Source organism: Lissotriton helveticus, chromosome 4_1 (assembly GCF_964261635.1).
Source record: "Lissotriton helveticus chromosome 4_1, aLisHel1.1, whole genome shotgun sequence".
Classification (NCBI taxonomy): Eukaryota; Metazoa; Chordata; class Amphibia; order Caudata; family Salamandridae; genus Lissotriton; species Lissotriton helveticus.
Window position 1 is genome coordinate 1,151,806,291 of NC_136063.1, and position 144,179 is coordinate 1,151,950,469.

Sequence of the window (144,179 nt, forward strand, 5' to 3'; positions counted from 1 at the left end):
TTCTTTTTGTAACCTGATAAATGAAAGTAATTTTATGGCAGACGCATATACTTGTGCTCAGATGACCTTCTTGCACAGATAAGCACTTTCTCTCACCACTTCTACAGACTAAGAAAAAAGCTTACATCAGCACAGCGTTTAATCAGAGCAGAAGTAGATAAAAAGCCGGTCAAAAAAGCATTAGTCATCATAAGGGCACAATAACACTTGCACAGCGTGCTCTTGGCAGGCGCCCCTTCACCAAGCAGCTATCTTTTGGTTTAATTTAAAGGAAGATTTTATAATTTTGCAGCCAGCTGGTTGTACAGAAGAGATAACTCTAATCACTAGTATATGCAGTAGACCATTGTGCTCTCTACCATTCCTATGTGATTTTTAGAGTATATCCATGTGTATCCCTTCCCTATGTATATAGAGATAACTCTAATCACGAGTATATGCGGTTGCCCTTTGTACTCTCTACCATTCCTATGTGACTCTTAGAGTATATCCAGTCATATCCCTTCCCTATGTATATAGAGATAACTCTAATCACTAGTATATGCAGTAGACCTTTGTACTATATACCATTCCTATGTGACTCTTAGAGTATACCCATTGTATCTCCTTGTGTGACTTTACATCTTGTACATTTGCAATTTTTTCAGTTTGTATCCTTCATGCAACGCATGTAATCCTAAGTCCTTATGTTTTTCAACTGGTCCTTATGTAAAGCGCTCTGACACCTTCGGGTAAAGTTTGCGCTATATAAAATCGCAGAAATAAATAAATAGTGCAGTACACCCCTCACACAAACACACTCATGTGCACTAACCTACAGTGCGGCAAAAGAACAAGCATCTCAAAACAATAAACCATTCTCTTGATTTTGCACCTTTTCTGTCCCCAAAAAATAAGCAGAGGGCAACTTCCGCTAGCTAATGCCATAATCTCTGGCCATTACCCACGGGCCTGCTGTGCCCTGCCATGTTGGATTGGTTGGAGGACACCTGAAGTAAAATAAAGCGCGAACAGCGCCAGCAGCCATAACGGGTTGGGAAAGCCCCAGCATTTCACCAGTCCTCAAGCAGTCCATCTTCTTAGTTTGAGGTTTTGCAGCTGGAGTCCCTCTTTTATGTCAGCTGCCTAATAATGGTGACTCTGTTTTGAAACGCGGACACCAGTTGGACTGGTATGCACAGCTTTTTCCCCTGGTTTGAAATGTGATATACAGTGTGCATCCCTTAGGTGCCCGGGAGTTGCCGCTATATAACCAGAAATACACTGTATAGCACCTCTTCCATCGCCGCCTGCAGCTCTATGAAAAAGACAGTGCGCTGTGTGCTTCTTAACCCTTTCGGTGCGCAGGACGGCCAGGAATCATCCTGTGCCATGGTGCTCGTGTGAGCAGGACGGCTCCCTGCCGTCCTGGCACATGGCACCAGAAATCCCTTTCGTGCAGGGACCAGAGAGACTTCTTTTTCTCCCCTGTAGCCTTGGGAACTGGGGGAGAGCTTCCTCTTCTCCCGAAGGCCCCCCCGTTTCTGTGAAATGACGATCAGCACGCACGTCGCGCTGATGTAATTTCACAGAAACCGAAACTGAAATGAGCCTATAGGCTCATTTCAGTTTCTCTTTCTACGTGCTCAGGGGGTTATCTCAGTCACCGGAGCACGTAGAAAGATGGTAGAGGTATCATTGGAAAGGGTAAAATCTCATGGATCCCTGCTTGGGGATCGCCTCAGGAGGGTGATCCTCAAGCAGGGATCCACCCACTAGACACCAGGGAGGGGGGAGCAGCCCCTTGGGGAAGGGCCTTCGCTCGCCCCAAACAAATTGGACATATTCAGTCTTTCTGCCGCCCCCCCCTGGGGGGGGGGGGCAGCTAGCTCACATGCCGCCAGGGATTTTTTTGTTGCCATAGGTAATTAGGGTGGGGGCTGCACAAAATGGGCATGCCAATGCCTCCACCCCACCCCAATTATAGCCTTTCTGCCTCCCCTGGGAGGCAGATGGGGCTAGAGCCCCTAATCTCCTAATGTATTTTGTTTAACACATGTTTAGGTTTGCAAGGGATTTGGTGTAAAAGAACCTGGTGAAACCCAGACAAGTCACCCCACCCTGGATTCCCCTGGGTATCTAGTATTCAAAACTCTATAGGTTTGCTAGGTTTCCCTAGGCGGAGGCAGAGCTAGGGTTCCAAATCTACAGCTAGGCACTTTGCAAATAAAGGGTCTGTTTTCCCCGTGAAAATGTAGTGTGTCCATGTTGCGTTTTGCGCCGTTTCCTGTCCCGGGCTCGAGGCCTACTGTTAGACCTGGCACCATTGGCGTGGGTCTCCCTTCCATTTTTGCTGTTGCCTCATGTATTTTTGCTGGTGTTAGATGCTTTGGGCACTGTGCCACTGCTATCCAGTGCCACAGTGCAAGTGCTCCCTATTGTAAATTGATGTACTAATCAGTGGTTCCATGTTTGGCTATTTGGTTTACTTGTCAGACCCTAGTCTAGTGCACTGAGTGTGCCCAGGGTGTGTAAATCCAAATGCTGCTGGTGGGCCTGCAGCACTGGTTGTGACATCCACAGAAGCAGCCTTGAAAATGTGTCTAAGGTATACCATTGCAGAGCATGCGTGCAGTCTAGTACTGTCATGCTGACTGGGCAAGTGCACCCACTTCCTAGTCCCGAAACCTTCCCATTTCTTCATATCAGTCACCCCTATGGTAGGCCCAAGGGCAGGGTGCATTGTAAGTATAAGGTAGGACAAGCCCTGATGTGTGTGGCATGTCCTAATAGTGAATTACAGCCATTTTCGTTTTTCACTATTGCAAGGCTACCTGTTCTCCATAGGCCAGAATGTGCTGTTAGAGTTATTACAGGTTATAATCCTAACTGTCTCAGAGAACATGGTAGAAATTTGAGTTTAGTATGCCTGAACTCAGAATAATGAAATACATTTTTTAGTAAAGTTTATTTTAATATTCTGTGTGTGCAAATACCACTTTTAGAAAGTAGGTATTTGCTTGTCTAACCATTCAAACCTGCCTCTGCTAGTTTGTGTATTCCTATGTCTGGCTTTGTGAGTGACAGAGCTGGGGAATTCCCGGAGACAGGCTGAGTCACCCAGTGGTGAATAGAGAGATCTGCATCTAGATGGGAGGGAGGAGTTCACCTGAACCTTGAATAGGGCTGTGCCTGCCTTCCACAATGCTGCCTCCACCCCCTAGGGAGCGGCTGATGTCTCTGCCCTGCACTCTGAAAGAAGAGAAGGAGTCCTGTAAACAAAGTGCTCCAGGACTGTACTTGCCTTCCACAATGCTGGCTCCACCTCCTGTGGGGCGTCTGATGTGCATGCCCTGCACTGTGAAAGGAAAGGAGAAGTCTGGTAAACAGAGTGCTTCAGAACTGGTTTGGACTGGGCAAAGGCCGCTCTCCCCTCAGAAAACAAAGGATTTCTGGGTATAAATATTGGGACCGTGATACCATGAAATTAGATCACTTTGGACTACAAGAAGAAACCTTTACTGAGGAGAGGAACCTGAAGAAACTGAGGAGAGACTATTCCCAAGCTGAAGTGCTGCTTGGGGGATTGGCCTGCAGTGGTTGCCTTACTGCCAAAGAAAGGAGAAAGGAACTTTGTGTACTTGTGAAGGACCTTCAAGGGCTTGGAAAAGAGCTTGCCTCCTGCTGAAGTCTCAGGGACAGCAGACTTCACCCCCAGCTCCTCAGAGTTCTTTTGGAAGTGCCTGCTGCTGTTTTGGGCCTTCTGAGGAACTGCGTGTCAAGGAGCTGGAAGCACGACTAAAAGAGAAGAAGCGTGTTGCAGTCGCTGTGCCTGCCGTCGCAACTCCGGAGAAGGGAGGGTGTCGCCGCTGGAACTGTCGCACTGCACCGCATCAGAGAGAAGCGTGCCGTAACAAAGAGGAAGCGTGTCGCCGTCGCTGCTGCTGCTGTTGCAACTCCGAAGAGGGAGGGTGTCGCTGCTGTGGTTGTCGCACTGCACCGCATCAGGAGAAGAATCTCGCAACAAGGTCGGAGCATGTCGCCGTCGCTGTGCCTGCCGTCCTAACTCCGAAGCTAGAGGGTGTCGCCGCTGTAACTGTCGCATTGCACCGCATCGACCAAGAGCACCTCGCATCTCCGAGAAGCGCGTCGCCGTCGGAGCTGCTGCCGTCGCATCTTGAATGTCGCCGCTGTAGGTGTCGCATCGAGCGGAAGCTTCACGCATCATGGAGAAGAGCGTCGCCGCTGGAGCTGTTGCCGTCGCATCATAAGGGTGTCGCCGTTGGAGTCCACGTATCGAACTGAGAATTTCTCGCATCCCCGAGAAGTGCGCCGCATCTGGAAGGTCTTCACGTCTTCATTTCTTTGCACCTGACTTTGCCGCATTTCCCATCACTTCGACATTGCTTGTCGTGGAAGCACAACGCAACTTAAGGTACATTGACGCAGTGTCGCACCTAAGAACTGAACTGAACTAAGCTTAAATCTACCATCTTAAAATAATCATAGTGTGTATTTTTGTCATTTATGGTCTTGTGGTAACTCTATATAAAGTCTACTTATTTTTTATATAAAACCTGTGTGGTGTCCATTTGTAGTGTTGTCACTGGGTTATTGTATGTGGTCACACTGCTTAACTGACAACGCCTCTGAAATAAGCCTTGACTGCTCGCGCCACGCAACCTAGAGGGTGAGCAGGGGTTATTTTAGGTGTGTAATCCCCTTGTCCTGACTAGAGGAGAGGGTCCCTACTTGTCACAAGTACCTACCTATGCCAACTAGAGACCCCCAAATCTAACATTCATAGGCAGCGGAAAGGATTTTAGATTTGCATTTGTGACTCATGTACAGTTACTGGTGAACACTATTTAGTGAGTGTAGACCATAACGATACCGCAAACTTTTTGGTAGATTTCTTTTTGATTTTTGGATTGACTATTTTTGAAAGATGCCTAATTCAGTAGAGAGAGAAGAGTCTGTAGCCTCCCTTAATTGCGAATGGGAAGAGGAGAGGCTGGAATGCTACACAGTAAAGCAGATGAAGTACTTTGCAAGAAATTCAATGTTTCCACTTCTGGATTTAAAGTGAAGGAAGAATTCTACAAGGCGCTGAGGGCCTGGGTAGAAGCAAGGAAAACTCCTGTGATTGAGGAGGATGAATTGGCAATTATGCAACAAGAAGGGCAAGTGGACCTAGGAGGAAGGAAAGTACCTTCCCCCGCATGTAGCAATGCTTCAACAAGAGTTTGTCTCCAGAGGAGCTGGAGGACAGAGAGAGAGAGAGAGATCAAGAAGGCATGAAATGGAGATGACCAGGTTCAAGGTGGATAGGCAGTTAGAATTAGAAAATAGAAAGTTAGATCTTGAGGAAAAGAAAATGCAGTTTGAGCATGAAAAAGTTTTGAGGGAGTTGGAGTTTAAAACTAAAAGTTTAGCAGTTACTCCCTCTGGTAGCAGCATACCGTCAGTACATACAGAAAGTAGAGTGTATATTCCCAAGGATGTGGTGAAGGAGTTTTACAAAAATGATGATATTGGTCAGTGGTTCAGAGCGTATGAGGTAGCCATGTCTTCCCACGGGGTCCCTGAGAGAGATTGGGGAGCGGGGTTGTGGGGAAGATTCCTTAGTGAGGGGTGGGATACATTGTTAGACTTGCCTTCTAAAGTCCACAATTCATACAGCCACATGAAAGATGCATTGATGTCTAGATGTGGTTTGACTCTATAGGCAGAGGTTCAGGAAATGCAAAAAGTTAAAAACAGTACTTGGGTTGAATATGTCACTTTCTTTTGCAGAGCATTGGATGGTTGGGTAAAGGGCAGCAGGGTTAATGATTTTCAAGGTCTCTTTGATTTGATTTCATGGGAGCACTTGTCTGATAATTGTTTTACAGAGCTGCTTCAGCATCTGATAGATAGCAAGCTGACTAACCCTAGGAAGCTTGCTGAGGAGGCGGACGGCTGGGTCAGTACCAGGGTCCACAAGGTTCACATTGGAGACTCAGCCAAAGGTGGGCAGGGTCCCCAGCAGAAGAGTGGGGGGGACAAGGGTAAACAGAAGGAGTTCCGTAAAGGGCCCCAAAGTAGTCCCCAAGGGAACCCCGTGAAAGCTTTCCAGCCTCCCCCTGAGAGAAAGCAAGGGGCCCGACAAGTAGTTCTGTTCCCCAGGGGCCCCTGAAATGTTACAAGTGTGGTGACCTGGGTCATAAGGCGAATGATCCCAGGTGCCGCCTGTTTGGTAAACAAGCACCGACTGATGCTCCGCCCCGGCAGATGGCTAGTGTAGCCTTGTGGGAGGAGATTGAAGTCCAAGGTGGGGGGGTCCCGCACAGATGACCCTTGTCTCTTTAGGAGACTGTGAGACAGTCTCAGAAGCTCAGCTATCCAGGAACACTAAAAAATATGGGCAGCGAGTGACCGTCAATGGCCAAAAGGTGGAGGCTCTTAGAGACACAGGAGCCAGTGTGACAGCTATCAGGTGTCACCTGGTGTCTCAAGAGCAGATTGTCCCTCAAGCATTTTGACGAGTTGTTAACGCAGACAACACAGAGAGTCATTGTCCAATGGCTCAGGTTCCCTTTGAGTGGGGGGGTCTCTGGTACTCTTCAGGTAGCTGTGAGGCCCCCCCATGCCTGTTGACTCTTTGTTGGGAAATGATTTTGAGAGCTCCCCTTGGGAAAACGTGGAGAAGAAAACTCACTTGAAGATGGTTGGACTGCCTGACTGGGCGTGCGTAACCACCCGGTCAATGTCTGCCAGTAGGGGTTCTCAAGAGGACCTGGAGCCTGAGAGGGAGGCCCAGGATCCTGCCTAAGAGAGACGTGACGGGGTGCGGGAAACCGGCCCCCGAAATTCCCATGGCCCAGGAGGAGGTAGACCCTGAGGGGGGTGCCCTGGAGCCTACCGGGGAACAAGTAGCTGAACTGGGGGACCTGCCTGAGCTGACCATTGGCAGCAAGAAGGAGGCCCCTCCAGGGAGGAATTTTGCATGGAACAGAGAGAGTGCCCTTCTCTTGTGGGCTTGCGGCAACAGACTGCAAGCCAGGCAGCAGGTGATCAGTCAGGGTCACACTTGATTTACTGGGGTAATGGTCTCCTGTATAGTGAGCCTAAGGTTGCTGAACCTGGGTCAGCCCGTGTGCTGGTGGTACCCCAGAAGTTAAGAGCCTTCCTACTGGGGCTGGCTTATGATGTGCTGTTTGCAGGACATTTGGGGCAGGACAAGACATTTGAAAGGCTAGTCACCCACTTTCTTTGGCCCCAAATGCGCAAGAGTTCTGATACTCATTGCAGGACTTGTCAGACTTTCCAGGCAAGTGGAAAGAGTGGGAGGAAGCACAAGGCTCCTCCCCAGCCATTCTCTGTGGTCAGTACCCCCTTTGAGCGGTTGGGGATTGACATAGGGGGGCCACTGGACCCCAAGACAGCCATGGGCAACAGGTTCATCCTGGTCTTGGTGGCTCATGCCATCCGGTACCCGGAAGCCATACCTCTGAGGACAGTGACGGCCCCTGTGGTGGGACGAGCACTGATGGGAATTTTCTGCCGAGTGGGTTCCCCTCGCGAGGTAGTGTCTGACCAGTGTACCAACTTAATTTCCAAGTATATGAAGTCCCTGTGCCAGGAGTGTGGTATAACCTACAAGTTCACCACTCCTTACCACCCCCAAGGAAATGGGCTGGTTGAAAGGTTCAACCGGACCCTGAAGGGCATGATAATGGGTCTTGAGGAACCCATGAGGCGTAAGTGGGACGTCCTTTTACCGTGCCTACTCTTTGCATACCGTGAGGTGTCACAGAAATCTCTAGGGTTCAGTCCCTTTGAGCTTCTCTATGGACACCCGGTCAGAGGACCTCTGAGTTTGGTTAAGGAAGGCTGGGAGCAATCTCCCAGGAAACCTCCCCAGGATGTATATAGCTACATGCTGGCCTTCAGAAACCAGACTAGGCGTTTCAGGCAACTCTCTGAGGCGAATCTGGAAGCCAGCCAGGAGGAGATGAAGCGCTGGTATGACCAGAATGCCACTCTGGTAGAGCTTCAACCTGGTCAGAAAGTGTGGGTCATGGCCCTGCGCTCTCCAAGATAAGTGGACCGGACCATTTGAGGTTGTGGAGCGCAAGAGTCCAGTTATCTATTGGTGGACTTGCGGTCTCCTAGGAACCCCTTGAGGGTCCTACATGTCAACCGCCTTAAGCCCCACTTAGAAAGGTCTGAAGTGGGCATGCTCTTGGCAACAGATGCTGGGATGGAGAAGGAGACTGAGCCTCTCCCTGACCTCCTGTCAGCCTCAGAGCAAGATGGGTCAGTGGATAGTGTTAACCTCTCTTCCACCCTGACCCCTGAGCAACAGAATGACTGCCGCCAGTTGCTGGGACAGTTTTCTGATCTGTTCTCCCTGGTTCCTAGTGTCACAGATTGGTGCGTCCATGATGTGGACACAGGAGACAGCTTACAGGGTGAAGCTCAAGTCTTACAGGGTAACTGACAGGGTAAGGGCTTGAATTAAAGAGGAGGTCTCAAAGATGCTTGCACTTGGGGTGATTGAGTCATCTAGCAGTCCTTGGGCCAGCCCAGTGGTCTTGGTCCCAAAGGCTGCAGCGCCGGGTGCCACACCGGAACTCCGGTTCTATGTGGACTACAGAGGGCTCAATTCAGTCACGAAGACTGACGTGCACCCCATCCCCAGAGCTGATGAGCTCATTGATCGGCTAGGGGCTGCACGGTACCTCAGCATGTTTGACTTAACGTCTGGGTACTGGCAGATCGCCTTGACTGATGGGGCCAAGGAGAGGTCAACATTCTCCACACCAGATGGGCATTTCCAGTTCCGTGTTATGCCCTTTGGGATGAAGAATACCCCTTCCACCTTTCAGAGGTTGGTCAACCAAGTGTTGGTTGGGCTGGAGGAATTCAGTGCCGCCTACCTGGATGACATCGCAGTGTTTAGTGCCAATTGGGAGGAACACTTGTGCCACCTCTGGGAAGTGTTGTTGGCGCTGCGGAAAGCAGGCCTCACGATCAAAGCGAGTAAGGGCCAGATCGGGCAGGGTTCTGCTGTGTACTTGGGCACCAAGTTGGGAGCGGCCAGGTGGCGCCCCTACAACCCAAGATTGAAAGCATCCTGGCTTGGAAGCCACCCAAAACCCGGACAGAGGTGAGAGCCTTCCTAGGTCTCACAGGGTATTACAGGAGGTTTGTCAAGGGCTATGGCAACATTGTTGCTCCCTTGACAGAGCTGACTTCCAAGAAGCAGCCCAAGAAGGTGATCTGGACTGACACCTGCCAGAAAGCTTTTGAGGCCCTGAAAGCTGACATGTGCACAGTACCCGTGTTCCTTGCACCCAACTTCTCAAGAGAGTTTATCGTCCAAACAGACGCTTCAGAGCATGGTGTGGGGGCTGTTCTGTCACAGATGAATGAGGAGGGCCTACATCAACCTGTAGCCTTTATAAGTAGAAGGTTACTTCCACAGGAACAGAGGTGGAGTGCTATTGAGCGTAAGGCATTTGCTGTGGTCTGGGCACTGAAGAAACTGAGACCATACCTGTTTGGGACTCACTTCGGGTTCAGAAAGACCACAGGCCCCTCAGATGGTTGATGCAGATGAGGGGTGAGAATCCAAAGCTGTTGAGGTGGTCTATTTTTCTACAGGGTATGGACTTTACGGTGGAGCACCGCCCTGGTACAGAACACGCCAACGCTGATGGTCTGTCCAGATTTTTCAACCTTAGTGAAGAGAACTCCCAGGAGTTAGTGTAGTTCTCCCCACTTTTCAGCTGGAGGGGACACGTGTTAGACCTGGCACCATTAGTGTGGGTCTCCCTTCCATGTTTTGCTGTTGCCTCATGTATTTTTGCTGGTGTTAGATGCTTTGGGCACTGTGCCACTTCTATCCAGTGCCACAGTGCAAGTGCTCCCTATTGTAAATTGATGTACTAATCAGTGGTTCCATGTTTGGCTATTTGGTTTACTTGTCAGACCCTAGTCTAGTGCACTGAGTGTGCCCAGGGCGTGTAAATCCAAATGCTGCTGTTTGGCCTGCAGCACTGGTTGTGCCACCCACAGAAGCAGCCTTGTAAAATGTGTCTAAGATCTGCCATTGCAGAGCCTGCGTGCAGTCTGGTACTGTCATGCTGACTGGGCAAGTGCACCCACTTCCTAGTCCCTAAACATTCCCTTTTCTTCATATCAGTCACCCCTATGGTAGGCCCAAGGGCAGTGTGCATTGTAAGTAGAAGGTAGGACAAGCCCTAATGTGTGTGGCATGTCCTAATAGTGAATTACAGCCATTTTCGTTTTTCACTATTGCAAGGCTACCTGTTCTCCATAGGCCAGAATGGGCTGTTAGAGTTATTACATGTTATAATCCTAACTGTCTCAGAGAACATGGTCGAAATTCGAGTTTAGTGTACCTGAACTCAGAATAATAAAATACATATTTAAGTAAAGTTTATTTTAATATTCTGTGTTTGCAAACACCACTTTTAGAAAGTAGGTATTTGCTTGTCTAACCATTCAAACCTGCCTCTGGTAGTTTGTGTATTCCTATGTCTGGCTTTGTGAGTGACAGGGCTGGGGAATTCCCGGAGACAGGCTGAGTCAAGGAACTTTGTGTACTTTGCTTTCAACTTGTGAAGGATCTCCAAGGGCTTGGAAAAGAGCTTGCCTCCTGCTGAAGTCTCAGGGACAACAGACTTCACCCCCGGCTCCCCAGAGTTCTATTGGAAGTGCCTGCTGCTGTTTTGGGCCTTCTGAGGAACTGTGTGTCATCCAATGTTTCCTTTTATATATTTTCTCGATAAAAAATAAAAAAACATTGCAAGACACTGCTCAGTTATTGGCTCTGGGTCTGTCTGGTTCTTGATGAACCAACAAGTCCTATATATCCCCACAACCAGAAATTTCCAGCGGATATAATGGTATATTGCTTTCAAACAGCTGTCATAGTTAGAAGAAGTTACAGGTGAAAACGTTGACACAAATGGCTGTTTTTTTCAACTAATTTTCCATTTTTCCTATATTCAACTGTTAGTTTCTATAAAGAAACCTTGAAGGATCTACACAAATGACCCCTTGCTAAATTCTGATTTTTTTTTTAATTTATAGCTTTTCAGGATCTTTCATTGCTTTCATACCCATTTCTACCATTAACTAGAAGGAGGTTGAAAGCACAAAAAATAGCAACCATAGGCTATGTCCCTGAAAAATGGCAAAATTGTGTAAAAAATGTTGGTATTCTGACAAAAGTCTACTTGTCTCTGAAAGCTGGGAAAATGGTGATTTCAGCCCCACAACCCCTTTGTTGACACCATTTGGAAGGAAAAAAACAGATGCTTTCAACTGTTCCCCTTTTTCCCATTTTCCCCCAAAAAACAACATTTAGCTATATTTTGGCTAATTTCTGTGTCCCCTCCAGGGGAATCAACAAACCCTGGGTACCTTTAGAATCCTCATGATGTTGGAAGAAAAGCATGTCAATTTGACGTGGATAACTTATGTGGTCAAAATGTTACAGGGGCATAAGTACAAACTACCCCAAATAGCCAAAAAAAGGCTTAGCATGGGGGGGAGGCGTAGCAGCGAAGGGGTTAAGCCTCAATTGTCCTCCGATGCTGAGAGTTGCTAATCAAAAAACATGGTTTCTCACATGCATATTTATTTGACAGGCGGCACAATGAAAACAGGTAACGGATGGCTAACAGATGACAAAATAAAAGGCATGTGGCCACCGTACTTAAAAATAAAGCGTGCCAGCAGTCGGGCTGATTATAACAAAAATGTACTCATTGGAAAATGCAAGCACTACATCAGTGAAGCAGGCGCTGTGCTGATATACAAACCTGAGGCAGACCCCCCCAAAAAATAGTGCACACAAAGAAACACAAATTAAAAAAAGATTAAGACTACATGTAGCAGAGACAGTCTGCTGGGAGGGTCCAGAACACCAAAAGGCAGGACTTATTAAGCACGCTCATCAAACAAAAGCAGGAATATATGAAAGGCATGAACAGGAAGCAATGGAAAAAGTTTGAGGTACTTCAAGCCACAGTCTTTATTACAGCATGCATAGCAGAACAGCACATGCGCTGCTTAGGCTCGATCTAAAAATGTTTTTACTTCAATACGCTAATACTGAGGAATATGGACGCCACAGTGAAGTGGCCCTAAAACAACAAGTGAGCAGCTCCAAAGTATTTTAATGCAGCTATATTAACATGAGGACAGTTCATCACTAATCCTTGCTCACTGTTAAATATTATGAAAATTATCTTGAAATTGTATATTCTTCATTCTAAAACAGGAGGGTATATTTAATAAAAATGAAACCTTTTTAAACATATCGGATGATAGTGCAAGTTTACATACCAGGTTTTTTAATACAACTGAAATCTACAAATATAAAATCATCATATTGCATACACATCTCTGCAGTTTTTTTGCTGTTGTTCAATGCAGCTAAACAATGGCAAATCAAAGACATCTGAATTCAATGCGAGCTCAGGATGACATCAGAAGTGGCACAGTTCTAGAAACAGTGATTTGCTAGCAACAGACATCAAGCTCATGCAAGAGCTGAAGAAGGACTTTAGGATGAGAATTTGCCTTTTGTGTAGTCTATATTAGTGCACTCAGAATGTGCAAATCACTGACCTTCTACCATACCCAACCACGCCATCCCAGAGACAAGTGAGAGGTATACTTGAAAGGGTTAATTACGATGTCAGCCGAATCCCTTCTGCCCGACACTGCATCGGTCATGGACCAACTGACATCTGGTCGGCGGTCCTAACCACCCCATTAAGATGCACTGTTTGGTCACATTTCTATATTTTACTATGGGAGAATGCATTCTGGATGTAAACCAGCCGAAATGCATGCTCCCATAGTAAAATGTGAGGTACTGTTCATTTCTGCACCCCGTGACATGCACCCCAAGGTGCCTGCTATAAGGTGCAGGGATCAATAGGGGGCATCATAGGTGCCCCCTCGACCTCCAACTAGAAGTTATGCACCAAAGGTGGCCCTGTTGGGGGCCCCCTAACATTTTGACTGGTATGGAAACTATGTTGGAAAGCGTACATTGTAATCTCAAGGGTAGAAAGAGCTGCTCTTGAGATTAAAGGCCACATTCCAACAAGCGGATGGGCTCTCTGAGCCCGTCTGAAGCCAGCCAGAATGATCATCTGGTTTCCTTTCTGACCGCCTCCATCTTAATGAGGCGGTCGAAAAGGAAAGCGAAAGGCCCATTACTATGTGACTGTAAAGGATGCGACAGTAACTGTATGGCTCTACCAGAACATATCTATTTATTCACACAAAAATCAGTAAGGGAGGAAATGGCAGTTACATAGCAGTTAGACATGAGAACCAATCAAACAGGGAAGGAAACACATACATTACACAGCAAGCGAGTCTTGAAAATATATGTATCAAATACAATTTAGTAATGCTTCACCTGTCCAGCAAACAATAGCTTACGAATGCATTATAGCTAGTAAATTCTGTTCTATTTACATTCTCATTCCCTACCAGAGTTCTGTGGCAAATATAATTGTAAACATCCATTTATACAAGCATTTACCTCTGACTAGGCGATGAATGGAAGGTACACACCGTTTGATATAGAAACAAAACACCAGGGAACTGCATAATGCATCATCCCTGCCGTTGTACCCGTGCCTGATCAGCATCCAGACGAAGTGCCCCATCAGTAATCAAGTCCATGCAACCAAGGGTAGGGCTGAAAGGCCCAAGGCCACCAGCAGTTCAGTCCCTCTTGGAACCAGCCTCATGGCCACAAAGATCATTACCCCTTCTAGGTCAAAACCAGCCAATGCTTTCAATATTTCCAGGTAAACACATTATTTTCTGCTCAAAATGTTGCAGCTTTTCCTTCAGGTGCAGATGGGTGGATGGTCTCTTCCATAATGGCCCAGTTGCAGTTCCCAGTCCTTCAGAGGTGTTTACTGTCGGGTAGTCAGGGAAAAAGAAACCGCACACCTCACCCACTGTGCTTTTAAGCCACCCTCGTCTTGGCGCATTCAGATGATGTCACCTCTTTGCAGGAACTAGGCTTCCATGAACCCCTCAAGCTCCTGCTTGTGGAGAGATGAATGGTGACCCTTTGCTATTTCCAATCATTCTCATTGTGGCTGTAGTTCTGTATGGCAGTTATAAGCCTTGTGAATAACTGGAATAACCTGTTAATTCAGATGTTCTCTGTGTTGCTGGTCTTAGGCAACAGTAAGTGGGTAATATGACTTTAGATCAGAAAAATCTCATGAAATAAAACAAAAAACAAATTATGTCAGCATTACTTGTGGTGTGAGGTATGATGGAATTGCATCTATGAGATGTTCTTCATAACGGTTGGTTATTGACAATGCTTATTATGTGCTCAAAGCGGAAGAGGGATATCTCCTTCTGCTTCCAATCGCTTGGCCACTTGTTATAGTTGTGATATTTCTAGCATGTGATATTACTGCCTGTTGTATTATGGCATGCAATCGCTCTGAATGCAAAAATGCTGCAGCGTTACTACACGTGGTGCATGGTAATCATGCGGAATGGTATAATTACATGAATACATTCGTCAATACTGTGATGCATGACTCATAAGAAGGCTGCAGTGGTCCCATAACCAAAGTATTGCGTGGGTCAGTTTCTCCTCATGCAATGGTCCATGTTAGCATTTTAACTTCTCAGACATAAGGCATTCCCAAATTGACTACTGACAGAAGTGATAGCACAACAGCTGGCTCCATCTAAAGCCGAGGCAAATATGTATCTCAGGCTGTGAAGGAAGCATAGGATTACACATTGAATCCCCAATCTAAAATCCAGGTTGTATGACATTATGTCAACCTCGATAATATCAACCTAAAAAATATATATTGTAGCCACCAAGGAGATAATTAACCTCACCTGCTAACATTTTAAAATGTATCTGCACATTGTTGTTTTAAAAATAAAATTGCAGATTTTTGCGGTGACAGTAAAGGAGAGTCAATTATAAATCAGAATGAGTCCACATTTCAGGGGGTGGGGTTCTGGTTCTTGGAGGGGGTGGGGATGTCTTGGGTGAGGTTTCAGCAGAGAAAAGAGCAGAAGCAAAGGGAGAAATAGTGGTGAAAACAGGAATTTGCATTTGAGTGGATACCAAGTTTTTTTAATTAATAGAAATTGCTAACAAGTGTAGTGTTTTGTCAGTCAATGTAAATGGGATGCTTAACAATCAAAAATATGGCGGGTTTATTAAATGGCTTGCCTCCTTTCACCTTACGGCTTGTTTCGTCAAGAAACTCATCTGAAGTCTAATTCACCTAAGCTCTACTTACCGAGGACATTCTCTCATGCCTTTTTTGCAACCGCAGGTTTAGCTATGAGTGTGGTAGCCATTTTGTTTTCCAGAAATTTCGCTTAGGAATTTGAGCAAGTTCGCAGGGATCCACAGGAGAGATGGTTATGGGTAACTGAGAGATTGATTGGGAGAATTTAAAATGTTGTGAATTACTATGGCCCGGTTATGGACAACGCCTCAGGTTTGAACAAGATCAATGAAGATGGCCAGATTGTTATGGGGGGGGGGGATTTCAACAATATACAGGATCTTAAAAATGATACATCAATTAAATAAAAAACAATTGAAACCAATAACTAAAAAACACTTTGGAGCTATTAGGTATGACTACCAATTAGTAGATCCTTGGCGAAAAGCAAACCCTGACAAGAACTGTTATACATGCCACTCTCATCAATATCAGACTGCATCTCGCATGGATTTCTTCTTAACATCTAGATGTCTCAACATCCTAAAGACAGACATTGGGACTAACTCCTTGTCTGACCATTCTTATATCCAGATTTAATTTGAGATTGATGAGGTAAGAGGGGGGCAATCCAGGTGGCATATAGATCGTCTCCTCCTCCAGGATCAAAAATGTGTGGAGGGTTTTAGTATATGGATCCTAGAATATTTTAGGATCAACGAGGAGACGGCGGAGACTTTCCCGGTCTGGGGTGTTTCAAAGCTGTGGTGCAAGGACAAATTATCTCTTTCTCGGCCGCCCAATTAAGAGCCTGACGAACAAAAATAGCTGAACTACAGCTCGCTGTGGAAAGGGCACAGGCTTCAAGAACTGTGCCATGTTCAGATCAGCTCGAGGGCGCTAAAAAGGCTCTGAGGGAATTTTTTTAATAGAAGAGATTAGTAGTTCCCAAACCTATCAACAGCAGGTATATGAGGACAGCCAAATGGGTGGCAAACTATTAGCTAGCTCTATAAAAACTAGACAAGAGAAAGCTCTAATCTCAAAGGTGATAGACCCCAAGACCTTAGTCGAAGTGTCAAATAGTGACGAGATTGCGCAGGTTTTTATGGAACATTACCAACAGCTCTATACTACAGAATATCTGGTTGGGGGAGGCAATATATAGGAATATTTTAATAATGTAAATCTTCCAAGACTATCCATCCCCTTGGTTGTCCAGCTAAAATCAGATTTAGGAAGCTCAGAAGTTTTGGCCGCTGTAAAATCTATGGCCAGAGCAAAATCATGTGGTGAAGATGAGCTGCCTATAGAATTCTATAGGGTATTTGCAAAATAATTGAGTTAACACTTGATGAAACTCTTCAATCATATTGGAAAGTAGGTGCCCTCGTCTTTTAAAGAGGTGGTCATTGTTTGCTTTGTGACCCCATAGTCTCCTCAACGCGGATTATAAAATCCTAATGAAAGCTTGGGCGCAGCGTTCTACCTCTGTTGCTCAGGAAATAATTCATAAAGATCAGGCCGGGTTTATAAAAGTAAGATCTATGTCAGCAAACACCAAATTTCTAATATAGACGTTGGATTACTGCAATACTAACCTAATCGGGGCTTGTATTATGATGGTTGACGCTGAAAAAGCTTTTGACCTGGCAAATTGGAACACTCTGTATTTTGCTCTAGGGAGGTTTGGCGTCCCTCCCCAGGTCATTTTTAACGCTTCGCAATAGTTATCAGGGGGCCCATGCTCAGGTAGTAATAAATACAAAACGGGCGCGTATAGTTAAAATAAACGGGGGACAAGACAAGGGTGCCCGCTCTCCCCATTGCTGTTTACGTTTCTTAAACAGCCATTGGCCATAAGAATTCTGAATAATGCTGCAATCAATGCTCCAATCTTGGGCATCGTCAAATTATAGCTAGTTGCGGACGACATCTTTTTACATCTGAAACCCAATAGCCAGAATTTGAAATTGGCTATGAGGGAATTTAGTAAATTCGAGTTAATTGATGGTTATAAAGTGAATCAAAATAAAACAGAAATTCTAATGTTGAATACCAATATAGATTTCCTCCCTGCCAATCTTAAGCTGCAAGCAGCAAAAACCCACCCCCAGAAGATACTTGGGGATATATGTCTCTGATCAATACCAACAGTTATATAAGTTGAACTATATAAGAATACAGGACAAAATCAGGAATTAACTAGATAGGTGGCTACTGCTCCTTTTAACTTTGGTAGGATGAGTATCTCCTATAAAAATGTCAAAACTTCCACCACTTGTCTATCTTTTTATTAATATACCTATTAAAATAAATATTGGTTATTTCAAAGAATTAGAAACTATATTCAGACAGTTTGTTTGGGGGAAAAAGACACCAAGGGTTAAGCTCACATCATTCTAATTAACTATTGAAAAGGGTGGGTTCGCACTACCGCATGCACGGACATACTACGATGCTGCTTTTTTAGACTTGATAACTCGCCTATTGGTTCATAATGGGTCAAAAGATGATTTTTTGTGTGGATAAAATGGTGCAGGACCCAATATTTTTAAAAAACCTCCAAACTTCTGAAAAAAACAACACATAAGATGTTCAAGGATTACTCCATCAGACTCCAATCTTTTTTTAAGGGGCCGTTCTCCTCTGGGCTACACTATCTTAATTTCCGGGAATGCAAGAATCTAAACCTTCCAATTCAATCTTGCCATTTAAAAAATTGGAAGGCTTGTGGTTTACTAGAGCTAAAACATTTCTTAATACAGAATAGGGTAATAACTTGGGAAGAGGTTCTGTCAAGGAGTGGAGACCAGAGGAAACCAGTTTTTTTTTTAGTATTTACAGATTGCTCACTTTTTAAATAGGCAGAATTTTCTTCTTTGTGTACTGACCAAACTTGTGACAGTCCTCTTTGGAGCAAAGTTAAGAGGAGTGGGGAATTGGTATAGTCTGCTGCATAACTCAGGCCAATCCCTGCTGGTAGAAAGCCAGCTCGAAAAGGTGACTCTGGAAACGCAATGTACCTTCTCAAAGCATGAATGGGAAACCATATGTTTGCGATGGAGTAAGGCTTTGAGGGCAGCTAACTTTAAAAGAATAGCCTTCTTATCCCAGTGGCTGGCATATCGTTAGAACAGGGGGTACCTCAGGGCTCTGCCCTGAGTCCCACCCTGTTCAACCTGTATATGGCCCCACTGGCAGGGGTGGTCCAATCGTACGGCGTAGAGCTAGTCTCTTACGCCGACGATACTCAACTGCTGATATCCCTGTCCCAAGCTCCCTCCTTGGCTGCTGACAATTTTAAAACATGTATGAGCAATCTTGCAGATTGGATGACCCAACATTGCCTCAAGCTTAACGGCTCGAAGACTGAGGTGTTGATAATTGGAGGCAAGGACACTAGCTGGACCAAGGAGTGGTGGCCATCCTGTCTGGGGTCTCTACCTACTCCCGGCAGAGAAGCTAAGAACTTAGGTGTCTGGGTGGATACTAAACTCTCCTTTGACAGCCATGTGAATAAGATTGTAGGGAAGTGCTTTGGGGTCATGAAAACTCTCAACCGCACCCTGGACCTTCTCCCTTTGGAGGCCAGGCGTACCTTGACTCAGGCCCTAGTTACCTCTCGCATGGACTATGGCAATGTACTTCTTCTTGGTACTTCGGAAAAGAACATCAGGAGACTGCAGGTGCTACAAAACTCGGCAGCACGGCTAGTATTGAGACTACCCAGAAGAGTTGCTTCTAAACCCACCTTGGCAACCCTTCACTGGCTGCCCATTAGGAAGAGAATTCTTTTTAAAGCCCTACTTTTATGCTTTAGAATTATCTCTCACAGTGCACCGTCCTACTTGTCTGACCTAGCTGTCCCATACGAGCCTAACAGAACACTTCGCTCAATGGGAAAGGGCCTCCTCATGATCCCCCATATAAAAAAATCTAGAATGGGAGGTCGGTCTTTCCGTTCCCTGGCAGCAACCAAATGGAACACCCTTCCCATCAATATTAGGCTAGCAAAAAACGAAGCCACTTTCAGGAAACTTCTAAAAACTCACCTATTTGCCCTTTAGGCTCTTCCCCTCCTCTGATCTCTGACTCTATTTCTCAGCGCGGGGATACGCCGGGAGGCGTCACCATGCGCTCTATAAACCCCTTTATTATTATTATTATATTCTACCCCGGAAGCACTCAACAAAAAACACTCGAAAGATGAAAATAGATGCTTTAGCTGCAGGCAGAAGATGAAGGGGGATGTTACATATCTTTTTTACATGTCCTAGAATAGGGCCTTTCTGGGGGAGATCTTTTCAGTCCTAAACAAGGCAACTAAAAAGCAGATAGCTCCCGAGGCTGTGGTGGCCCTCTTCGGAATTAGTCAAGATAGGACAAGATTAAGGAAACCTTAGGAGACTTTTCTTGCTATTGCCTCATTAGTAGCTCGCTCTCTAATTCTCCAGAATTGGAGGTCGAGGGATGCTCCCACCTACAACAAATGGCTCAATGAAATTAAATGGACGAGGGCCTTTGAAGAAGCCTATGCGGTACGAGTGGGCGCTTCCAGGAAGTTTAATGAAAACTGGAAGTTTTTGAGCAATCTTGAAAATTTGATAGATGAGTAGTACTATCCTGAAACGGAATCCAGGCTTTCTTTTATATCAAAGTTTGGTGATACAGGGAGTATTTAAATAAAAGCTTGGAGGCTGCACCTGGTTAGTTCTAGCACTTTAGTGCATGCACTTTAGCAATGGGTCACTTTATTACTACTTTACAAAAAATGTTTGCACTTTTTTTTGCATAGCTCTTTAAAACATATCTTGGCAGCTATATATGATACTTTTTTACTAAAAGCAGCTTTTCTTCTTGGCATCATTTTAGTAGATGCAGCTTGGAAAGTTAAATAAATTGATTTTATCTTAATGTTATCTATTATTGATTCCTGTTAATGTAGTTTATATGTGATTTTTATGCCCTCCATGCTCTGCTCAATAAAAAAAAGAAAAAAAAGAAAGTGGTTTAGTAAAAGGTAGTAATTTAAAAACATTGCACCTAAATAGCTGTGGATTGTCTGAAGTGCTCTGCCTTGTTCACTGTGTTTTCACTAGCAAACCAGTCAAAATCCATCCCAAAGATTTCCATTTGGCCAATATTCACCAATTTTTGCATTGATAACTGCAGCAATGCAATTTTGGAAACCTTTGTCTTAAACGCAAATTAACTGAACATTTTTTGACAACTTGGTATACAAAAATTAAAGTAATAAAATGAGGAAATGGTTATTACTATGCTACTATGACTGAGATGGTCATTATTATAAAGCCCACTGCCATCAATAAAAAAGGATATTTTTCATGAAAGTTTAAATTAATAAGTTTTCCTGAATGTCAATGACTGGGAAATGACCCATATTGGGGCTTAGTTCTTGACAGTGATGACAGTCACCCACAAGTTTACCTGGAGACCTCGAAGCTGCTGCAGCAGGAGTTAAGAACCTGTAAGTACCAGTATATGGGACTACCAGATCATAGTTAAAAACAATACATTTTTCTTTTAAATGATCTAATTTGTGAAAAATGCAATTACCATCTCCGTTCATAGATGAATTCGATTTTAAGAACTAGTAAAAGTGTGCTAATTAATGTCATAGCCAGTACCTCTGTAGGTCCGAACAATATATTTCCATGGGGAAAATCATTTGATAATATTGATTTTCATATAATGTGAAGTTTGAATGAGTTCCCTGTTATGACATTTCCTATGAATTTTAAGTGATGAAATTAGGTTCCAGCTGTATACCTCTCATAAAATCAACTAAACCTCATATTTTATCTTCACACTAGTTTGCTGCCAGCATTTGGTTTTTGCAAGTAAGGCATGCCTCATAATCAGTTTTGCAAGAGAGTGTGTCAAGTACATTTCACAAAGTGTTCCACATTTTATGACATTTTTCTGAAAAATACATTGCAATTTTGCATCTACATTCTTGCATTCCAAAATATTATCTATAGAGTTGGTTCACAGAACAGTCCTTTGCTATGGGAAAGGCTATTTTTTTGTCAAAATTATTTTTATTGAGCATCATGAGCCAAAATGACAGCATGAATACAGTAGAGTGTGTAGGGCCTGGGGTCAAAAACATTCATGTAGTTAGAGCCCAGTTTCATATGTCCCAGGATCCGTAGAACCCCCATAGTTAATATAGAAGATGCCTGTTTTGAAACAAATAGTCTTGAGGATGATTCCTCAGACGAGAACACAAACACAGAACTCCCCCCCACCTCTCCCCCTCCCCTTACCTGGTGATGGTGTCGTCGTATGCTGAAGTAGTGGGTAACCAAGGTAAATCTATAAAGCTGGGTAGCAGGAGCGGGGTCTTATCCGATCAGCAAGTGGGGAATACCCCAACTAGTTCCATTCTCTGGAAAAAATTTGAGTTGGAAGAGATGCATAGCCCTTACAGAAGACGGACAGACCGCCGGGGGCAGAGCACGGGATAGATATGATACCAATGGAGCCCATTTGTGTTCAAAAGCCTTGTAACCATCTCTAAAGATGTCTGCGAGATGCTCCATAGAGAGGATTCTCCACAGGCAGGCATGCCACATCGATGCAACCGCTATTGTGAGTTTTACTGCCCCCAAACATGCCACATGACCGCCTTGTCGGTATTTGTTTCATGTTCCAATGTCGGGTCCCTGATGCCCAGTAAAGCTCCTTCGATGGTGGCCGGGACGGGTTACCCTAGCATATCTATGAGATGTGAAAGGATTCCTCCCAGAAAGGCCGAATACTTGGGCAATTCAACAAGATGTGGCGGAAATCTCCCTGTAGACCACATCCTTGCCAGCAGAGATCTAAGGTGTCAGGGAAGATCCACCTGAGCTAGTGATATCGCCCGACACGTGTTTCCATTCCTCCTCGGTGATATTGCGCCCCAGAACCTGTTCCCAAAAGGACATGTAGCCCGCCGGGGAGCGTGTAGTGTAGTTAGTAGCATAGCGTAGAGAGAGGAGATTGCACCCTTCATGGAGCCTGCCTTGTGAACCACCAGTCTCTCCATAGCCGTCAGTTCTCTAGTAGAGGCATCTCTTATGTTTGGGAGTGAGACCCAATGTTTAAGCTGGAGGTAGCAGTAGTGTTGGCTGTGTGGGACCATGAATTCTCTTTTACAGCTTTCAAACGTCAGGACTTCATAGTTATGAAATAAATCAAAAAGGTTTAGACAACCCCCCTCCCTCCAGCAGTCAAAGGGTCCTTCATGCAGTGCTGGTGGAAATGCCGGGTTGAAGTGGATTGGGGTGAATGGGAAAAGAAATGAAGTCCAGCCCTCCCTCCTTGTTACTTGATCCCCAACTGTCAGAGTAGTGCGCTTGGGAGTACTTAAGTAGGCGTTCGAAGGCCAGTCTTTCCTTGGCTTCCACAGGACATCCCAAATGGAGCGTCCCACAATCGACCTGTCCATGTGGAGGCAGTGCTTGTCAGACTCTCTTACTGACCATTCTGTCACCACTCGCAGTTGCGCCGCTTGATAGTACAATATGAAGTTCGGTAATGCTACCCCCACCCTCATTCCTAGGGCATCTCAGCACGTCAAAAGGAAGATGAACCCTCCCGCCTTGTCAATTAAATTTGGTGACAAGTGAGCGCAGGCGTGGCAGTAGGGCGCATTCAAGTTCAATAGGGAAGGCTTGAAATAGATATAAGAGTTTTGGTAGGACAGTCATTTTAACAGCGTTGATTCGCCCAAGCAGGAGATGTAGAGAGGTTTCCAAGTCCTGTTGAGGCTGCGCCACTAGCGAGGGGAAATTGGCCCTGTACAGATGCCCAATTTTAGGAGTGAGGTGGACCCCCAAGTATAGAAGGGAGTGTTTAGGCCATTGTAAGGACGTATGGCCTCTTAGTCTTGCCGCCTCGTCGTCGGGGAGGTTGAGGTTTAGTATGGAGGACTTAGATAAGTTTACCTTAAACCCAGCCACCAGTTCAAAGTGCTTCAGTTCCTCCTGTACTGCCCGGAGTGAGGAGGCTGGCTCCATGAGCATTAGCAGGATGTCATCTGCGAAGAGGGACACTTTATGCTCAATACCACTAAAGCGTATTCCCCAAATCTCACTGCTAGGGGTTTGATGCTGAGGGTAAATAAGAGGGGAGAAAGCAGGCAGCCCTGCCGAGTACCTCTGCTAAGGATGAAGGAGAATGATGCACAGCAGCTGACCGTAACTCGAGAGCGCGGAAGATGGTAGTTGGCCCTAACCATGTTGAGGAATGCATCCCCAAAGCCATATTTCCGCAAAGCGAGGAAGAGGAACGACCAAGTCCACCATGTCGAAGGTTTTTTCAGCATCAAGACCACCAAAATTGCTGGGAGCCTAAATTTGGGCACTTTCTCAATAAGGTGTATGGTGCGTTGGATATTGTCATGAGTTTGCCATCCCTTTATGACTGATAAGGGTGGACTAGTGCGGGCATCAAGTCTTCCAGCCTGGCGGCTAAGATCGCGGAGTAGAGCTTCGCAACGAGGTTAAGAAGAGCTATGGGCTTTTACGAGGCACAGTGTTTGAGGTCTTTCCCCGGTTTGGGACTGATGGATATCACCGCTTCAGCCATTGATGCTGGGACCCGAGCATCTGTTGCTATCGCCTTGAATAGCTCGGTGAGGTGGGGGATAAACTTGGATTCACAGCATTTGTAAAACTGCATCGTAAGACCGTCAGATCCGGGGGCTTTATGAAGTTTGTGTCTCGAGATGGCCTGCCCGACCTCCTCCGAAGTAATAGGAGCATCTAAGGGTCCAGCGGTCGTGGAGGAGATATGGGGAAGATTCACTGAGTTAAGATATTGTTGTTGTAGGGCCATAATGTTGGCTTTAATGTCGTCTGTGTAAGTGAGGTGACCATCCTGATCTAGAATACCCCCAATGAATTTGCGTTCCCTCTTCACTCGGAGCTGGCGCACTAAGTGGGAACCCACCTTATTAACTTGGACCTATGATGTCTGGCGCAGCATCAGTAGTGTAAACTCAGCGCTATTTTTGTAAATGAAGTGTAGCTTGCCCCTTACCACTGTAAGTTGTCACTGCAGTGCCTGAGTGGGGTTTGCCTTGTGTGCCTTCAAAAAAATAAATAAGTATTCAGTAATGGTGGCCCAAAATTCCTTGTGTACGGTCTTGGCACGTGAAAGCGCCATCGAGAAGTACCATCTTGACGTGCCAGACTTAGGCCCACCCAGGTCAGACTGATAGTTACAGGACTGTGATCTGATGTAGGAATCACCAGTTTCTGTGCTGCCTGCAGGGGCCCCACTAGTGCCTGACTAATGAAAACATAGTCGATCCTATAGTATGACCGGTGGAAGTGTGAGTAGTACATGTAGTCTTTGGTGGTGGACAGCAACATCCGCCAGGCATCGCAGAGGCCAAGTGTGAGCATTTTCTGTTTCACCCCTTTGGAGAAGCTATTGGTAGTCGACCTGTGTGAGTGTGAACTGTCCAGGGCATCGTGTCATGTCAGGTAGAAGTCTCCCAATAGGACCATGGAGCCCTCCGCAAATCCACTCATCAAATCCATTGGGTTAGATAAGAATGTCGACTGGCCCGAGTTGGGTGCATAGAGAGAGATAAATGTGCATAGGATGCCCCTCAGCCCCCCTCTGACCAATATGATTCTCCCTTCCCGGTCTGTCTTGGTGGCTTCAGGTTGGAACTTGGATGTGCTATGGAAAAGCAGGGCCACTCCATTGTGCTTGGTGCCAGCGGATGACTTATAGATTAAGGGATATGATTTGTGGTGTAGCCGAGAATCTTTAGACATTTTGAGATGAGTTTCTTGGAGGGCTACCACCTCAAATCAGTGCTCCGTGAGATATTTCAAGATTCTCCGGTGTTTCTGCGGTCAGTTCAGGACCTTGACATTCCAGGACGCTACAGAGACCATTGGCAGGATTTACCTCCCTCCCTCCCCTTGAAAACCGCGTGTTTCGCAGCTCCCCACTCATCATGCGGTAGATCTCTAAAGAGGCCAGAAGCTAATGTAACCCATACACCACCACCAGGAACCCCCCACCAAAACAAAAACCCCAACATCCCCCAAATAAGGTGGGCCGAAAGGCCAACAGGCCTTCGGATCAAAATTCTTCCAAAAAAGATAGAAGAATTCTGGGTGGTACGACCGAGACCTGCACCCCAGTCTGCCATGTGTTAGGATTTCAAGAAGAAGAAATCAGTGTCCTTGATGATTTGATGCGGTGTCTCTTACTGCAGTCAGCGGGACTTGTTCCTCCAGCGACTTCAGGGCTCCAGTGCGTCACAGCTCCAGGAAGTTCATTTATACTGGAGACCATGAAAGTCTCAGCATCTATAGAAAGCGACATTCCAAGTGCAATCATCTAGTGGCTTAGCAAGATTTCATGACCGTGTGCCAGGGCCCAGAGCCCCTCCGCAGCTGTTCTGTGTCTTTAGAGTAGCAAGCGATGGTTCAGTCGTCTGGAAGTGGAAGGTCCAAAATACGAAGACCATCTGTTAGGTCAGTCACATGGTGTGCCTTGTTCTTGTATGCGAACGTGAGCCCAAAAGGAAATGTCCAGCGATAATGTATGCTCTTGTTTAGTAGCTTGGTGGTAACGGGCCTCAGCAGTTGTTGATGTGCCAGGGTGGAGGGAGCCGGATCTTGGAAGAGGGCACATTTGTAGCCTTGGAAGGACATCTCCTCCCTCTTCCTTGCCGCACTCAGGATGGCTTCCTTTGTTTTAAAAGAGTGCTTCTTGACCAAGATGTCCCACGGCCTTCTGTGTTCCTCAGATTGTGGGGTCCCCATACGATGGACCTGATCCATTTTGAGCTTCAATTGGTGAGGGGCTAGGAGATCTGCAAATAGGCCCTCCACAAACGCCTCCAAGTCTGGGCCCTTCGCACCTTCTTCCAGGTCCCGGATGCATTTATTCTCAATTCGGGATCTGTTCTCCAAATCTTCTGCTTTCAAAGTTGCTTGCTGGAGCTGGGCCTGGAGGGTTTGCTGGAAATCCTGCAGTTTGATGGAGCTGGAACCAAGTCCGGTGTCTGTTCCACCACCTCCAACACTCTGGTGCCTACTGCGTCCACATCCTGTCGAAGCATTGTCATTTTTTCAGTGAGATCAAACTTGAGTTGGTCAATGGAGGTCCGTAGGTTTAGTTTAATTTCTAGGCACAGTTCGGCTTTGATGTCACGGAGGGTGGCTATCAGCTCCTCCTGGGTAAGCATCATGTTCTGCGTTTGGGCAGACTCTTAGGGTGAGGTGTCCTATTCTGGCGCTGCAAAGTAGTGGGAGACTTAATTTGTTGCCTCTTGGGAGGCATAGAGGCAATGCCCAGCATGGCGTGGGAGCAAGTGCCAAGAGATCTCTATAGAAAAGGCGATCTGGGAAACAAGTCCTGCTCGAGTAGATATCCCTGTGGTGGAGTCAGGCCTCAACTGCGTGGCAGAATCAGGCAGCCATCTTAAAGTCAGGCATCGCGTGGTGAGTTACACCAAGAAAGTCGGAGCCCCAAGGCATCTCATTTCCGCACCGGCGAGTTATAAAGAGGGAAGATGCTCCCCTTACCGCTCTCCATCTGGCGTCACAGGCTAAATCAGGAGACCTCCCCCGGTGTTCCCATCTACTCGGCCACCATCTTTAAGTCAGGCAGAGCCCTCAAATGTAGGTTCCCCCTGGGCCTTCTGTGCACAGCAGTCAGTAGAGTGGGAAGAGACTGACCCGGCCGGAGAGTCGTCATGGGGATGCAAGCAGAATGTCCGCCACCACTGCCATCCATTCAAGGTGCATTCAGCACTGTATTGGATCCTCCACTACATTGCAGCTGCTGCTCCCGGTTCCACCGGGGCAAAGAGCTCCATCTGGGAAGATTTGGAGGGAGCAGAAGGTGGTAAGTATTATCGGAACCCTCCCACAGTGCTGCGCAGTCGGGGGTGTCAAGCGCCATCTGTGGTTTGCGCCAGTCCCAGAACAGTCCTGCAGCCCGGTTCAACTGGCCTGCAGGAGCATCCGGCATGCATCTCTACGCCACCTTAGGAGCAGTCTCAGCTCCCCATCGCGCCCAATTCGTGGTCCACTATCAGGTCGGTGGGTGGGTTCAAGATACGACGAAGGGCTCCCGTTAAGCACAGGACGACGCTGATTGCAGGCATTCGTTTCACTGCTCTCTGCAGGCGGTGAAAATGGTTTGTGTCAGTTGTTGGGGTCCGGAGCTGAAGCAGCTCACGTCCTCTCAGCCATCTTATTTTGCCATGCCCCTGAAAGGCTATTTTACAATGTGGTCTGAGTATATCTTTAAAATTATGCTCCTATTTTAAAAAAAAAAGGCAAATGCATATTAGGGATGTGTTACTTCTATGTGTTACATTCCTATGCCTTAGGGTTTCAAGGCACATTTTATGGGTGACTTTAAGCATGGCTGAAGGGCTGGTACGTGCTTGATGTAGCTTAGCCTTCAGCAGTTCAGTGATGTTGATGTAGTCCTTGTGCTATCGTTCATGTATGTTTTCCTATTCTGCTACATGAGTGGTGCAAAGCCACATTGCAACATTATATTTATTGCCACTTGCTCATTTTTGGAATTTTTTTACTGTGGCTTTACTTAAACATTAAATATGTTAACTAAGGTTAGCAAATTAGTTGACACATCTTAGGAGTTAAAAACATTTAATGGGAAGTGTCTAGCAACCCTCAGTGCCGAAAGTCCAAATATGCCAGCATATCCAGGGAAAATAAATGGGGGAACCACAAAAGAAGGTACACTTTCTTCCAATCACTACAAATAGGTTTACAATTGTGATAGGGCAGTCAGCTGAATGTCCTCAGCTTGCTTTCATGTTTATTCTACTGACTGTCACCAGTTACTAACTGGCACTGACATCATCTCTACAAACACTCACAAGTTCTCTCCTTGCCCTCCCCTGTGCTTAAAAGCCATCAGAATACGCTAAGAGATCAAACACTAGACATCAGCCAAATTCAAGCTAAGGCTAACAAGGGCTAACAATGAGCCACAAGAAAAATAAGCTGCTTCTCCACTATCCTCAAGTGATGTCTAAACTGGCTCACAGATCACACTCTGAAGCATATCCTCAAGAACGTGTGATAACCATCGTAAAAGTTACTTAACACAACACCTAACATTGCAATCTATCGCAGGAAAATTACGCTGTGTTACCCAAGCATTACCCAAGCATTTTAAACACGGCGGTACCATGCAATAGTCTCCAGATAACGTGTCAAATGTCCACGTTGAAATCTACGCCACGCTGCAAAAATGCAAAACGCGAAGAAAAAAAATCTTATCTTGGGATGAGGCCAACAGCGGTACAAAAAGCAGCGAAAACCAGCGACTGGCCTGCAAAGCCCTCGCATCTGGCAGGAAAATGCACCATAAAAAGTAAAGACACACCATACCAGAAACACTCCAAAGCATGTAGCAACATGAATGCACCCTGACCGAGTGCAGAGGCCAAAGCATACCCCACAACCCCCAAATACCACCAGCAAGGAACAACGGGGACGGGGATGGCCAAGGAGAAGAGCCAGAGGAAGGCGAGGTGCAGTCCGCAGCAAAATCAGATCAGCGTCACAGCGGTGACAGAACACTACCATCAAATGACCCACAAGTAGACCACCTGGAATGAGGTGGAGTGCCGAGGAGGGTAATCGAGGAGGCCAAGAGGCGCTGGCAGGACGTGACAACCTAAACCGGGCACAAACCCGCTGCCAACAGGACGGCTGTAACAGCGACAGAAGGTGGAAGTCCTGTGCCACAGGAGGAGCTGTAGGAAACCGAGGCCACAGTCATCAGTGTGGAGATGGTGCAAGGAGTGGGGAGTACGGACACAGCTCGAGAGGACCTGACACAACAGCAACAGGGTGAGTAATGACCAGGGACTGGGGGGACGGGGTAGATGGGCACAATGGCACACATGCACAATGAGGTGTAGCACACTGTACACCTACAATTACCCTGGATCATGTCCCTGATCCCGTGGCACACTGCAGCACACACATATAGCAAGAACAGCACACCCACACTGACGACAATGTGGTACAATGCACAAACTCAACACTGCAGAACAGAGGATACAAGTGGCTCCGCACACTCACAGTAACATGCCTACTGCATCTGACAGAGCTGGAAACTGTGAAATGGAAACGTACGCGAACGACCTCACATCCGTCATGTAGTCCAAATGTCCACTGTCCTGCAGCAATATTCAGCACCCCTCAAACAGTCACAATGCACATTGTCATACAGTCTGCATGTAAACAAGAATAATGCGCCAACATACATATCAACACAATGCTAACATGCATCTCTTCTTCACAATGCAGGGGGCACACAACACCTCCAGCAGAGCACAGAAGAAAACACGTCTGTGATGCCGGAGAGGACCACCACACCTACAACACCAATGCCCATCAACAGCCCATGGACATCTCACCCAACCACCACCAGGACCCGGGCAGCCAAACTACTTAGAGGAGAACACAGACTCTGCAACAGACAACACAGCAGGAAGCACCCGGAAGCACAGCTGGCTCATGACACTTCACCCACCCACACATGGCACCCCAATGCCAGGTGTCAGCACTCCAAAAGGAGGTGGCTGAACAGGTGTGGATGGCGTCCGAACCCATGGAAGGTGAACTAGATCAGATAAGTAGGTGTCTATTATCCTTCAGGGCCCACCTACACCGCACAAAGGAGATCCACACTGCCATAGAGACAAATGCAGAGGCACATTCACAGTCTAGAACCACGCCCAGGGGCACGCAAATAGCAGTCACACACCTACGTTGGCTCTGTGTACGACGGCCCAGGCCACTCTCCTTACGAACTGAGTAAGTGACGACAAAGCTACATGTCTAACCTCCAACCCCCTGCCTGCGGTGACATGTCTGTGCCCACTGTACACAGCACAATGTAATGTTGTAGGGCCCAGGGCCCTCATGCATACAAGACCAATGGGACACACGCAGATATTATGTTGAACCGGCCACGGGCATATGCCCCCTTTATTGGCAGAGCCACATGTACAGTAACGCCTGTGCTGGATGTGTGTGCGGTGAGTGTAAGCCAGCCTGCACAGAGTGGTTGGTGCTGGCAACAACTTGAACCGTGAACACCATTAAGACAGAAACAGAAAACACCATCATAACAGTTTCAACTGCTGAGCAACATGGAGGTAGCCGGAGCAAGTACAGAGGTCACCCTATATGCAAACAGAAGTATCAGTGAGTTGAAGTACAATAAGGTTGGGCACTAGAGCTGAGCGCTTATGTGATAAAAAAGTCTAGGATTGTGTCTCTTCCAGATATTCCTAAAGCAGATGCAATGGGGTGTGTTAGACCTGTATCATCCGCCGCATCAATGTCCCAGGTATCCCACACTGCTTGAGGTGACATTGCTGCGCAACCTCTCTGCAGCACAAAACTCAATCAGTAAAGGTCCATGCGTGCACCTGGAGTGCTGATCAGGGGTCAAGCAGAAGATGGCATCCACGACAGGTGCGAGCAACTCTGTCAGTCTGCCAATACCATTGTTTCGACTCTGGCAGATGGTGGTTGGAGGTGGTCCTGGCAGTGGTGGCGTGTGCCTCCTGCGGCGATGCGACGTCCGGGCCGGTCAGGACTTGATTTGATGTGTGAGCTCTGGTGGGACGCAGTTGAGGCCAGAGGCATCAGACAGCACAGGGCCACAGACACATGGTGTTGTTGACCCCAACGCCATCGCCTCAGAGGGCATACAATATATCGGAAGAAGAGGTCCTGACCAGCACAGAGTTAGTGACCCCGGATGCACAGCGGCCGACACAGGCACCCTACCACGAGACCGTGACTTGCTGGGCACTGAGGAAGGGCCACGCCGACTGGGCAGGTCCTCCTCTATGTCGAAGGTGAATGTGGCGGAAGGTTGCGTGGGACAGTGGAAGGTGTCCTCCAGGGCATGATGCAGAAGGTTTGAACTTATCCAGAAGCAGCAAATTGTGGTGTGGAAGCTGACAGCCTCATTGCCAGGACCAATTTGGTATCAGCTACATGAGGATGAAACTACCTCCTAGTCAACAGACTCAGCCGCCACCAATGTATAACCAGTGAGTGTCCATGAATGTGGGGGAACAGACTTAGTGACACCAGGGCTGAGAGCATATGCAGTATGCGATGATGCCGGTACACTGATATGAACTCCGCCATTGCTTAATCAAGAATCTGTGACATACTGGACCGAAGTGTAGGCCGGAGGCAGCGGTCAGCAGTGGCTCACAGCCACGTGTTGTTGGCTCACGATGCACAGAGTTAGTGACACCAGGTCAGTTGTCGGTAGTGTTTGATCACCTCCGTAACGATGAACCTTTTGTGCTCCAGACTGCAACGCATCATCCTCTTACATGTCTCCTTCCGTGAAATATATACTCTGCCATTGTAAAATCGATGCTTAGTTCCAATAGTTCGACCAACTCGACCGCAGTGTAGGCGGTAGGCATTTCCAGCAAGGGGCCACTGAAACATCGAAGGGAGTATAGTGATGTAAAGTCTGCATTGCCATGTGTACCCGGCCATTGCACGATCAAGACTCAGTCTCAGTTGCAAATGTGTGACCTACTCGATCTTAGTGTGGCCCTGGAGCAGTAGTCTGCATGGGCCCACAGACATGTGTGGTTGTACTGCTAAGCACAGACCTGGTGGCACCACATCGAAGGGAGTATAGTGACTTCAGCTCAGCCATACAGATCATCCTCAACCATAGTGTAATCAAGACTCAGTTCCAAATGTGTGACCTACAAGTACGCTGTGTATGCCAGTAGAGTAGGTTATCGAGAAAGGAGTACTGTGGGCCTTGCTCACGGCGGACGTGATGCTCGTAGCAGGTTGCCAGGGTCACAGGCCTTGGGCCTGGAGCTTGCACCGACATGTGGTGGGCCATCTTAGACACACGCCGGTGTCAGCAGGTGGGCATTGAGGCCTGGGTGCGCAGGTGCGGGTACGAATGGTTCGGGGACCAGTGTCCCAGGGTACAGCAGGCCCACAGGATGGCTGGCAACTCCGCTCACGGCGACAGCCTCGAGGCGAGGTGAGAGGTGCTGCCCTGGCAGAGACATTGGGCAATCCGGAAGAGGACCATGCCCAGAGCTACGTGCATTTAATTCACACCCCTACGGTGGCCGGGCATATGCCGAGCCAGCCCATTCTGCTAACACTTACGGGGGATGTAACAAGCTACATTTCGGCATTCCTCCCCACTGTGTGGGGTGAGATGGTTGCGTCCACTGTCCACTACACTCCATACACCAAAGGTGTGTGTCGACATGGATATGTGTGTGGTCCGCATACAGCAGTGTGGCCATCACATCCACGCCACACTTGGCACTGTGTACATTCTCATTCCTATGTCACTTGCCTCCTTCCCACATCCTGCTATTGTGTGGCTGAGGTGTAATGCCGTTGATGTCTAATGTACATGGCTGACCCAGGTTCCCACAGTAAGTTGCTCTGTCATGTCTGGTGGGTGTGCATGTTGTATGTGAGCTTGTGAAGTGTGCATTTCCTGTATAGTGAGTTACATGGTTGTGAAGTTGAGGTGTGTGGTGTTTATTTGGTATTGGCCAACGAGCTGTGCATTTCTGTGGGTGCCATTGTGGTAGCGCAGGTTGATGATGGACTGTCGGCAGGTCTATCTCTCATGCACACTGCCTTGGCGGTTGGCGGCAATGTTGGCGGGGATTCCTCGGTGGTCCAATATTGCCTGGACATTGGTGGGATACGTGTGCTATCTGTTGAGCTTATTGTGTGCAGTGTTGCCAGGGGGCAAAAGTAGGACATGTGTGCAGTCAATTGCCCCCTGACACGTGTGGGAAGACAACTGTGGCGTTGACGCCTTGCTTGGTCTCCAGCTGTCCCTGAGCAGTGTGGGGGGAGTTTAGATTGGGGAGTACCAAGCTGATGGTGTCATCCATGACCGTTGTGAGGGACTTGGATTGGCCTGGATGTGTGACTCCTCCACCACCAGTGGCCAACAGCTACATCGTGGCCAGCAGCTTGGTCTGAGGTGGGATGTTGGTTGTCCGCTGTGTTGATACAGTCAGCATGTGTGCAATGGTGGTCAGGATGCAGACGTGGGTTGATCTTTTGTGCCTGTGGTGGGCTATGACATTCTCTCGTGTTGGGTCTGTGAGGTTGGTGCATTTTGGGAGGATCGCTGTCTTTGTCTGGGCTGCCTCGGTGTTCATCGGGGGAGCAGTGGGGGTCTGGAGGGGTGGGGGTTGGTCCTGGGAGTGGTGGCGGTGGGTGTTGTGACCCTGTTCGGACTCTGAGCTGCATGTTCAGTGGCTCCATGGCATCTTTTGTTCTTCAGGTGTGGCTCTGGGCTGGGCTCCTTTTTCTGGTGCAGGCTGTGGTCCGACTTCACACCAGGTCAGAGAATGTTAGTTTCTTGCTGCTAACGCGCCTTATCACCTGTTTTGGGATCTGATCTCCAATCTAGCTGTTAGTTGAGAATGTTGTGGAGTGGTGTTGTTGCAGCTTTTTGCTGAGGAGCACCTAGTCTGCATCTCATTAGCGATAGTTGCGGGGGTCATCTGTGGCGATGTTTTTTTCGGCTGCTATCGCAGATAAACTGGTGCTATGGGCTGTTAGCACCAGCTTGTGAGTGGGGCGATACATTTATCCTGACTTTTGCTGAGATAAAGTGCTGTTAACTCGGTATTAGCTCCTTGAGAATATGCCCCTCTGTTAGCTCTCAGGCCTACCTTGCTGATGGCCAGAGTCTTTCAAAACTCTCCGATGGGCTTTATCCTCCCAACACACACCCACGAACTCAGAGGACATAGAAAGCCCTGAGCCACTGAATGAGGGTATGCATTAGAGATACATTTTGACACACAGTGGCATAAAATTACAGGAGGGGACATAGGGATAATTTTAAAAATCATTGGCAAAGCCAATAGGCCTAGCGTTGGCTGTGTCTTTTATTTGGAAATATTGAATGTATTATAAATTTAATAAAATAATGAGAATGTATGTATGGTTTTAGGCTTCACCTGTAATGGTTCCTGCACCACTATTAAGTTTGAATTTATTATTGCTAGTTGCTGTTTGGCAAACATATTGTATTCAATACATACTCTAATACATATAGGAAGGGCTTCACTTCAGCCTTCTTCCACCATTAGCTTGAGACATTGTTAAAACATATTGGATTGTCCCACAGTAGCATTTTATTCTCACATCTTTCTTTCAGGTTTGATTTGTCCTATTGCTTTTTGTGGAATGCATATGGAACCATTTCACTCATTTAATTTCTTATTGCATTAATGAATTGTATATACAAAGCAATTGTCTTGTTTTGCACAGTACCCAAATTATTTATTTGCTTTTGTCATCAGTGGACTAGGAGACACATGTTTAGGCACTACCCAAAGATGTAAAACGCTGGTCCTCCTTTTTAGGACCGGGAAGGTTTGCAGTTTTATGATGCAGATACCCTCAAAGGAGACTATCTGTGGGGGGTAATCAGTCCTTTGTGTACAGGACACAGCCCCACAGAAAAATAGAATGGAAAATGAAACCTGCGGTTGTGCAATACTATCGACAAAGTCCTCACAGAAGAGGACTGAAGTTGTACTAAAGAGAAGACATGTATGCTCACATAAAATTGTAATGTGGGAAGAGAGATAAATGGAGCTGCGCTTAACAATGTTGTATAAAAGATTAATGCCAACTGTTAGAAATGGGGTCTCTAGTTGGCAGGGGTAGGTACCACTGTCCAAATAGGGACCCTTGCTTCTAGTTAGGGTAAGGAGGAAACCCTCTGAGATAACCCCTGCTCACCCTCTAGGTAGCTTGGCACAAGCAGTCTAGGCTAACCAGAGGCAATGTGTAAAGTATTTGTACCAACACTTACAGTAACACAGTGAAAACACCACAAACTGACTCCACAACAGTTTAGAAAAATAAAGGTATTTAATCTAAACTACACAAGACCAAAACAACAAAAATCCAACATACACAGTTCAAGAATATGGTTTCAAAAGAGTTCTTAAGGTAGCGATAAAAATTCTTCAGGTTGCAATAAATTCTTTAGGTTGCGATAAAAATTATCCACAGTTACGTGAAAAGTTCACAGTTGCGTCACGTTTAGCTCACAGTACTTTTAGTTGCGACAAAGTTCCAAAAGCAGAAGCTGGTGCGGTGGAAAACAAGCGATGCGTTGCTCCTTAGACCCTGGTGAGGCGATCCGACAGCCCTGCTGCAGCAGCGGGCGTGTTGCGATGAATCCAGTCTGTATGGGGAGGAAGGCCACTTGTATGGATTCCGGTGCGTAGGTTCCGTAGGAAGTTTGTTCTCGCAAAGGCACGATGCGACGATCTTTGGAGGTGCGACGATCTGCGGGGCGACAATGCGCGGACCAGCGGTGATCTTCTCTCTCGCAGCTCCTCGATGCGTTGGCTTCGGCGATGACTCACGCAGCGACTTGATGCGGTCCGCAAGCAGGCTCTGCGACGACACTCGCAGCGATGTTATGCTTCCCGCACCGATCAGGTGCGTGTCGCAAGCGAAGGATGCGACAGCTCTGACAGCGGCAACAGGCGCTGCGACGATCTCGGCCTTCGTAGCGGCGGGAATCTTCTTGCACTGTCGGGGATGCGCTCCGCAGCGAGCGATGCAATATCTTTTCTTTAGCAAAGTCTCTCAAGCTTAGTTTCCAGCTTCCCAACACAGGTACAACATCCAGAGGCACCACACAAGGGCCAAGCACTCCAGGAAGGACAGAACTCTCTCAGTAGCGCTCAGGGGAAGCTGGGGGCGAAGTCCTTTTGTTCCTGGGACTTCAGAACAGGGAGCCAGCTCTTCTCAGGCTCTTAAAGATTCCTTTAAGCAAGGGGACACAGCACAAAGCAAAGTCCTTCCCCTCTCCTTGGCAGCAAAGCAACAGCAGGGCAATCCAGCAGAGCAACAGCTGGACAATCTTCCTTCTTCAGTTCCAGCTTTCTCCTTGGCAGAGGTTCCTTCTTGATTCCAGGATGAACTAATTTTCTGTTGTCAGGGGTCCTGTACTTATACCCCTAAAAGTCTTTGTTCTCTTTGTGCAAGTGGGCCCTGAGCCCGGTCTGAACGTGTTCTGGGTGTTGCTTGAGAACTTTGTTTTCCTGGCTTCTCCTTTCCTATCAGAGTGAGGGGCAGGGTCGTCAGTCGCCCCGCAGGAGGTGGAGCCAGCATTGTGGAAGGCAGGCACAGCCCTATTCAGGCCCAGGTGCTATCTCCTCCCACCATTAAAGTTGCAAATGCAGTCATTCAGCGAAGGGCTGACTCAGCCAGCCTCCTGGGGAATCCCCAACCCCTGTCACTCTCAAACCAGACAGTCAATACACAAACAGGCCAAGGCACACAGAAGGGTCAGACAAGAGAACAGCAACTTTCTAAAAGTGCTGTTCTCAAACACAGGATTTAAAAAAAAAAATCCTAAAAGATGTGTTATTAAATTCTGAGTTCAGGGATACTAGACTCTTATGTCCTATCTTGTTCCTATGAGAAGAAATGCTGGTAGCCACTGTAGCCAGCATCCCCCATGTTAACCTATGGAGCAAGATAGCCTTACAATAGTGAAAAACGAAAATGGCTGCCATTCACTACCAGAGCATGTCACCTGCACCAGTACATGCTCTACATTTCACATACACTGCACCTTGCCCAGGGGGGTACATTGGGCCTTCCATATGTGTGACCAATGTGCACAGAAAGGGAAGGGTTAGGCCTGGTCAGTGGGGACACTGACCAGGAGGTCATGGCAGTTCACAGACTGCAGGAAGGCACTGCGGTGGCAGGCCTGAGACATCATTTTAGGGCTACTCATGTGGGTGGCACAATCACCTGGGGGTTAAAATTGATAACGGCCTGACCATGAAAGCCCAAGTTCTTGGCCTTGTGGGCGTCTGCTTTGGCTTGCTTAGGATGTTGCGGAGGTTTCTCCCTCTGCTCTCTTTTGACCATCGTAAGATTACCGTCCATGCTCTCATAGGTTCGAGGCTGGACTATTCCAATGTTCTTTACCTGGGTTTGCCTGACTACCTGATGCAGCGTCTTCAGGTAGTCCAGAACTCGGCCGCCCGCGCTATTTATGGTCTCCCCCGCCGGGCCAGTGCCTCTGACCTTTTATCCACCTTGCACTGGCTCCCTGTCAGAAAGCGCATTGCCTTTAAGGCCCTTACTTTGGCCCACAAGGCGCTCTATTCTACTGGAGCGACCTATATCCAGAAAAGGCTAGCCTTCTATAAACCTACCAGGGTTCTGAGATCAGAAACTCTCTCTCTTGCGGTGGTTCCAGTGGTGAAGAAGGCTCGGACTGGTGGACGCTCCTTCAAACGTCTTGCTCCCCAGCTCTGGAACACTCTCCCCCTGTCACTCCGCAGCACTGCCAATCTGCTTGCCTTTAGGAAGGGACTTAAAACTTGGCTGTTTTGTCTTTAGTCTTGTGTTTTATCTTTCTTACTGATTTTTTTTTTCTCTGTTGTGTTATGTGTTAGCTGCTGACCTGTTGGTCTGAAAGCGCCGGGACACTCCTTTGGAGTATCTGAGCGCTATACAAAACCCCCCCATAACATAACATAACATAACAATCAGTGCTGCAGGCCCACTAGTAGGATTTGTCATCACCAGCCCTGGCACACCCAGTGCATTTTACTAGGGACTTTATGGTGATACAAATATGCCAATCATGTATATCCAATCATAATAACAATTTACATAGGGAGCACTGACACCCTGGCACTGATCAGCAGTGGCTGAGTGTCCAAAGCATCTAAACCAGCAAAAACGAAATCCAGCACAGTATCAAAAATACAGTAGGTAGAGGCAAAAAGATAGGGGAAAACCACACCAAAGATGCCAGGTCTAACACCAACAAGGGTAGGAGGGTCAGGAGGGGACGTAAAATGCAGAGAATTGCATCACTTTCTGAGAGTCACAACTCTTCCTGGTTGAACACTCAGTCATTCATTCAGTTAAACATTGCCCTGCATTCTGCTATTTTCAATATTTTATGAATAACCATACACAGGAATAGCTGTACCAAACTAAAAAGAAAATGAATCGGGCCTTCTTGCACTATTCATACTCAGGCTTCGGAAGAGAACTCTTTCGGTGTAGCTTCATTTGCGTTGCACGCTAATTTGTAAAAAAAATATAGCTGTTCTCTTCTCTCCCTAGACCGCTCATGCTTCTAAGTGGATCTATAAGGAATGTACAAGTTGATAAAGTTTGGGCACTAGGCCATTGCTTTATAATTATGGGCTACACTCAGGAGGTACACACATAGGGTGTCACATAGAAAGAAAAATAAAATAAAAGAATAAATGTCATCTTTTGGACAAATGTGTTTGTTGGGCTTATTGTACATAAGCTATCTGGGCAATACCTCTTTATAGGAGGACAGAGGTAAACAAACTTTGTGGAATATTACAAAATGTATTCTTAACCTGTGCAAGTGATTTAGCATGTTGTCCTGTTGATATAGACAAAATTACTCGAAATTAGAAGGTTATTTAAGACTGTGACTAATAGAAAACAGTATTAACAATGTTTGCTTGTAAACTGTACATAAATTGGCTGATACAATGTATCTATTGATAGATTTCAATAGGACGATTGATGATGCGTATAATACCATGTGACTATGAACGTACATAATACTTTGCTGCCAAGAAAAATGAAAGACTATTAACTAGGTAATTCTTGAACCTGATAATCTTAACCATAAGATACTTCATGTCATTGCATGCTGATATAAATATCATGCACGAGTATTTCTTATATCGAAATAACGAGTGCACTTAATACTCGCACCTAAAAAAGCACATTTGATGTTGCCAGCTCTTATCTTTCTTCATCTTATCTCACATTTGTAGGCACTGCATGGACTGCTCTATCTTTATAGGTTTTATCCTAGCTTGCAGTCCTCTTAAAAGACTCCCTTAGAATTCTTTATTCGATCCTAGATTCCCAAATATATACTTTTTTGATCTTAAATCTCACAACTTTTTATACTATCTATATGAAACTTTAGAAAGCCTGGTTTTCTCTAAAGGTCTTTTTAAACAGCACTGGGTGTGGTATTAGGGCTTACTTCTTTTCACCCATTTCTAAATCTTTCCGTACTTTCAGTCCTTCTTTGGCTGACCCATTACTTACATTTGCCCCTTTTTTTCAATTAACAGCCTTGAGAAAGCCCTGGCCTTAATAGCCAAACAGGGCGAAACACGTGTCGTCTGTTCTGTCCTTTGTTGTAAGAATCAACTGTATAATGGATACATGAAAAATGTGCCAAAATGGATAAAATCAAGCGAAAGTACCAATAAAAAGAAATCTGCTTACACAAATCAACTGTTACTGGAGTACTCAAAGGGAAAACTTGGCCATTGATGGGAATGAATGAAAAAAACCTTTTGGGAAAAGAGGAATAAATGCTCGCAACCCTTGTGTACTTTTGTTCTCTAGAGGCTGGAGAGGTCCAGAGCCTTGAGACAACTTTCCTCCAAGCTAAAAAACGTACTTGGGATTCATATCCAGTCTCGGGATTCCTGGACCGTTTTGCTTTCTTCTTTGCAGAACCCACTTGTGAGGCCCAAGACCTGGTTGGGCACCCCAGGCAGAGGAGGAAGTCTTTTGTGCCTCTGAGACATCAGAAAACAAGAGGCAGGCCAGCTAGCCCTTGGAGTGACTCTTGGTTCAAGTGAGATGGGTCCAGTCCTTGTCCTCAGCAGGGCAGAGATCAGCAGGCAGAGGACAGCTTATCAGAGCAAAGAAACAGTTCCTCCACACAGAAAAAGGAAGTCCTTACAGCACAGCTGTCTTTACTCCATCAGAGTTCTTCTCAGGCCCAGTAAAGTACTTACGTATGTGGTATGGTCAGAGCCCTGACTTATTCCTCAATGTACTTTTGATGTAGGGGGTAACTTCAAAGCAACTCTCTGAATTGATCGAGGATCTCTTTCAACCCAGTCCGGTCTGCCAGGCTATCTGTGCGGGGGTAATCACTCCTTTGTGTACAGGACACAGCCTATTCACGTGTAAGCGTGAGCTCCTCTCTTCCCCTTCCTGCCCAGGAAGGCTATCAGAATGTAGATGAGTCCTCTGTCATACCCAGCCATTCATGTGCTTATGGCTGTTTAAAGGGAATCAACAAAGTGTTGCTGACACCGAGGCCAGACGTGTATTTCAAGCCAGACATCCAGAGCAAAGTTAAGAGCAGAGAAATGCCCACTTTATAAAAGTGGCATTTTAAAATGATAATGACAAATCCAACTTTACCACTAAATAGGATTTATCACCACCATTCCAAAGATATGAAACATGATGTAGCTACTCCTTTCTGATCAAGAATTACAGTTTAAAAACTGCTTTAAGGAAGTCCCAATGCTAGCCTAGGAGAAAAGCAGGCCCAACAGCAATGAAAAACAAATGTAGCTGTTTGTCACTACCAGGACACATGAAACATAATAGTACATGTCCTGTCTTTTAAGTTACACCCCACCTTGCTATAGGGCTACCTAGCACCTTTCTTAGGGGTATACGAAAAGGCGAGTTTAAGGTTTAGCAAGTGATTTTAAAGTTAAAGTGGCAGTAGACTACATAAACAGGCCGTGCAATGGGAGGCCAACGACAGGTTTAAAAGGCTGCTCGTTAGGGTGCAACAACCAGTGCTGCAGGCCCACTTGCAGCATTTAGATTACAAGCCCTGGGTATATGGTATCCCACTTTACAAGGGATTTACAGGTTAACTAAATATGCCACTCTGGTTGTACACTAATGTCACCATATTTTAGGGAAGAAGCACATGCACTGTACCACTGCTCAGCAGTGGTAAAGTGCTCAAAGTTATAATGCCAACAATAATTACAGCAGAAAGTGAAGGTAAGCAAGCAAAAAGTTGGTGGAGAGCATCAAGTCTCACACAAGTCCCTCCAGCTGAAAGTAGGGCTATCTAGCCAACCTCTTGAGAGTTCTCATCACTTAGGTGGAAAACCTAGACAGACCATCAGAATTGGTGTAGGCTACTCCTGGTCTGTGTTCAACCCTGAAGCCCATACCTTTCGGGTGAATGGACCACCACAACAATTTTAGATCTCATCCCTCCTTAGCATGAGCCACCTGAGTTGCCTTTGGTCAGTCTGAATCAGGAAGGGAGTGCCAAACAGGTATGGCCTCAACTTCTTCAGTGCCAAGACCACAGCAAAAACTCTGCTTGCTCTGTGGGAGTAACCTCCTGGAGATAAAGGCTATAGGTTGGTCTAGGCGCACTTTATTGAGCTGTAATAGTAGTGTCCCTATGCCATGTTTTGAGGCTCACTGCGCAAACTCAGAAGTTTCCAAGGTATATGGATTTAGATTCTGTTCTAACCTTACTGAAACATCATTCCTGTTAAAATCTGAGTAGAATGTCAACCTTTTTCTGTCTTTCAGGTTCTAATTTCTGTTCCTCCTTGATTATTATTCTTTCTTTTATTCACTAGAACTTTACTTAATTTATCTTTAATTTGCCCACTATACAAATCAAAATAAAAAAACTGTATAAGTGTGCAGTCTCCATCGGGTACTAATGTACACCTTGTCCTGATTATGATCTCAAGTTTATGGGATTGAAACCCTGTCGACCACAGATCAACTTGACTCCATATTTATTATATCAAAAATGCTAAAAGGTGTCTAGCATCTTGTTGTTTTGAAATTGATGCATGTTTTAACGTTTTCACTCACCACTGCACGTTTCTTCACTTATTTTTCAGCACTAAATTGTTACTAAAAATGAAAAAATATGCAATAAATAAATTCATTGAATTACAACATTTAGTAGTATCCTGCTTTTATACTTACCTATATTGTATTGTGCATAACTGGGTCCTCAAAATCATGCAGGACCCTTGTTATTCTCTTAGAACACTCAAGGCCTGTTGGCCTAAGTAAACCACTGTCTTTTCTCTGTAACAAGTGCAATGATCTGCCAGAACCAGAATAAACCTACTGCATAAAACAGTCTGAGAATCCACTGCCCCAACATTGTCAATACTCACCTTCTCTAAGGGGGTGTTAGCGCCAGGTAAGGGAGTAAGGGGGACTTTCAGCCTCTGCCATGTCTTACTAATGGCCGGGCAGGTCACACAGGTCCCACAGAACGCATCTGAGGTCCTGACCTTGGATAATAAAGTGGCAAAAGTCTTGTCTTGACCCAGGTGTCCTGCCAAGGAAATCGTGTGAACCAGCTCTAGTAGGAAGGCCCTGTAGCACTGGGGAACCACCAGGGCCCTTGTTGTCCAATGCACCGGAACCTTAGGCTCACTGTAAAGGAGGTTGTCCTCTCAGTAAATGTGAGAGCTCTCAGCGACAATGCCTGCTGCTTGGGCTTCTCCCAGTTTCCTCACACCCTCAAGGGTTGGGCACTCTCATTGTGCCCTACAGAACTCCTCCTTCGTGGGTCCTCTTTCTAAGTACCAATCAGCCAGTGTAGGCAGGTCACCAAGAGATGCCATGTCCTCCTCAGTTTACACTCAGGGGCTGGGTTTCCACACCCTCTGCCTTTTTCATTTATAGCAGCTATCTGGGCCATTGTTACAGGCTCGAGCCCTTTTTTAATTGCTGCCCAAGCAGCCATGGGTCTTGTTGTGGCACGGATCCACTCAGGTAACCCCAACATCTCCACATGATCCTTAAGCCCCACTTCTTTCCAGATAGTTTGCTCAAGGTCATTTCCACCAACCAGTCCACAGGCATGTCACGGCTCACAGCAACCTCAAAAGAACTGTAAATTCTACCCACTCAAATGGAACTAGAGCTATTGGATCTATTGCCAGCCACCAAACTTGATGGAGTGCATTGGGAAATATCTGCTCTGGAGACACCAGCTGACTTCTTACCATAGTAATGCTGGCACCTGTATCCCTTGGATCTTAGGGACTGTCTCGCTGTCACCCAGGGACATTAGGGTAACTCTGCTACTCCCCCCATTAACTGGGACAAATGTCTCTCCCAGTACTATGCTAGCCACCCATAGGTTCTTACCTCCATTGAGAGGGTGTGTTTATTTTAGACACTTGGGATCACCCTTGTAGAGTTCAAACTCACCGCGCTCATAGCATTTGGGAGTTTCTGGCAGTTGACTTTTGTCAGGGTAGTTTTGTTTCTGGTGGCCAGATTGGGAATGAGACCAGACCCTTTCCCCTGTGAGTCATTTTGGGGGCCTTGAGGGAACTCCTTCTTTTTATCTGCTCCCTATTCTTCTGTTTGGAACCCTGTCCACCCGTTTGTGAGTCCCCTCCGATATCATCTTGGGCACGCAGGTGCTGACCCAGATGTCTGCCTCCCCAGCAAACGTGTTAGAATCAGTCAGCTTGCTAGACATCAGGTGTTGGTGCAGCTCTAGAAAACATTTGTCAAGAATGTGCTCCTTCCAAAATGAGTTGTACAGCCCTAAAAAGCCATCAACCTTACTTCCCCTCACCGAGAACTTCAGTGCCTTACCATCATAGTCAGAAAATACAACCACGGTTGTGTAGCGAGTTTGTGACTAGCCTTGAACCAGTGTACTTCTCAGGCTTCAAACCAGACTTTCTGACTAAAATTGTCTTCAAGACACTGTAGCTGGTCTGATCCCCCACCGCTAATGTAAGGAGTATATCCCTCTTCACTGTGGGCATGTACCACCAAAGACTACCCCCCAGAACTCCTCTGGCACTGTGTGCACTTTTAAAGCCACTTCACAGGCAGCCAGCTATTTATCTATGTCATCCCCTACATTGTAACTTTGCACCATATCTTTTGAGATAGGTAATCTGGACTCATATGAGGACACTGCAGGTATGCTGCCACCATTGCTGTTGTTGGACTCTACATGTAGGGTTCTAATGTCCAGCTCTCTGAGGGTGAGCTCATGGGTTTGTTTCCTTTCCTTTAGAGCCAGATTCTTCTCATCTAAAGCCTGCTTCTTCTAAAACCACACCTTAGCCAGCTCTAGCTTTGGTTTTCTCCTCCCTCCTGTCCTCCAGCTCCTCTGGGGTCAGGCTCCTGGATGAGGCAATGCTTCCTGCCTTGGTGGAGCCTACTACTCTTGGCACATTTTTGGCCTCTCAGCCTGCAGGCAGTCCCAGACCGTCCTGGTCTAGTTCCTCATCCAGAATCTCACACACTTACTCTTGGACCACAGGTCCTGCATCCCTTGCTTCCATGTACACCCTCAGCACTTTTTGCATCATCCCCTTTCTGTTGAAGCCCTTCACAGAGACCTGACACTCCTGTCAGAAAGTCTTGAAATGGGCCACATTGTAACTCTCCAGTTTGCCCAGCTTAAACTACAATTGTGCTGGTACAGATACAGGGGCAGGTATATGTGATGGTGCAGCTATTGGCTCACTAGTGAGAGACAAGAGGTAAAAGCAAAAAAATGCAAATGAGTAAGAATTGTAAAATCAAAAAATACCAATGAACACAGGACAGAGCACAAAATGCTAATCAAGGAGAATGGATTTGAATTGATCTTAAGTATAGAGTTGTAGTGAACACTGAATTACTATATAGTATTGCACAAACACAAGTCCTGTCCTCACAGCTGATTATCAATATTAGAAATATGGTCTCTACTTGCCAGAGGTTTGCACCTTGCCCAAGTAGGGACCACAACTCTAGCCAGTGTAAGTCAGATACACACCCTAAATTAACCTGTGCTCACCCTCTGGTAGCGTGGCACAAAGCAGTCAGGCTCAACTTAGAGGCAATGTTTAAAGTATTTGTGCAACATTAAATTACAGTAACTCAGTGCGAACACCACAGAAAGACACCACACAGGTTTAGAAAAATAAAGATAATTTATCGTAGTAAAACAAAACCAAAACAACAAAAATATAATCAGTAGAAGTCGAGATATTAATTTTTATAGAATGAATGCAAAAAAGTGCTTAGAAGTTAATCGCACTAAATGGTTAGGTTTACAAGATTCACGCAGGTCCCATGGAAAAAGTACTTTGAATGGAGCTCAGCGTTGATCTTTCCACGTAGTTGGGTCGCTATGTTGTTGTCAAGCTCTGTTTAGATGCAGGCAAGCCACGCAGAGCATTGCTGTCAAGGTGCGCAGGTTGTAGAACTGCTGTCATCAAACAGCCTCTGCATCGGCGTTGAAGGGCGAAGCATCATATCCGACCAACAGTGGTGATGATGCGTCGGTTTTGTAGCAAAACAGATGCAGAATCTACTTCTGATGCCCAAGGCTGGAGGATGCACCTAAGTCACTCTGGGTTCAAGTAAGATACGTTCAGTCCTTTCTCAGCAGGGCAGAGATCAGCAGGGCAGCTCAGCGAAACAGAGAAGCAGTTTCTCAGAACACTCAGTCCAGGCAAGGTGGCAATTCTTACAGCACAGCAGTCTTTACTCCAGCGGAGTTCTTCCCAAGTCAAGTAGTGTATTCTCTTGGTAGGGTCAGAGCCACAATACTTATACCCAAGTGCACCTTTGAAGTGGCGGGTGCTTCAAAGCAGCTTTTTGAAGTGCACAGGTCCCCTTTCATCGCATCCCAGTTTGCCAGGCAATCTGTGGGGGTAATCAGCCCTTTGTACGGGACACGGGAGACTGCCTCTTCAGATGTAAGTATTAACACCCACTCCCCCTTCCTGCCCAGGAAGGCTTTTAGAATGTAGGTAAATGCAGATGAGTCCTCTGTCACACCTACCCTTTTGGTGTTTGTGGCTTTCTAGAGAGAATGCACAAAGTGTTTCTTTTACCTAACCCAGACCCGTATTGGAGACAGGTTAAAGGCACACAGAGCAAAGTTAAGAGCAGATAAATGTCCACTTTCTAAACATGCCATTCATAAAATAGTTATGTTGATTCCAACTTTACCAATAAAGAGGATTTCTCATTACCATTCCAACGATATGAAACATGAAGTAGCTACTCCTTTCTGATTCTGAACTACAACTTAAAAAAGTGGTTTAAGGAATTCCCAACACTAGCCTATGAGAGGAGCAAAGCTCACATCAGTTGAAAATGAATTTAGCTGCTGGTGGCTACCAGAACATGTAACACTTAGAAATACATGTCCTGCCTTTTTGTTACAAAGCACGTTGCCCACAGGGCTAACCTGGGGCTATTTTTTAGGGGTGACCTATGTGTAATAAATGCAGAGTTTTTGGCACAGCAATTGGTTTTAAATGCCAAGACAAAGCGACAGTAGACTGCACAGACATGTCCTTTAATGGCAGGCCTGCAGCAGGTATGAAAGGCTAATTGTCTTGGTCCTACAACCAGTGCTGCAGGACCAATAGTAGAATTTAGATTACATGCCCTGGGTATATAGTATACCACATTTTTTCTCCCCCACTCTGAACCCCCAGCACCATGAGACCTTCACTGGTGAGTAGAGCACTTCACAATTCCATGATTGTTTGATTGATTGATTGACTTTACCAGGGACATACAACTAAACTAAATATGCCAATCAGGTATATACCAATGTCACCATGTTTTACGGGATAAGCACATGCACTTTAGCACTTGTTTGCAGTGGTAAAGTGCTCAGGGCCCACAAATAGATAGAGCAAAAAGTGGAGGTAAGCAGACAAGAAGTTGGGGAAAGACCAATCTAAGGATCAAAGGCATAACACCTTAATTTCGAAGATACACATTTATTTTATGGTTCACAAAATATGCTTAAGAAAAGTAGGAGATATTTTATACCAGTAGGGGATTTTGACTGTATCCAGTCACTGACAGTTGATACTACTAATCCTACAGTATGTAGTAGGAGTTTTAAAGTCCGGCAAACCAGTAGGGCAATTAAAAATAAGTTAAGATTATTAGACCCATGGAGATGGCGGAATTCAACTGCTTGAATAATATATATTTTCTCCCAGGTTTATAGCCAGTCTCCTCATATTTACCATTTTTAGGTCAGTTCTAGATTATTAGGGCACTCCTCTGTTTTACATCACCATATATCGGTATCAGAGCACGCTCCCTTCGAGCTAAATGTTAGTATTGATGGGGAAGGATCGAAATACAGATTTTGAAATCCAAAGTATCTTCCACAAGATCATTGCTTTTTTTCCCAAAGGCAGCACTGTTTGACTGACTTTAATAATCTGAATCTAGGGAAATCAACGATTCAACAAGTCTGGGATACGCTGAAGGCTGATATTAGTCAGTTTACTAAAGAATACAATGTATGCACCAAGTGGGCATGTATGATTGAAGAGCCAGAATTGAATAAGAAATTATTTGCTCTACAACAACAACATCAACATTTTGTCCTTAGAGCAGGTTATAATGGATGGATAATTTTTTAGGAGATATGATTAACTAATTCTAGAATTCAGCCACTGATGTATTCAAATCAAAGTCAGCCTGATTAATAAGCTCGCTATAACACATTTGCATCAGCCAGTAATGTGAGGACCTACCTGGCTGCTCAGGTCAGGACTGAGAATATGAAGTTTGATATAACTGAAATAGTGTCTGTTCATAGCCAGGTAATTGCAGATAAAACTAGCATTAACAATAAGTTCCTTCATATTATTGGTTGCTATATGTCACACAACCTTGTGATACTATTTTGTTTGAAATCATTATAATACTGATCACATGTAACCTTCCTTCCATATCCCAGTAGGATCAGATAGCCCTTAGTACTTTGACCATACTCAATAGATAGCTCATGCTAATAAAAGTGCTCCTGCAGGGAAATCTACTGGCCCAGTTGTATTATTATTAGAAATATATTAGCACCTGTATCCTACAATACTTCCTTTATATCATATATCAATTTAAAATGTATGATATCTTGGAACTCGGCTAATATTAAGGTGTTTAGGTAGAAGTATAAATTACCTCAACAACTAGGCCCGTACCATCCATTTTCACTGATCTGCTCGGATTATAAGATCTGTACTAGCATTATTGCAGCCAAACATTATTCCAAAATTGAAAAATTAATCTCACCCTGGCAACATGACTTTATACCCCGGCAAGATAACACAGCTCATACTACCTTGGCCACAGTATTATTGGACTGGGCAGGAACCACAGATTTCCCTCTAGCACCAATCACACTTTATAGTGAAAAGGAATTTGACAGGGTTGAATGGCCTTCTCTGTGGGAGGTAATCAAACAATTGGGAATTCCCAACAGAATATATACAATGACACAGATTATTATCTATAACCTAGGGCAGCAGCTGTATAAACTAATGGACAGAGGTCACCAGAATTTTTTATAACTAGAGGAACCCAGCAAGGGTGTCCCCTATCCCCATGCTAGTATGCTACATATAATAGAGCCATTAATGGGTCTTCTTTAGGGCAATCCTATAATTGAACTGGTCCGACTCCACAACTGTCAATTAAACTCAAAGCTTACATGGATGGTCTGTTAATTGTTACTTCAAAAGCAGCACTTGCTTTTACACTTCTTCAAGAAACTAAATGTTTTTGCGGTAAATTGAGCGGGATATAAACTGATTTTACAGAAAAATAAAATTATATTGGTAAATTCAAAGACCTCTAACTAGAATTATGAGGTAAAATAACTTCTTTATTTGAGGGTGAGGCTGACCCCAACCTATGAAGAACGTTTTATTGCCAGATGCCAAGCACAGTACCATAGAATTAGGCAGTTCCTAATTACTTGGGAGCGACTTCCTACTACATGATTAGGGTGGGTCAGTATTATCAATATTATTGTCCCCAAACTTCTACTCCAGTTTAGGGCTCTCCCCATATAGCTCTCTAATAATTATTTTGAAAAAGATATAGAGGTCATCCGTTGTCTTATATGGGTATTTCTGTGTTATTGTTTGTCTATACTTTTATGATCGTTAGTAGTTGAAATAAAGTTCTTATGATGATGATGATCATGAAATTGGTACTTAGTAGAAGGCAGTTATGTTATCTTTCTTTGCAAAGAGAAGGGCTACCCCTTTCTAATTTCCAGTATTACTGTTGCTGCTGTGATGTATGGTTGGTGAGCAAAGCTAATACAATTCAATAATGTCTCAGATGTTTTAAGTGGTAACTACACAAAATATTGAGTAAAAAATATCGACTTACATAAATATCGACTTCAAAATATAGAATGAACAGAATATAGTCAACAAAAATATTGAATTTAAGGTAAGTAATGTAATATCGATTTTTATAAATATAGAAAGTCAAAATATTGAAGTATATAATATAGGTTATTAAAATATATCGAATTTTTAATAATATCGAATTTTTAAAAGTGTTTTGTATGTTAGTATATGTGTTAAAAGTGTATATTTTTTGTAATTTATTTTAAGTAATGAATTTTATGTTATTTGATTTTTGCGTAATTTAATTCTGTAGCGGGTTGTGGGTTTATTGGGGAATAGGGTGGGAAGTAATTTAATTATATTAAATAAAATATATATTTTTTTAATTATTAATTATTTTTAATTTAATTTTGTGTTTTAAGGGTGGGAAGTAATTTAATTGTAATTAATTAAATATTGTAATTTATTTCAATTATTTATTTTGAATAAAATGTTAATTAATTTTTAATTGGTAATAAATTAATTTTGAATTGGGAATTAATTAATTTTTAATTGATAATTAATTTTTAATAAATGATTAATTGATAATTATGTGCATTTTATTAATTTTATTTTCCGTAGCGGGGTGTGGGTTTATAGGGGAATAGGGTGGGTAGTTACTTAATTGTAATTAATTAAATATTTTAATTTATTTATTGGTTTTATTTTGAATTATTTGGTCAATAATTTTTAATTGTTAATTAATTAATTATTAGCTGGTAATTATTTTGTATTAATAGTTAATGAATTGTTAATAATTAGTATGTATTTGTTTTTTTAATTTATTAATTATTATATTATATTAAATTGGTAATTACTTTTAATTAATTTTTATTGGTATTGATATTTAATTTATTTTTATTAATATATTCAATATTACTGTTAAGCTCACTGGAGTGGGAATAGTAATTTTTACCCCTATACTATCCAACGCTTTTCCTACTGTTGCACTCTCTGGAGTGGGAATAGTCATTTTTACCATCCCGCTATCCAATGCTTTCCCTACTGTTGCACTCACCTGAGTGGAAATAGTAATTTTCACCCCTACGCTATCCAGCGCTTTCCCTACTGTTGCACTCTCTGGAGTGGGAATAGTCATTTTTACCCCAACGCTATCCAATGCTTTCCCTACTGTTGCACTCTCTGGAGTGGGAATAGTAATTTTTACCCCTACACTATCCAACGCTTTCCCTACTGTTGCACTCACTGGAGTGGGAATAGTAATTTTTACCCCTACGCTATCCAACGCGTTCCCTACTGTTGCACTCACTGGAGTTGGAATAGTAATTTTTACCCCTACGCTATCCAACACTTTCCCTATTGTTGCACTCACTGTAGTGGAAGAGTAATTTTTAACCCTACGCTATCCAACATTTTCCCTACTGTTGCACTCACTTGAGTGGTAATAGTAAATTTTACCCTCCCGCTATCCTACGGTAAAAATATTGTATGTTTTTTATTAATATTATGTTAATATATATATATGTTTAAAAAAAATTAATTGTATGGTTTTTATAGCTTAAATTAATTATTTTATAATTTTAAGGTTATTTAAGTATTTTTAAGTATGTTTTAGTTAATTATTTATAATATTTCATTTATTTTAAATGACTTTTAAGACATTTACAAAAATTTGATATTTTGACTATATTTTTTTTAACAATATTTTTGATTCGATATGTTTGTACTTACCTGTTTGTAGATAGGAATTCGATATTTTTGTATTCGATATTTTATCCTCGATATTTCTGTAAGTCTATATTTTTGAACTCAATATTATTTCAGTGATCCGTTTTAAGTAGCAATACTAGAGAATCTTCCTAAATACCTTTATGTTGCGCTTCTCTGATCCCCCAGATTTCTACTTCAAGACAATAAATACAAATCACTTAGAGATTTTGTTTAATCTTGGCTATATTTTATCAAAAAAGGAAGATCTCATGAAATTAAGGGTACACTTTCCTGGATCATGTTACCTCTAATCAAACCCATACACCTATGGAGTCTCCATCGAACATTAAAATTGCTCATGATCTTTTCTCAAAAGAAATATTCACATTGTTTTGGCAATTTGGTGGGGAATTTAGAATATGGCTATATATAGCACGACTCAATGTAAAAACATGCTATTATACCATTTTCATGGAACTCACACAAGATAATGTTGATGTGTGGACAAATAAATGATCAACCTGCCTTAGTAAGGAAGCCTGTGCTCTGTTATGCTAAGCCGCAGGTCGGCGAGCATAATGAAATATCGGCTTCAAAACTGTTAAAACGTTTCCTATTTTTGTATTACTCCGGAACAACTTAACATATGAGGTTTCCTTCTTAATCTTAATCATAAATGCCCTTGGTGTGGCTCAAATAAGTCAATCATGGTACACACGTTTGCTGAATGCTCTTTGAATTGAAAATTTAAACCACCAGAGGTTTACAGTTGCTCAAATGTTATATATTTCTAATTTTGAACATTGGCGGGCTGAGAATAAACCACCATAAACATTTGGGAAGATTAGGGAGAAATCGAGATCAGGGGACTTTAATTAATTTAATGTGAAATGAACTGTAACCCATGTGGTGAATCATTTATTCGTGGGGAGTAGCTTATTGTTTCATTTTCTATTACAGATTTGACTGTTTATTATGGAAATATTTTCTATATCGATGTATTTTATAAGGAGCTGTGTATATGTAATGTTATTTAAAATATTCTCCCTTTTGTATTGTTTTTATATCTGCCTAAGGGAAATTAAAAAAAAAAAAATCCCGACATTTGCTTACAAAATATGGACATTTGTGGAGAGATCCAATGCCTGGCATCCGCCACAGAGAAAGCTCTGCCACCAATACGTTAACCATGCCTCTCCAAAAGGTGATATTGCACGTTGTGAGTTTATTAAAACTTGTTGTTTGACATGGGGCTGTACATCATTTGACCTGTAGCACCAGTCTGTTAGGTCCATCACAGTCGTGAAGCAATGGAACGAAAAAATAGTTCGGGCATTTTTCATTTGAATGCATTCATTTTGAGAAGAAAGAAGAGGATTCACTTTTATTCACTCTGTTGTGGTAGCATATGTTTCTTTAGCTTGTTTTTACTTACAGCTCACAGCATGAGGCTATCTACTGTGGAATTAAATCTTTGTAATTAGATATGAGGAATCTGTTAAGGCCTCACAGTATGGTGCCACTCGCTAATAGTGCAGCATGCAGGGCAGCTAATAACAGCTTACATATGCACTAGATCCTGGGTATTACCGAGTGACCACAAGCTTTCACTCAGCCTTTATTTGTGCCATTGGACTGTGCCCGGCCCTCTGGCTCCATGTTTGTTATAGTATATCATATACTGTATATGGTAGAGGCCGGGTGACACTCTACAGAATCCACTGTTGCTATTCAGCCGTGCAGTGCACAGACACTGAAACTTAATGCTGGCGATTACAGCCTGAGCCGCACTTTTAAAGCACAGACAATGGACAGACAGTTTGTTCCACTAGGCATTGACCTTGTGGGCAATAACCTGTGGAGGCCAGTTTTGAAAGCGGTCAGTGGCCATAAGCCTTATGACAATGTTGCTTTCACCCTCCTTACTCAAGAACATATGTAGATCGTTCAAGTTTAGCCATGCATGGTTTCCTCATTTTGGTTTCACATGCTGAGATAGGTTTCCTATGCAGATTTTTCTCGTAGATTAGTTCTCCAAATACCGCGCCAGAATCTCTTCTGACGCACATTCTTTCTGTCCTTCATTATCCTTTCAGATTTCATTATCTGGGAACTGCTCAGGATCATTTGACCAACAGTTTACTACCCGCACGGATGGCCGTACTCCCCTCCTTTTTATACAGTAAGTGCCCATTTAGCAGGGGTTTGAAATTCAACACCGTTTGGTCCGGATTCACTCTGGAGTTTGTTTTCTAATATGTGTTTCCTCTACATTTAGGAGCTCTGGTGAGCCCAGTTTTCAATTGATGGCCCAACCGATTGATACACGCTGGATGTACAATTAGGTAAACTTTACCTTCCTTTAGCTGCATTCACTCTCATTTTTAGACACCATGCCCCCCTAATCACGGACTATCATGTTTGCCTCTAGGTGCCTCCTATCCTCACTGTCCTGAAGACGACCCTACCCTAAGGCTGGAATCACCTAGCTAATTTCGTAGGGGTTGAAACGTTGACTACAATTAGCTCACAAGTCCTGATAACTTTAAATTAGTAACAGTGTCCTTGGAGGGCTATGTGATAATATTGGAACAACTGACCTTTTGTTAGGCTGGAACAGTATCTTTATGAAAATGTGATGGATATATGTCACACACCTCTTTTCCTTGTCCACCCTCCTCACGGTTTCACTTTGACCAACAACACTCCAATTTTCTTTTTCTCACACCTGACCACCTTTTTTTCGAAATATTAGAATCATTTGATGATTTTTAGATTTCATGTTCGGGGGGTCAGGGCAGGGTGTCATGGGTGGGATGGGGGTTGGGACTTCACGAAGGGAAGGCCGAGCTTGTGATAGCTGCTTACATTTCATTAACAGGCTTATATTTTAATAATATGACTTCCACATCCCAACGGCTCACTCTGTGGGCGGTGCTGATATTTTTTCCACTTTCCTTATTCACAGGATTTTTGATTTATGGATTTAATTTGACCATATTTCGATGAATACCACAAATCTTAAAGTTTTATCAATGAACATTTGTGGGCTAATCGATACCCAAAAAAGGCGATGGTAGCCCAAGGTTTACGGCTGTCGGGGGCTAATTTAGTGTGTCTCCATGAGACACACATAGAAGGGTCCAAATTGTATCTATTAAACAGCTTAGGATATAAAGTTATTGGGGGAACTACACAAGGGACCCGTCCCCGGGGTGTAGCCATTCTAGCCCGTTATAACTATCTCCCTCAATCCATTCAAACTAAGTCAGACTCCCAAGGGAGATGGATGCTTACCGAACGTTGTACTACATTTACATTCTTATTTACCCTATGCTCTATCTATGGAAGTGTTTTAGATGACCCTACTGTGATTAATCAAATCTCTGCCGAACTGGCTCATTGGCCCCTGCCTATTATCTTGTGTGGGGACCTCAATATTAACTTACCTTCTAACTGGGGAGATAACTCACAATGCCTCCAGACCTCCCCCAAACCTAAAGTGCTTTTGGCTCTTAAGAATCTCTTACACACTCATGTGCTGGTTGATGTATGGTCTCATCTCCATCCTAACATACCTGGTTACACATTCTTTCTGCTCCCCACAAATCTTTTGCATGTTTGGATTTTTTTTTTGTTTCTTCGTACCTAATTCATTATAGCGAAATTGAATTACTCCTCCGTATTCTTTCTGATCACAATCCCCTAAGTCTCAGTATCCAGGGGCTGATTACAAGTAAGGACACCTCTTCCTGGAGTTTTGAAAGAGCACTCCTACAGGATGAAGGCTACCAGTCCCATATGAAACAATGGATAACGTTTTTTTCTTGACAACAATCTTGGCACAGACCCTAGCATGGTAGTTTGGGATTCTTTAAAAGCCTGTGTTCATGGGGAAACTTTACAATACACACTCAAGAAAAATAAATTAGAGAAAGCCCAATTGATGGAACTACAAATCAAACTAGCTAAAATGGAGGAAAACCTTATTTCAGTCATTCATTCTAATGGTGAGACTGACCCGGCACAATTGGCGGTTGCGGCTGCCAGGGCAGATATTTGTTCAGTACTGGCCGATAAAGCCACCTCCAAATGGGCTGTGGCTCAGGAGAAAACATACGAATGCAGTGAAATAATTGGCCATCAGCTGGCTATGAGAACTAGGTTACAGGTTTCGGCCAGTGAAATAAAAAAAAAACATCTGCAGGAACAATTACCAGCGACCTTGAAGAAATGTGCGCAGTCTTCTGTAAAATCTTTCAAGACCTACATTCTGAAAGTGTGGACGAGCAATCAGACTTTAGCTGCCATCTAGATACCTATCTAGATTCAATTTCGTTAGCAACGCTGAGCAGAGAAGAGCGCGAGCTACTTGAACTCTCTCCATCTTGGGACAAGATTGTTAGAGCGTTGCATAGCCTACCAGATGGGAAAGCTGCCGGGCCCAACTGTATCCCTGTGGAATTTTATAAGGTTTTTCTGCCACAAGTTAAAGTTATTCTTAACGAAGTAATGACTCAAATCTTTCAGGGTGTCTCTCCCACTCAATCTTGGTCTACAGCCAAGATTATAGTGTTCCCCAAAAAAGATATAACGCCAACGGAGATGGGCTCATACCAGCCAATCATCCTAATTAATGGTGACTCAAAAGAGTACTCTAAAATTATTGCCTCGCAGCTCTCGGGCCAGAATCAAAGGTCTAGTATAGAGGTGGCAGAAAGGCTTTATCCCCACAAAGGGCACAACAGAACATATTCACAGACTCATTACTCTGCTGGAGGATTCACAGGTTTTGGGAGATCCAATGGCCGCAATCTTTCTAGATGCCAAAAAAGAATTTGTTCGGGTTTCCTGAAACTACCTGTGGGGCGTCATGCAGAGAATGAACTTTGGGAACAATGCCATTCAAGCTATTAAGGCATTATATATTACCCCCATGTCTAGGGTTTCCATCAATGGGGGACTAACAGAACTGATTATAATCATGCGGAGACCCGTCAAGGTTGTCCCTGTTACCAATTGCTCTTCGCCATCTATATTGATCCGCTTATTAAAAAACTAGAAGCCAACCAGGCTATACCACCCATGAGCAGATTCAGGCTAGAATCTAAAATCATGGCCTATGTCGATGATTTGGCCCTGGGTACACCTGACCCAAAGAATGCCATCCCAATATTCGAAGCTGAGGCTCATCTATTCATCTCCCTATCTGGATATAAAGGAAATATAGGAAAACCTCAAATTATAACAAACAGTAAGGTTATCTGGAACGATGAAAGGGTAGTGGTCAAAGACAAATATCTGGGTATTAACATCTTAGCTGATACTGAGCTCATAGCGACCTTTGACCCTGCTTGCAGGCAGGTCACCCCCACACCGCTACTCGTCACCTGTCTGCCGGATTGGCTGGTTCCTGCCTCTTTGCTGCCTGCCTCCTTGATCCTGGGCTCTTTTTCCCGCCCCTTCGCCATGCGCGCCAGTTCCCCCCGCCCCCCCACCACTCTTGCCGCCGCTGCCTCCCTGCGGCCCCGCCCCCAACTCACCCATTGGCCTCCGCGATCCCGCCTACCAGCTGCTCCTCCCTCCCAAACCACCTCAAATGCAGGCCGTGCAGCGGCCGCGCTCAGTGGCCGCACACAGTGGGTGTGCCACTGGCACACCGAAGGCACGCCTAAGGCAAGCCCGTCTGCGCCCGTCCATGCCTGGACCGCGCCCAGCACCAGAACCCCTGGACCCCGCGAACGCCACGACACCAGAATCAACCACGACGCCAGCACCCTTCATGCACTCACCGCTGGCCGAAACCACACCTGCTTCCAGGCCACCCCGAATCGGACCCACGGACCCTTCTCCTGCCGCACCTGCTGCCGCACCTGCAGCTTCACCTGCGACAAAAACACCAAAGCTCCAAGGACTGGACCCAACCACCTCCGCTGCATACTCCTCAACACCCGCTCTGCACGGAAACACGCCGTTGAGCTCTGGGATCTGCTCGACACCTCCGCCCCAGATGTGGAATGACTCCTCGGCGCCCGACATGGCCATAGCCATCCCGGACTGCTACAAGATCACCCGCAAGGATCGCGCCAACGGAATCGGAGGAGGAATAGCCATCGTCCACAAGTCCACCCTCAAAGTCGCAACCCACGCAGACGACACCCTCTATACCGCCGAACACCTGCACGTCCTGAAACACACTGACCCCAACACCAACCTCAGAGGAACACTCATCTACAGACCCCTCCGGATCCCGGGCTCAGTTCAGCGACTCCATCGCCGACCTCGCCAGCACCCACGCACTCGCCTCCACGGACTACATCCTGCTCAGGGACCTGAACTTCCACCTCGAGAACAACAATGACACCAACTCCGCCACCCTGATCGACAACCTCGCCAACCTCAGCCTGAGACAACTCGTCACCGCACCCACCCACGCTGTCGGCCAGACAATTGACCCCATCTTCTCCACAGGCTCCCACGTTGCCTTCAACCACACCACTGAACTCCACTGGACCGACCACTGCTGCATCCATTTCACCTTCAAGAAACCAACCACGCACCACCGCACCCAACAGCTGCCTCGCCGCTGCTGGAGCAAAGTCACCGAAGACCAGCTGATCACCTCTCTTGCCAAGAACTCACCCACCGACCCCACCAACTCAGACGCCGCAGCCCGCAACTTTAGACAGTGGATTGATTACTGCGCCAACACCCTCGCCCCACTCAAGAAACCCTCCAACAGTACACCAACAAGAGAGCACCTGGCCCACCAACGGGCTCCAGGCCTCCAAACGTGCATGCCGGAAACTGGAGAAGACATGGCTCCACGAAAGCACACCGGACAATCACGCAGCCCACAAGGACGCCACCCGCAGACACCACCACCTCATCAGACTAGCCAAGAGATCCTCCTTCAAAGACTGCTTGGACAACAACGCACACAACAGCAAAGAGCTCTTCAGCATCGTAAAGGAACTCTCCAACCCCAGCGCCAACGCCAACAACATTCCGCCCTCACAAGAACTGAGCGACTCACTAGCCATCTTCTTCCACCGCAAGATCACTGACATCCATGACAGCTTCAACACCACAAACGCCCCGACTATGCCAGATTCCACCCCCCCTGTGAACACCACAAGTGCCCACCGCCCGACCTCCTGGTCCAACGTCAACGACGATGAGACACGCAAGGTCATGAACTCAATCCACTCAGGATCTCCGTCTGACCCGTGCCCTCACCACGTATTCAACAAAGCAGACGCAGTCATCGCACCCCAACTACGAAAGGTCATCAACATCTCCTTCGAAACAGCGACATTCCCAGAAAACTGAAAGCACGCCGAAATCAACGCCCTTCTCAAGAAGCCCAAAGAGGACCCCAAGGACCTCAAGAACTTCCTGCCCACCGTCCTGCTCCCCTTTCCAGCAAAGGTCATCGAGAAATTCGTCAACATGCAACTGGCCCGCCACCTGGAAGACAACAACATCTTGGACCCGTCCCAGTATGGATTCAGATGAAAACACAGCACCGAGACAGCCCTCATCGCCGCTAAAGACGACATCAGGCGCCAACTAGACAATGGTGAAACATTAGCCCTCATCCTCCTGGACCTGTCAGCCGCCTTCGACACGGTCTGCCATCACACTCTAAAGACACGCCTCCTAGAAGCCTGAATCCAAGAGAAGGCTCTCGACTCGACCACGTCTTTCCTCACTGGCAGAACCCAGAGAGTCCGCCTCCCACCGTTCCGATCCGAAGCCACTGACATCATCTGCGGCGTCACCCAGGGCTCATCCCTCAGCCCGACGCTGTTCAATGTCTACATAACCCCCCTCACACAAATGGCCCGCCATCATGACCTCAACATCATCTCCTATGCCGATGACACCCAGCTCATCCTCTCCCTCACCAAGGACCCACACACCACCAAAACCAACCTCCATGACGGAATGAAGGCTGTCGCCGACTGGATGAGGAGCAGCTGTCGGAAGCTGAACTCGGACAAGAAGGAGGTCCTCATCCTCTGACCCACCACGTCAGCTTGTGTTAGAACTGTCAAGTCTTTAAAAGGACACAATCCCTCAGTTTGCTTTCTGAAGACTAGAGGTGGCTGGATCGGCAATGTAAAGTGCACTCGGAACCGCTGTTGGAATTCAGCGGTTCACGAGCGAAATTTAAAAATGGCCGCCGACTCGGAAAACGAGTCAGTGGTCTACTGGTTGATCCCTATTCCAGGTGCGCGAGAGGCTTTGGTGAGGCGCTCGCGCTGATGTTGTGGCGCACTTCACCTAAGTTCTTGAAGGAGACAGTCGGCATTCTTTGAGCTAGAGAAATTCTGACTAGATGACGAAGCATTCCAGAGAATCTTAGTACCTTGATACACGGACATTAAGCTCCGTGTTCCTTGAATCTTGTCACACGGAAAAGTGAAGACTATTAACCAGATGAAATGAAAGAAAATACTTACCTGTCCAGTCTTCAGGAGACTTGAGCGGAGAACTCCAGTAGTCTACGCGAATCCTGAGAAAGAGAATACAGAGAAAAAGAAGAGTCAGATAAGTGCACGCAAATTAACGAGAGAGAGATAATTGTACAGATTGTTAATGCTATATAATAACAACCAAAGACTGTGAGAGTTCACCAAAGAGAGTTAACAGATACAGTTACTTACCAAAGAAAACTCGAGAGCAACTAGAAGTTTTCTGAAAGACAGTTAAAAGATAAGCTTTAGACAAACAAATATCTACGTAGTGACATACCCAAATAAAGAATGACATTAAAAAGAGAAAAGGCTATCTTGGAAGTAAGGACTGAGTAAGAGATAAAGGTCAGGAAAAAATATAATTATATCATTATCGATATTTTCGAATAAAGAATTAATCAAGGTCTATATTACAGGTCTATATTACAGATAATCTCCAGAAGCCCAAGAATAGAGAAATAGACAGTATACATGCCACAGAAGAGTAGCGCTAGTATCGGTATTGATAGGTAAGAGACAGTTAAGAATTGAAGTTAAAAGGAAGGAGTAAGAAATAAATAGGAAGGTAGTAAATGTTTCTTGTCTTATGTGCATTGGGTCTTCCAGGGGTTGATTTGAAAATCATCGACTAAATTGGAAGAAGCTGAAAAGTACAGATCCAGAGCAGTCTCTTCTCAGTTTGTTATTTTATCCAATTCTCCTTTCCCCTTTTGGGTTCTTGAGGGCCAAGTTTACCTAACTGGCTCTGAGCATCCTAGGAGGGGAGTTGGGAAAAGAGCAACCGCCTGTTCCTGTGCAAGTCGTGGCAAGAGAATACTTCAAGTCCAGGTTTGACAGCTTGGGACGACTCCTAGTGGCCGACCACACTGGAAACAGCACCAACACCCACGCACGCAACCTAGGTTTCATCCTCGACTCCTCCTTCTCCATGTCTAAACAGGTCAACGCCATCTCCTCCTCCTGCAACAACACCCTCCGCATGCTCCGCAGGATCTACAAGTGGATCCCGACCTAAACAAGAAGAATGGTGACACAGGCCCTCGTCACCCGCAGACTGGACTACGGCAAAGCACTCTACGCAGGAATCCCAGCCAAACACCTACGACGACTACAATGCATCCAAAACGCCTCCGCCCGACTGATCATCAACGTCTCCCGCCACAACCATATCACCGCCCACCTGAGAGACCTACACTGGCTCCCCATTGACAAGAGGATCACCTTCAAGCTCCTCACCCATGCACACAAAGCACTCCACAACGCCGGACCAGCCTACCTGAACAGCAAACTCAGCTTCCACACCCCCACCCACCATCTCCGCCCTACCAGCTTTGCCTTCTCCTACCTCACTGCTAAGACCTGGAACACCCTCCCTACCCACAAACAGCAGACCCAAAGACCTACTCACCTTCAGAAGGCTCCTCAAGACCTGGCTCTCCGAGCAGTAGCAGCACCCCCCCCTCCCCTCAGCGCCTTGGGACCCTCACGGGTAAGTAGCGCGCTTTACAAGTACTCTGATTGATTGATTGATAGTAAGTCATAATACAGACCCTCTCATTGCTGAGTCAAGGATAGCACTGAATTGTCTCAACAATTTACATCTGTCTATCGTTGGGCGTTGTAATTTGCAAAAACTATTTTTTTCAAAATATTATATCTATTTAGGGCCATACCCTTAGAGTTTAATAAGCCAACACTCGCAAGGTTTGAACGGTTATTTTCCCAATTCGTATGGGCATTCTCTCAACCTAGAAGGGCACTCAAATTCTTGTCTTTACCTCGTGATAGAGGGGTGTGCGCCCTCCCCAATTAAAAACTTTATTACTGGGCTACAGTCCTGCAAACATGCCCCATATTATTACAAGATTTCCCCCCTTTACCAGTTGTTGGTTTGCCCTAACCTTTTGAACTCCTGCTTGGAGCCGATGCTTAGTGTTGCCTGTAGCGGCAGTTAGAACTGGGTTACTATAAAAGGGTGAAATGTAAGTCCTTTTTTGGGGGTTTTAAGGTTTTTTCAGCCATACTCAAGTTTCTTGGCATTGGTAGACTAAACTTCTACACCCCTATTAGAAATGATCTAACCTCCCGGACCTTTTTCGCTCATTCTATCTCCAAAATAGGATAGATAAAGGAGTAAAGAAACTAGGAGAACTCTGCTCAGCTGATGAGATCTTAGCATTTGATGATCTTCAATCCCTTTATAATCTAGACAACGGGGAATTTTTTAAGTACTTAGCTGTTAAATCTTTCTTTTTACGAAAGACTGGCTTCACCAAGTGTAATCTGATAGAGAAGTTCTGTGGAGATTTGATACCACTTATTGGAGTTATTTAAAACATGTTTAACACCTTGATGCCTGATGATCTGCTTTCAATATCCACTAAGTGGCAACAGAAATTGGACATCACTAATAATGCTTTCTTACTTGCAGTTGAATTTGCACAAAGCGATTTGCTATCCTCTAATCTTCAGGTGCAGTTCTATAAGACTTGTTTTTTTTATATTTCACTCCTAGCAAGATTGCAAAATGAGGCTCCAGTAAAGGAAAACATTGTCCTCGCTGCAATGAGTTTAAAGCTGATTCAATCCATATGTTTGCCACATGTATTAAATTAGAACCATTAATAAATAAAATCCAACACTTTTTGGGGCAGGTGTTATCTCATTATCTGGTGCTGGTTCCCTCCACGATAATGTTGGGTATAACAGAATTGATTGACCGAAAGAAGGTGAGGAGCTCTAATATTCATTACCATGTCTGTTTTTAAGCTTTGCATTACTTCTTCCTGGTTGGATCCTGACCCCCTAGTCTTTACATATTAGCTAGCCCGTCTTTATGCAATTCACTCATTAGAGAAGGCAATATGTGCTAAAAAGGGACTCAGAGCAAAAAATAAGGGACTAGTAATGTGGGGGTCCCCTTTCTCACTGGCTAACCTACCAAGGATAAAGGTGGGAGAGACTAAAGAGCAAGCCATCCCTTCCTACAATTATGTATAAGTTAATTTATTTAGTCTAGTATGGTTGCTTTGGTATATATTTTTCCTTTTATCTCTCTGTGAAATTCAATAAATATCTATCCTGTACTGATGCCCTATTTTATTTCTTTATTATGGTACTGTTCCACTGGTCACTTTATTGATTGTTAATTCTTAAAGGTGGGTATATTCCACTTAAGGTTCTTGCTGCTGTGGGTTAAAAACTGCCCAAATGAACTTTTGATCTTGATGTATTTCACTACTATTTTGCTTCATTAGAAATGGCATTCCATATATATACTTTCTACCTGCGGGGGGTGGTGGGGGCTGCTACACTCCGTTAATTTTTTTCTCGCTGTAAAGTATCTACTTCTTTTTTTTTGCAATTGAAAAATAAAAAATATTAAAAACGAATAATTTGATAATGAAAGAGCAACTGTGTTGCCACATTTAAACTGCATATTCACATTTGTAATAAATTGCAATCTTTGCAAATCACTAACGTGGTATTGTGAATGCAGCTTCAGTTTTAATTTAGTTCTTGAGGATTTTTTGTTGTTACTGTGACCATTTCTTTACTGTATCGCAATATTGACCCGGGTCTGGTAGCATTTCGGGTATCCCATTGATACAAAACATGCAAAGTGCATTTAGCCATATTCATGCCCAGTTTATCTTAACAGACATAACAGTAATGAAAAGTTCTAGGTTATCACAGATTTACGGTATTCCCGCCCAAACTTTCAAAGTACAGTACTTAAATGTTTACCATGATGTTCAAATGGGCACATTTCCAATAAATCCATTTTTACAACCTATTTTACAACTATTTTTCAACTCATGAGTCCCGCCCAGTGGGCATTCCATTCAATTGGCATAACCATTCAATTATTATTGCTTTGTATCCTGCCCTGGTGGGATAATAAATCAATGCAATATATATCCAAATCACAAAGGTACATTTCTATAAACAAGTCTATTGATCAATTATTAAAATTGATGAGGACAGAAGATTCCACATTGATCACTATCAAAAAAGGAGAAGAAAGAAACAACAGTCCTTGCACCTTTGTAGAAATAAAATTACTTATTTAAAAATGTTAAAGCCATCAGAAAAGATTATGCAATTACATCATCAATTATCTAGCTGTTCAAATGGATAGCAAGTTCCTCACTGGAATTCAAACCCTGCGGTAGGCAGATTCCAAAATCGATAATATATTTCGATTGCAGTTTTCGCAGTTCTAATTCGCGATTAACCCCCTCACCTTGCTGTACACTGTATCAATTACCAAACATCTCAAAAGCTTTTCACTTTGAAATTTGACAGTCAAAGAAATGCTGTGTCACTAGATAGTGCCTATCTTTATTTCTAATGGCATGGACATGCTCCAATACTCGTTTCTTTGCACAATGTATAGTACTCCCTATATACATCTTGTTACAGGGGCAGATCAGAGCATATACACAGTGAGTTGTGTTGCAGGTTAGTGGTTTTCTGATGATAAATTCCATCTTGGAATTGGGTATTTGGAACTTCATGCAATTGACACTGTTGCTGCATGCATACAGTTTTTATAGCATTGAAAACCCAACCGGCCAGTATTTTTGGTCACATCACTTTTTGGTAATCAAATTTTGACTTAATTCATCACACAAGATCAACTTTTCTTGAATGTGATCTGGGGTTTGCAGTTCAAACATTTCTTCAAACTGGCATCAGTCCGTAGAACATGTCAATGTTTGTTTAAAATTGTACGTATTTCCTGTGCTTGATATGAACAGGCAGTTATGAACCTCATTTTGCCCTGGTCTTCCTCTTGTGTGGTTGGATGTAACAGTTCATTCCTAGTGACTGCTTCAACTTTCTTACTTGCTTGGTCAATAATCTTCTGAATATATCGCCTCTCCATAAATTGCCTACACAGGATTTCTTTCTCCGCAGTGAAATCCCTCTCTGTGCTACAATTATGTTTTGCAGGTAAATGATGCACATTTCGTATCCGACGGGTTCGTGGCACAGCGTCCTGTGTAACATCATATACGTATGAGGTTGCGCCAACTGCTTCTTTGGTATCCGACGGGTACGCAGTACCAAGCCACGTGTTACGTCATGTACTGATGGGGTTGCGCCGACTGCGCTTTGCATATGCGACAAGTGCAAGCTGCCAGGGCCTGTGTTATGTCATAGACGTATGGTGTCATGCCTGGTACGCCATTCCCTCATTTTTTTTATGTCTCAAAACTATATCTCAATAACTTTAAAGTGTATATAAGAGCAAGCGATAATCTAAAATATTTTAAACATTTATATATTTCTAACTGTAATAAACTTATATCATGATAATTATGTTTCATCAAAATCACGTCAGGTGTGGCCTCCTTGCGCCCTTGATGCGCAATTGCCATGTGACTTTAACAAAAAGCATTTGATTAGTTCATAACATTTCCCATTGTAACAGTTGGAGAACCCCACCCATTTTAGTCATTCTCTCTACAGCGTTTGATGAGACACACCCCTTCTGCTTAGGGAGCTTTTTTGAAAAGTGTTTCTTCTGTGTACACATATCTTATACTACACACAACATGCAACGATCATTTTGATCAATATTCATGGTCTGTACATTAGCCTTCCATGTGTGATGGCCATGCGTCTGAAACGTTACATCAAAAAACAAATGTGTGTTACATGATGCCCCTGGTGTGTGTGTGTGTGTGTGTGCACATTATTGTGCTGCCTTTCGGCCTGGGTATTGGTGGCTCAAAAGGGTATCATCAGCCACAGGCAGAGTGCACATCCTAGATCACATGTGACAAACAGTAAAGAGTAATGTGTACCCTTGTGTTGCTGTATGCTCTGTTGTCATGCTTTACCAGTATAGTAGTGTGACATATGTGAGACTTTCAGATTCACATTTGACTTGCATTGGTTGACTGTAATGAGCGTTATCACTATGTATGACAGAGCCACACTGCTAATCCTTCCTCCATCCGTGCACATTCACATATGTGTGCTTCGCGATAGCAACACTTTCAATATTACCGCACACCATTTACATGCGTGTCTGCACATATCCACAAGCTTGGCAACGACATGTGATGTTGTCCATTCAATGTTTTCAAACAGCATCTCATTAGCGATAGGTGCCGCCCTCCTGGTACATGTTGCATTAATGTAAATTACGCATTCTGCGATGTCAAAACTGCAACAGAAACACACATAAGTACACTTCCTGGCCAGGCAGGAACTGAACAACGCCCAAGTCCACGGAACAATTATTCACACCCCTACGCAGGCCTGGTGGACGCAAGCCCAGCCCTCTTTGCGTATGTATAAACCGGATAACGACAACGCCACTTGTCCCAGTTCTTCCACACTGCCTCAGGTGATATGGCCGCATCCACCTCGCATATCACAATAAAAAAAAGGGATCCATGAGGTGTACACCATCCTGGCAATCAACACTGGACATGAATTGTGAACCCTACTGAACGTCGTGTTTCAAAAAGGATCCATGAGGTGTACACCATCCTGCAATCAACACTGCACATGAATTGTGAACACTGCTGCCCATTGTGTTTGGACACACAACAATGACAGCAGGTGAGCAGTGGGGCCTGGGTGCACAGGGGCTGTCATTGAGTGCCTGCTGCGGGAGGGGTGGGGTGCATCATCCTGTGTCCGCAGGTGCGAACAAGCGATGTTGCCGTGAGTAATGATGTGATCTCTGACCTCATTCAGTCACATGTCTGTCTCATTTTAAGGACCTGCTGGACCATACTGTAGGCCTGAGCCAGCGGGCAGCACTGCCCTACAGACAAGTGGCGTTGGCTTTTGGGGCACTGTAGTGAGCTGATTACTAAGTGTACATGCACACAGGCTTACGACACTGCATTACACACGCACATTATGCTTCTAGCTTGCGCTCTGTTCCTTTGTATGTGAACAATGGCATAACATATTATTTAACCTTATGTATTCTCATGCACTCCAACTCTTCTTTAAACCACGATTACCACTAACAGTTGGTAGATCATACTTCAAGAAGGAATGATGCACTCAACATACACTGAATTGGTAGCCCCAAAATGGGCGGAGCAGGTGCTCACCCCATGATGATGCCCTGGGCATTCTGATGCCTTCCATCATGGTATCAAGACACCGTCCCCGACTGGAGACCTGCTGTGCCACCCTAGAGAGGCACCCCGGAGTCGGAGCTTGCACTAGCAGGTTGTTGAACACACCGGTGGTGGCAGGTGAGCAGTGAAGTCTCGGTGCGCAGGAGCTGCAGTTGACCACAGTGCGAGGGAAGGGGCTGGGGTGCAGCAGCCTGGGTACACAGGTGTAGGCAAGCGATGTTGCCGTAGATAATAATGTGATCTCTGGCCTCATTCATAACTGTTTCATTTTAAGGACTTGCTGGACCGCACTCTTTCTCACGGACCCCAGGTTCCTAGACACCCTAGTGAGGGCTGGGTGCAGTAGGCCGACGCTATATCTCCTCCTTCCTCTGTTCTTTTGACTCTCCCTCCCCTTCTCCCTTCCACCCACTCGCTCTCTGTCCCATTCTCACTCTCTTCCTTTAATTCTCACTACCTTTCTTTTTCTCTTCAACATGGCACACATACTTTTGTTTCTTTGTTGTCTTGCAGGTTTTGAACGCTGCTTCTGGAGGAGTTCCACCCACTTATTTCATGTTATACTGTTTGTTCTAATAAACTTGCATTTCCATTTATTTGTGTTGTTTGAATAAAGATTATTTTTTTTACCAATAAATAAGTGAGTGTATAGTTCTTCTTTTTCTAACAACACTTGTCTGTAGTTTATTGTGAACATCGTCTGTTTATAGGAGGTTATGAGGGAAAACATTTGTAATTTTTCGGTGCACCTACCAAATATAAACCAACAGACTATTACATAAATGAAGCCTGCGTAATTCTACAACTACAAGGGTTCTATGCATGTATAACCTTATAACACCATCAGTACTGCTCGTGTGATCAGAGAACCAATAAGGCACTGCCTAGGAACACCGAGGCTTCAGGGACTGGTGAGGCCCACCATGCATATTTAAGTAAAGCCCCAGAGGGTGGCGATCCCCGGACTTCAGTTGGCCTCGAAACCCCCCAAACAATTAGTAAACAATACTCAGGGACGTGGCGATCCCCTAGGCTGCGAAACATCTCTGTGCCCTCCCGTGCCTAATTTACATGTGAGGTTAAGGTTCCCAGTGCTGCAGAGACCCCACAGGATAATAATAGTATTAGGCCCGGAACTTTACCCACCAGGGGGCTCATTTAAATGAATGGCTGAGACCCTGCTTAATTTTTTTTTCTTCATTTTTTCCATCCGGATCCACTCTATTAAAGTGATACGAGGTTTTCCTCCTCTTGCTTCAACGAAGCAAACACGTATTTGCTATCACTGGATGGAAGCCATGCACCCGCCCTCTAATAGCAAATATAAATGTCCCGTTGTATGAGTTGCGCCTGGGAGGTGGCGCTCCCTAGGACCATGATGCATTGGTTACTGCATAACTACATAATTAGTATAAACGCATACTAACACTACTTGCACACATGTAGGACAGCAACCAGAGTGTACTACAAAGGCAGAGGAAGCCCAAAATCAAAAAATATAAATCCTACCAGAGTTCGGATGACATAGTTCAATGAGCCAACGACCCTGGGATGAGTAGAAACAGCTTCACGAAGAAAACGGGTCTTCAGTACAACGCAAGCAAGCTCGAAATATTGGTGAGTGCTGCCTTATTTTTTACCTTCTCCCGCTCGTCGCCAATGTTATGTACTGAAGAGGCAGACAGCAGTGGATCCTATAAGTAGATTTATTGCAGGAAAACAAGACAGCTTAAACAGCCACCAACAGGAGCAGACAGCAAGGCAACCGTCTTCTCCAGCACCGTGTACAAACTCCCCAAGGTTCCCCTCATGACAGCCCTACATTCTAACATCACATACTTACATTCTACTAGCATTACATATTAACATTTTACTATGACATACATTAGAATACTACACAGAGCACATGACTTTACAGCAATGATCTCATGGTTTCATCCACGAGTCTTGAGACTGGTAGGGGTGAGTAGTTCGCTTCCCACTCCCTGTATTGTATAAACACAAACTAACACTACTTCCACAAGTATGCTACACCGCCCAGAGCACATCACTTTACAGCAATGGGCTCACGGTTTAGGCTCATGGTTTAACCCCGAGTCTTCAGACCAGTATGGGTGAGTAGTTTGCTTCCCACTCTCTCTATAGTATAAGCGCATACTAACACTACTTACACAGTTATACTACAGCAGCCAGGATGCTACACCGCCCAGAGCCCATCACTTTAAAGCAATCAGCTTGGTTTGATCCCTGAGTCTTCACACCGGTAGGCGTGAGTACTTCACTTCCGGTATAGTATAAACGCACAGTAGCGGTCAGTAGTTCGCTTCCCACTCCCAGTATGGTATAAACGCCTACTAACACTACTTGCACATGTATGCTACAAAGACCAGAGCACATCACATTACAGCAATGAGCTCACGGTTTAGGCTCTCGGTTTCATACCCGAGTGTAGCAGCATCTCATCACCATTTCACTCTGAGCAACACCGCACTTTCAGACCGGTAGGAGTGACTACTTCACACTCCCCCACAGAGGTTACAGTGCTCCTATCATCCTCTTTCCTACTCTTTTTGCCCTTTTTTCCCCTTAATCATTTCAACAAAATCACAAAATGGCGGCCAACACTTCCTAGTTGCAAACGCCCGCAGCGCTCGCAACCAATAAGCAGCAAGCTCGTGCTCGTAACACCCCAGCCAATCAGATGGCAGAATTCCCAAATATCGATATCCATAAATTTCGATATTTCTCCAAAACTACTGAACGGATTTACACCAAATAAACATAAGTGTGCTTTCTAGACCAAGACCCTTCTCCCTGGTGAAATCTGGGGTAATTCCGTTCACCCGTTCGACCTGTAGCCTTGTCTAAAGTTTCCTATGGAAATTGCATGGAGAAAACACGTTTTGGGCCCCCCCTTTATCTCGGCCCCCCTTGATGAGTCACCCCCAAACTTTCAACATAGGAGCTGATATGAACAAATAATTAGTTTGGAAAATTTCATGAAGATTCATCAAACGACGACAAAGTTATAAGCAAAACAAAAAATGCTTTTCCTATGGAAACTTGGTCCTAACTATAACTACCTACTGGCGACAGCCAGAAGGTTTTATTATATATATATATATATATATATATATATATATATATATATATATATATATATATATATATATATATATATATATATATATATATATATATATATAACAAGCAACTCCTCTCAAAGAAAGAAGCAGAAGCCACAGCACAACACTCAGTCCATAGCTTAGCCGCCATATATAAAGTCTTAGGCCTGACCTTTTTAAAATATTTGGGGGCTCCAAATTTATACATAAAACCCACCTTATCCATATCTGAAAGCATAGAATTAAACACATTACCAATCAGGGAGCTATCTGGTTTTAATAGAAGCATCTTGCAATTTTTCAATTCATATGCCCAACACTACAACTGAAGGTCCGGCAGACCCAAACCTCCCTTAACCAGCTTTTGCCTAAGCTTCTTCCAGGATAGCCTGATCCCTTTACTTGCCCATATAAACGAGGAGATCTTACCCTGTATTTTCAAAAGAGCAGTTTTGTCAAATTCCAGAGGAATATTATTAAAAAGGTAAGCAAATTTGGGAAGCACACACATTTTATTCAAATTAACTCTTCCATAATGGGATAATGGCAGAATCTGCCATCTCTTAAGTAGAAGCTCCACCTCCTTCAAAACTTTATCCAAGTTTATTTTGGGGATCTTTCCTTTGACCTGGGCTACTATCACTCCCAAGTACTTTAGTTCTTTAGAAAGCCTGACCCCCTGTGCTGAGGTATTCCAAGCCATGATCTCAGTTTTATCACTTTTAACTTGATAACCTGACACTTCCCCAAAAGACGGTGCTTCAGCAATTAGCTCAGATACAGTAGGATTAACATTGGAGGAAAATAAAACAAGATCATCTGCATACAATGCGACCTTCCTGGTAAACCCATTGGTTTTAAAACGAGAGATATTGTTATTCTGTCTTAAACTTTGGGCCAGGGGCTCGATGGACAGATCAAAGAGAATCAGAGATAATGGGCACCCTTGTCTTGTACCACGCTGTATGGAGACAGCAGCAGAAAGATTACCATTAACCAAGATCTGTTCCCGGGGAGATTTATATATTTTTTTAAGAACTTCCCTAAAGTTGACTCCAAACCCAAAAGCCTTTAATGTGTTGTTAAGATAATGCCATTTAACTTGGTCAAAGGCTTTTGCAGCATCAACCGTTATAATAGAAAGGGGGGGGCCCTAAAGTTGTTGCCAGGTCAACCGAGCCTATTAAGGAGTACACCAGATCCAACATCTGCCTGCCCGGTAAAAAACCCTTTTGATCTTGGTGAATATATGACCCAACTATCATACTAAGCTGAGCATTTAACACACCAGTGAAAACCTTGTAATCACAATTTAGTAGGGAAATAGGGCAATAAGATTGACACTGAGTTGGGTCCTTGCCTGGTTTCAAGATTAGCGTGATGACGGCCTCATTCCAGGAATCTGGCAGTGGTGAATTCCCACTGAGGATCTTATTATACAACCTCAACCAGATCAGTATTATTTCATCTAGTATTAACGTATAGACTTCTATTGGGATTGCATCGGGACCTGCTGCTTTCTCTTTCTTGTTTTTTTTTAAAAGATTGCACGTATTTCACCCTCCTCTATATCACAGGTCAAATTTGCTTGGGTCGCTAGATCCAGTTTCGGTAATTGTTTTTCAGACAGCCACTGATCAATAACCTCATCCTCAACTGATAACTCTTCCCTATATAAGCCTTGAAAAAATTCCACAAATACTTTCTCAAGCTCCCTTTTTTCCTCTGCCACTTTGGCTCCTACCATAATCATATTGATGAAGTTGTGGGACCTATCAGATCTACTTTTTATAGCAAGTAATTTGCCACAGTTCTCCCCCTGATCAAAATCGCTCATCCTGCTTGCCTCCCACTTTTGAAGCATTATTGCTTCGGTTTTGAGCCTAAATTTCATCTGTTAATCCTCTACCCTAGCTTCTAAGGATTTTTTCTCTGCAGCGGGCATCTGCCCCCTTTTTAGGGCTGTCTCGGCCGATGTTAACTCCTTTTCTAGATCTTCGATCTCATTTTTTCCTGCTCTAGCCCAGCCAACAACCGCACCCTTTAGGGTCCCCCTCAGCCAGGCCTTAAAGGCATCCGAGAGTGTATGCAAAGGAGCCGAATCTACATTGTGTTGAAAAAAGGTAGCTATCTCTTTCTTTAATAACTCGGGAGTTAAAGGTTGCAAAAGGAATCTTCGATTCAAGGTCCACCTCCTCAAAATAGGCACTGAAGGAAAAGCCAGATTTAACACCAAAGCTCCATGATCCGAAATATGGATCGGCTGATATCTAATTAATCTTACTAACTCTAACTCAGAGCGATCAATAAACATGTAAGTAATTCTTGAATAGTGATGGTTCTTTTTACTATAAAAGGAGTATTCTCTTGTCTCTCCTATTTGTTTCCTCCAGATGTCACAGAGATTAAAGTTTTTCAACATCGTCGCTAAATACGCTTTTATGCGGGGTACCGAGATTTGTGTTCTAGGAGAGGATCTATCTAAGGTATTATCAAGCAGAACATTAAAATCGCCTCCTAAAATTAAGGGGCTTCAAAATCCACCAGGGCTGAGCACAGGTTATTCAAAGGGTCTGTATCATCCTCATTAGGGCCATAATAATTGACTACGGTATATTTGCTACCATGACACCTCACCTCTGCTATTGCCCACCTTCCTCTATTGTCTACTTGAGACTTAATAAGCTCTACCCCTGCATTTGATTTAATAATTATAGCTACTCCTTTTGAGCAACATTGTTGGTCAGAGGCTAACTCTTCCCCACCCATCTTAGATTCCCAAAGAACGCCCTGCATTTTGACTGTAACAGGTGGGTCTCTTGGAGCATAGGAATCTTAGCCGGATTGTCTTTAAGATGTTGCAAAACCAATCGCTGTCTCCTCCTAACTCTCAGACCATTCACATTCCAGCTTAGAATCTCAAGGGACTCTGCCCCAGATCTATCCCCTTTCATAATCCTCGCTCTCCCCCACACTAAGTCCACAGATAGAAATTAAGTCATATGAGGTCATATTTAGGATATTTTTTCTATATTGTTTCCCCTATGCTCCCCACCCACACACACATGACACACCCACACCAACCCACTCCACCCTAGGGAACCATCCCTGACTGTTCCTTGGCAAATCCATTTTGCCAATTTGGGTCCAGGTCCACTAACCTCAAAAAATATTTTGTAAAAAGATGTTTTTCTGCTGAGCTCCCTGGTCTGAACCCCATGCTTCACTTTCATTTAGCTGCTAATTTTTTATGTAACAAAAAATTGTCCACCTCTTCCGGGGATCTAAAGTTATACATCTTATTACCAAGCATGACTTTCAGGAAGGCCGGAAATCTTAACTGGACTTGCGCTCCCAATTCTTTCAGTGAGTCAATCCGCTTACCCAGTTCCCATCTTATATCCTCTGTGATGCGACAAATATCTGATCTTATTCTACAGGTTGAACCTTGTAGCTGGTTAGATTTGAACTTCAACGCAGCCCCAAGTAGTTGTGCTTTCAGGGCATAAGATTGAATATGCACCAACATTTTCCTTGGTTTCTTCCACCCAGGTTTAAGCTTAAATGGGTCCCTGTGGACCCGCTGAATCTTGGCCACCCCGACGGCCGTCGAGGCGACCTGGGGGAATGATTTAGTAAAAATCCCAATGACAAAAGCCTTAATGTTATCCCCCTCCAGACCTTCTGCCAAATCCAGAATCCTGATGTTGTCCCTTCTGGAGTTATTTTCAAGTCTCTCCAGTCTTTCTGAGAGGTCTCTCTCTCCTTTAGCCTACATATAAAAATATATCAAACAGACCGGTTGCTTCTTTAAAAGGAACCAAAAGGACACAGCGGGGATTTCGAGAAAGACAGCGTTAATGAGGGATGAAAAGCGGCATAATGCCTTCTTCAGATGCCTGTGAACACCGGAATTAGAGTCCACTCACATTTTTAAACCCTTAAGGCTCCTCCTTTTAGTGGGAGTCCTGCTGGCTCCAATTGGGATTTGAAGTTTTGGTGCAGTCTGTTGTCAAAGACTACACCTCCCAGAAGTCCATGTTGTAATGACTGACTTCAGTGGAGTCTTCGTGCGTTTCAGAGGTAAGTTATCAAATACTGTGCCATTCCGATGTTAAAAACTCCCAGCCTTCCTCGAGTCCCCAACGCTCTGCCTCCAATATAACAGTCAGCTGGGTCACGGAACAGCTGTTCAGTGACAGTGTCCCCGCGTGATATCCAGGTTGCATCTTGGCAAAAACCACTTGCCAGACTGGTTTTGTGAGGCGGTCTGAGGGAAACCAATACCTTGGATACCACACACGATGCCAGAATTCCTCAGCACACTTGAAGAGCGGGTCCTTTCGCACGCTGCTGGCATGCGCGCAGAAACATCAAACAGACCGGTTCCTTCTTTAAAAGGATCCAAAAGGACACAGCGGGGATTTCGAGAAAGGCAGCTTTGATGAGGGATGAAAAGCGGCATAATGCATTTCGGCAATAACAGCCTTCTTCAGATGCCTGTGAACACTGGAATTAGAGTCCACTCACATATATATATAATATATATATTTGAATGCAGACATAAACAACCAAATCAAACAAAGAACTACTGTGCATCACCCACTAGAGGTTTGTGAAAAACTGTCTGTTACACACTACAAGTCCCAGCATGTTGTGCAAAATAACCCAGTAGGGCGGTCACTAGAGACCGAAAAATTATAAATGGCAGCAATTGCGTTGTGGTGTGTAGATGCCAAGGCTTCACCTTTGAAAAAGGTCACAGCGTGACCGAAACGCGTCAGGATAGCTTGGAGACATTATTTTATCAAATAAAAGGATTTACCTTCACAACTGGAGTGCGGCTCGGTTCCTGTCCGTGAGGAGGGAGTTGGAAGATGTATTTGCGGCGTGGTTCAGCCGCGAGTGACGTACCACCAGCAAGTGCGCGCAGGCTGCCCGAAATTGAACCGTTTGTTGTGCTCGTGAAAACGAATAGGGTTCAGCAGCGCGCTGTCAAAGACTGGCTTTGGCATGGTATCCCAAGCAAACTCGAAAATGGTATTGCAAGAGGGCAGCGGTGAGCGAAAATAAACTCTATTTGAATGCGGACATAAACAACCAAATTAAACAAAGAACTACTGTGCATCACCCTCTAGAGGTTTGTGAAAAACTGTCTGTTACACACTACAAGTCCCAGCATGCTGTGCAAAATATCCCGGTAGGGCGGTCACTAGAGACCGAAAAATTATAAATGGCAGCAATTGCGTTGTGGTGTGTAGATGCCAAGGCTTCACCTTTGAAAAAGGTCACAGCGTGACCGAAACGCGCCAGGACTACCTGGAGACATTATTTTATCAAATAAAAGGATTTTTCACCACTGCAGTGCGGCTTGGTTCCTGTCCGTGAGGAGGGAGTTGGAAGATGTATTTGCGGCGTGGTTCAGCCGCAAGCGACGCACCACCAGCAAGTGCGTGCAGGCTGCCCGAAATTAAACCGTTTGTTGTGCTCGTGAAAACGAATAGGGTTCAGCAGCGCGCTGCCAAAGACTGGCTTTGGCATGGTATCCCAAGCAAACTCCAAAATGGTATTGCAAGAGAGCAGCGGTGAGCAAAAATAAACTCTATTTGAATGCAGACATAAACAACCAAATTAAACAAAGAACTACTGTGCATCACCCACTAGAGGTTTGTGAAAAACTGTCTGTTACACACTACAAGTCCCAGCATGCTGTGCAAAATAACCCAGTAGGGCGGTCACTAGAGACGGAAAAATTATAAATGGCAGCAATTGCGTTGTGGTGTGTAGATGCCAAGGCTTCACCTTTGAAAAAGGTCACAGCGTGACGAAATGCTTCAGGACTGCCTGGAGACATTATTTCATCAAATAAATGGATTTACCTTCACCACTGGAGTGCGGCTCGGTTCCTGTCCATGAGGAGTGAGTTGGAAGATGTAAAAATATATATATAAATATATTCATATCATTCAATCATAGTATTTTGTTTATGTCTATGGAACATGAAAAAAGAAAGGACATATATTCCTGCTATTCCAAAATGGGGGCCACTTGAGAAAGGCTTAACGCCGAAACGCGTCGTCTTTGTGTTGTTTAGTGCACAATAAACTTTTTGTGCTGGACCTACCTGGTGTGCCGTCTTTTTCTGGGAGCCGATTCACGGAAGTGAACGGGAATAGTGAAAAACGAAAAGTATGGTGACTGCTACCATCGACGGCATCAGCGCTGTTTGGCTGAGGATCGCGCAAGCAGTATTCCTGTGATATATATATACATATATATATATATATATATATATATATATATATATATATATATATATATATATATATATATATATATATATATATATACACATATATATCTATATCTATATCTATATCTATCTATCTATATCTATCTATATCTATCTATCTATATATATATATTCACTGAAAAAACCCTAGGTTTCAGGCCTTATATAGTTAGGAATTAGCATTTAAAAAAACCTTTGAAATTCACTGAAAAAACCAAAGGTTTCAGGAGTTATATAGTTAGGAATTCGTTTTTAAAAAACCTTTGAAATTCAACTAACTATATAAGGCCTGAAACCTATTGTTTTTTCAGTGAATTTCAAAGGTTTTTTAAATGCTGATTCCTAACTATATAAGGCCTGAAACCTATGGTTTTTTCAGTGAATTTCAAAGGTTTTTTAAATGCTAATTGCTAACTATATAAGGCCTGAAACCTATGGTTTTTTCAGTGAATTTCAAAGGTTTTTTAAATGCTAATTCCTAACTATATAAGGCCTGAAACCTATGGTTTTTTCAGTGTTTTAAAAAAAAAAATTGATTGGTTAACTGGCTTATTAAGTGTATCTTAGTGAATACATATATTAGCGAGTAATGTTTAAATATTTAAATATATGCATGAGTGATGTAATATGTGACGTCATCAGCAGTGCATTGCAGACGTGCAAGTTATAGTGAGTCCAACTAACTATAACGTGGGAATCTCAATGGTTTTATGCGAGTAAAATTTCCAGCTAACTACAACTGGTGTGAAACCTATGGTTTTTCCAGTGAATTTCAAAGGTTTTTCAAATGCTAATTCCTAACTATAACTGGTGTGTAACCTATGGTTTTTTCAGTGAATATATATATATATATATATACAATTTCTATGGCAAAATGAACCCCCTCATTTTGTTCCTTTGCAAATTAAATCTTTTAAGTGTTAAGACTTTATTCCAATCAAGATGACTTCAGGTGTGCCATACTTTTGTCATAAGTAAGACTGTTAGCGCTCTAGTTGTTCTTTAGAACACTCTGGGACATTCTGTCTTTGGGCTATAGTTGGGCTACATCTGGCCGATATTTGGGCTACATTTGTTTTTTTTTGTCTCTGGTGGCCATCTTTGGGCTACATTGGGCTACATTGGGCTACATTGGGCTACATTTGGGCTCTAACATATATATATAGCCCAATGTAGCCCAATATATATTTTTTCAAAGTTAATTTTCATAAAAACCACTGGAGCACATATCTTGAGACATAGCAAAGGCACATCGGGCTACCAGGCCCTACAATTTTGCCAAGTTTGGTGGAAAACCATTCAGCCGTTCGGGCTAAAAGTGAGTCCAACCGCCCTATGGAAATCAACATGGGGAAAACACGTTTTGGGACCCCCCTTTTATCTCGGCCCCCGCTTGACGAATCCCCCCCAAACTTTCAGGGAAGGAGCGGAGCGCCGCGAGGCAAAGTTAAGGAAAATTTCAGGAAGATTCCTCAACGGGCGCCAAAGTTATTCCCAATAGAATGTTGCGATTTCCCTATGGAAAACAATCCTAACTATATATACCTACTGGCTATCGCCAGTTGGTAATATATATATATATATATATATATATATATATATATATATATACATACATATATATATATATATATTCACTGAAAAAAACCATAGGTTTGACACCAGTTACAGTTAGCTGGAAATTCTACTCGCATAAAACCAATGAAATTCCCACGTTATAGTTAGTTAGACTCACTATAACTTGCGCGTGCAATGCACTGCTGATGACGTCACATATTACATCACTCATGACATGGTCAGTGACATCAGTCATGACATCACTGATGACACTATCCAGTGAATGTGTGTCTTTTTAAAAAATAAATATGTGTTATATATGTATATGTAAAAGTTGATGGAAGAATAAATGTTTAAATAAGTGATTACTTGGATGTTTTTAAAAAAAATTGATTGGTTAACTGGTTTATTAAGTGTATCTTAGAGAATACATATATTAGAGAGTAATGTTTAAATATTTAAATATATGTATTAGTGTTTCACTTTGTATATAAGTGGTTGCATGGGTTGGTGAGTAGCTACATGTGTATGTATATGGGTTATTAGATGTTTTTGTTAGTATCAGTATGAGTGTTTGTATGGTTTGGTGGGGGTATTACTTAACACATAGATGCATGAATGACTGACTCTCTCTTTGTATGTGTTTTGAAGACAGCATATGTGCAGGACTGTATGGGTGGAAGAGTGTGTATATGTGTGTGTTAGTGAGTGAATGACTGTCTCACTAGTGTCTTTATCAGTAACTACATATGTTTTAATCTAATATATGTGAATATTGATGTATATAAGTGAGGATATGTGAGAGAAAGAGATTGTAAGAGTTCCTGTTTAGATAAGTATGTGTTTCTATAAGTGATTGTTTAAGAGAGTAAGTATGTGTAAGTTTCCATAGAAGTAAGGTGGTTGTGTGTGTATAGCTGTATATGCAAATAAATGGATGTTCAATAGTTTATTTGCATGTGTGAATATGTGTGAGAGTATCTTTTGGATGACTGTCAGTGTGTAACAGGATGTATAGGTGTATCACTACATATCATGAGTGAGTATATGTACGAGTGACTATATAGAACTGCTGATCAATGAGTGGATGTGTATATAGATGGTGGAATTATTGAATTGGTTGTTGTAACTGGTATGGGTATCTCCATTTTTTTGAAAATTTTAGTTTCTATTTTTGAATATGTGTTTCAAGGGTTACATTACAGTGAAAAGAGGTCTGTCACTCTGTCACAAGGATGGTGTCATCAGTGATGTCATGACTGATGTCACTGACCATGTCATGAGTGATGTAATATGTGACGTCATCAGCAGTGCATTGCACGCGCAAGTTATAGTGAGTCCAACTAACTATATCGTGGGAATTTCATTGGTTTTATGCGAGTAAAATTTCCAGCTAACTCTAACTGGTGTCAAACCTATGGTTTTTTCAGTAAATTTCATAGGTTTTGTAAATGCTATTTCCTAACTATAACGTGTGTAAAGCCTATGGTTTTTTCAGTGAATTTCATAGGTTTTTAAATGCTACTTCCTAACTATAACGTGTTTAAAACCTATGGTTTTTTCAGTGAATATATATATATAAAATTTCTATGGCAAAATGAAACCCCTCATTTTGTTCCTTTTCAAATTAAATGTATTAAGTGTTACCACTTTATTCCAATCAAGATGACTTCAGGTGTGCCATACTTTTGTCATAAGTAAGACTGTTAGCGTTCTAGTTGTTCTTTAGAACACTCTGGGACATTCTGTCATTGGGCTATAGTTGGGCTACATCTGGCTGATATTTGGGCTACATTTGGGCTCTTTTGTCTCTGGTGGCCATCTTGGGAGACTGCATATCAGAATTTTTTTAATGAAATATAAGAGGATTTGAAAAGTCACTCAAAATGTGCCCTAATTTTTCTTTCTTCAGCACTAATCATAATTTCTATGGCAAAATGAACCCCCTCATTTTGTTCCTTTGCAAATTAAATCTTTTAAGTGTTAACACTTTATTCCAATCAAGATGACTTCAGGTGTGCCATACTTTTGTCATAAGTAAGACTGTTAGCGCTCTAGTTGTTCTTTAGAACACTCTGGGACATTCTGTCATTGGGCTATAGTTGGGCTACATCTGGCTGATATTTGGGCTCCATTTGTTTTTTTTGTCTCTGGTGGCCATCTTTGGGCTACATTGGGCTACATTGGGCTACATTGGGCTACATTTGGGCTCTAACATATATATAGCCCAATGTAGCCCAATATATATTTTTTCAAAGTTAATTTTCTCAGCAACTACTGAACAGATTTACACCATTCAAAGAAAAGTGTAATCTGCGAGCCGGACTTTACCTTTCTACCAAATTTCTTATAAATCCATTCAGCCGTTCGAGCTGTAGCCGTGTCTAAACGTCCTATGGAAAATAACATGGGGAAAACACGTTTTGGGACCCCCTTTTATCTCAGCCCCCACTTGACGAATCCCCCCAAACTTTCAGGGAAGGAGCGGAGCGGAGCAGGCCATCTTCTTTGAGAAATTTGCAAAGATGTGTCCACCGGCGCCAAAGTTATTCTCAATAGAATGTTGCGGATTTCCTATGGAAACTAGGTCCTAACTATAACTACCTACTGGCGACCGCCAGTAGGTAATATATATATATTACCTACTGGCGGTCGCCAGTAGGTATATATAGTTAGGATTTTTTCCCTATGGGATTTTTGAAAATTCTATGTCTAATAACTTTGGCGTTTGTGGACGGAATTGGCTGAAATTTTCAGGAAAATGGAACATTTTGTTTCTGAGCAGCCCCTGAAAATGTGGGGGGGGTTCGTCAAGGGGGGGCCGAGAAAAAAGGGGGGTCCCAAAACGTGTTTTTCCAATGTTAATTTCCATAAGGCGGTTGGCCTCACTTTTAGCCCGAACGGCTGAATGGATTTGCACGAAACTTGGCAAAATTGTAGGGACTGTTAGCCCGATGTGCCTTTGCTAGGTCTCAATATATGTGCTCCAGTGGATTTTGAGAAATTGACGTTCAAAAAAAGGATATATATCTGTAAGCGCGCTCTGGGCAGCGCTCCGGTTCGCGTACTTGACGCGTAACGGAACTTCGCGAAGCGAAGCTGATTGGCTCTCCGGTGTCTGTCAACATTCTAAACAGTCCGGAGCGGCCGCCATCTTGTCTCTCGGTAGGATCGAGAGACAAGAGGAGGGCAAAACAAAGGGGGAAATGACCATAAGGGGGCATAGTAGATCCTCCCTGACCCCCTAGGTTTGATGTGGAGGCTTTAAAAGGGCCCCGCAGGGCAAAAAAAAAAAATAATTTTAGATAGGCAGTTTTTATCAGTGAATTTATCTTTGGGCAGTGTATAGTATCAGAGTGGAAGTAGGAATATAAAAAAGTGTATGTGATTTAACGTAAGTAATTTCATAATTATACAAGAGAAACCTAACTCCATCCATAACTATAACAGATAAGTCTATCTAAATCTATAACTACTACAGAGGGATAGTATATAACTATCAGAAAAAGTTTACCATATTAACTTATAGTGCACAATATACTTCAGTTTTAAAAATAACAACTTACCTTTACAAAGAAGTTGAAGTGATTAGTGAAAATCCAATTGAAATGTACAACAAGAAGTAGTAGTCAAAATGGCTGTGTTTCCTTCTCTTCCTTTATATATATTCAGGTATATAACCAATCAAATGTCAGGTAATAAAAGTAGAAAATGAAAGTAACATTTTCATTGGTTGTCAATTCCAACACTTCAGATGTGTTTTGAGAAGTAATTTACCTCACGGTATTTAGAGAGGTCTACAGGCTAAATGGCTAAATGGAATTTCAATCAAATTTGTGAAAATGATAGGGATTGGTATGTAGTATGAGCTAATCTATATTTGGTGAGAGTGTCTCCAGTCGTTTTTCTGTAAATTACTTTCCCACCTTTTTTGATGGTGCGCTTCCCAGAGAGCGACCCGGTACGCGAACTGGCGAGCGCCCCGGTACGCGAACCTGAAGCGTTACGGGAGTCCACCATTTTGTGTTTCGGTCGACTTAAGATACAAGATGGAGGGCAAATAATGTTCAGAATGGGTAGAAGGGGGCATGGTAGACTTATCTTGACCCCCTAGGTTTTCTGAGGGTGGCTGAGGAGGCTTATATGTGCGAAAAAAAACATTTTAAAAAAAAATTTTGCGAGGTTAGCTTCCGGTTCGCGTACCGGGTAGCGCCCCGGGGAGCGTACTTTGTTGAAAATTAGTGAAAAAAGTTAGAGAAAAATAATAATTGTGAGTGATCAGATGTAGGGTAGCTCTGAGAAGAGCTTTTGGGTTTATGGTACATTTAGGTACTTATAAGTAGGTACCAATGCACAGTCTTAAATTCAGAATGAAAATTCTGTTGCCCTCATCTGAGAAGTGAACTCCATCTCCTCTGTAGATATCTTGCATGTAGTAACGCAAGTTATTGTTGTACATGGAGCCCATTCCATGGTCTCTCATGTAAGCTGAAACAGATTTGTTTACATGCTTCCTCGACTTCTCAATTTGTGGACAAAATTGGTTTGACCACCTCCATTTCTGTCTTTGGCATATATTTGAATATACCAAGGCAGTTTGAGGAAAAAGTGCCATCAATTGCTCAAAGGTGTCCTTTAAAAGCATTTCCAGACCTACCCCAGTCAAAGTGCCCAAATCATTACCTCCACAGTGCACAATTAACAGGTCAGGTTTTGGCAAATGCATAAAGGTTTTCACCAATGGTATCAATTGGTGACATTTTAATCCTCTGTGGCCAAACCACTTAATTTCCACATCTTGTAAATTGAGGTTAGGTAAATTTCTGTTCTCAGCATACCTCTGAGCCCAATAGATGTAACTATGTCCAACAATCCAGACAGAAAACATGGTGAGAGAAGGTTCTGCTGCAGTCAGATGAAGTGTGGCAATGAAATGGCAGTTGAAAAAATAAGAGTTTAAAATGAAAAAAACTGTGGAGTTTCTGTGTTAATGAAGCAGTAACAGTGATTGGTGGATTTTGATTGCTGAAAACAGAAAGTTAGGGTGCATGGATGAGTTCTTTGAAAGATGTATTTTGAGTGGTGAAGAAAAAATCATTAAATGAAAGATTGCACTGGATATGCAGGTGCACTGAGAGTTCAGAGTTCAATTGAAACATTGTTGTGTGAACTTGCAAACACCGGAGGTCTTCCAAGAGGTGGTTGGTATGCAAAAAAGGCAGAGAGGGCAGAGGGGGGAAGGGTTTTGATTTGAAAAAAGTGAGGGAAGAGTTTTGATTGGGTGACATGAGAGATATGTGTGAAGAATTACAGCATTTCTGTGGTTTTGATAGCTGCAGACTCTGGAGTGCATACCTTTTGCTCTGCCGAAGACAAATTGGTGTGTTTCTGAGACTGTTTTGAAACTCATAAAGTATTTGCTAAGGTGAGAAAAGATTTATTTAATTTAGATAGAGAATAGTGTGCTTTAAGGAGAAAATTATGAAGAAAGTTGTGTTTTTCAAATGTTGCTTTGTCTCAAGTGTTTTACAAATAGATTTTGTTTCTTTGAGAAATTGTAATTGGAGAAAATGTGAAGTATTAGTACTGACAGGGTGTTTTTTTGCATAGGAGCTGTGGAGTGTTTTCAAATTATGACTTGAAAATCGTTTTTGAGGAAAAGGAATGGTTTTAAAATTTATGACAAGGACATAATGGTGTATGCTTCTTTATAAGGCATTTGAGTGTCGCTGATGTTATTTTTCCCATTTTAATGTAAGACCTTTCCCTGTGGAGCAAATTGCTTGTAAATATGCTCCCACCTGTGCATGGCAAATTTAGATTTTGAATGTTTGCGTTACATAGCCATGTTAAAAGTGACCCAAACATGCTGCAAAGGCAATCAAAAAACGCTTTCATGTGTCTTAAGGACATTTTAAGTCATTTCCCCATGTGCAGTGTTTTCAAATTATGACTTGAAAATCGTTTTTGGGGAAAAGGAATGGTTTTAAAATTTATGACAAGGACATAATGGTGTATGCTTCTTTATAAGGCATTTCAGTGTCTCTGAAGTTATTTTTCCCATATTAAATTAAAAGACCTTTCCCCGTGGAGCAAATTCCTTGTAAATATGCTCCCACCTGTGCATGGTAAATTTAGATTTTGATTGTTTGAGTTACATAGCCATGTTAAAAGTGACCCAAAAAAGTTGCAAAGGCTTTAAAAAAACACTTTCATGTGTCTTAAGGACATTTTAAGTCATTTCCCCGTGGGCAGTGTTTTCAAATTATGACTTGAAAATCGTTTTTGAGGTAAAGGAATGTTTTTAAAATTTATGTGCGCCATATGCCCCCAAATTTCTTTTTCAGGGGTGCAGCAGGGTGTTCTTGAGACACCCCTGCACCCTTGGAAAAATTCCTAATTTGCGATGAGCTAATTGCTAATCGCAAATTGCACCTTCATTCCTATGGGCCTCCTGGCCCATGGAAATGAATGGGTAATTTGCAATTAGCAATTTGCTCATCGCAAATTAGGAATGGTAAAGAATCGCTATTTATTCCTTAAAATTCGCTATTTAGGAAATGCAAAATAGTTTGATGATACATATGGCGGTTCATCTCTAACAAGATAAGAAGCTTAGGGATAGATTTATGATGACTGGCGCAATGAGGTGGACATCCCTTACTTCATTGGTAGGCCTTTACATGTATTATCTCCTCTGTATTCTTCAACAAGCGTAACTTTGATCTGCAACTCTGAGTAGGCCTCATCTTAAACAAACCTCTGGATAGGCCACACCTTATCGTCATCCTGAATTAATCATTTAAAATGCTAGGGACAGATTTATGATAGGTGTATGCCTCTTTTGCGCCACTGTGCGTCACTTTTGTGATGCAGCGGCGGTGCAAAAGATTTGCTATGAGGCGACAAAATTACAAATTGATGCATTTAGGCAGATATGTCATGCTGTAAAAAAACCGTGCCACATGAAACCAATGCAGCAGTGATGCAAAAGATGCACCATGTTGCAAGACAGGCCTCACTTGGGGCCATATGTATCAAGCTAATTAGCATTCGCAAAGGCCGAAATTCTGCGAATTTCGGCCTTTGCGAATGCTAATTAGACAAATGGTATGTATCAAACAAGTTTGATGCAAAATAAGGAATAGCAAAATTTGCTATTCCTTATTTTGCGATTGCACTTAAGGATTTGAAAATTTTGCGATTCCTTAAATGCAATGTATCAAACAAAAAATATGCAAAAAATGCCATTAAGGATTTGCAAATTACCACCAACTTCTAGTTGGTGGTAATTTGCAAATTCTTTTCAAAAAGCTTTTTTTCCAAAAAACAAAAGGTGCCATATGACGCCCATACATGCCCTTAGGGCATGTATGTGCGCCATATGCCCCCAAATTTCTTTTTCAGGGGTGCAGCAGAGTGTTCTTGAGACACCCCTGCACCCTTGGAAAAATTCCTAATTTGCGATGAGCTAATTGCTAATCGCAAATTGCACCTTCATTCCTATGGGCCTCCTGGCCCATGGAAATGAATGGGTAATTTGCAATTAGCAATTTGCTCATCGCAAATTAGGAATGGTAAAGAATCGCTATTTATTCCTTAAAATTCGCTATTTAGGAAATGCAAAATAGTTTGATGATACATATGGCGGTTCATCTCTAACAAGATAAGAAGCTTAGGGATAGATTTATGATGACTGGCGCAATGAAGTGGACATCACTTACTTCATTGGTAGGCCTTTACATGTATTATCTCCTCTGTATTCTTCAACAAGCGTAACTTTGATCTGCAACCCTGAGTAGGCCTCACCTTAAACAAACCTCTGGATAGGCCACACCTTATCGTCATCCTGAATTAATCATTTAAAATGCTAGGGACAGATTTATGATAGGTGTATGCCTCTTTTGCGCCACTGTGCGTCACTTTTGTGATGCAGCGGCGGTGCAAAAGATTTGCTATGAGGCGACAAAATTACAAATTGATGCATTTAGGCAGATGTGTCATGCTGTAAATAAACCGTGCCACATGAAACCGATGCCGCAGTGATGCAAAAGATGCACCATGTTGCAAGACAGGCCTCACTTGGGGCCATATGTATCAAGCTAATTAGCATTCGCAAAGGCAGAAATTCTGCAAATTTCGGCCTTTGCGAATGCTAATTAGACACATGGTATGTATCAAACAAGTTTGATGCAAAATAAGGAATAGCAAAATTTGCTGTTCCTTATTTTGCGATTGCACTTAAGGATTTGCAAATTTTGCGATTCCTTAAATGCAATGTATCAAACAAAAAATATGCAAAAAATGCCATTAAGGATTTGCAAATTACCACCAACTTCTAGTTGGTGGTAATTTGCAAATTCTTTTCAAAAAGCTTTTTTTCCAAAAAACAAAAGGTGCCATATGACGCCCATACATACCCTTAGGGCATGTATGTGCGCCATATGCCCCCAAATTTCTTTTTCAGGGGTGCAGCAGGGTGTTCTTGAGACACCCTTACACCCTTGGAAAAATTCCTAATTTGCGATGAGCTAATTGCTAATCGCAAATTGCACCTTCATTCCTATGGGCCTCCTGGCCCATGGAAATGAATGGGTAATTTGCAATTAGCAATTTGCTCATCGCAAATTAGGAATGGTAAAGAATCGCTATTTATTCCTTAAAATTCGCTATTTAGGAAATGCAAAATAGTTTGATGATACATATGGCGGTTCATCTCTAACAAGATAAGAAGCTTAGGGATAGATTTATGATGACTGGCGCAATGAAGTGGACATCACTTACTTCATTGGTAGGCCTTTACATGTATTATCTCCTCTGTATTCTTCAACAAGCGTAACTTTGATCTGCAACCCTGAGTAGGCCTCACCTTAAACAAACCTCTGGATAGGCCAAACCTTATCGTCATCCTGAATTAATCATTTAAAATGCTAGGGACAGATTTATGATAGGTGTATGCCTCTTTTGCGCCACTGTGCGTCACTTTTGTGATGCAGCGGCGGTGCAAAAGATTTGCTATGAGGCGACAAAATTACAAATTGATGCATTTAGGCAGATGTGTCATGCTGTAAATAAACCGTGCCACATGAAACCGATGCAGCAGTGATGCAAAAGATGCACCATGTTGCAAGACAGGCCTCACTTGGGGCCATATGTATCAAGCTAATTAGCATTCGCAAAGGCAGAAATTCTGCAAATTTCGGCCTTTGCGAATGCTAATTAGACACATGGTATGTATCAAACAAGTTTGATGCAAAATAAGGAATAGCAAAATTTGCTATTCCTTATTTTGCGATTGCACTTAAGGATTTGCAAATTTTGCGATTCCTTAAATGCAATGTATCAAACAAAAAATATGCAAAAAATGCCATTAAGGATTTGCAAATTACCACCAACTTCTAGTTGGTGGTAATTTGCAAATTCTTTTCAAAAAGCTTTTTTTCCAAAAAACAAAAGGTGCCATATGACGCCCATACATGCCCTTAGGGCATGTATGTGCGCCATATGCCCCCAAATTTCTTTTTCAGGGGTGCAGCAGGGTGTTCTTGAGACACCCCTGCACCCTTGGAAAAATTCCTAATTTGCGATGAGCTAATTGCTAATCGCAAATTGCACCTTCATTCCTATGGGCCTCCTGGCCCATGGAAATGAATGGGTAATTTGCAATTAGCAATTTGCTCATCGCAAATTAGGAATGGTAAAGAATCGCTATTTATTCCTTAAAATTCGCTATTTAGGAAATGCAAAATAGTTTGATGATACATATGGCGGTTCATCTCTAACAAGTTAAGAAGCTTAGGGATAGATTTATGATGACTGGCGCAATGAAGTGGACATCACTTACTTCATTGGTAGGCCTTTACATGTATTATCTCCTCTGTATTCTTCAACAAGCGTAACTTTGATCTGCAACCCTGAGTAGGCCTCACCTTAAACAAACCTCTGGATAGGCCAAACCTTATCGTCATCCTGAATTAATCATTTAAAATGCTAGGGACAGATTTATGATAGGTGTATGCCTCTTTTGCGCCACTGTGCGTCACTTTTGTGATGCAGCGGCGGTGCAAAAGATTTGCTATGAGGCGACAAAATTACAAATTGATGCATTTAGGCAGATGTGTCATGCTGTAAATAAACCGTGCCACATGAAACCGATGCAGCAGTGATGCAAAAGATGCACCATGTTGCAAGACAGGCCTCACTTGGGGCCATATGTATCAAGCTAATTAGCATTCGCAAAGGCAGAAATTCTGCAAATTTCGGCCTTTGCGAATGCTAATTAGACACATGGTATGTATCAAACAAGTTTGATGCAAAATAAGGAATAGCAAAATTTGCTATTCCTTATTTTGCGATTGCACTTAAGGATTTGCAAATTTTGCGATTCCTTAAATGCAATGTATCAAACAAAAAATATGCAAAAAATGCCATTAAGGATTTGCAAATTACCACCAACTTCTAGTTGGTGGTAATTTGCAAATTCTTTTCAAAAAGCTTTTTTTCCAAAAAACAAAAGGTGCCATATGACACCCATAGTATGTGCGCCATATGCCCCCAAATTTCTTTTTCAGGGGTGCAGCAGGGTGTTCTTGAGACACCCCTGCACCCTTGGAAAAATTCCTAATTTGCGATGAGCTAATTGCTAATCGCAAATTGCACCTTCATTCCTATGGGCCTCCTGGCCCATGGAAATGAATGGGTAATTTGCAATTAGCAATTTGCTCATCGCAAATTAGGAATGGTAAAGAATCTCTATTTATTCCTTAAAATTCGCTATTTAGGAAATGCAAAATAGTTTGATGATACATATGGCGGTTCATCTCTAACAAGATAAGAAGCTTAGGGATAGATTTATGATGACTGGTGCATCACCAGGGATGTGCCAGTCATCCTGCACCGCTGTTCCGCCACCCATGGTGTGCTGCATTTACAATGCGGCGCACCATGGGGCAAAAACGGCACAGATGCGTGACGCATCTGTGCCGTAAAGGTGGCGCATTGCTGGAGTTGTATCGCAAGTGCGATGCAGCTCCAGCAAGGCTCAGGGGTGCCCCATCTCCACAATGCTGCGTCAAGACCTATGCCTGCTTCAAGCAGGCGCAGGGTTTTGACGCAGCTTTGTCCTATCTGATTGTAAATGCGGCACACCATGGGTGGCAGAGCAGCGGTGCACGTTAACTGGTGCATCCCTGGGGATGTGCCAGTTAACATAAATCTGCCCCTTTACATTTAAGTATGTGCAGGGGACACAGAGTCGGTGAGGCTTATCCAAGGTTAAGAAGAGATGAGTCCTGTTCACTGAAAAATTGGACATAGGCTTCACCTCCTCAGCATCGCTGGACATGGCTAAATAATAGCTGCAAAATGTTACTCTTGTTAAACAATTTTACTATTATAATCTCTGAGATTTGTCTCTTACTCTGCAACATCTCATTGTTGTTATCTTTCTTTAAAGATAAAGACAACATCAACATGAGCGACAATCAGCAATCAGTTGATTTCGACCTCATCATTGAACTCGTAATTGAAACATCAGTGGATGTTGATCCCTTGGATGATTTAAATCCTGAGGATGAAGAAGAACTTGATGAGGATGCAGATTTGTCAGAATTGTATGACATAGGATGGGAAGCTGACGTGCTTGAGCCTATGGAACTATAAACATTTATTTTAAAAATTTATAATAAATGAAAAGTAAAAATGTAAACCGTTTCATTTAAAAATAAAGACACCTTCAAAAACAGGTTATGTGTAGTGTCTTCAATAAAATATTAAAATATGCTCATAAAATTAGATCAGATTCACATATAAAACAGCACAGGTAAAATGAATATAAATTCCATTTCTTTTCTGCTATTTCTGTATTCTAAATTTGCCAAGCACTAAAAAATCTTCTATGTAAAAATGTCAAGTAGTGTGTTAAGTTTTTGATGACTGTTTTCGATTTACTGTTGGGTAATAGTGGTTAATAACATTTTTTATTATATTTTACCACAGATTCAACTGCAGATCATTTCAAGATTTGAGCATGCCAACCATAGAAAGACTGAGAAAGGCTGCAAAACGTCAAAGACAGCAGGTCAATGAAAAAAAGCAGCAGTCCTCTAACAAAAAGATTTGTCAAGTCACCAAGAAAGCACCGGGTAAGAGTACAAAAACATTCATAAGAAATATCTGTAGTAAAAAAAATATTACTACAGAAAATGTTTCAGTCCAGAAAAAGAGAAGCAATTCAAACGGAAAGGAAAGGCCAATGAAAAATGTTACTGCTAGAGCAAGAGATAACTCTGTGCATGATAGTAGAAGGAAACAACAGTTTAGGGACATTCGTAAACGAATGTTCCGCAACAGGATAATTGGCAATTTGTTAAAAAATATTAAGAAAGGTCAACAGAAAGTGGTTTTTTATAAGAGAAAAAAAATAGTTGAGAAAGTTATTGATCAGGCATTTGAAATTAAACGTAAGTTATTTATTTTGATAATCAATAGAATTAGGAAGCTAAACAAGGCAATTTATGATTTCAAAAGAAATAGTAGATGGAAGAGAATAGTTAATCGTAGTAATTTTTGTGAAGTTTTTTCTGGAGAATGGATGCATAGTTCGAGCTGTGAGGCATTTTTTAATGAGGAGAGTTATTTCCAGGATAATGATTTGGTGCATGCAGTTGACACCAGTGGTCGAGCTTATGAAGTGAAAGATGGTTGTCCAGTTGAAAAAGAAAAACTTGTGACAACAGAGATAGAAGAGGTGTTAGGTAATGAGGTTTTAGGAAGACGTCCTAAGGGTCCTGTGTACACCTGGAAGTGTAGTAGTATTTGCAGTGTGCGACAGGATTCCATCAATTTGCTTTGTGATTTTGTACGGTCATTTAATAAGAAAAGTTTGAAGCAGAAAATGAAGTTGTTGCAAGAATTAGATCCTTGCAGAGTGAGAGAAGTGACAGGTTTGCATGGTCATTCACTGGCTTGTCTTTCCAGGAGAGTATGCCAGAGTGTTTTTCATCATTTCAGGATGCTAGCAGTGCATCATAATAAAGTGAGGAAATTAGTTAGAATGTTGTATTATGCTAAGAGTCCAGCAATTATGCTTAAACAATTATGCGCTGCTCTTTTGCATGCTTCTGAAATAGATGTGAAGAATATATGTGAAGAAATTGAGTTTTGTTACTTTGGAAGTAAAGAGGAGAATGTTGAAATTGACCAAGAAGAAGAGGGTAATGTGGAAGATAGTGTACAGGTTTCCAGTACAGATAATTTCCAGAGGGAAATTGCGACGTTTGAGGTGAAATCAAGTGAGAGGCCAAATTTCACTTGTGTGTGTTGTCGACGCACTTATTAAAAGAATCAGACTAAGTTAGTGGATTTATATGCAAAAAGTGAAAGGGAAAATAATAGTGAATGGAAGGATTTCACAACATACTTGATGGTAGAAAATTGTTTTGATTTGGGATTGGATCAACGTGTGTGTACTTATTGTTGTAACAAATTAAATCAAAACCAGATGCCTGCTAGAGCAGTTCATAATAATCTGGAATTGGTTGAGATTCCTTCTGAATTGAAGGATTTAAATACTTATGAATCTATTTTGATTCAAAGTATCCATCCCTTTCAGGCTATTGTAAGAATGGAGCCAAAGACAGGGAAATTGCCTCCATCAGATTTACAGAGAGGATTAAAAGGAAGAGTTGTTTATTTGCCTCTAGTTTTGAAGAAAAACATTAACACAATTGGAGTAGAAAAAGTGGAAGAGGAACCTCTGGTTATCTTAGTTAATGGGGTTCCGACAAAGAATAAGAAAATATGGCAAGATTTAGTGGATGTTAGGAAAGTTAAAAAGGCAACATTGTATTTGAAAAAAAATAATAAATACTATAAGAATGTATATGTTGCAGAAGAGGAAGTAAGTGAGGAAGAGGATAGCGATTTGTGTGCTGGTCAAATTGAGAAAGTAGAACCCTGTACTAGTGAAGAAATATATGAACATTATAGTGTTCATCCTTTGCATTCCAAGGAAGTCATGGGGAATGCTATTGAGTTGTTTCAAATGAAACAAGCCAAAGGGAGTCCCATTAGTGTTTGGGAGGAAAGTTTGGAAGCTCGGTGTTTCCCACAGCTTTTTCCAACAGGTCAGGGAGGAAGATATGATGAGCGACCTCATCAAATTCCTGCTTCTGAATACCGGACTTTGCGATTGTATGCAGGAGATGCTAGGTTTCGACAATGCATTCCCTATTTGTTTCATCTCCTGTTTGAAAGCGATCTGTCTGGACTGTCATATGCAGTGAACCACATCTTGAAAAGTGGTATACACATGCAAAACATCTCGGCAAGTGACTTTATGGATAAAGTCAATGTCCAAGACAGTATTTTGGATTCTCACCTGATTAATCTCATGGCGTGTCAGCGTGGTACTAATGAGTACTGGTACCGTCGTCATGGTGATTTAAAATGTATTCTGAGGAACTTAGGAACTCCCACATGGTTCCTCACTCTGAGCTGTGCCGAGTATGGCTGGGAAGACTTACTTGAATTTCTACGAGAGGCAAATGGAAACATCGAAAACATCGAATTCAAGACACCCGGAGAACTGTGCTCTTTGGATCCAGTCAATGTATGCAGGTACTTCAATCATAGATTTGAAGCTATGATGTCTTTCATCATGAATAAGAAGAATCCACCTCTTGGAGAGGTGTTGGATTTCTTCTGGAGAAAGGAGTACCAAGCAAGAGGTGCTCCTCATATACATATGCTGCTGTGGATCAAGGATGCACCTAAATTTGGAACGGATCCAGAAGACTCAGTGATGAGTTTCATACAACAGTATTCTACGTGTGCTGTTCCAAACGCAAAGGAGAAGAAAAGCCTAAGAGAAAAAGTTCTACGTTTCCAAAGCCATCGATGTGGAAAGTACTGTCGTCGTAAATTCCGAAACAAGGACAAGTTCTACACCAAATGTCGTTTCGGCTTTCCACGACCGGTGATTTCTAAAGGAAGAGTTAACAGTTTGATGTCTTCGCTGCGACATAATGTGATGAAGAAATCACCTAAAAACACATACAATTTGAAGAGGAACGAAGAGTCCAAGTACATCAACGACTACAACCCGGTGATTTTGTCCATGTGGAATGCTAACATGGATATACAGTTTGTGGCTGATAACTGTATGGCTGTGGCTCGGTATGTGACATCTTACATCACCAAAAAAGAGAAGACAGAATTGAAGGATATGTGGGAGGACATTTCCCATGAAAAGAGCCTCAGTAAGAAGTTGTACAGTTTCAGTCTGAAGATGTTGTCGCATCGAGAAATCGGAGCTTACGAATGTTCTGACCGGTTGTCTTCAGCAAGTCTCTATGCCAAGTCCAGGCGTATCGTTTGGGCGAGTCTTGGTCTTGCTGCAACGCGTAATCGAGTTCTGAAACCTGTGCGGGAAATTGAGTATTTGGCGGAAAAGGAGCCAAACAGTACCGACATTTTGAAGACCAACATGTTGGATACATATTATCCAAATCGAAGCAGTCACCTCGAGAATGTTTGTCTGTATGAGGTTCTTCAAAATTACATATTCAAGAGGAACATCAAAGAAGATACTGAGAAAGGAGTGTATGCTGTAATAGGAAGTGAGGGATGTCTGGTCAAGCAAAGAAAATGCCACTTGGTAAACCATCGAAAATTGAGTGGCGAATCTCCTGAAAAAAAGGAGTTTTTCTATTTAGCACTTTTGCAACTTTTCAAGCCTTGGCGTGCAGAAGAGGAACTGCTTGGAGATTTCCTCTGTTACGAAGACTCTTTCAATGCTGCCAAGGAGACCATAGAATGTCCTGCTTTTCCCAAATATGTAGAAATGTTGAATGCGGAAATTGAGCAGGAAGCAACGATTGCAGCCGAGATTGCCAGAGACAGTTCTCAGGACAGTCAGAGTTCTGCTTCATTGAGTCAGGATCCACTAGGAGGACCTGTTATCGAAAATGAAGCTGCCACTGCTATGAATGAAGTGGAAAGAGCCATGGCACATGCTCAGGAGGATGCGGTTAACTTAGAAGAGTTGGAAAGACAACTCAACGTTGAGCAGAGGAAAATATATGACGAAGTTTCCATGCAAATTGATCATGGATTAAGTCATGAGAAGAAAGAGTGCTCATGTACGTCGTTGAAGCCTGTCCGACTGTACGTGAGTGGAGAAGCGGGAACTGGAAAAAGTTTCCTTATTAAAGCAATTTCATGTTATTTGCAGGAAAGGACAGAGTCATCGCTGTCTTGTGTTGTCACCGCTCCAACTGGACTGGCAGCGCATAACATTAAAGGGATTACTTTACATCGTTTACTGATGCTGCCAGTGGAGCATGACAACAAATTACAATATCACAAGCTATCTGGAGATGCTTGTTGTGAAGTTTCAAGAATCTTGAGGAAAATGAAACTTCTTATCATTGTCGAAGTAAGCATGGTTTCCAATGTCATGCTTGCCTTTGTGCATTTGAGAATGCAAGAAGTTCTCAAAACAGAGTATGATGTGTTATTTGGTGGCAAACTCATCATTGTTTTCGGAGATCTTCTGCAGCTGACACCAGTGAAAGGGCAACCTGTGTTCAAAATGCTCACGCATGAAGATACCAGGAAGTGCCTAGGGAGCATTGGCAATGTCAATGTCAATATATGGTTAAACTTCAATTATGCTGAACTGCATGAAAATATGCGTCAGGCGAAGGATGAAGTTTACAAGACTATTCTACAAGATGTTAGAATTGGAAAAGTGACCGAGCATGGGAAAGAAGCTTTACATGCACGATTACTGTCAAATTTATATCCAGAACAAGATGTTGTGCCTGAGAATATTTTTCAGAAAATTACTGAGAAGAAATCTGGAATATGTTTGATGCCAACTCTTGCAGAATGTGCCAAATTCAACAACAAAATGTTGCATTTAGAAAAGCAAGAGATTGTGAAACTGGAAGCTATTGACAGAGTAGGGCATATGGTATCAACAATTATTTTGTCTGAGAATTTGAAAACAAAATTGGATTCATTAGAGAAGACTATATCTAAAACTGCAGGTTTTGAAAAGACTCTGAATGTGTGCTTGAACTGACGTATAATTTTAAGAAGGAATTTACATGTTGAAAGAGGTCTGGTAAATGGATCAATGGGTAATGTTGTTGATTTTGTAAAATACAGAAATAGAGATGGAATTGAATTTTTAAAAATTAAATTTGATGGCATTGAGGAAGTACAGCTAATTGGTCGTTGTTCTGCTAGATTTTTGCTTGTAAAAGACTTATATGTTCGCCGTAAGCAGTTTCCTGTTTGCTTGGCATATGCGGTGACAATCCATAAATCGCAAGGTTTAAGTGTAGACAGTGCATTGGTGAATATTGGCAGTTCTGTGTTCAAGGAGGGTATGGCATATGTGGCATTGTCACGAGTTAGAACTTTATCGGGATTGTACTTGATTGAGTGTGATGTCACAAACATTTGTGCGGATCTAGATTGTGTTAAGGAATACAATAGGTTAAGAAGAGAGTATGCGCCACATTTGCCTCAATATCCTTTGTTTGAGAAACGTATGGTAGGCCGGAAACGAAGAAATGTGACCAATACTGGGGAGGTTGTAGCAAAAAGACGAAAAGTCGATGAACCTGAAATTATAAGCAGAAACAAAAAGGATTCTGTTGAAGATGTTGTTGGTTTTCAATTTGAAAACAGCTCTGGTGTCAACTGCTATGCTAATGTAGTGGTTAATGTTTTGTTTTCTCTAGAAAATGTAAAAGAAGAGATTGTGGTCAATTCTGATCAAAGATTTTGCAGTTTGTTAAATTCTGTGTTAGAGAAATGTAGCACTGATAGAACAAAAATAGAAAGTGTGTCTGAAATTCGAAATCTGTTAGACAGATGTTCAGGCCAAACACAATTCTCTCAAAATATTCAGCAAGATTGTCAGGAGTTTTTAATGTATATGCTTGATGTATTGCATGCTGAAGGTGTAGATGTAGATCACCTGTTTGGGCTTTCTTATCAATGGCAGCATGACTGTGAGAACTGTAGGGTATCAAGTACTACTAGTGTAGACTCAGAAAGATTTATATATTTAACTTTGCCAGACAGTAAATCAGTCTCTTTTAATAAACTAGTAAAAGCAGCTGATCACAACATGGAGTGTAGCCAATGTAAATCTGAAATGATGTCCACATTATTTATACGAACATATGGCCAGTATGTTATTTTAATGTTCCAACGATGTAGGCCTGATGGAACAAAATTGACAACTTTAATTAAAAATTTTGTGGCTTCACAGTTGTCAATATCAGGAAGGACTTTTGTAACTGCAGCAATTATATATCATGACGGTCCTTCAATAACATCAGGACATTACACAGATTATTTAAAGTCTAGAAATGGCTGGTCATTCTGCAATGATTCTGTTTTAATTTTCAAAACAAAATTGCCGTATGACCTTAAAAACTCTTACCTGGTGTTTTTAAAACCAAAATTTTAGGGAAAGAATCTCGGGATGTGCTCTGAGGAATTTCAAGAAGTTCTAATGGCTCCTACACGATTTGGCCTTGAGGATAAGTGTAGTACAGAGACATAACTTCTTACCATAACACTGGACGTCATGGAGAAATAACTGCACTTTGAATGAATTCAGAAAAACTGTTTCTTTTTATAAGCAAATTGAAGCAGCTAATCAAAACATGGAGTAGAGGGAATGTAAGTCTGCAATGCTGTCTACTGTTTTATATTGCTTTGTGATTAAAAGTGATGTAGAGAATTAAATAATTGTAGTAGTCATAGAGATAGTGTAAGTCTGCTTCATAGTAAGCAGTATCAGTGTCATAGGAAATGTAGAACATGACTGAGCAAGAAGGGGAAGATCTTACTAGTCCAGGATTGTGAAAATGATCTTCAACATTTTAATTGTGAAAGTTGCGGAAATACAACATGACGGGATTGGCTTACAAGAATTCTAAGAGTTATAAATGGCTCTGACATGATTTGGCCTTGTGGAAACGTGTGGTAGAGAGCAAGAAGTCATTTATTGTATGTAACATGTTTTTCAAAACGATGGAGGTTTTCTTTCAGAAAGTGGCGGTCTGAAAGTAATAACAGCACAACAGAGTGTAAGCTGTTCATAGGACATCCTTCGACGTCATGGAAAGTAAGTTCACTTTAAGGAGTTCGGAATTCTGATTTGTTATGTTGTATGGGTTTTTTAAACACAATCATTTTGATTGTGTTTTTTTTTCCCCGCTGTTATATGATGAATACCTTCAAGTCACTGTTTTTAGTGAAATTTGATACATTCTGAGAACAGCAAAAATAAACCATTTAACATGTATTATTAATTCTGTACTGTTTGCATTTATTATTAACATTTAGAACTGTGTAGGAGGCATGGAGAAGGAGAGGCTTCTGTAAGTGTCAAAGTTGTTGCATACAGTGCTCATATTCTACGTAGTCTTTCATATGATAGACTACATTTCCACAATGAGATACCTAAGCAAAGGAAACACAGGTGATATGATTGTGGAATGAGCAAAAAAAATTGCACGTTTTTTAATTATATTACCTGTGTTTCCTAACATTACACATCACATTGTGTAGATGAGGTTTAGGCCTGTTCCTGGAGACAGAGGAGGTCTGACATTTGTTCAAGAGTGCAGTGGACATGACTCACTTCGTTTGTAGGCCTCCACATGTATTATCTCCTCTGTATTCTTCAACAAACCTAAATTCCATCTGCAACCCTGAGTAGGACTTACCTGAAACAAATCTGTGGATAGGTTACACCTTATTGGCATCTTGAAACAATCATTTAAAATGTTAGGGTCAGATTTATGGTGGCCGTGCGCCTCTTTTGCTCCATTGTGGGTCACTTTTGTGTAAAAGATGCACCATGTTGCAAGATAGGTTTCAGTTCATCTCCAGCAAGATACCATCAGTTTAAAATGTATATAATTAGCACTGTGTAGGGGGCATGCAGAAGCTGAAGCTTTTGTAAGTGTCAAAGTTGTTGCATGCAGTGCTGCACTTCTGGGTACTGTTTAATATGCTGCACTACATCTGCACTATGAGATACCTAAGCCTAGGCAACACAGGTGATGTGATTGTGAAATGAGGAAAAGAAACTCCACATTTTTCAATTACATCACCTGTGTTTCCTAAGTTTACGAATGACATTGTGCAGATGAAGTTTAGGTCTGTCCACGGACACAGAAGAGGTCTGGCCTTTGTTCAAGAGTGAAGTGGACATGACTTACTTCATTGGTAGGCCTTCACATGTATTATCTCCTCTGTATTCTTCAACAAGCATAAATTTGATATGCAATCCTGAGTAGGCCTCACCTTAAACAAACCTCTGGAGAGGCCACACCTTATCGTCATCCTGAATCAATCATTTCAAATGTTAGGGACAGATTTATGATAGGTGTATGCCTCTTTTGCGCCACTGTGCGTCACTTTTGTGATGCAGCGGCGGTGCAAAAGATTTGCTATGAGGCGACAAAATTACAAATTGATGCATCTAGGCAGATGTGTCATGCTGTAAAAAAACCGTGCCACATGAAACCGATGCAGCAGTGATGCAAAAGATGCACCATGTTGCAAGACAGGCCTGACTTCATCTCCAACAAGATAAGAAGCTAAGTCTTCTGTAAATGTCAAAATTGTTGTATATACTGCTCAACTTCTATGTACTCTTTGATATGCTAGACTCCATCTGCACTATGAGATACCTAACCAAAGGCAACACAGGTGATGTGATTGTGAAATGAGGAAAAGAAACTCCACATTTTTCAATTACATCACCTGTGTTTCCTAAGTTTACGAATGACATTGTGCAGATGAAGTTTAGGTCTGTCCACGGACACAGAAGAGGTCTGGCCTTTGTTCAAGAGTGAAGTGGACATGACTTACTTCATTGGTAGGCCTTCACATGTATTATGTCCTCTGTTCTCTTCAACAACTCGAAATTTCATTTGGAACCCTGAGTAGGCCTCACCTCAAACAAACCTCTGGATAGGACACATCTTATTGGCATCCTGAAACAATCATTTAAAATGTTAGTGTCTTGCGACATTTTTGTGAAACAACAGCAGTGCAAAAGATGCACCATGTTTTAAGATAGGCCTCACTTCATCTGCATCAAGATACTGTTAGTTTAAAATGTATATCTTTAGGACTGTGTAGGGGGCCTGGAGAAGCAGAAGCTTCTGTAAGTGTCAAAGTTGTTGAAAAACTGTTTGTCCTTCAATCTTTTCCCTTGTCTTTTCTAATTTTTAAATACATGTTTTAATATTTTTCAAATGTTTGTTCTCTCTTTCACAGATTGAAAGTATAAAAACAAAAAGTGAGTAAGTTAACGACAATTATAAGGTAAATGTTTTGTACTCTTTTCGTTACATTTCTATCACATTCACCTACTAGTAGTTCGACAGCTTCATTTCTTTAACCCTCAGTTTCCTACCTTTGCTACTTCCCTCATTCCTTTCTCTATTACCTACTTACTCTACTCCTTCCACTCCTTTTCTCAGTCCCTCTCTTCTCATAGTTCCTCACTCTTGTTCACTCACTCCGTCTCTATTACTCTTAGTGTCTTTGACTGATCACTCTTTCACTACTTGTTCATTATGCTTTTTCTGTGTAGTTGAAGCACACTAAGGGGCATATTATGAACACAGCCAATAAAATTATTGCTGTTTTTATTGGCAGAAAACTGTTGCAAAAGTGGTTTTAGCGGCAGTTTTCCGCCGCAAAAGCGGCTTTAGCGACACATTTCTGCCGATAAAAGCTGCAAAACTTTTATTGCCTATGTTGATGATATGGCTCTATGTTATTTACATTTCTTTGCTGTTTCAATTAATCTTTTTCTGTTATTTTTTCTTTTCTGTTTTCTGTTTTTTCTCTCTGTTATTCCACATGTTTTAATCTGATTTTGAACATTCACTCACATTCTCCAAGAAACTCTTCTTTGTTATTGTTCTACTCTCTTTTTTTTCTTTCACTTCCTTATCTATTTTGTTTTTCACAATTATACCCTCTTCCATATTTTCTTCGGTAAATAGATCTATTAAACAGTATCTCTGGTTTACTCCCTATAGCTGTCTTTCTTTTAACATTACTCTCTGTTTACTTCCCTTATACTTACTCTTCTTTTTTTTATTTTTTTTTATTTTTTGGGTTCGCTCCCGGTTCGCGAACCGGGAAGCGAACGGGGAAGCGAACTAAAAGAAATAGAGCTTGCCAGAGTGCTAAACATTCTAGCAATTTTTTTTGAAAGGGGAGGTAGTTCTGAAAATAACTTTTTTTTAATGTTTTTGTTGTTTTATATATTTTTTTTATTTTTTGAACATTTTTTGGTTTTTTTGTATTTTTTGAACAGTTTTATGGTTTTTTTTGTTTTTGATGGAGGGGAAACAACAAAAAACAGGCATTGAAAAGGGCTCAACAGGAGCAAAAAAAAAAACTACTGTCTGGGGCGGTTAGGGCAATTGTGATTTACATAAGCTAGGTTGATTAACGTAATGCTCATGTTACCACATGACAGCAATACACCGCAATACAAACAGGTAAATTTGATATGAGCAAAGTTCTCCTGAATGTTTGGCACGGTTTCCCGTGCCTCTGCTCCTGTCAACGATATCTGTGATGTTGACCTGGCCACAGGAGTTGTTGTTGGGTTATCCTGCATGTCACGTATCTCTGCCTGGCTGTAGTTCAATGGATGCCACCTGTTCATGTGACGATGCATTGTATAGTTACCGAAGCTATACTTTTTATCAGTGCCTCTAGATAACCGGTCTTTACAAATGAGGCAGGTGACATACCTAGCATTTACTTTCTTCTGCCCACGAGGGAGTGAACAAAACTGCCAAATAAAACTGGCTTTCCGATGGGAAACCCGGGGCACCTCTTGTAAGAACTGTGGTCCTTCTGTCTCCTCTTCCTCTAGTTCATCCTCTTCCTCCTCTGTGTTGCTGATGAACTGGGGAGGTGGTCCTCTCTTCCCATGAGGAGGTGGAGGTGGTGGTTGGGGTGCACCAGCTGAAGCAACTAATGAAGCCATTGCTCAACTCTCAAAAAAGGTCTTCCTCTCACAAAGATGAAAGTCAGAGTGAGGAAAGAAGGAGGGGTTTTCATCATTTGGGAAAAACAATAGTTCTAAACCAATGAAAAGTGTTATTTTTAGGTCACCTGACCTAGCCTTACATCATTATGAAACCAAAAGTGAAATGAACCAATGAAAAGTTTTATTAACAAGTCACATGACCTCTTACGCTTAAGTTACGCGCTGCGGAACGCGCCCCAGATCGCTTCCGGGTCGCTGCACTTCGCGCCTCGGTTCGCGCTCCGGAGCACTTCCGGGTGCGCTAACGCGGCGCGTCATAAGACGCATTACGCGGCAACGCGATACGTCGCGCTTTCGCGACGCGCCGCGGATCGATTCCGGGGAGCTGCGCTTCGCGTCTCAGTTCGCGTACCGGAGCACTTCCGGGTGCGCTAACGCGGCGCGTCATAAGACGCATTACGCGACAACGTGATACGTCGCGCTTCCGCGACGCGTCACGATGTTGATTTCTAACGCGGCAGTTGCGCAAACGGAACGTTTACTGGTTCGCGGACTGGGTCGCGGCATCAAGATGAGCTAACGGGAAGCTTCCCGGTTCGCGAACCGGGAGCGAACAAAAAAAAATATAAAAATTTTTTTTTATTAATAAACATATAAAATATATTTTTGGATTTAAAGAAGAATACATTTTACAGCTACAGATATTAGCTTTTAATAAACCAATGAAATTCACTGAAAAAACCATAGGTTATAGACCATATATAGTTAGGAATTAGCATTTACAAAACCTTGAAAATTCACTGAAAAAACCATAGGTTATAGACCATATATAGTTAGGAATTAGCATTTAAAAAACCTTATTTTACTCACACAAAACCATTGAAATTCCATATATAGTTAGTTGTACTAACTATATATCGCGCACCCGCAATCCACTGCTGATCATGTCACATATTACATCATTCATGACATGGTCAGTGACATCACTGATGACATCACTGATGACATCTCAAATGACATCACTGATGACATCACTGATGACTACATCCAGTGACTGTATACGGTTTTTTAAATGCTAATTCCTAACTATATATGGTCTATAACCTATGGTTTTTTCAGTGAATATATATATATATATATATATATATATATATATATATATATATATATATATTACCTACTGGCGGTCGCCAGTAGGTATATATAGTTAGGATTTTTTCGCTATGGGATTTTTGAAAATTCTATGTCTAATAACTTTGGCGTTTGTGGACGGAATTGGCTGAAATTTTCAGGAAAATGGAACATTTTGTTTCTGAGCAGCCGCTGAAAATTTGGGGGGGGTTTGTCAAGGGGGGGCTGAGAAAAAAGGGGGTCCCAAAACGTGTTTTTCCCATGTTAATTTCCATAGGGCGGTTGGCCTCACTTTTAGCCCGAACGGCTGAATGGATTTGCACGAAACTTGGCAAAATTGTAGGGACTGTTAGCCCGATGTGCCTTTGCTAGGTCTCAAGATATGTGCTCCAGTGGATTTTGAGAAATTAACATTCAAAAAAAGATATATATCTGTAAGCGCGCTCCGGGCAGCGCCCCGGTTCGCGTACCTGACGCGTAACGGAACTTCGCGAAGCGAAGCTGATTGGCTCTCCGGTGTCTGTCAACATTCTAAACAGTCCGGAGCGGCCGCCATCTTGTCTCTCGGTAGGATCGAGAGACAAGATGTGGTGAAAAACGAAGGGGAGAATGAAGGAAAGGGGGCAAGGTAGACCCCTCCTGACCCCCTAGGATTGATGAGGGGGATATTAAAGTGCCCCGCGGGGGAAAAAATAAAAAAATAAAAATTTTCGCAGTAGAGGCGCGTCCCGGTACGCGAACCGGGCAGCTCACCGGGCAGCTAACCGGGCAGCTAACCGGCAGCGTAGCTGTCAACATTGTAAACAGTCCGGAGCGGCCGCCATCTTGTTTCTCGGTAGGTTCGAGAGACAAGATGTGGTGAAAAACGAAGGGGGAAATGAAGGAAAGGGGGCAAGGTAAACCCCTTTTGACCCCCTAGGATTGATGAGGGGGATATTAAAGTCCCCGCGGGGCAAAAAAAAAAAAAATTGCGATTTTTCGCGGTAGAGGCGCTTCCCGGTACGCGAACCGGGCAGCTAACCGGCAGCGTAACGGGAGTCCGCCATCTTGTGTTTTTGGAGCGTCCGGTTCGCGTACCGGGTAGCGTCCCGGTAAGCGTAACAAGAGAAACAGTAAAAAAAAAAATAATGGAATAGATTATCAAGAAAACTTTGAAAAATTGTAGGGACTGTTTGTTTGATGTGCCTTTGCAAGGCCTCAAGATATGTGCACGTGTGGATTTTGGCTAATTAAGGTTAAAAAAGATATATATATCTGTAAGCGTGCTCCGGCGCGCTTACGTTACGGGTTTTGTTTGCGCTGCAGAGCCGATACGTCACGGTTATGCGACGTGTCATGAGGCGTCTCACGTGGCTACGTGATACGTCACGTAATAAAGAATATATTTTACAGATATAGATATTAGCTTTTAAAAAACCAATGAAATTCACTGAAAAAACCATAGGTTATAGAACATATATAGTTAGGAATTAGCATTTACAAAACCTTGAAAATTCACTGAAAAAACCATAGGTTATAGACCATATATAGTTAGGAATTAGCATTTAAAAAACCTTTTTTTACTCACACAAAACCATTGAAATTCCATATATAGTTAGTTAGTTGCACTAACTATATATCGCGCACCCACAATCCACTGCTGATCATGTCACATATTACATCATTCATGACATGGTCAGTGACATCACTGATGACATCACTGATGACATCACTGATGACATCTCATTTGACATCAATGACCACATTACTGATGATATCATTCATGTGACAATACAATGCATCTCCTCACATTTTAATATAACCTCTGTTACACCCAGTGTTAAATACAGAGTATAATTTTTGAAACCATTGACACACCAATACTAGTTACTACATACGCACTCACTGATTCCAAAGTCTACACACACATTCACTCATTCACCCATACAATCATTCATACATACCATCACTCATCTTTACAACACTATCATATGCACTCATACACCTATACAGACACTCACACTCTGCCACTCATCCATGGAGTTACTCACACACCTAGTCAGTCCTGTAAAGAATCAATCACACTTCCATTTTCTTGTCTATACAGTTAAACATAGAGCACCTTACATTTTCAACATATACTTACACATACTTACTCTCTTATACAATCATTGATACAAGTACACATTGATCTGCACAGAGTCACACACCTCCCAGCCAGCCACACACACACTCAGTGTCCCATACAAATACTTGGACAATCAATCAATAACCCATATAGTTAATCATATAGCTACAGATCAACACATGCAGCAGTTTACAGAACAACAGACATAATGATGCACAAATTAAGACAGTTTAGTCACTAACCCATGCACTCAGTGAGACACATTTAATCACTCACTCATACATTCAGTCATGCACCTACTAAATCCTTCGTCCAGACACGTATACTTCCACTGTCATTTGAGATGTCATCAGTGATGTCATCAGTGATGTCACTGACCATGTCATGAATGATGTAATATGTGACATGATCAGCAGTGGATTGCGGGTGCGCGATATATAGTTAGTGCAACTAACTAACTATATATGGAATTTCAATGGTTTTGTGTGAGTAAAAAAAGGTTTTTTAAATGCGAATTCCTAACTATATATGGTCTATAACCTATGGTTTTTTCAGTGAATATATATATATATATATTCACTGAAAAAACCATAGGTTATAGACCATATATAGTTAGGAATTAGCATTTACAAAACCTTGAAAATTCACTGAAAAAACCATAGGTTATAGACCATATATCGTTAGGAATTAGCATTTAAAAAACCTTATTTTACTCACACAAAACCATTGAAATTCCATATATAGTTAGTTGCACTAACTATATATCGCGCACCCGCAATCCACTGCTGATGATGTCACATATTACATCATTCATGACATGGTCAGTGACATCACTGATGACATCACTGATGACATCTCAAATGACATCACTGATGACATCACTGATGACATCATCCATTGACTGTGTGTTTCTGTAAAGTTTAAATATGTTTTACATATTGAAGAATGAGTAGATGTATAAGTGTCTGGATGAAGGATTTAGGTGCGTGACTGACTGTATGAGTGAGTGATTAAATGTGTCTCACTGAGTGCATGGGTTAGTGACTAAACTGTCTTAATTTGTGCATCATTATGTCTGTTGTTCTGTAAACTGCTGCATGTGTTGATCAGTAGCTATATGAGTAACTATATGGGTTATTGATTGATTGTCCAAGTATTTGTATGGGAGACTGAGTGTGTGTGTGGCTGGCTGGGAGATGTGTGACTCTGTGCAGATCAATGTGTACTTGTATCAATGATTGTATAAGAGAGTAAGTATGTGTTAGTATATGTTTGAAAATGTAAGGTACTCTATGTTTAAATGGAAAATGGAAAAAATAGAAAATGGAAGTGTGATTGATTCTTTACAGGACTGACTAGGTGTGTGAGTAACTCCATGGATGAGTGGCAGAGTGTGAGTGTCTGTATAGGTGTATGAGTGCATATGATAGTGTTGTAAAGATGAGTGATTGTATGTATGAATGATTGTATGGGTGAATGAGTGAATGTGTGTGTAGACGTAGGAATCAGTGAGTGCGTATGTAGTAACTAGTATTGGTGTGTCAATGGTTTCAAAAATTATACTCTGTATTTAACACTGGGTGTAACAGAGGTTATATTAAAGTGTGAGGAGATGCATTGTATTGTCACATGAATGATATCATCAGTGATGTGGTCATTGATGTCAAATGAGATGTCATCAGTGATGTCATCAGTGATGTCATTTGAGATGTCATCAGTGATGTCATCAGTGATGTCACTGACCATGTCATGAATGATGTAATATGTGACATCATCAGCAGTGGATTGCGGGTGCGCGATATATAGTTAGTGCAACTAACTATATATGGAATTTCAATGGTTTTGTGTGAGTAAAATAAGGTTTTTTAAATGCTAATTCCTAACGATATATGGTCTATAACCTATGGTTTTTTCAGTGAATTTTCAAGGATTTGTAAATGCTAATTCCTAACTATATATGGTCTATAACCTATGGTTTTTTCAGTGAATTTTCAAGGTTTTGTAAATGCTAATTCCTAACTATATATGGTCTATAACCTATAGTTTTTTCAGTGAATTTCAATGGTTTTTTAATAGCAAATATCATAAGCTGTCGAATGTCAAGTACGTGGTAAGTAAAAACATTTTCGTGTTTATGCACACTGATCTGCTTTGAATGCTGCCCCCCCCTCATTTCTATTAGGAGTACTCTCTCTTTGCAGATAGTGAAGGGTAGTTAACGCAGGCCTTTGCCCCCGTTGTAATCCGTCGTGCCTGCTTCTCTCTCCATTTGATTGATTGTTCTCTTTGGTTCATTCTCTATTTACAAACAAGCACAGAGTCGCAATACTCTGTTTAGTCTTTGCAGATAGCGAAAAATCGTGTAAAAAAACAAAAGGAATCGAGCAAAATCAGTAGGCCACTAATGGGATCTCTTTTTGACCTCGCTAAAATAGAAACATTAGGAACAACCTGTTGAAAATAGCAATGTGTATGTACATAAGCGGCGTTCATTTGTGTTCACAGTACCCCTTGTTGATTGTTTGAATCGAGCATTGAATTGTTCGAAGTTGGTTCTCTTAAGGATCTTCTCTGCCTGCAAACGAGGAAGAATAGGAATATTCTCTCTCCCTTTGCAGATAGTGAAGGGTAGGTAACGCAAACCTTTAACACGTCGGGCCTATTTCGTTCCTCATTGATTGATTGTTTGCCCGAACATTGACTGTTTGGGAATTGGTTCTTTTTGGAGGTATTCCCTGTTTGCAAATAAACGTAGGAAAATCTTTGCAAGTAGTGAAAGGGTAGGTAATGCGGACCTTTCTCCCCCGTTGTAATCTGTCATGCCTATCTACTCCCCACTGATTGATGCACCTGTTTCACCCGGACCATTTACTAGAGATAGGTCATCTGGCCCGACCGGAGAGCACCCCTAGTGAAAAGGACATATGCAATAATAACGAAGTGATCACTGTATCCTGTTAACAGAAACTTTAGCATGAAACAACCTGGAAAGAAAGGAATAGGAAAACGAAAATCAGTAGGCCACTAATGAACTTTTTATTAAATAACAAACAAAGAAACGATAACAATACGTAATGATAAAACCTATTATTGTCCTAGAAACAAGAAACGTTAGAAGTAAGCCCGTAATAAGAAACCTGAAAACAGTAAGAGAAACCAAGTGTGACATTGCAACGGCCACAATGCAACGAGGCTTCATCGCCCCTCACTGCCCCAAAACGTGTCTGTCCCACCGCCTGCCACGGCCAAATAACGGCAAACTGGGAAAGATACAAGTCAGCAGACATCCGCCCCATTCTGGAAACTTCCAAAGTGCAACAGGTTTCCGGCTACGCCCAGCCGGAAGCAACACATATAAGGCGGGTCCTGCTGCCAACCGTCGGCAGAAGATCATCACGTAGGGTGTAGCCGGAGGAGAGGCCGAGGCCAGCGGGACCCGGCCAGGGGGATTGACAACACTGGAGAGTTGCAGGGGGGAATGTCTATGTCCTCGACCCTCCCCTCTCTCTCCCAGTCCGGCCGCGGTGGCACTTGAGAGTTGCAGGTTGTCCCCCCACTCTCTCTCCCGGTCCGGCCACCAACGGCCGGGGGCTGGGGCCGACGGGATCCGGCTGCAGCCGATGAGCCAAGGAACCGGTTCATGGGGCCAGAGCAAAGGGGGTCCGGCCGCCATCCACCGGAGGTCCGGCCCAAAGACGGACGGGACATTTCTTCTTTCTTTTATAATGGCTGCGACAACACTGGGGGGGGATGTCTTGCACATGCCTCCGACCCCCTCCCCCCCTCGTCCTCATCGCCTGGTCCGGCCATAACAAATGTCAAGCGAGACACCGTGGGGTGCACTGGGTGGGAGAGACGGTGCGAACAGGCCTCTCCCGCCTCCCCAGGTGGAGGCTTCCCAGCTGCACCCTCAGCGCTCCAGGCGCCCGGAAAAGGGTTCTTCCACTGTGGCGATGCTGCAACGTCTTGCCCGGCAGGGTGGAGCCCGTCCGCTCATTTGACCCCGCGATCGCCAGTAGCTACCGAACTCTCAAAATGGCGGTCGACCTGGCAAGAGCGGGCCCAGCATAAAGAAATGGCCCGGTCACTGGTTGACTCCACCACCGTAGTCCTCCACAACCTTGAAGATTCTAGAGGAGCCGCGGGAGTCCCCGACCCCCGCAGACACCCCCGATGGGGAATGACTGCCATGATCGCCCGTGGAGTGACGAACCTGTAGCCGCGGGACGTCGGCGCTCCCATGCTGGCGCCAGCCTCAGTTTGAATGACTAGAATCCTGCAGACCTCAGTTCCGGTGAAAGCACGGTGTGACCCGGTAGGAAAAATTGTTGCACCCCCTCCCCTTTTTGACTGATGGTTCAAACCACCGATCCTTTCCTTTGCCCTTTTAACGGAACTTTGGACTGCCTCCCCCCCCCCCATGGCGCCCCACGCCGTTATTTGCTGGGCGGCAACTTACTAGACATCACCTTCGTGCCATCTAGATTTCAGCGCGTTCTGCTGCCTTGGAACTATTCGCACAACAGACCGCTACTGACGACCCACCCCCAGGCAACATCTTCTGAATTTTCATATTTTGAAAGAACTAGTAACATGTCCTCATCAGGAATTTCCTCTTCAATCATCTCATCAGGAATCTCCTCATGAAAACTCTGCAATGATGATTCTTGTAACTCTATGGTCTCCAAACATTCGATAAATTCGCCATCAAGAGATAATTTCATTAAATGTAGTGGATAATTCAAAAGAAATTGCCACGGTCTCTTCATTGTTTAAATGTTTTTACTGTTTTTGTTTGGTTGTATATATTTATAAGTTATTAAAGTTTTATATTCCTACTACTTTGTTGGAGTGCTATATATTTTTAATGTGACACATAATTGTAAAAACTTTGATGTACAAAGAGTCATCCCTGGAATCTTCCGCTTCAGGCTCGGTCCCCTCCCCAATCACAATACAGGATGGTTTTCAGATAGTAGGAACGCGTGTGGTTTGACGGATCTCATCGGGTGTGGGCCTTGATCTACTATAACTCCTTTGAAGAGGGGTGATTCTTTACAGCTGGGGCCATAAACTACATCTGCAGGGCTAGCTGATAGCCTGGACAATCGGACACAGAGGAAGAGGAGTGTCAGAGGGTGCGGTAGTGAATAGGGCGAAAGGGAGGTGTCGGGCGGGCACAGAGTGTGATTCTCAGGGAAGAGCAGCGCAGATGGGGGGAGGTTTATTGCCGATGCATAAGACAGAGAGCGGGGGTGACCAGTGCCTGGGGAAGATGCTTGCGAGGGTGGGGAGCCATACTACGGATCAACAGCGTGCAGAGAGTGGGTCTGGTCAAGGCATCTAAAATGGCTGCCGTGCACGACAAAAGTGTGGCATTTCAAAAAAGGCAAGATGGCGCAGACAATGTTTTTCAACACTTCCTCATTTCCTTCGAATCGAACGTTAACAGACGTTGGTGCATATTACCAAAGTTAAGCGATATTTATCGCTAACGATGCTTAGCAACGAATTTTTTACCGCTAAGCATCATCAGAAATTATCGCAAATAAACCTTGCTATTATCAAGGTTTATCGCAAATGCGATAAAAAACGGCCGCAATGCATGAATATCGCTAAAAAGTCAGCGATATTCATGCATTACCGAGCTAATGCTCTTAGCCATGTTATCCACCTCCCATTGGATAACATGGCTAAGAACTGCTCAGGGCAGGTGCTAGTTTTTGGAGATATTCGTGCTTGGCGCGAATATCTCCAAAAGTTGGTAATACGAGATAGATATCTTGCATGTTGTAATGCAAGTTATTGTGGTATATGGAACTCATACCATAATCTCTCAGGAAAACAGAAACTGATCCTTTTGGGACCGCCTGAGAAGGCCTAGGGGGTGAGGGGTACTCTACTTTGCCCCCTTTTCACGTTCCGAACTATTTTATTTTACTCTCTTCTATAATTACACAAAATGGCAGCGATAAGATGCACCAGAGACAGACAGTGAGAGAAAGGAGGCCGGAGATGAAGAAGAGATGTCAAATACACATTGGAGATAATATAGTGGGAGAAGGGAAGTAAATATGAGTAAACTTACCATGTAACATAAAAATGTTGCACTCTATACTATAAGTCTCATTTTATACTACAATCACTTCGCTACAACCTCATAAATTAAAAATAAAAATGAATAATGTCTCAACCAATTTTTGATTTCTAAATATAAATTTATTCTTCTGAATTTTCAAAATTTGAAAGAACTAGTAACATGTCCTCATCAGGAATTTCCTCTTCAATCATCTCATCAGGAATCTCCTCATGAAAAGTCTGCAATGATGATTCTTGTAACTCTATGGTCTCCAAACATTCGATAAATTCGCCATCAAGAGATTGATCCAAAAAATCATTCAAGTCATCTCCTCCTTGTGAGAATACTTCATTATTGGTGCTGTCAATTTCAATAAATGTAGTGGATAATTCAAAAGAAATTGCCACGGTCTCTTCATTGTGAGCCATTATATTTTGAAATTGCTTGCTGTAAATTGCAGAAAAAAATAATCACTTTCATTTATCGTTTTTAGTAACACATAATATAAAACTAACTTTATCAAGTATTTAGTATAACAGAAGGACTGTAAATAAATAACAGAAAACATTTTTCAAATTATCTTAAAGTGTACAACATAGTTCCCCTTACAAATTAACAACTCACCTTTTTAAAAGTAGGAGAAGTGTTAGTACTGTGTAAACCAAACACCAGAAATTGAGCACCAAAAATTCCTCACAAATGTACCTCAGACAGTAGTATCACAAAATGGCTGTGGTTTCCTCTCATTTTAGATATATACATAACCAATTAACTTTCATCACACACAAATACAAAACCAAAGTAACATTTTAATTGGTTCTAAATTTCAACACTTTCAAATGTGTTTTCCCCATGCAATTTTCCATAGGACATTTAGATACGTCTACAGCCTGAATGGCTGAACGGAATTACACCAAACTTGGCAAAATGGTACATCAAACCTAAGAGGTCAGGGAGGATCTACTATGCCCCCTTATGGTCATTTGCCCCTTCGCTTTGGCCTCCTCTTGTCTCTCGATCCTACCGAGAGACAAGATGGCGGCCGCTACGGACTGTTTGGAATGTTTACAGACGCCGGAGAACCAATCAGCTTCATTCACAAAGCTCCGTAACGCGAAAAGTACGCGAACTGGAGCGCTGCCCGGTCCGCTGTTACAGATATATATCTTTTTTTGAACGTTAATTTCTCAAAATCCATTGGAGCACATATATTGAGACCTAGCAAAGGCACATCGGGCTACCAGTCCCTACAATTTTGCCAATTTTCGTGCAAATCCATTCAGCCGTTCGGGCTAAAAGTGAGGCCAACCGCCCTATGGAAAACTCAATGTTAAAAACACGTTTTGGGACCCCCCTTTTTTCTCGGCCCCCCCTTGACGAACCCCCCCCCAAATTTTCAGGGGCTGCTCAGAAACAAAATGTTCCATTTTCCTGAAAATTTCAGCCAATTCCGTCCACAAACGCCAAAGTTATTAGACATAGAATTTTCAAAAATCCCATAGAGAAAAAATCCTAACTATATATACCTACTGGCAACCGCCAGTAGGTAATATATATATATATATATATATATATATTCACTGAAAAACCATAGGTTATAGACCATATATAGTTAGGAATTAGCATTTACAAAACCTTGAAAATTCACTGAAAAAACCATAGGTTATAGACCATATATAGTTAGGAATTAGCATTTAAAAAACCTTATTTTACTCACACAAAACCATTGAAATTCCATATATAGTTAGTTGTACTAACTATATATCGCGCACCCATAATCCACTGCTGATCATGTCACATATTACATCATTCATGACATGGTCAGTGACATCACTGATGACATCACTGATGACATCTCAAATGACATCACTGATCACATCACTGATGACATCTCAAATGACATCACTGATGACATCACTGATGACAACATCCAGTGACTGTATTTTTCTGTAAAGTTAAAATATGTCTTACATATTGAAGAATGAGTGGATGTATAAGTGTCTGGATGAAGGATTTAGTAGGGGCATGACTGACTGTATGAGTGACTGATTAAATGTGTCTCACTGAGTGCATGGGTTAGTGACTAAACTGTCTTAATTTGTGCATCATTATGTCTGTTGTTCTGTAAACTGCTGCATGTGTTGATCAGTAGCTATATGATTAACTATATGGGTTATTGATTGGTTGCCCAAGCATTTGTATGGGAGACTGAGTGTGTGTGTGGGTGGCTGGGAGGTGTATGACTCTGTGCATAGATGTGTGAGCAGTTGATTCACTAGATGTATGGGTTCAAAAGTGCATGTGGAAACAGCTGTATGGGCGGTTGACTGTGTGCATGAGTGTATTGGTGAGTGAATGGATATCTCAGTGCTACATGTCAAAGTAAGTACATATGTAAAATACAGTACATGTGAGAGTTGACATATATAAATAACTGTGCATAAGAGCCAGTGAATGTGTGAGTGGCTGTATGGATCATTGTGAACTTGTATCCAGGATTGTATAAGTGAGTAAATATGTTTTAGTATATGTTTGAATAAGTAAGGTGTGTATAACTGTATAGTTGAGGAAATGGAGGTGTGATTGATTCTTTGCATGACTGACTAGGTGTGTGAGTAACTCCATGGATGAGTGACAGTCTGTGAGTGTATGTTTATACTGAGTGTATCTAAGGGTATATAAGAGTCTGAAGAGGTTCATCATAATATCACATGAATGATGTCATCAGTGATGTGATCAGTAATGTCAAATGAGATGTCATCAGTGATGTCATTTGAGATGTCATCAGTGATGTCATGAGTGATGTCATTAGTGATGTCATTTGAGATGGCATCAGTGATGTCATCAGTGATGTCATCAGTGATGTCATTTGAGATGTCATCAGTGATGTCATCAGTGATGTCATTTGAGATGTCATCAGTGATGTGATCAGTGATGTCATTTGAGATGTCATCAGTGATGTCATCAGTGATGTCACTGACCATGTCATGAATGATGTAATATGTGACATGATCAGCAGCGGATTGCGGGTGCGCGATATATAGTTAGTACAACTAACTATATATGGAATTTCAATGGTTTTGTGTGAGTAAAATAAGGTTTTTTAAATGCTAATTCCTAACTATATATGGTCTATAACCTATGGTTTTTTCAGTGAATTTTCAAGGTTTTGTAAATGCGAATTCCTAACTATATATGGTCTATAACCTATGGTTTTTTCAGTGAATTTCATTGGTTTTTTAAAAGCTAATATCTGTAGCTGTAAAATGTATTCTTCTTTAAATCCAAAAATATATTTTATATGTTTATTAATAATTTTTTTTAAATATTTTTTTTCTTCGCTCCCGGTTCGCGAACCGGGAAGCTTCCCGTTAGCTCAATTTGATGCCGCGACCCGGTCCGCGAACCGGTAAATGTTCCGTTTGCGCAACTGCTGCGTTTGAAATCAACATCGTGACGCGTCGCGGAAGCGCGACGTATCACGTTGTCGCGTAATGCGTCTTATGACGCACCGCGTTAGCGCACCCGGAAGTGCTCCGGAGCGCGAACCGAGGCGCAAAGCGCAGCGACCCGGAAGCGATCCGGGGCGCGTTCCGCAGCACGTAACATAAGCGTAACAGGTCATGTGACTTGTTAATAAAACTTTTCATTGGTTCATTTCACTTTTGGTTTCATAATGATGTAAGGCTAGGTCAGGTGACCTAAAAATAACACTTTTCATTGATTTAGAACTATTGTTTTTCCCAAATGATGAAAACCCCTCCTTCTTTCCTCACTCTGACTTTCATCTTTGTGAGAGGAAGACCTTTTTTGATATTTGAGCAATGGCTTCATTGGTAGCTTCAGCTGGTGGACCCCCACCACCACCACCACCTCCTCATGGGAAGAGAGGACCACCTCCCCAGTTCATCAGCAACACAGAGGAGGAAGAGGATGAACAAGAGGAAGAGGAGACAGAAGGACCACAGTTTTTACAAGAGCAGCCCCGGGTTTCTCATCGGAAAACCAGTTTTATTTGGCAGTTTTTTTCAATCCCTGAAGGGCAGAAGAAAGTTAATGCTAGATATGTCACCTGCCTCATATGTAAAGAGAAGTTATCTAGAGGCACCTTAAAAAAGTATAGCTTCGGTAACTACACCATGCATCGTCACATGATCAGGTGGCATCCATTAAACTACAGCCGGGCAGAGATGCGTGACCTGCCGGACAACCCACCAACTCCTGTGGCCAGGTCATCATCACAGATATCTTTGACAGGAGCAGAGGCACGGGAAACCGTGCCAAACATTCAGGACAACTTTGTCCATATGAAGTTTACCTGTTTGTATTGCGGTGCATTACTGTCATGTGGCAATATGAGCATTACCTTAATCAACCGAGCTTATGAAAATCACAATTGCCCTAAACGCCCCAGACAGTAATTATTTTTTTTGCTCCTGTTGAGCCCTTTCCAATGCCTGTTTTTTGTTGTTTCCCCTCCATCAAAAACAAAAAAAAACATAAAACTGTTCAAAAAATACAAAAAAAACAAAAAATGTTCAGAAAAATAAAAAAAAAATATAAAAAACAAAAACATTAAAAAAAAAGTTCTTTTCAGAACTACCTCCCCTTTCAAAAAAAAATGCTAGAATGTTTAGCACTCTGGCAAGCTCTATTTCTTTTGGTTCGCTTCCCCGTTCGCTTCCCGGTTCGCGAACCGGGAGCAAACCAAAAAAAAAAAAAAAAAAAAAAAGAAGAGTAAGTATAAGGGAAGTAAACAGAGAGTAATGTTAAAAGAAAGACAGCTATAGGGAGTAAACCAGAGATACTGTTTAATAGATCTATTTACCGAAGAAAAGATGGAAGAGGGTATAATTGTGAAAAACAAAATAGATAAGGAAGTGAAAGAAAAAAAAGAGAGTAGAACAATAACAAAGAAGAGGTTCTTGGAGAATGTGAGTGAATGTTCAAAATAAGATTAAAACATGTGGAATAACAGAGAGAAAAAACAGAAAACAGAAAAGAAAAATTAACAGAAATAGATTAATTGAAACAGCAAAGAAATGTAAATAACATAGAGCCATATCATCAACATAGCCAATAAAAGTTTTGCAGCTTTTATCAGCAGAAATGTGTCGCTAAAGCCGCTTTTGCGGCAGAAAACTGCCGCTAAAACCACTTTTGCAGCAGTTTTCTGCCAATAAAAACAGCAATATTTTATTGGCTGTGTTCATAATATGCCCCTTAGTGTGCTTCAACTACACAGAGAAAGCATTATGAACAAGTAGTGAAAGAGTGATCAGTCAAAGACACTAAGGGGTCGATTCCGATCCGGTAAAATGCGCTCCGAATCGTCGTACGGAGCGTTTTTTCCCCGTACGAATCGTACCCGTAAACGTCCCGTACGTACGACAAAGTACGATCCGTACCAGGAGCCGAACTCCGTACGAGTCGTACATGACTCCGTACGACTCAAATCTCCGTACGAGTCTCACTCGGAACCCGCTGTACACGACATCACTACTGTTCGCGGCTGGTTTTTACGACCCAGCAAGTACGATTCGTGTCGGGTACGCACCGTACGACCCTTTTCCTACGGGACCCGAAAACAGTCGTAAACGCAGAGTTCACGCCGAAACAGGTACGGAACGCCCCCCCCGGGTACGGCAAGTACCCCCCATGATCGCAGGGGTACGCGCCGTACCCCTGTGATCATGCGGGGTACGTGCCATACACCCAGCGTACATGGGGTACGCACCGTACCCCATGTACGGTGGGTGTACGGCACGTACCCCATGTACGCTGGGTGTACGGCACGTACCCCGCATGATCACAGGGGTACGGCGCGTACCCCTGCGATCATGGGGGGTACGCGCCGTACGGTGTGTAGGTGACCGTGCGCTTTTCCGTACGAATTGACGTGTACCGTACGAATCGCGCCCGGGTCGGACGATCGGGATCGGAATCATCCGGTCGTACGGCGTCCGTACGAGTCGTACGGAAACGGCTCCGGATACGAATCGTACGGATGGGGATTTTACCGGATCGGAATCGACCCCTAAGAGTAATAGAGACGGAGTGAGTGAACAAGAGTGTGGAACAATGAGAAGAGAGGGACTGAGAAAAAGAGTGGAAGGAGTTGAGTAAGTAGGTAATAGAGAAAGGAATGAGGAAAGTAGCAAAGGCAGGAAACTGAGGGTTAAAGAAATGAAGCTGTGGAACTAATAGTAGGTGAATGTGATAGAAATGTAACGAAAAGAGTACAAAACATTTACCTTATAATTGTCATTAACTTACTCACTTTTTATTTTTATACTTTCAATCTGTGAAAGAGAGAACAAACATTTGAAAAATATTAAAACATGTATTTAAAAATTAGAAAAGACAAGGGAAAAGATTGAAGGACAGACAGTTTTTCAACAACTTTGACACTTACAGAAGCTTCTGCTTCTCCAGGCCCCCTACACAGTCCTAAAGATATACATTTTAAACTAACAGTATCTTGATGCAGATGAAGTGAGGCCTATCTTAAAACATGGTGCATCTTTTGCACTGCTGTTGTCTCACAAAAGTGTCGCAAGACACTAACATTTTAAATGATTGTTTCAGGATGCCAATAAGATGTGTCCTATCCAGAGGTTTGTTTGAGGAGAGGCCTACTCAGGGTTCCAAATGAAATTTCGAGTTGTTGAAGAGAACAGAGGACATAATACATGTGAAGGCCTACCAATGAAGTAAGTCATGTCCACTTCACTCTTGAACAAAGGCCAGACCTCTTCTGTGTCCGTGGACAGACCTAAACTTCATCTGCACAATGTCATTCATAAACTTAGGAAACACAGGTGATGTAATTGAAAAATGTGGAGTTTCTTTTCCTCATTTCACAATCACATCACCTGTGTTGCCTTTGATTAGGTATCTCATAGTGCAGATGGAGTCTAGCATATCAAAGAGTACATAGAAGGTGAGCAGTATATACAACAATTTTGACATTTACAGAAGACTTAGCTTCTTATATTGTTGGAGATGAAGTCAGTCCTGTCTTGCAACATGGTGCATCTTTTGCATCACTGCTGCATCGGTTTCATGTGGCACGGGTTTTTTACAGCATGACACATCTGCCTAGATGCATCAATTTGTAATTTTGTCGCCTCATAGCAAATCTTTTGCACCGCCGCTGCATCACAAAAGTGACGCACAGTGGCGCAAAAGAGGCATACACCTATCATAAATCTGTCCCTAACATTTGAAATGATTGATTCAGGATGACGATAAGGTGTGGCCTCTCCAGAGGTTTGTTTAAGGTGAGGCCTACTCAGGATTGCATATCAAATTTATGCTTGTTGAAGAATACAGAGGAGATAATACATGTGAAGGCCTACCAATGAAGTAAGTCATGTCCACTTCACTCTTGAACAAAGGCCAGACCTCTTCTGTGTCCGTGGACAGACCTAAACTTCATCTGCACAATGTCATTCGTAAACTTAGGAAACACAGGTGATGTAATTGAAAAATGTGGAGTTTCTTTTCCTCATTTCACAATCACATCACCTGTGTTGCCTTTGCTTAGGTATCTCATAGTGCAGATGTAGTCCAGCATATGAAACAGTACCCAGAAGTGCAGCACTGCATGCAACAACTTTGACACTTACAAAAGCTTCAGCTTCTGCATGCCCCCTACACAGTGCTAATTATATACATTTTAAACTGATGGTATCTTGCTGGAGATGAACTGAAACCTATCTTGCAACATGGTGCATCTTTTACACAAAAGTGACCCACAGCGGAGCAAAAGAGGCGCACGGCCATCATAAATCTGACCCTAACATTTTAAATGATTGTTTCAAGATGCCGATAAGGTGTAACCTATCCACAGATTTGTTTCAGGTAAGTCCTACTCAGAGTTGCAGATGAAATTTAGGTTTGTTGAAGAATACAGAGGAGATAATACATGTGCAGGCCTACCAACGAAGTGAGTCATGTCCACTGCACTCTTGAACAAATGTCAGACCTCCTCTGTCTCCAGGTACAGGCCTAAACCTCATCTACACAATGTGATGTGTAATGTTAGGAAACACAGGTAATATAATTGAAAAACGTGCAATTTTTTTTGCTCATTCCACAATCATATCACCTGTGTTTCCTTTGCTTAGGTATCTCATTGTGGAAATGTAGTCTATCATATGAAAGACTACGTAGAATATGAGCACTGTATGCAACAACTTTGACACTTACAGAAGCCTCACCTTCTCCATGCCTCCTACACAGTTCTACATGTACATCATAAATGCAAACAGTACAGAATTAATTATATTTATTTTTGCTGTTCTCAGAATGTATCAAATTTCACTAAAAACAGTGACTTGAAGGTATTCATCATATAACAGCGGGGGAAAAAAAACACAATCAAAATGATTGTGTTTAAAAAACCCATACAACATAACAAATCAGAATTCAGAACTCCTTAAAGTTAACTTACTTTCCATGACGTCGAAGGATGTCCTATGAACAGCTTACACTCTGTTGTGCTGTTATTACTTTCAGCCCGCCACTTTCTGAAAGAAAACCTCCATCGTTTTGAAAAATATGTTACATACAATAAATGACTTCTCGCTCTCTACCACACGTTTCCACAAGGCCAAATCGTGTAAGAGCCATTTATAACTCTTGGAATTCTTGTAAGCCAATCCCGTCATTTTATATTTCCGCAACTTTCAGAATTAAAATGTTGAAGATCATTTTCACAATCCTGGACTACTAATATCTTACCCTTCTTGCTCACTCATGTTCTACATTTCCTATGACACTGATACTGCTTACTATGAAGCAGACTTACACTACCTCTATGACTACTACAATTATTTAATTCTCTACATCACTTTTAATCACAAAGCAATATAAAACAGTAGACAGCATTGCAGACTTACATTCCCTCTACTCCATGTTTTGATTGGCTGCTTAAATTAGCTTATAAAAAGAAATAGTTTTTCTGAACTCATTCAAAGTGCAGTTATTTTTCCATGACGTCCAGTGTTATGGTAAGAAGTTATGTCTCTGTACTACACTTATCCTCAAGGCCAAATCGTGTAGGAGCCATTAGAACTTCTTGAAATTCCTCAGAGCACATCCCGAGATTCTTTCCCTAAAATTTTGGTTTTAAAAACACCAGGTAACAATTTTTAAGGTCATACGGCAATTTTTTTTTGAAAATTAAAACAGAATCATTGCAGAATGACCAGCCATTTCTAGACTTTAAATAAGCTGTGTAATGTCCTGATGTTATTGAAGGACCGTCATGATATATAATTGCTACAGTTACAAAAGTCCTTCCTGATATTGACAACTGTGAAGCCACAACATTTTTAATTAAAGTTGTCAATTTTGTTCCATCAGGCCTACATTGTTGGAACATTAAAATGACATACTGGCCATATGTTCGTATAAATAATGTTGACATCAATTCAGATTTACATTGGCTACACTCCATGTTGTGATCAGCTGCTTTTACTAGCTTATTAAAGGAGACTGATTTACTGTCTGGCAAAGTTAAATATATAAATCGTTCTGAGTCTACACTAGTAGTACTTGATACCCTACAGTTCTCGCAGTCATGCTGCCATTGATAAGAAAGCCCAAACAGGTGATCTACATCTACACCTTCAGCATGCAATACATCAAGCATATACATTAAAAACTCTTGACAATCTTGCTGAATATTTTGAGAGAATTGTGTTTGGCCTGAACATCTGTCTAACAGATTTCGAATTTCAGACACACTTTCTATTTTTGTTCTATCAGTGCTACATTTCTCTAACACAGAATTTAACAAACTGCAAAATCTTTGATCAGAATTGACCACAATCTCTTCTTTTACATTTTCTAGAGAAAACAAAACATTAACCACTACATTAGCATAGCAGTTGACACCAGAACTGTTTTCAAATTGAAAACCAACAACATCTTCAACAGAATCCTTTTTGTTTCTGCTTATAATTTCAGGTTCATCGACTTTTCGTCTTTTTGCTACAACCTCCCTAGTATTGGTCACATTTCTTCGTTTCCGGCCTACCACACGTTTCTCAAACAAAGGATATTGAGGCAAATGTGGCGCATACTCTCTTCTCAACCTATTGTATTCCTTAACACAATCTAGATCCGCACAAATGTTTGTGACATCACACTCAATCAAGTACAATCCCGATGAAGTTCTAACTCTTGACAATGCCACATATGCCATACCCTCCTTGAACACAGAACTGCCAATATTCACCAATGCACTGTCTACACTTAAACCTTGCGATTTATGGATTGTCACCGCATATGCCAAGCAAACAGGAAACTGCTTACGGCGAACATATAAGTCTTTTACAAGCAAAAATCTAGCAGAACAACGACCAATTAGCTGTACTTCCTCAATGCCATCAAATTTAATTTTTATAAATTCAATTCCAGCTCTATTTCTGTATTTCACAAAATCAACAACATTACCCATTGATCCATTTACCAGACCTCTTTCAACATGTAAATTCCTTTTTAAAATTATACGGCAGTTTAAGCACACATTCAGAGTCTTTTCAAAACCTGCAGTTTTAGATATAGTCTTCTCTAATGAATCCAATTTGGATTTCCAATTCTCAGACAAAATAATTGTTGATCCCATATGCTCTACTCTGTCAATAGCTTCCAGTTTCACAATCTCTTGCTTTTCTAAATGCAACATTTTGTTGTTGAAGATGGCACATTCTGCAAGAGTTGGCATCAAACATATTCCAGATTTCTTCTCAGTAATTTTCTGAAAAATATTCTCAGGCACAACATCTTGTTCTGGATATAAATTTGACAGTAGTCGTGCATGTAAAGCTTCTTTCCCATGCTCGGTCACTTTTCCAATTCTAACATCTTGTAGAATATTCTTGTAAACTTCATCCTTCGCCTGACGCATATTTTCATGCAGTTCAGCATAATTGAAGTTTAACCATATATTGACGTTGCCAATGCTCCCTAGGCACTTCCTGGTATCTTCATGCGTGAGCATTTTGAACACAGGTTGCCCTTTCACTGGTGTCAGCTGCAGAAGATCTCCGAAAACAATGATGTGTTTGCCACCAAATAACACATCATACTCTGTTTTGAGAACTTCTTGCATTCTCAAATGCACGAAGGCAAGCATGACATTGGAAACCATGCTTACTTCGTCAATGATAAGAAGTTTCATTTTCCTCAAGATTCTTGAAACTTCACAACAAGCATCTCCAGATAGCTTGTGATATTGTAATTTGTTGTCATGCTCCACTGGCATCATCAGTAAACGATGTAAAGTAATCCCTTTAATGTTATGTGCTGCCAGTCCAGTTGGAGCGGTGACAACACAAGACAGCGATGACTCAGTCCTTTCCTGCAAATAACATGAAATTGCTTTAATGAGGAAACGTTTTCCAGTTCCCGCTTCTCCACTCACGTACAGTGGGACAGGCTGCAACGACGTACATGAGCACTCTTTCTTCTCATGACTTAATCCATGATCAATTTGCATGGTAACTTCGTCATATATTTTCCTCTGCTCAACGTTGAGTTGTCTTTCCAAGTCTTCTAAGTTAACCGCATCCTCCTGAGCATGTGCCATGGCTCTTTCCACTTCATTCATGGCAGTGGCAGCTTCATTTTCGATAACAGGTCCTCCTAGTGGATCCTGACTCAATGAAGCAGAACTCTGACTGTCCTGAGAACTGTCTCTGGCAATCTCGGCTGCAATCGTTGCTTCCTGCTCGATTTCCGCATTCAACATTTCTACATATTTGGGAAAAGCAGGACATTCTATGGTCTCCTTGGCGGCAGTGAAAGAGTCTTCGTAACAGAGGAAATCTCCAAGCAGTTCCTCTTCTGCACGCCAAGGCTTGAAAAGTTGCAAAAGTGCTAAATAGAAAAACTCCTTTTTTTCAGGAGATTCGCCACTCAATTTTCGATGGTTTACCAAGTGGCATTTTCTTTGCTTGACCAGACATCCCTCACTTCCAATTACAGCATACACTCCTTTCTCAGTATCTTCTTTGATGTTCCTCTTGAATATGTAATTTTGAAGAACCTCATACCATCAAACATTCTCGAGGTGACTGCTTCGATTTGGATAATATGTATCCAACATGTTGGTCTTCAAAATGTCGGTACTGTTTGGCTCCTTTTCCGCCAAATACTCAATTTCCCGCACAGGTTTCAGAACTCGATTACGCGTTGCAGCAAGACCAAGACTCGTCCAAATGATACTCCTAGATTTGGCATAGAGACTTGCTGAAGACAACCGGTCAGAACATTCGTAAGCTCCGATTTCTCGATGCGACAACATCTTCAGACTGAAACTGTACAACTTCTTACTGAGGCTCTTTTCATGGGAAATGTCCTCCCACATATCCTTCAATTCTGTCTTCACTTTTTTGGTGATGTAAGATGTCACATACCGAGCCACAGCCATACAGTTATCAGCCACAAACTGTATATCCATGTTAGCATTCCACATGGACAAAATCACTGGGTTGTAGTCGTTGATGTACTTGGACTCTTCGTTCCTCTTCAAATTGTATGTGTTTTTCGGTGATTTCTTCATCACATTATGTCGCAGCGAAGACATCAAACTGTTTACTCTTCCTTTAGAAATCACCGGTCGTGGAAACCCGAAACGACATTTGGTGTAGAACTTGTCCTTGTTTCGGAATTTACGACGACAATACTTTCCACAACGATGGCTTTGGAAACGTAGAACTTTTTCTCTTAGGCTTTTCTTCTCCTTTGCATTTGGAACAGCACACGTAGAATACTGTTGTATGAAACTCATCACTGAGTCTTCTGGATCCGTTCCAAATTTAGGTGCATCCTTGATCCACAACAGCATATGTATGTGAGGAGCACCTCTTGCTTGGTACTCCTTTCTCCAGAAGAAATCCAACACCTCTCCAAGAGGTGGATTCTTCTTATTCATGATGAAAGACATCATAGCTTCAAATCTATGATTGAAGTACCGGCATACATTGACTGGATCCAAAGAGCACAGTTCTCCGGGTGTCTTGAATTCGATGTTTTCGATGTTTCCATTTGCCTCTCGTAGAAATTCAAGTAAGTCTTCCCAGCCATACTCGGCACAGCTCAGAGTGAGGAACAATGTGGGAGTTCCTAAGTTCCTCAGCATACATTTTAAATCACCATGACGACGGTACCAGTACTCATTAGTACCACGCTGACACGCCATGAGATTAATCAGGTGAGAATCCAAAATACTGTCTTGGACATTGACTTTATCCATAAAGTCGCTTGCCGAGATGTTTTGCATGTGTATACCACTTTTCAAGATGTGGTTCACTGCATATGACAGTCCAGACAGATCGCTTTCAAACAGGAGATGAAACAAATAGGGGATACATTGTCGAAACCTAGCATCTCCTGCATACAATCGCAAAGTCCGATATTCAGAAGCAGGAATTTGATAAGGTCGCTCATCATATCTTCCTCCCTGACCTGTTGGAAAAAGCTGTGGGAAACACCGAGCTTCCAAACTTTCCTCCCAAACACTAATGGGACTCCCTTTGGCTTGTTTCATTTGAAACAACTCAATAGCATTCCCCATGACTTCCTTGGAATGCAAAGGATGAACACTATAATGTTCATATATTTCTTCACTAGTAGAGGGTTCTAATTTCTCAATTTGACCAGCACACAAATCGCTATCCTCTTCCTCACTTACTTCCTCTTCTGCAACATATATATTCTTATAGTACTTATTATTTTTTTTCAAATACAATGTTGCCTTTTTGACTTTCCTAACATCCACTAAATCTTGCCATATTTTCTTATTCTTTGTCGGAACCCCATTAACTAAGATAACCAGAGGGTCCTATTCCACTTTTTCTACTCCAATTGTGTTAATGTTTTTCTTCAAATCTAGAGGCAAATAAACAACTCTTCCCTTTAATCCTCTCTGTAAATCTGATGGAGGCAATTTCCCTGTCTTTGGCTCCATTCTTACAATAGCCTGAAAGGGATGGATACTTTGAATCAAAATAGATTCATAAGTATTTAAATCCTTCAATTCAGAAGGAATCTCAACCAATTCCAGATTATTATGAACTGCTCTAGCAGGCATCTGGTTTTGATTTAATTTGTTATAACAATAAGTACACACACGTTGATCCGATCCCAAATCAAAACAATTTTCTACCATCAAGTATGTTGTGAAATCATTCCATTCACTATTATTTTCCCTTTCACTTTTTGCATATAAATCCACTAACTTAGTCTGATTCTTATAATAAGTGCGTCGACAACACACACAAGTGAAATTAGGCCTCTCACTTGATTTCACCTGAAACGTCGCAATTTCCCTCTGAAAATTATCTGTACTGGAAACCTGTACACTATCTTCCACATTACCCTCTTCTTCTTGGTCAATTTCAACATTCTCCTCTTTACTTCCAAAGTAACAAAACTCAATTTCTTCACAAATATTCTTCACATCTATTTCAGAACCATGCAAAAGAGCAGCGCATAATTGTTTACGCATAATTGCTGGACTCTTAGCATAATACAACATTCTAACTAATTTCCTCACTTTATTATGATGCACTGCTAGCATCCTGGAATGATGAAAAACACTCTGGCATACTCTCCTGGAAAGACAAGCCAGTGAATGACCATGCAAACCTGTCACTTCTCTCACTCTGCAAGGATCTAATTCTTGCAACAACTTCATTTTCTGCTTCAAACTTTTCTTATTAAATGTCCGTACAAAATCACAAAGCAAATTGATGGAATCCTGTCGCACACTGCAAATACTACTACACTTCCAGGTGTACACAGGACCCTTAGGACGTCTTCCTAAAACCTCATTACCTAACACCTCTTCTGTCTCTGTTGTCACAAGTTTTTCTTTTTCAACTGGACAACCATCTTTCACTTCATAAGCTCGACCACTGGTGTCAACTGCATGCACCAAATCATTATCCTGGAAATAACTCTCCTCATTAAAAAATGCCTCACAACTTGAACTATGCATCCATTCTCCGGAAAAAACTTCACAAAAATTACTACGATTAACTATTCTCTTCCATCTACTATTTCTTTTGAAATCATAAATTGCCTTGTTTAGCTTCCTAATTCTATTGATTATCAAAATACATAACTTACGTTTAATTTCAAATGCCTGATCAATAACTTTCTCAACTTTTTTTTTTCTCTTATAAAAAAACACTTTCTGTTGACCTTTCTTAATATTTTTTAACAAATTGCCAATTATCCTGTTGCGGAACATTCGTTTACGAATGTCCCTAAACTGTTGTTTCCTTCTACTATCATGCACAGAGTTATCTCTTGCTCTAGCAGTAACATTTTTGATTGGCCTTTCCTTTCCGTTTAAATTGCTTCTCTTTTTCTGGACTGAAACATTTTCTGTAGTAATACTGTTTTTTACTACAAATATTTCTTATGAATGTTTTCGTGGTCTTACCCGGTGCTTTCTTGGTGACTTGACAAGTTTTTTTGGTAGAGGACTGCTGCATTATTTCATGGACCTGCTGTCTTTGACGTTTTGCAGCCTTTCTAATTCTATCCTTGGTTGGCATGCTGAAATCTTAAAATGATCTGCAGTTGAAACTGTGATAAAATATAATAAAAAATTTTATTAACCACTATTACCAAACAGTAAATCAATAACAGTCATCAAAAACTTAACACACTACTTGACATTTTTACATAGAATATTTTTTAGTGCTTGGCAAATTTAGAATACAGAAATAGCAGAAAAGAAATGGAATTCATATTCATTTTACCTGTGCTGTTTTATATGTGAATCTGATCTAATTTTATGAGCATATTTTAATATTTTATTGAAGACACTACACATAACCTGTTTTTGAAGGTGTCTTTATTTTTAAATGAAACAGTTTACATTTTTACTTTTCATTTATTATAAATTTTTAAAATAAATGTTTATAGTTCCATAGGCTCAAGCACGTCAGCTTCCCACCCTATGTCATACAATTCTGACAAATCTGCATCCTCATCATGTTCTTCTTCATCCTCAGGATTTAAATCATCCAAGGGATCTACTTCCACTGATGTTTCAATTACGAGTTCAATGATGAGGTCGAAATCAACTGATTGCTGATTGTCACTCATGTTGATGTTGTCGTTATCTTTAAAGAAAGATAACAACAATGAGATGTTGCAGAGTAAGAGACAAATCTCAGAGATTATAATAGTAAAATTGTTTAACAAGAGTAACATTTTGCAGCTATTATTTAGCCATGTCCAGCGATGCTGAGGAGGTGAAGCCTATGTCCAAGTTTTCAGTCAACAGGACTCATCTCTTCTTAACCTTGGATAAGCCTCACCGACTCTGTGTCCCCTGCTCATACTTAAATGTACAGGGGCAGATTTATGCTAAATGGCGCATCCCCACGGATGCACCAGTTAATGTGCACCGCTGCTCTGCCAGCCATAGTGTGCAGAATTTACAATGTGGAGCACCATTGAGCAAAAACAGCACAGATGCGTCACACATCTGTGCCACAAAAGCAGCACATTGCAGCAATCACGTCATAAGCGCAACATGTCTACTGCAATGCACAGGAGGAACCCTCACATTGCATGGTGCATCACTTCTTATGCCTGTTTCAAACAGGCATAAGGATTTGATTCAGCAATGCTATTAAGCTGACTCAGTGAAATCTTCTAAATTTCACTGTGTTAGTTTTACACGGCTTTCTTGCAAATTAATGCATACCTTGCAACAAAACACCTATATGAAAACTGACGCAGGTTTCATGTGGCACAGTACTTTACAGCATGACACATCTGCCTAGATGCATCAATTTTTAAATATGTCGCCACATAGCAAATCTTTTGCACCACCGCTGCGTCACAAAAGTGACACACAGCAGCGCAAAAGAGGCACACGGCTATCATAAATCTGTCCCTAACATGTTAAATGATTGATTCAGGATGACGATAAGGTGTGGCCTATCCAGAGGTTTGTTTAAGGTGAGGCCTAATCAGGGTTGCAGATTAAATGGAGATGGGGCACCCCTGAGCCTTGCTGAAGCTGCATCGCACTTGCGATGCAGCTCCAGCAATGCGCCACCTTTACGGCACAGATGCGTCACGCATCTGTGCCGTTTTTGCCCCATGGTGCGCCGCATTGTAAATGCAGCGCACCATGGGTGGCGGAACAGCGGCGCAGGATGACTGGCAAATTCCTGGGGATGCACAAGTCATCATAAATCTATCTCTAAGCTTCTTATCTTGTTGGAGATGAAGTGAGGCCTGTCTTGCAACATGGTGCATCTTTTGCATCACTGCTGCATCGGTTTCATGTGGCACGGGACTTTACAGCATGACACATCTGCCTAGATGCATCAATTTGTAATTTTGTCGCCACATAGCAAATCTTTTGCACCGCCACTGCGTCACAAAACTGATACCTTGCAACAAAACACCTATATGAAAACTGACGCAGGTTTCATGTGGCACAGGACTTTACAGCATGACACATCTGCCTAGATGCATCAATTTTTAAATATGTCGCCACATAGCAAATCTTTTGCACCACCGCTGCGTCACAAAAGTGACACACAGCAGCGCAAAAGAGGCACACGGCTATCATAAATCTGTCCCTAACATGTTAAATGATTGATTCAGGATGACGATAAGGTGTGGCCTATCCAGAGGTTTGTTTAAGGTGAGGCCTAATCAGGGTTGCAGATTAAATGGAGATGGGGCACCCCTGAGCCTTGCTGGAGCTGCATCGCACTTGCGATGCAGCTCCAGCAATGCGCCACCTTTACGGCACAGATGCGTCACGCATCTGTGCCGTTTTTGCCCCATGGTGCGCCGCATTGTAAATGCAGCGCACCATGGGGGGCGGAACAGCGGCGCAGGATGACTGGCACATCCCTTGGGATGCACCAGTCATCATAAATCTATCCCTAAGCTTCTTATCTGGTTGGAGATGAAGTGAGGCCTGTCTTGCAACATGGTGCATCTTTTGCATCACTGCTGCATCGGTTTCATGTGGCACGGTTTTTTTACAGCATGACACATCTTCCTAGATGCATCAATTTGTAATTTTGTCGCCACATAGCAAATCTTTTGCACCGCCACTGCGTCACAAAAGTGACGCACAGTGGCGCAAAAGAGGCATACATCTATCATAAATCTGTCCCTAGCATTTTAAATGATTAATTCAGGATGACGATAAGGTGTGGCCTATCCAGAGGTTTGTTTTTAAGGTGAGGCCTACCTACATTCATGGGGAAATGACTTAAAATGTCCTTAAGACACATGAAAGCGTTTTTTTAAAGCCTTTGCAGCATTTTGGGGTCACTTTTAACATGGCTATGTAACTCAAACAATCAAAATCTAAATTTTCCAAGCACAGGTGCGAGCATATTTACAAGGAATTTGCACCACGGGGAAAGGTCTTACATTAAAATGGGAAAAATAACACCAGAGACACTCAAATGCCTTATAAAGAAGCATACACCATTATGTCCTTGTCATAAATTTTAAAAGCATTCCTTTTCCTCAAAAACGATTTTCAAGTCTTAATTTGAAAACACTGCACATGGGGAAATGACTGAAAATGTCCTTAAGACACATGAAAGCGTTTTTTGATTGCCTTTGCAGCATTTTTGGGTCACTTTTAACATGGCTATGTAACTCAAACAATCAAAATCTAAATTTTCCAAGCACAGGTGCGAGCATATTTACAAGGAATTTGCACCACGGGGAAAGGTCTTTTAATTTAAAATGGGAAAAATAACATCAGAGACACTCAAATGCCTTATAAAGAAGCATACACCATTATGTCCTTGTCATAAATTTTAAAAGCATCCCTTTTCCTCAAAAACGATTTTCAAGTCTTAATTTGAAAACACTGCACATGGGGAAATGACTTAAAATGTCCTTAAGACACATGAAAGCGTTTTTTGATTGCCTTTGCAGCATTTTTGGGTCACTTTTAACATGGCTATGTAACTCAAACAATCAAAATTTTAATTTGCCAAGCACAGGTGGGAGCATATTTACAAGGAATTTGCACCACGGGGAAAGGTCTTACATTAAAATGGGAAAAAAAACATCAGAGACACTCAAATGCCTTATAAAGAAGCAGACACCATTATGTCCTTGTCATAAATTTTAAAAGCATTCCTTTACCTCAAAAACGATTTTCAAGGCATAATTTGAAAACACTGCACATTTGGAAATGACTTAAAATGTCCTTAAGACACATGAAAGCGTTTTTTTAAAGCCTTTGCAGCATTTTTTGGGTCACTTTTAACATGGCTATGTAACTCAAACAATCAAAATCTAAATTTGCCAAGCACAGGTGGGAGCATATTTACAAGGAATTTGCACCACGGGGAAAGGTCTTTTAATTTAAAATGGGAAAAATAACATCAGACACACTCAAATGCCTTATAAAGAAGCAGACACCATTATGTCCTTGTCATAAATTTTAAAAGCATTCCTTTACCTCAAAAACGATTTTCAAGTCATAATTTGAAAACACTGCACATGGGGAAATGACTGAAAATGTCCTTAAGACACATGAAAGCGTTTTTTGATTGCCTTTGCAGCATTTTTGGGTCACTTTTAACATGGCTATGTAACTCAAACAATCAAAATCTAAATTTTCCAAGCACAGGTGCGAGCATATTTACAAGGAATTTGCACCACGGGGAAAGGTCTTAAATTAAAATGGGAAAAATAACATCAGAGGCACTCAAATGCCTTATAAAGAAGCAGACACCATTATGTCCTTGTCATAAATTTTGAAAGCATTCCTTTTCCTCAAAAACGATTTTCAAGTCATAATTTGAAAACACTGCACAGCTCCTAGGCACAAAAACACCCTGTCAGTACTAATACTTCACATTTTCTCCAATTACAATTTCTCAAAGAAACAAAATCTATTTGTAAAACACTTGAGACAAAGCAACATTTTAAAAACACAACTTTCTTCATAATTTTCTCCTTAAAGCACACTATTCTCTATCTAAATTAAATAAATCTTTTCTCACCTTGGCAAATACTTTATGAGTTTCAAAACAGTCTCAGAAACACACCAATTTGTCTTTAGCAGAGCAAAAGGTATGCACACCAGAGGCTGGAACCAACAATGGCAAAGAAATGCTGTAATTCATCACACATATCTCTCATGTCACCCAATCAAAACTCTTCCCTCACTTTTTTCAAATCAAAACCCTTCCCCCCTCTGCCCTCTCTGCCTTTTTTGCATAGCAACCACCTCTTGGAAGACCTCTGGTGTTTGCAAGTTCACACAACAATGTTTCAATTGAACTCTGAACTCTCAGTGCACCTGCGTATCCAGTGCAATCTTTCATTAAATGATTTTTGCTTGACCATTCAAATTACATCTTTCAAAGAACTCATCCATGCACCCTAACTTTCTGTTTTCAGCAATCAAAATCCACCAATCACTGTTACTGCTTCATTAACACAGAAACTCCACAGTTTTTTTCATTTTAAACTCTTATTTTTTCAACTGCCATTTCATTGCCACACTTCATCTGACTGCAGCAGAACCTTCTCTCACCATGTTTTCTGTCTGGATTGTTGGACATAGTTACATCTATTGGGCTCAGAGGTATGCTGAGAACAGAAATTTACCTAACCTCAATTTACAAGATGTGGAAATTAAGTGGTTTGGCCACAGAGGATTAAAATGTCACCAATTGATACCATTGGTGAAAACCTTTATGCATTTGCCAAAACCTGACCTGTTAATTGTGCACTGTGGAGGTAATGATTTGGGCACTTTGACTGGGGTAGGTCTGGAAATGCTTTTAAAGGACACCTTTGAGCAATTGATGGCACTTTTTCCTCAAACTGCCTTGGTATATTCAAATATATGCCAAAGACAGAAATGGAGGTGGTCGAACCAATTTTGTCCACAAATTGAGAAGTCGAGGAAGCATGTAAACAAATCTGTTTCAGCTTACATGAGAGACCATGGAATGGGCTCCATGTACAACAATAACTTGCGTTACTACATGCAAGATATCTACAGAGGAGATGGAGTTCACTTCTCAGATGAGGGCAACAGAATTTTCATTCTGAATTTAAGACTGTGCATTGGTACCTACTTATAAGTACCTAAATGTACCATAAACCCAAAAGCTCTTCTCAGAGCTACCCTACATCTGATCACTCACAATTATTATTTTACTCTAACTTTTTTCACTAATTTTCAACAAAGTACGCTCCCCGGGGCGCTACCCGGTACGCGAACCGGAAGCTAACCTCGCGAATTTTTTAAAAAAAATGTTTTTTTCCGCACATATGGGCCTCCTCAGCCACCCTCAGAAAACCTAGGGGGTCAAGATAAGTCTACCGTGCCCCCTTCTACCCATTCTGAACATTATTTGCCCTCCATCTTGTATCTTAATTCGACCGAAACACAAAATGGTGGACTCCCGTAACGCTTCAGGTTCGCGTACCGGGGCGCTCCCCAGTTCGCGTACCGGGACGTTTCCCGGGAAGCGTTCTATTAAAAAAAGGTGGGAAAGTAATTTACAGAAAAACGACTGGAGACACTTTCACCAAATATAGATTAGCTCATACTACATACCAATCCCTATCATTTTCACAAATTTGATTGAAATTCCATTTAGCCATTTAGCCTGTAGACCTCTCTAAATACCGTGAGGTAAATTACTTCACAAAACACATCTGAAGTGTTGGAATTGACAACCAATGAAAATGTTACTTTCATTTTCTACTTTTTTTACCTGACATTTGATTGGTTATATACCTGAATATATATAAAGGAAGAGAAGGAAACACAGCCATTTTGACTACTACTCCTTGTTGTACATTTCAATAGGATTTTCACTAATCACTTCAACTTCTTTGTAAAGGTAAGTTGTTATTTTTAAAACTGAAGTATATTGTGCACTATAAGTTAATATGGTAAACTTTTTCTGATAGTTATATACTATCCCTCTGTAGTAGTTATAGATTTAGATAGACTTCTCTGTTATAGTTATGGATGGAGTTAGGTTTCTCTTGTATAATTATGAATTTACTTACATTAAATCACATACACTTTTTTATATTCCTACTTCCACTCTGATAGTATACACTGCCCAAAGATAAATTCACTGATAAAAACTGCCTATCTAAAATTAATCCCAACAGTGCCCTATCTCTACTAATATATATTTTTTTTATCCAAATTTCAGGCCAAATGGAAGGCGAACACAAAGTTTCATTTCAAATTGTCCTGCAAGAGAGCAGCCAAGAAATAATTGATCCAAATTATATAGAATTTATGGATGAAACTTGGGACCAAGAACTACTGCAATGTGTGCAAGCAGTAGATGACCTCCTTCAAAATGAGGACATTTTACACACTCAGAGATTACAAGCTTTGTTCAATGAAAATAACGACATTTCAGACAGTGAAATGTTAGAAAGTTTATTAAATTTTGAAACACAATCACAATAATAAATAATTGCTTAAAAAATAAAGAAATTAAAAAATAATCAACAAAACCAACAATCAATTAACATACAGTATTTGAAAAGTCTATCATTATTTTTTCCTTATAGTACGCTCCCCAGAACGCTTCCCGGTTCACGGACCGGGCGCTCCCCACGCAAAAAAAAAAATTTCTTTTTTTTTTTTTTGCCCTGCGGGGCCCTTTTAAAGCCTCCACATCAAACCTAGGGGGTCAGGGAGGATCTACTATGCCCCCTTATGGTCATTTCCCCCTTTGTTTTGGCCTCCTCTTGTCTCTCGATCCTACCGAGAGACAAGATGGCGGCCGCTCCAGACTGTTTAGAATGTTGACAGACACCGGAGAGCCAATCAGCTTCGCTACGCGAAGTTCCGTTACGCGTCAAGTACGCGAACCGGAGCGCTGCCTGGAGCGCGCTTACAGATATATATCTTTTTTTGAACGTTAATTTCTCAAAATCCACTGGAGCACATATATTGAGACCTAGCAAAGGCACATCGGGCTAACAGTCCCTACAATTTTGCCAAGTTTCGTGCAAATCCATTCAGCCGTTCGGCCTAAAAGTGAGGCCAACCGCCCTATGGAAATTAACATGGGAAAAACACGTTTTGGGACCCCCTTTTTTCTCGGCCCCCTCTTGACGAACCCCCCCCAAATTTTCAGGGGCTGCTCAGAAACAAAATGTTCCATTTTCCTGAAAATTTCAGCCAATTCCGTCCACAAACGCCAAAGTTATTAGACATAGAATTTTCAAAAATCCCATAGGGAAAAAATCCTAACTATATATACCTACTGGCGACCGCCAGTAGGTAATATATATATATATATATATATATATATATAAATATATATATATATATATATATATATATATATATAATTCTTTCTTTTAACCAAACTTTAAAGCAGTTCTTACAATTAGGAAATATTTATTTACTCATTACGTACAAACCCATCTTAAATTATATGTACAGCAGAAAACAAAAAGCTATAGTTATATCTTACATTTCGAATGTATGCACCTCTAGATAGACCTTACACTTAGAATTTACACACCATCTTCAATTTACTATACATTGCTCACCTCCGTACACATTCTTCTCACATCAATCAACACACTACATTAACTATAACATGCCACTCTTCCAACTGTCCTTGGAGTAAGTATGTCATTTTAGATGTCATAAATCTTATTATACCTGCTATCATGTAACATGGTCTAAGTTATATAATATGCAAGGGTATAACCAGTTCATGGAGAAATAGCAATTTATAGTTAATGTATTATGGTGAATGATATGAGAAGATGGTGAACGGAGGTGTGCAATGTATAGTGAATGCATAATTTAATGTACTACGGTGTATTTTCTATTGTTAACATATTTAAATATGCAAAAAATAGTCCAATCAGTGCCACAGTAATACCTATAAATTACTCCTCTACTTAAAACTTGTGCTCTAAAAATATGCAGTTCTCCTGAAACTGCTGGAAAAATACAAGGAAATTTATAAAGAAATTTCTCTACCTATTACATCTTTCATAAAGTGGCAAAAGGTATCGACAAACAATAAAAACCTACTATTTACCTTTTGCTAGGACGCTACAGTGAAACGTGGTGAAACACAGAATGCAGAGCAGAGCCAAACTGTACTACACAACATCACTGCCTTTTACCTTTGTTAAACACTGTATTTTGCCAATCACATACTGACTTCTCATCCACATGTACCACAGTATACCTGTTAGAAGCCTGCTCACCTGAATTACAAAAACCTGATATTCCTGACCAGCAGGAGCGATGATGTAAAGACATTCTAGCTGCACCCCTTGGAGAATAGATATACTATTTGCCTAAGATGGATCCAGGGGGACTGGGGGATTGGATACAATATTAAATAGCCTACTGAAATTCTGTAGTCTGGATGGGACTTCCCTTGATGTGTCACCTGGATGCATCTCAAGAATTGTGCTCAGATGAGATCTGCCGAATGATGTCACCTGAAGTCTGTTCAGGGAGATAGAGGAATCAGATTAGCAATGTGACCAAATGACCTCTTATTCTCTCATGCAACACATACACTCTAATCACACTCAAATTTAGACACTGCTCTTATAGCTGGATATGCAGAGTTAGAAGGAATTAGCAGTAGAACTCTTTAATGTACTCACATATCTTTCAGTAGATTGATAATACTCCTCATTAACACAGCAGCTATTTTGAGAATTCTGGATGTGTGTCAAATCTCTTGCTCTTTAAATCAATTATTCAAGAAGAATAGCTAGAACAAGTCCTATAGTCTAAATCGGGCTTATTGTTTGACTTTTAGCGAGCTGTGCACACACATGTATACAAAAACACTCAAATTAATGTTTCTGTCTCTGTTCTGTCTTTGCAGGTTCTCCCTCTCTGAGTGATTTGCAGTAAAGAGGGTGTGGCTGGGATGATGGTGAGTGTTGTTTGAGGAGGTGTCCTCAAAGAAACTGAAGCAGTGGGAAGCGGGAGCAAAGATCATGCATACCAAATCCCCCATCCGATGATGAGGTAAGTTGGATTGGCCCAGATGAATATGAAGTAAAGAAATCTTTTTGAATGCCAGAAGCAAGGACGGTCTTCAGTGAAGGCTACATTGCAAAATGAGGGTGCAGTCATTGGGCAGGGTTTTTATCCTCTTGAGTCAAAGACAGGCACCAAGATGTTAACTCGTGTGCGATTTCACCTTCAGACCAGGGGTTTGCTAGGCCTTGTGGTTCCTAACAGATACATTTGTTTAGACTTCAGGATTCTGAACTCTTCAAGCTCATTTGGTCAGTCAGCACTATTGTAGTCAGCCATTCTGCACAATGTTATACCCTGGCTCATACCTTATAGTTAATCTGACTCGTGCATGCCCATCTCTTACTGCTGAGCCGAGTTTACGACACTCATTCAATCTGGAAACTCACCATGTTATGTTTACGTGAGTTAAACACACTAAGTTATGCTATTGGTGGGCTTGTCCTGCCAAGGTTCTTGAACAGTAGTGTTTTATCTGGGGGTTATACTTGTGCCTTTAAAGGGCCATGGCAATACCATAAACATAACACGGTATACTGTCGCACAATATATAACAATGTTTTTTAAAACTTATAACACTACTTACACTATTCACACATACATACCCATTTACACCTCATACTGTATATTCCAGACACATTACATCTACATCCATTCACACACTTTCACGCTATGTCTGTTTTAATTACCACACTCCACTGTGTGCCAAACCAATCTTAAGCTACTACACTTTAGACTAGCACACTCTAAACCACTCCACTCTACCTCACTCCATTAAATGACAATACACTCTACGCTAATCTACTGTATGCCACTCCACTACAGTTTACGCCACTCTACTGTACACCACTCCACTGTACGCTATCACACTCTACACCACTCCATTCTATCCCACTTTAGTCCATGTCGCTCCACTGTATGCCCCTCCACTGTACGTTATTCCACTGTATTCAATTGCACTCTACAACACTACAGTCTATGCTACTGTACTCTACCACTCCACTCTATACCCTTTCACAGTACACTACTGCACTCTACTCTACAAAAATCCACTCTGAGGTATTCCACTCAAAAATACTCCACTCTATATCACTCCTCTGTAGGCTACTCCAGTCTATGCCTCTTCAACCTACACTATTGCACAATATGTTTCTACTCTGTACCACACTCCTCTCAGCGTCCTCCACTCTGCACTACTCCAGTGTACGCTACCCCACTCTATGCTATTCCATTCAACCCAAGAGAGTGTACGCTATTCTGCTGTACACCACTCCACTGTATATTATTCAGCACTATGCCACTGCATTCTATGTAATTCCACTGATCACTGCTACACTGTACCTTACTCAACAGTATGACACTTCACTTTATACTACTACACTGTATGCCACTTCACTCTATGCTACTCCACTCTTTGACACTGCACTCTACGCCATTCCACTGTATACCAGTCTATTTTACCTCACTCCACTCAACGCCACTGCACTGTACACCAGTCCACTCTACGCTATTCACACTCTACTGTATGCTTCTCCACTGTATGACATTCCAGTCTATGACACTGCACTGTATGCCACTACACTGTACAGTAATTCACTCTACACTATTTCACCATATGCATCTCTACTGCACGCATCTGCACTCTACTCTATCCCACTCTATTAAACTCCACTCTACATCACCCAACCCTATGCCACTCTACTATATGCTATTACATTGTATTCAACCCCACTCTATGCACCACCACTCTACTCTACTGCACTCCACTATACATTACTCCACTTTATGACACTCCAGTCTACACCACTCCTCTCTATGACAGTTCAGTTAACGTTACTCCACTGTGTGTTACTCCACTTTATGGTACTCCACTCTATGCCATAACACTGTATTCAACTCCACACTCACTTCTCCACTCTATGCTATCACACTCTATACCCCTCACTCTATGCCACTTCACTCTACTCCACTCCACTCTATACTATTCAACTCTATGACACTCCACTCTATGTCACTCCACTGTGCACCAATCCACTATTCACTTTTCCACTTTTAGCCGCTCCACTCTATGACATGCCACTATAATATGTCTCACTCCACTGTACGTTGCTCCTCTCTAAGGCATTGTACTCTACCCTACTTCACTGTACGCTATTTCACGGTATCACACTCTTTTCCACACCACCCTACTTGTCACCACTCCACTATACACTTTTCTACTGTACGCTACTCCACTCAATGCCACTATACTCTATAAAACTCAACTGTACATCACTCCACTCTCTGATATCCCACTCTCTGCAACTACATTTTGTGGTACTACAATATATGCCACTCTGCTATATGCTACTCCTTTATATGCCATGCCACTGTCAGCCACATCACTCCACTATACCGCACTCCACACTACATCACTCTACTCTATGCCACTGCAGTCTATGCCACTTCACTCTAGGCAACACAACTTCACTATACAGTACTCCACTCTATGCTATTCCACTGTACGCAACTCAACTGTATGTCACTCCACTGTACGCAATTAGATTATACTTTAATCCACTCAAAATCAGGAAGTACAGCTTATTACATGTAATAATGAGTCCCTAATGCTATCCTATGGAAGGGGTAGACCTTACAGTAGTAAAAACGAATTTACTTGTTTGTCCATTCGAGAACATGTCAAAGTTAAAAGTACATGCCCAAGTTTTTATTTACACAGCACCCTGTCCTATGGGCTTACTGGGGCATACCTTAGTGGTGTCTTATCTATATTCATATAAAAACAAATGTATGTCTGTCTGTCTGTTTGTCCTTTATGCATTACTACACCATTCATCCGATCGCCATGAAACTTTGTGAAGTTGTTGAGTACTCTCCCACAAAGGTTTCTGGCATAATTTTTTTTTTTTAAAGTAAATATCGTTCCCCAGGGCCCTCATAATCTTTCGAATACTGAAATTGTCAGCGAATTTGCAAGCATCATCGACAGTTATGCCCCCCAAACGGAAATCGATTGGTCGATCTAAATCTGAAGCACGAAAGAAAAAGGCATTACGAGCTTCAGAAACAGACGAGCAACGGGAAGTTAGATTAGAAGCTGTTCAAATACAAACTGCTCAAAGCCGTTCTTCTCAAACGAACAAGCAACGAGAATCAAGATTGGAAGCCAATTGAGTACGCACTGCTCAAGCCTGTTCTTCTCAAACGAATGAGCAACGAGAATCAAGATTGGAAACAGATCGATTACGCAGTGCTCAAGCCCGCTCGAATGAAACAGGAGAGCAATGAGAATCAAGATTAAAATGAATAAGTTTCAATAAAAATGACACAATGTAAATTGAATGTTATAATAACGAGTTTCCTTGAATTTTCTTTCTTCTGAGATCGCAGCAACGCGTGACGGGTTAGCTAGTATGAAATAAAAGGGGTTAGCAGGCTTAGCAAGAGCATTGAAGTACCAAGTCGACACAGCAGTGAAACACAGCATTCAGGATGCAACAGCAGGCCTGGGAAATGTTTGGAGGACTACTTAAGTGGACGGCACAATAAGGGCTGTAGGTCCGCTGGTAGCATTTAATTTACAGACACAGAGTATATGGTATACCACAATACAAGGGACGTTCAAGTAAAATAAAAAAGCCAATTAGGTATAGGCCAATCAATAAATGTTTAGGGGCGTGAGCACCAATACTTTAGCACTGGATCACAGTGGTATAGTGCACAGAGTCCTAAGTAGGGGTGGGTGGAATTAGCGTAATCGCTTTACGCAAATCTCCGCAAAACGGTAAAAAATCTCCGTGAACATGCAGAAATTCTGCAAACACGCTGAATTGCTTATTCGCAATCGCTGTTTGCGTGCTCGAGGGGAATATCTCGTGAACCGCATTTTGAGAACGCGAACAAGCAAAAAATTTCGCAAAGTCGCGGAACGGAGAATTTTGGGCAATTTGGTGTTCTCCGCGGAACGCGAAATTACCCAAATTCTGCAAGCGGAACGGGATTTAAAACCCAGGCCTGGTCCTAAGGCCAACAGAAAAAAAAAACAGCTACATTTGGAGGTAAGTAGGTAAAACGTTTCCGGAAAGACAACCCTAAGGCTGACAGGTCCAACATTATATACATATATTGTGTAGTAGTGAAAACATGTTGATACCTCTTTTACACTATAAAGTAAAGAGGAATCGTAGAATCACTCCTGTCAAACATGATTTGGATAACTGTGATTGTAACCATTTAAGGAACCAAGGTTTAAGACTAACAGAAAAAGCTATATGATGCATGTAGGAACTAACATACAGAACCTCATTGATTTAACAGTTTGTGTGGGAAAGAAAACAGACTCATAAAGGAACAAGAAGGGAACTTTCATACCTACAAATTAATACAGGACTACCAATTTTGGAACTTTATTGCATCTATTCAATTTTTGACTTTTCCCAGGATCTATTGAATTATCGGTTATCATCAGGATTTTTTCTGTATTCTTTATGTTGCTTCATGTACAGAAGCATAGTTTTGCAACAATATTGCCAACATTTCAAGACAAGTGTTAACACCTCTTGCCTCAGCGTTTGCACTTTTTTACAGACTGTGTAGTAGAAAAAGATTTCACCGTTTAGGGTACTGTTTAGGGCTCCTAACAATGTCAGGTGGACTCATGTCCATCCGACATCATTGTGGAATTGGAAACCAACTGCATTATTTGAAGGCGACCCCACATGGTGCTGTCGCAGACTCCCATTTCTCTATGGGAGCTTGTGCTTTGGTCAGAAATGGTGAGGAAAAGAACAATGGATTTAACCCAGATCTCATGACTGTGGATGAGTGTATGATTTATTTAGCATTCCGTCCATCATTTGCTTGCGTAGCACTGTTCACCCTAAGTGGGATGGGTATGCCCAGATGTGGGTCCCTTGCTCACTGTGCCACTGGATTCGAGCAAGCCTGGCTGATGAAGGGTAATACCCAGAAACCAGTCCCAGGATGCTTGCTTCCGGTCCAGGGAGGACCTGGATTGGCAGTTCGGTCTGGACTGTTCCCATATGGCACAGGTTCAAGACTGATTTGTATATGGCTGGGTCTAAACTGGGGTGGCACAGTGAGCAAAAGAACAATGGGTTTAACCTAGATCTCTTGACTGTGGATGAATGTATGATTTATTTAACATTCCGTCCATCATTTGTTTGCATAGCACTTTTCACCCTAAGTGGGATGGGTATGCACAGACGTGGGTCCCTTGTTCACTGTGCCACTGGATTCAAGCTAGCCTGGCTGATGAAGGGTAATACCCAGAAACCAGTCCCAGGAAGCTTGTTTCCGGTCCAGGGAGGACCTGGCTTGGCAGTTCCGTTTGGACTGTTCCCATGTGGCACAGGGTCAAGACTAATTTACATATGGCTGGGTCTAAACTGGGGTGGCATGGTGAGCAAAAGAATGATGAGTTTAACCCAGATCTCTTGACTGGGGGTGACTGGGTGTGAATGTATGATTTATTCAGCATTCCCTCCATCATTTGTTTGCGTAGCACTTTTCACCCTAAGTGGGATGGGTATGCCCAGACATAGGCCCCTTGCTCACTGTGCCACTGGATTCAAGCTAGCCTGGCTGATGAAGGGTAATACCCAGAAACTGGTCACAGGATGCTTGTTTCTGGTCCAGGGAGGACCTCGCTAGGCAGTTCGGTCTGGACTGTTCCCATGTGGCACCGGGTCAAGACTGATTTCCATATGAGTCCCTTGCTCACTGTGCCACTGGATTCAAGCTAGCCTGGCTTATAAAGGGTAATACCCAGAAACCGCTCCTAGTATGCTTGTTTCTGGTCCAGGGAGAACCTGGCTCAGCAGTTCGGTCTGGACTGTTCCCATGTGGCACTGGGTCAAGACTGATTTGCGGCCGATACTTGACGTACTGGCAGGTGAAGGGGCCTTGTGGAAGTGGCCTTAAGAGTCAGCTTGGCCAGTATTGCTGTGTCTGGGAGACTTTTGGGGTGCCCACTGGGTGCGGGCACCACACACGCTGAGGCCTTCAACTGGGAGTGGCGCCCAGTATTTGACGGTGATTGGCCAGGTTGGCTCCCGGTTCATAGACCAGAACGATGAAGTGGATACAAGCGCCTTCCGGTGGGACTAGAGAGGCGGCAGCGTGGATGCAGCTGGTCCGGTGTTTAGGACCGGGGCGTGAACTAGTGGGCCTTCCATGTTAACTGTGGCCAGTCAGCTTTGCTGAGAGCTGTGTGGGAGTCAGTAGAAAATTCACCGCCTGCCATATCCTGCTGAGGAGGTGGCTGGGAACCTTAGCCCCTCCTCAAGAGACTATTGCACTGTAACAGGGTCGGGCGGGAGGCCTTGAGGACTGGTGGTCCCATGACCCTAACTCCCCTCCTTCCCCGCAGACTGACTCTTCGAGGGCGGATTGGGACAGCCGTTCAGAACAGGACGGTGAAATCGACCCCGGCGCCTTTAACTGGGCGTATGATGACCGCGACGAGACCCCGACCCCGGCTGACGTCGGAGGCTCCGATTCGGTGAAAGGACAGGAAGTCCTGTATACGGCGTGTGACATCACCCCGGAGTGAGGAGAAGGAACGGGAGAAGAAGGACCGAGGAGAAAATGAGAGAAGAACGGAGAGGACGAAAGACTCAAGGACGGAGGAGAGCCAGGAGTCCAACGACCCCGTGATCCACTGTGCCACGCTCCCGGGGGAGGAGTGTGGCTTTCCCAGGTACGACGGCGTTGGGCAACCTGGGTGGGGAGAAAGAGCACCCCTTTGTAGATACTGTAGGTACCCCTGTGTGTGCCTTTCCTCCCCCCTCCACCCATCCTTACCCTTCCCGCGTTCCTCACACCACTCCTCCTTCCTGAGCACGGACACGTCAGCCTTATAGATACCACGGGTGCTCCCTCACAACCACTCGGTCCTAATGCGGGCAAGCCGGTATCAGGCTATAAACTAACGGCTTCCCTCTGTTGGTCTCCTTTTTCCTTGGGGTCCGGAGACGGCGTATCCGCAGCGAGGGAGAAGATATCTGCCAGGAGCCACCGCGACCTAAAGACTCCGCCAAAACGGACAAGCTGGGATTTGCCAGAGAGACTTACTATCAGAACCCGGCGTACCCTGATAATAAAACCCAGTTTGAAAAAACATTCTGGTCTTCAGCCTCCTACTGTTACCGCGCCCATCTCCACCACCCCTCCCACGCCCACATGCACATTGGTGGCAAGACTGGGAGACAGAGGCGTCACATGCTGGAGGCCGCCGCGGCTGCCTCCACAGCCTTGACAAACACTATCACAAGTGGAGTGGTTCAATCGCAGGGACGGGCTCTTGGTGGCAATGATATCGATGCGGGGATGCCAGAAGTACTGCGGGCCGGCTCGGTTACTTCCACTGGCTGGTTGAGGCTGTCCCTGCGGAGCTGCCCTCTGCCCTCGCCCTGAAGACCGTCTGGTGGTTAGCAGCTATGGCGACTGGAGGAAAGTGTCCCAAGGCCAACGCCCAGAAACAGCTGTCAAAATTCGCTTGGTCCAAAACCGGGTAAGAAGGTGGATGGCCGCAATCAGAAGGGAAGGTGAGGTGGCTGCCCCTACACAAAGCCCAGAGCCAACTCTTCATGATGTCATGGCAGCAATTGGTAGAATGCGTGCTTCGGTAGACTCGGTCACCGTGGAGGTCTTGCTAATTAGAGCTGACTTCAGGAAAATGGATGAGAAGGTTAAATACCCCATGATAGTTACCAGCGCCCTGCAGAGAGACACATCGGAACTCCAAATGTAAATGCTGGAAATGCAGAAGTTAAGTTAAGTTCAAAAACAAGTTTATTTAGACAATTGTCCATAAAACATTCTAAACATTACACATTAATTAAAACCTTTAAATGAACCTCCCTCCTCACCACCACATCCCCATTACATTTCATTTTTAAAAATTCTGTTTAACAGATCGTAGGAACCGAGCAATCCCAACTGCCACGTCTAAGTATCACATCTCAGACAGTAACTTTACCGCCTTGTTCCTATGAAGAGCATCATATTTATAAAACAAAGGTCTTAAAAACGTAATCCGATTTGCAAGATAAAAAACACAGTCCATAAGAATAGGGCTTTCAAAGGGCAGGGACAAAGACCACTATTATTTTGCACCCCTATCTTATATGGGTGGGATGAATAGATTGGATTACATCCCACCCAAACCCTTAAGATTTCTTTTCTCAAACCTGGATCTGGTAACTGTGATAAGTAAGGGAAAATACAATCTTGGCCAAGTGAAGGTAACGAGAAGCTAATAGATGGCTTCTTCTCTAAATATAATAAATCACATTTTTGCGACACCATAGCAGCAGATTCTCTCAATACTCGTTTGCCTGGGAAAGTGAGCCAGGTTGTGACTGTACCACTATTTAAAAGCAGATTCTTCATTACAGTCATTCTGGTTCTAATGGCCTTTGCCCACGTCCTTTCGCTGCTTTGGCTCTCTTCCCAGCACAATCTGGATACTTTGGCCACCTCATCATTCTCCAGCAGGGTATTGAAGTATCTTAGAGCCTGAGTGGCGGCCGCCATGTTCCACGACACCAGACTGAACTTTCTCCTTATAGCCTGGACAATGGTACCTTGTGGGAATGATAGAAGTCTTTTAAGCACTACCTCTTCCAATCTGTCCCATTCATAGGTTGGGTCGAGAGAAAATATCTCTACTCCATACAGGCCTATTGGTGGAATTTTCTCTTCATAGGCCTTTACTAGTGGGATATGCGATAGGCCCCCAAATCTACCATTAAATCCAGATAAACAGCTTGCCTGCAAAAGGGCCTTCTGCCTAGTGGCATCCCAATGCGTGCCCAATTTAGATTTTTCCTAAAAGTTAAACCCAGGTATTTATACTGTTCCACTTGTTCCACCACCTGAGAATCAAGATACCAGGAAAAACTCTGCACTTTTTTCCCAAAAATCATAATTTTCGTCTTTTCCAGATTAATACAAAGCTTGTTCTGCTTACTATAAGAGGCCAATGTATTAAGTTTCCTCTGCAGACCAATTGGAGTGTAGTCCATTAATACCAAATTGTCTGCATAGAGCCGACAAGCAATATGCTGATCCCTAATTTTAGGCGAAAAAGACTTTGATTGGGAAATGGCTGATGGGAGATCGGCC